Source organism: Ictalurus furcatus, chromosome 12 (genome assembly GCF_023375685.1).
Source record: "Ictalurus furcatus strain D&B chromosome 12, Billie_1.0, whole genome shotgun sequence".
NCBI classification, from domain to species: domain Eukaryota; kingdom Metazoa; phylum Chordata; class Actinopteri; order Siluriformes; family Ictaluridae; genus Ictalurus; species Ictalurus furcatus.
The window spans coordinates 26,194,886-26,311,096 of record NC_071266.1 but is presented as its reverse complement, the minus strand read 5'-3'; the positions used below and the strand labels follow the sequence as shown (position 1 = coordinate 26,311,096).

Genomic DNA, 116,211 nt, shown 5'->3' with positions numbered 1-116,211 from the left:
GGACGTCCGCCGATCCCAATCCGTGGCCTGTTCTATATAAATACAGTGCGGTGAAATATGTATTCGATTTTTTCAAAATTATTTTGCGTGTTTGTCACTCGGAACTGCTTCAAACAAATGAAATTGAAGGAAGGCTACGACAACATAAGTAAACACAAAGTACAGTACTTTCACTTATCGAAGGAAAAAGGTACCCAACAACACCTGTGTGAAAAAGTCACCGCCCCCTTAGCTAGATTATAAAATCCTAATCTAGAGAATATTCTATATATACGCACAGTACACACAAATTATTAATCATTATTACACACACACACACACACACACACACACACACACACACACACACACACTCCTCCCTCTCTCTCTCACACACACACACACACAATTGAAAAAATAAAAATACATTTTACATTTATTTTTCAATTCCTCAGAAATACAATCACCGCTGAAGGATATTGTGCTTTAGTGTTCACTTGTTAATTTTTCAGTGTAAATATATTAAAATGCTTTTGTGGTATGATTCTACTTCATTGATTCATTTGTGAGGAACTGTAACAGCTCTGACATGTCCAGGAATGAGTTTACAAACAACAACAACAACAACAACTTTACATACTAGAGATATGTGAAATATAACCCGTGTGTTGTAATGTTGGTGATAAGGGTGGTCTAAACAGAATTTGGGATATTTTTTGTAAATTAGACGTGACGTCACACCACAGGGGTGACAGAAAAAGTCGTTAACACGGTGAAAGACATTGCAGATGTAAAAGATATACATAATACTCAAGTTTTTAATGATTTATCGTTTACAATTCTAGTACAAAACCAAGGTCTTATACCGCCCTCTGGTGGCTGTTCTGCCTTTTACACCTGCTGTCAGCAATAAGGAAACTGTTGCACTGATCTATACCAAGCTACAGCAAACTCACAAAACGTTTCCAGGTTGTAGCTGAGCCTGGGAAACTGGAAACTCTTTATATATGTAATATTCACAACAGTATTTCAGTCACAGTTGCTGAATGTTGTATTCCTGATGATAATCGGTATCAGCCGATACATCCGTGCATCTCTAGTGTGCACAAACCTTTGCCCATATAGTGTATTTAGTCATTTGTGAGTTTCATTCAGGAAAACTCTTTAAAGGCAAACCAAAAACAAATAAATAAAGTAATAAAGAACAACCTGAAGCAGTTTGGAAATCACAGCTGGATGTGCAACGACTGTACAAGAAGATATAAAGACGAATGAATCAGTTTCCTTCTGCAGTAAGTTAAAAATCCTTACTGTTTCTCATTTATAGCTTACCAGTAAACCTACCAGCTCTACCCCATCTCTAAGATACATATACAGCTCTCACAGGTACAGTGAGGGAAAAAAGTATTTGATCCCCTGCTGATTTTGTACGTTTGCCCACTGACAAAGAAATGATCAGTCTATAATTTTAATGGTAGATTTATTTGAACAGTGAGAGACAGAATAACAACAAAAAAATCCAGAAAAACGCATGTCAAAAATTTTATAAATTAATTTGCATTTTAATGAGGGAAAAAAGTATTTGACCCCCTCTCAATCAGAAAGATTTCTGGCTCCCAGGTGTCTTTTATACAGGTAACGAGCTGAGATTAGGAGCACACTCTTAAAGGGAGTGCTCCTAATATCAGTTTGTTACCTGTATAAAAGACACCTGTCCACAGAAGCAATCAATCAATCAGATTCCAAACTCTCCACCATGGCCAAGACCAAAGAGCTCTCCAAGGATGTCAGGGACAAGACTGTAGACCTACACAAGTCTGGAATGGGCTACAAGACCATTGCCAAGCAGCTTGGTGAGAAGGGGACAACAGTTGGTGCGATTATTCGCAAATGGAAGAAGCACAAAAGAACTGTCAATCTCCCTCGGCCTGGGGCTCCATGCAAGATCTCACCTCGTGGAGTTGCATTGATCATGAGAACAGTGAGGAATCAGCCCAGAACTACACGGGAGGATCTTGTCAATGATCTCAAGGCAGCTGGGACCATAGTCACCAAGAAAACAATTGGTAACACACTACGCCGTGAAGGACTGAAATCCTGCAGCGCGCGCAAGGTCCGCTGCTCAAGAAAACACATATACATCCCCGTCTGAAGTTTGCCAATGAACATCTGAATGATTCTGAGGACAACTGGGTGAAAGCGTTGAGGTCAGATGAGACCAAAATGGAGCTCTTTGGCATCAACTCAACTCGCCGTGTTTGGAGGAGGAGGAATGCTGCCTATGACCCCAAGAACACCATCCCCACCGTCAAACATGGAGGTGGAAACATTATGCTTTGGGGGTTTTTTTCTGCTAAGGGGACAGGACAACTTCACCGCATCAAAGGGACGATGGACGGGGCCATGTACCGTCAAATCTTGGGTGAGAACCTCCTTCCCTCAGCCAGGGCATTGAAAATGGGTCGTGGATGCGTATTCCAGCATGACAATGACCCAAAACACATGGCCAAGGCAACAAAGGAGTGGCTCAAGAAGAAGCACATTAAGGTCCTGGAGTGACCTAGCCAGTCTCCAGACCTTAATCCCATAGAAAATCTGTGGAGAGAGCTGAAGGTTCGAGTTGCCAAACGTCAGCCTCGAAACCTTAATGATTTGGAGAAGATCTGCAAAGAGGAGTGGGACAAAATCCCTCCTGAGATGTGTGCAAACCTGGTGGCCAACTACAAGAAACGTCTGACCTCTGTGATTGCCAACAAGGGTTTTTAAACCAAGTACTAAGTCATGTTTTGCAGAGGGGTCAAATACTTATTTCCCTCATTAAAATGCAAATCAATTTATAACATTTTTGATGTGCGTTTTTCTGGATTTTTTTGTTGTTATTCTGTCTCTCACTGTTCAAATAAATCTACCATTAAAATTATAGAATGATCATTTCTTTGTCAGTGGGTAAACATACAAAATCAGCAGGGGATCAAATACTTTTTTCCCTCACTGTAGATGAGAGTGTTTGTGTTTGGACAGCATGGGAATGAATAAGCCCCGCCCCCCTGGACGAGCTGATGTCACGGCCCTCGATTCGCATGTAAGCCCAACCCCTAACTTTTAATAATAAATTATATTGATTGCAGGTTTTATCTTCATGAGAGCCTACGAACCAAATTGCTTTGTGTTTTCCCCCTCAAACCACTTCCTTTTTGAAGATTTATTCGCTTGTAGTAAATGCACACGGGTTCAGAGAATGTAAAATGCTCATATTGTATAGGTTAAATTTTTTACAACTTTATTAGTATTTCATATCACAGTGTTAGCATTTTGATAACGAGACATTCATTAGAGACGGGTTCATCACAGGGTGTACACTGCTATGCAAAAGTCTTATGCTAACAAACACAACAAAATGAAAATCTGATGTCAAGAGCCGAGAACTTTAAAACGTCTCCATCAATAAATGTTACCCATATGTTTGAGGAAAGGATCTGTTTTTATTGTTGTTGTTGTGGTTGGAGAACCTGCTACATTTCTTCTGCAGATCCCAGACCAGCCTCTGTGCTGTGCTCTACTGCAGTGGTTGTCAAAGTGGGGGCCGCCAGGGGGCGCCAGGGGGGCCTCAACAATTTGGTGTGAAAAATAAATAAATACATGATTTTTTTCTTTCTCAAGCTCAGACAACCACACACACACACACACACACACACACACACACACACACACAATCAATTCCTAATGTAATGTACTGTAAAGATGTAATTATTAATTAAAAAAAAGGGGGATATATTCAGAAGTCTGTATTTTAATGCGTTTTAAAGACATCTTGCAAAAAGGCGGCCTCGGTCACATGTTAATGCCATTTGGGCGGGGCCTTGCCCTGGAAAAGTTTGGGAACCCCTGCTCTTCTGTGTTTAATTCTTTGTAAAGTTTCTTTCTTTCTTTTCTTTTTCCTGCCAAATCTAAAAACCTGTTCTTTTCTATGAACACATTACAGCAGAAGACGTCAAACAAACATATCTACGGCAAATGAAATGATCGCTTTAATAAACATTCAAATCAGATACTTTCACATTTATATTAATATTTCAGATTTATATTCCGGAATAAACATATTACAGTGATATGCTGTTATCAAGCAGGCCTGGTTTAACACAAAAAAATGAGTTTATTTTCAAAATAATATAGTACCATGTGCCGTTACAGTAAGAAAACATTACAGCACAAATGCTCTAAATAGTCATTTCAGTAATGAACTGGAAAATCACACAATGCTACCAGTAGGCTAAGTTACGGTTCATTTAGAAGGTCATTTTTTGTTTAAACGTGTCAGTTTTATTTTGCATGAAGAACCTTTTCCTGTACTGAACTTTTGGATCAGACACCACATTAACGTAACACTACGGTGTCTGTCCTGCATCCTGCATTAATCATTGACAGTTTGCCAACGATACCTACAGCTTTAACAAGACACCAAGGCAATCTCTAGCAACGTCTCTATACCTTTTACAGCTACAATAAACTCTGTAGTCTAATGTTATGTTGTACCAGCTCTAGTGTCACCTGGTACCGGATCTGTTAATGTACAGGGAAGAAAGTCATATACAGTACTGTATGACTGTGCTTTTTTTTGTTGTGGTTGCTGAGAGTCATGACTACACACACACACACACACACACACACACACACACACACATTCAAATGAACAGACAGAGGTCTATACTAAGAGTGGTAAAGTAGTGCTGAGTATTTACACTCACTCATCACAAACAAAGGTGGAAAGTAGGAATTTGCAATGACTTTGGATCAAAGTAAAAAAAAAAAAAAAACTGCATCAACTTGTTACAAGTAATTACTTTACTTTTTTCTCAACTTAAAAGAATTTACGTCGGACAGAATTAATTATCCATTACTCATCCAAAGCAAAAATTCTCTTTGAACGAAAAAAAAGCTTTTATGTATAATTTTAATGAAGTTTAATGAAATCTCAAATGATACAAGTCTTAAAGTGTTCTCTTTTTATGAACTTATATCAAACCAAATATCAAAACAAATACAATAATAATAAAAAAAATCAATATAATATCAAGGCATTTCTTCACTTTCATAATATCAACATTTTTCCAACATTTATTTTGTCGCACTACAAAATTTTCCACAATGTGTATAATATCAGACAAAGCATCCTTAATAATCGAATCGAATCGAATCGAATCGAATCGAATCTAATATCAGTACTTTACATGAGCTTTTCTTTCACGTCATACATTTAATTGTCACTTACTACATTCAAAAGAAAAATCTCTACTTACTACTCACTGCAGGTCTCTAGGTTCTGAGGTGACTTTTTTATTTATTTATTTGTTTATTTAGAAAACTGTATTAGATGTGACAGTAAGAATGAGACCTGGCGTCCGTTATAGTATTTTATCTGCTAAAACCCCTGTTATATATTGAGCGAAATTAGTACAGGTTAGTACAGCAAAAAAAAAAAAAAAACCCAAACATTAACAACAACAACAACAACAGCACTTTTCTAAAAGTAGTGCTGATTTAAAAGCTTGACGACGAGCTAGATCTTCAGTCTTCATTTGAAGACAGCCAGCGACTGGAGAAGTTTAATCCAGCAGGAAAATAACGAGCAAGACTAGCTGCTGCGTTTCGTCGGTCTAAGTTTCATGTTCTACACAAACAACACTGAGACGCTTTCACACTTGAATGCTTGAATATGAAATATCTGACACCTTCTACTGGTCTCTGACCTTTCTAATCAGACAGCACTGCTCACTGTGTACTGACTAACCAGAAATGTCTATAAATTGTTAATTATTGGACTAACTTGACCTGGATTACAGTATCATTTTAAGCCAGTCCTGCTCTGCATCGATCTGGTCTTATACATCTACAGTGTAAGGAATAAAACACTCGGGGCGTACTATTATAGGGAAATAACCAACAGCGGCAATGCGTGGCAAAGCAATTTCTATTTTATTAATGAACAAAGCTTTGAACTTTTTAATCTATTTATATTTACATTTAATGATGTGGAACATCCAAGAAACAAACTAGTCCCTGGTATCGCTTACCTTGTATCAGTTATAATCATTCGTTTCCCTCGCTTGCTTTTCCCGCTCTTTTGAAGTTAATGAGACAAAAAAAACAAACAAACCGCAGCTTGTCATGTTAGAGAGAAACCGGAACGTATAAGTTCTCAGTCCTGAAGACTTTACTTGTGACTTATTTACAGCGTTATCCCTTCAGCTTTACTGTTACCGAGCGCTGACACTGGAGACTCCTTCCATAAACGTAAAACAAACATCTCCCCACAGAAAGCTTCACCATATCGACGATTACACACGTCCGTCTTCGTTAAAGGTTCATTATATTATGCTTAGATTACGTGGAGCATCTGCCATACAAACCCCAGTGCAAGCTGTTAATATAGAAATGATAACATGTTAACCAAGCGTGTTAATATAAACCTGTGATTTTAACACCTTCCTGACAATCCGAATCCAGACTTCAACAGAGCTGTGGTGTAAAGCTACATATTAGACATTTATTCAGTCATTTATACAACTTATAAAAATGTTTATATTCTCATAGACATGTCAGATGACATCTTTCACGTCCTATTAGCAAATACGCCTTCTTTCACCGGTAAGAGTTGGTCATGTCAGCGAAAGCAGAGTGATTTACCATGACTAATAACATGACCCATTAATAACAGATGATCTAGTGGATAAAGATGTTGGACTGGAAATGAGGAACTATGTTACAGATAGAAAATGTGAGACTCGGAGTGGAGATAAAGCTACAAACAAAAATACACAATAAATGAGTGTGTTTCCCAGTCTAGTGTGTGTTTCCATGATGCACTCACTATGTAGTAATAAATACAGTGCATATAATGGTTTCATGAACGTTCTGTAGCCATTAAAAGATCCTGATTTCAGAGAACAACAACACATCACACTGCTCATTCAGCTCCCTATATATCATCTTCATACACCCCATTAAATACAGCTCAGTCATGGTGTTACCAGGAGCGATGCCACTTCCTTCTCCAGTCCTAACATTCAGAGTCAGTCATGAAGGTCTATAATCTCCACTTAGCATGGTGTAAACTTAATGTTTCAATTATCACACGCTCTCCGCAAAGGACATCAGGCCTCATTTGTCACACCAGAAAAGAACATTGCTGCCCTTTTGCGGTTTGCTAACGATCATGTGGACGAGCCAGAAGGCTATTGGAAAAAATGTTTTGCTGACGGACGAGACCAAGATAGAATTTTTGGTTTAAATGAGTGAAGGGTTATGTTTGGAGAAAGGAAAACACTGCATTCCAGTATAAGAATCTCATCCCATCTGTGAAACATGGTGGTGGTAGTATCATTTGATTTGGGCCTGTTTTGCTGCATTTGGGCCAGGACGACTGAATTATACCAACAAATTCTAAAGGAAAATATCAGGACATCTGTCCATGGACTGAATCTCAAGAGAAAGCTGGTCACACAGCAAGACAATGTACACGAGTCGTTCTACTAAAGAACAGTTAAAGAAGAATGAAGTGAATGTTTTGGACTGGCCGAGTCAAAGTCCTGACCTTAATCCAATAGATATGTTGTGGAAGAACCTGAAGCTGAAGTTCATGTGAGGAAACCCACCAACATCCCAGAGTTGAAGCTGTTCTGTACTGAGTAACGGGATACAATTCCTCCAAGGCGATGTGCAGGACTGATCAACAGTTACCCCAAACGTTTATCTGCAGTTATTACTGCACAAGGGGCTCACACCAGTTACTGAACGCAAAGGTGCTCATACTTTTACCCCTCACAGATATGTAATACTGGATCATTTCACTCTAAATAAATGACCAGGTATAATATTTTTGTCTCAGTTTAATTGGGTTCTCTTGATCTGATTTTAAGACTTGTGTGAAAATCTGATGATGTTTTAGGTCACATTTATGCAGAAATCTATAAAATTCTTAAGAGTTCACAAACTTTCAAGCAGCACTGTAGCTCCAGTTGTGAGCGTTATGGAATTTCACACAGCAAAACATTTTTGGCTGATCAACTACATTTGGGACAAGTGATTCATTTACAGCACTTGTAGATAATATTAATAACCAGTGATAGCAAAGCAATTTCAGTGATCCTAACCAGCAGCCAGAGCTTGGAGAACATTTCGCTCAGACATACGCTCACACTTCTGTCCATAACAAACCTTTCCATAACGTGTGTCATAAGGTTTTTTAGTTCCCCAGGCTGTGTAGCGCCTGTCCCAGGATTTGGGAAGGAGGGGGATCAAAACGCTTTTATGAGCTTCATGCAAACACTTTTACGGTCACACACTTGGCTCACTTTTATAGCTAATTTATCACCTGTGCACAATCTATCTGTTTACAACCTCCTGAGACCTTTGGTCCCTTTGCTTCTCTGAGACACATGTTCCACCTGGGTATACATTCTGGAAAATTCTCTGAGTCCACAGACTACTGGATCCCAACCTTTGTCCAAGAGAACCCCTTGTCCTGAACGTCTTAATTTCTCTCTCAACACCTGTTGTAACTTATAACTTCATACTGTAGCACTCGCCACTCATGTAGATTATTATTTCTGTGTATAGTGCTGTAATTTCTCTAAAGTATTGTTGTGGGAGATCGTGAAACTAGATCTTCATTGCACGTCGTACACTGTGCTTGTGAACATAACAGTAAAGCCGAACGTGAACTGAAATAGAATTGCCATGAATTATCTTTGTTATTTATTTGCCAGTTTATTATGCTCAGCAATTTAACTTGGGAAATATAGTAGTTATGAAAAAATAAAAAAATAAAACCCAGCATACAATCAACAACATCATAGACTTCTGATATTAAACTGCTGTCTAAGTTTAGTCACGTTTGGAATAAAAATAAATAGCACCAAACAAAACAACAAACAAAAACAAATCTGCCACAAATCTGAAGTATAGCACTAATAACTGTAAGTATATGGAGAGAATACCCTGATGTACCCCTCTCACACCTGTCACACTTCCATTAACAAAACATTTAGTAACGTTATCCTTTAATAAACGTGTTTTGAAGCGAACAACCTGTGATAAAGGAGAGTAAACCGACAAACAAAAGACTTTATGATATAAAGTTTATCGGTGCTAAACTTTATATGTTGTTTGTGGTTAGTTTATAACCTCCTCCTCCTCCTCCTCGTGACGTTTCCATAAACTAACTGTCAGGTTGTCGATTAACGCGCGAGACCAGGAGCTCGAGCGTTTCACATGAGCGTGCGCGTCAATCACGTTCTCCTCAGGTGTGTGGTTTAACGGTTTCTTTTTTTTTTCTTTTAAAAAAAAAAACGTTTTAAAGTTTGAAAGTTTAGAAAGGTAATCATACAGACAGAGAAGTAAACCTGAAGGATTATTCTGCTGTAAACGATGTAGGGAAGTGTTTAGGCCGGGTTTAAGGCTGATATGCTGGGTGTTCGGTGGCTGGTGGGCTGCTCGGCGCTGGTGGCCTTGTCGGCCGGGTTCGACGCGGAGAGATGCAGAGATTTAAACGTGTCGATCAACGTCGTGCTGCCGGCTGATGACGACTCACCGTGGAGCTTGAATTATGTCCGCTTCGCTGTGGAAAAAGCCATCGAGGAGGAAAATCTCATTAATAATCGAACAGGTGCGTATACTCTTTACTTTCTTTAATCTAACCTCTACACTGCTGATAAACCCCCCAAAACAATAGACACCCTTATAGAATTTGTAATGGTTTTAATGGTAAGTGTAATGGTCAGCTCTGGGTCTCTACTGGTAATTTGTTGCCTTCTATTGGTGACTAACTACATTATACATGTTATCATAATATACATTACAGATGTTATCATAATATACATTACACATGTTATCATAATATACATTACACATGTTATCATAATATACATTACACATGTTTTCATAATATACATTACAGATGTTATCATAATATACATTATACATGTTTTCATAATATACATTACAGATGTTATCATAATATACATTACAGATGTTATCATAATATACATTACAGATATTATCATAACATACATTACAGATATTATCATAACATACATTATACATCTGATCATAGTACACATTACAGATGTTATTATAATATACATTATACATGTTATACATTATACATCCGATCATAGTATACATTACAGATGTGGTAATAATATACATTATGTGTTCATAGTATACATTACAGATGTTATCATAATATACATTATACATGTTATTGTAATATACATTATACATACAGTTGTAATATACCAGTAATGTTTATTTTGTGATTATAATATACATTACATATGTGATCATAATATACAGTGCCCTCCATTAATATTGGCACCCTTAGTAAATATGAGCAAAGAAGGCTGTGAAAATATTTTTTATTTATTGTTTAACCTTTTGATATTTCGTTAAATAAAATCACAAAAATATTCTTCTCTTATAGATCTCAAACTATTGCAAACATATAACACAGGTTTATATAAAAAATATTTGTTAAATAGGTGTGCAACAGTTATTGGCACACTTTTAGTCAATACTTTGTGCAAGCTCCCTTTGCCAAGGTAACAGCTCTGAGTCTTCTCCTATAACGCCTGATGAGGTTGGAGAATACATGGCGAGGGATCTGAGAGCGGTGTGGTCAGTAAACCATTTTTGTGCTGATTTTGATGTATGTTTTGGATCATTGTCAAATCGTTGGCTTCTGTATTGTTGGTCGCAATTCTTGAGCAAACTGCATTATCAAATTTCATGGAAGTCTGTAATTATTTATCAGTGTTTTGTTGTCAAAGCACAGCAGATCATCTGGGTACTCCAAAAATCTTTCCCCCATCAAACATCACAGTTCTTTGTCTTGTATGATTAATAAATGTAACGCCATTCTCGAACATGGTTATTGTAATGTGACTCTTATCGTTGGCTTTCAAATAAGTTTTAAGTTAGGACACCAGTAGGGTTGTCCTAAAGTTAAGACACTTTTTAAGATTTTTTTTGTCATGTTAGGATGCTTCTGTAATACCCTTTTCCTATCTGTAGTTAAGATAGGATTAGGAAATGTAATTCTGTAATAGCTTTTGTCCTAAATGAGGTCCTAACTGAAATTGCCACGGTTACCAAACAGATAAGATAGGATTCTAAAGTTCCCCAGGTCCTCTGGCAGAAAAACAGCCCCAAAACATTAAAGATCCACCTCCATATTTAACCGTGGGCATGAGGTACTTTTACATATGGCTACCTCTCTGTGTGCTCCAAAACCACCTCTGGTGTTTATTACCAAAAAGCTCTATTCTGGTTTCATCTGACCGTAGAACCCGATCCCATTTGAAGTTCCAGTAGTGTCTGGAAAACTGAAGACACTCGAGTTTGTTTTTGGATGAGAGTAGAGGCTTTTTTCCTGAAACTCTTCCAAACAGCTTGTGGTGATGTAGGTGACTTCGGATTGTAGTTTTGGAGACTTTCTGACCCCAAGACACAACTAACTTCTGCAATTCTCCAGCTGTGATCCTTGGAGATGTTTTGTCCACTCGAACCGTCCTCTTCACAGTGCGTTGAGACGATATAGACACACGAACTCTTCCTGGTTGATTCAGAACATTTCCAGTTGGCTGGAACTTCTTAATTATTGCCCTGATGGTGGAAATGGGCGTTTTCAATGCTCGTGCTATTTTCTTATAGCCACGCCCCATTGTGTGAAGCTCAACAACCTTTTGTCGCACATCACAGCTACATTCCTCAGTCTTACCCACTGTTATGAATGACTAAGGGAATTTGGCCTATGTGTTACCTCATATTTATACCCCTGTGAAACAGGAAGTCACGGTTGAACAATTTCCTGTTCCCAGTCCCCCAGGTCTACTAAATTTAAAAAAAAAAGTATCACTGGGAATACACTTCAAATATATTTTTCTCATATGAATTCATAGGGGTGCCAATATAACTGTTATACACCTATATTTAACAAAGATATTTTTTTGATAAACCTGTGTTGTGTTTGCAATTATTAGATATCCATGAGAGCAGAGTATTTTTGTGATTTTTTTTTTTAAACAAACGATCAAAAGGTTAAACAATAAAGAGAATTTCTTTATGCGGATCAAGGGAAATCGATTTGTGAAACTTGTGATTATTAAAATTGTGAAACACCAAGATTATTTGTAACAATTATTCAGCAAATATAGGAACAAAATAGTTTTATTGCACTTTATGGTTTTATTCCATTTAAACAACCTTGTATATTATTAGTCACATTGATCAAGTGTATCTTTAGTGTCCAAATGATTGAAGTGCTTTTGATTTACTGCCCCAGAGTCAATAAAAAAAAAAACTCCCAAGTGTAAGAGCGTAGAGGCATGGGTTAGCACTGGGACGGAGGTGTTTTGGGTCAAGCTAGTGTGGTAATGACTAATGTGGCACACCTGAACCAGGTATATTGTCCCATGTACAGAATATTTGTCATCTCTCTCTCTCTCTTTCTCTCTCTCTGTCTAAGCATGTGTGCTGTTTCCTGTGTTCTCTGCCTACACGGTTGCAGTATGCTAATCAGCTACAGGCAAATTAAAGGAAACAACTGTGTCTCTGGTTCCCCATGGGTGGCATTTATATATATATTTTTAGTATGGTTTGCGTCCACTTGTCCCGTCAGAGAAAAGCGTCACACGGTCATTTCCAGGATGACTCCAGCCCCGTCCACAGTGCACGAGGGCTAATTGATGAGGGTGCTGTGTAAAAGAAAAAAGTATTTGCCCCTCTTCCTGATTTCTGCTGTTTTTGTGTATACCTCATACTGAATAGTTTAAGATCTTCAAACGAAATACAACATAAAACAAAGGCAAGCCGAGTAAACACACAGTACGGTTTTAATTTAGTTAGTTTTTTAATGAAGCAAAAAAAAAAAAAAAAAAGTTATCCCGCACCTGTCACCCATGAGAAAAACGTATTGCCCCTTAAACTTAAAATCTGGTTGTGCCACGTTTATCAGCAATACCTGCAACCAAACGCTTCTGATAACTGGAGATCAGACTTTCACAGCGCTGTGGGGGAATTTTGGCCCACTCTTCCTTGCAGAACTGTTTTAGTTCACACACCGGAGGGTTTTCAAGCATTTGACTAGGCCACTCCAAAATGTTAATTGGTCACCTGGTTGTAACCGTAGCCAGGCTCACTAATATTACAGGCGATGTAATCACAATGAAAGATTTATAGTGTATGTAATTGTGGAACGTCTGATCTTTTACAACAGGCCTGAACTTCACGATCAGGAGCATCTTCCGTGGGTATAACACCACACTTTACAGACGCCGAGGGTGCGGGAGCAGCACGTGTGAAGGAGTGGAGATTCTCAAATCACTACACGTGAGTTCTGCCGACGCGCTCGCGATTGTCTGTTAGCGCGACCAAGTAAAACCAGAAAGAACTCAGAATTATCTGTTCATATCTTTGAGGAAGGTTTTTTTTTTTTAAGTTAAAGGCCTTTCTTTGAGTTTCAGGGGGTGTGTGTGTGTGTGTGTGTGGGTGGGTGAAAATGAGATGGTTTTATTCAGTGATTGATTCTCCAACTTATCCTGCTTGCATAGTCTAGCTTTCAGTATGGATTTAAAGCCTGTGTGATTTGTAGTGGGACACATTTCTCTTTCTGAGTGATCATTCGTGTGTGTGTGTGTGTGTGTGTTTTTCCCAGGAAACCAGAGAGGTCGGCTGTGTGATGCTCGGACCGTCCTGTACATATGCCACGTTCCAGCTGGTGGAGTGAGTATTTTAGTGCAAAACAATGGATATAATACAATATAATATACACGATTGTGTGTGTGTGTGTGTGTGAGACACTGAAATATTCTAGAACAACCAGCAGTTTCAACACTATGATGTTTACAGTCCTAGTTCAACGTGAAAGAAATTGCCAAAACCGTTTTCTGCCAAACGTTGATTAACCAGACCCAGTCTTTTAGTATCCCGAATAAAGCATGCTGACCTCTGTGTACAGTAGTCAACAGCTGTAAAGTAGCATTCCGTAAATTCCAATCCCTAGGACTATAAAGCATAAAGCGCAGAATAAAGCTCGTAGATTTACGAGTGTGCGTATGATCGTGTTTGTTCAGGCGTGCTGTCTACTAGATACCGGTGGGACCTTTGGAAATGAACCATGGAAGTACATGTAAACACATTTATGTTTGCTTTGAATGGGGAGAGATTTTATTTTTTGTCGGTTTTGTAGTAAAAACGCTGTGTTTCACGTTTACATTTACGACATTTGGCAGACGCCCTTATCCAGAGCGATTTACATTTATCTCATTTATACATCTGAGCAGTTGAGAGTTAAGGGCCTTGCTTAAGGGCCCAATAGTGGTGGCTTGAACTCATGACCTTCCATCTTAACCACTGAGCTACCACTTGTCTAACCAATGACACAAGACAGACAAGTCAAAATGGGACTCAATGTTATTCGCTTTAATGCCAAACAAATTCTGATGTAAGTGTAATTTTCAACCTTTAAAAGCTGATATATCAAATCCAGGGTTACATTACATAACTTCAACCACGATTAAAGCCTTTATTTCGAATTGGACTGTGACTCAGCAGATTTCCAAGAAGTTTACGAGGGGCACAGACACTTATTTATCACCTGATTGACTTTTGAACCGGTCTGAGCATTGGTGAACTCTTTTATACATTTGACTTTATTTCATTATTATTATTATTAATTTTATTAAAATTTTTTTGGGACCCAGTACTGAACATAGCTGTGCACTGAGATAGACAACTTTCAAGTCAGATCTGATCCTGTCACTAACCAAATGAAAAATAAAAGCATGTAAGTTTAGGATGTAGATAAATAAAAATGGCCAACAGACATTTGAAGCTACCGTGAGCTGTCTCACTGGAGGACAAATAAACTGAGTTGTGTCAGGAGCACGAGCGCCTGTGCACTCAAAATTCAAAGAACTAACGCAACCACAAAAAAAAAAAACACGGATAATACTGGGATCCGACTTCTGAATCAGTGAATCATTTCAGGGAGAACTCCTGTTTGTTTTGCTATCACGGCTTCCTTGTGTTTTCAAAGCAAGTTTTTTTTCCATGTAAGTTGGGTGTGTTCGTTTCAGTTCAGCAAAAACTTAATTTCGGTAATGTGTCATCCGGCACCTTTCGTTTGAAGTGTGCCCCTCTTGGTACTCTTGGTTTGAGCCCTGGGTTTCGCCTCTGAAGACTGCATTCGTTGATAAAAAGGACAAACCAGCGTGAAGACCAGAGAGCTGTCTATGGGAGCAAAGAGGGAAAATCAATCAGCGCCTGTGCACAAGCATTGAGCATAACCAATACATCAACGTGGAAAGTTCAGAAAAAGAAAGAATCCATTGGCGTACTAACAACCAGACATCGAACACGTCGGTCAAGGAAAACAACAGCAGAGCTGTGAGGAAAACCCCCAAAACACGGGTATATGCGAAATGCGCAATCCCTAGCTATATTAGCGTTTTCCCTTGGTGAAAATAATGTTATGAACATTGTTATCTGGCTGTATTGTGACTCATGTTTGGATATTTGTGACGGCCTGAGGAAATATTAGCTCTCAGATTGTTGTTTGATCGTGAACATGATGACGAGTGGCTCTACAAACACGCTCTTATTTAACGTGCGTCTCCGAACCCCATGCAGTATCTCTTTCTGTCTCTAGGTTTGCAGATTTTGTTTGCGTTGCATCAGTTACCATGTATTTTAAGTAAATGAGAAGGCTTATTGGGCCATTGTGCTGAGCGATTGCAGTTTGCTCTACCTCTACATGTGTGGGAGTGATCACACATGTACGCTTTTTGTTGCTAGGTTTGCCTACTTTGTCTCTGTGTATTTTAAATAAATGAAGAAGGGTACATTGGCGCTATAGGCTGTAGGGTTTCCGCCGTGTGTGCATATGCGTGCGATCTATAGATTAGAAAGCTGAAGATACAGTTAGTTCTGCGTCCACATCCCCTCTGTAGACGCTGCCGGTGGATTCATATCGTAAACCCAAAAGATTTGACAAGGTCGAGGGAGCCTGCCCTTTAAAATGTAGGCTAGCTAAAACTTAACATGCTAGTTAATTTATCCCAAACATTCAAATGAAATATAACACATGTCACATCCTCTTGATTTTAATCCCAACCACTGTGTAGTTAATCAAGATAAAATATTTCATAGTTATTCTGTTTACTGAGGTGAGTGTGTGTGTGTGTGTGTGTGTGTTTATTTTTTCAGTCAGGAGGTGGGTTTGACTCTGACCATACCTGTAATATCTGCGGGGAGTTTCGGCCTGTCTTGTGACGGTAAGGAAAAGCTGACTCGTCTGCTGACTCCGGCCCGGAAAGTCTCCAGCTTCTTTGTTCATTTCTGGAATGTGACGGTGTACAGACTCAAGCCCAAACGCTGGAAGACAGCTTACGTTTACAAACAACAGAGCATCTCTGAGGAGTGCTTTTGGTACAGAGCTTGCTATCTCACTCTCTCTCTCTCTCCCTCTTTCTCTCTCTATATATATTGTGCTCTTGTCTCTCCTTGATAAACATCTCTGGCTCCATCTGCTGCAGGTACATTAATGCGCTGGAGGCAGCGACGGCTCAGTTTTCCACGCTGATCAACAGGAAGGTGTTGCGCAGTAAAGAAGAGATTGCATCGGCTTTGTCAGATGCAGACAGACACAGCAACAGTGAGTAATGATACACCTGCCGTTACAGAATGTAAAAAAATTTTTTTATGAGGTTTTGGTTGGACCCTGTCCAGGGTGTACCCTGCCTTGTGCCCGATGCTCCCTGGGATAGGCTCCAGGTTCTCCGTGACCCTGAAAAAGGAGTAAGTAGTAGAAGATGGATGGATGGTTTTGGTTGGAATATAAGATGAAAACGAGCCTGTTTTACAGTTTAATTGCAAAATAAAGATGCACCCAAGATGTGTTCGTCCTAAAACGAGACAACAATATGACAGCACGACAAAACTGTTTCGCAGAGCCTCGGGTCAGACGCGATGAAGGCTTTGTCGGACGTACACTACTGGAACACTGTGGTTAACTGTGATGATAAAGAAGCATCTGTGAGCACTCTTTATTTAAGTTGGTAATAAAACACCACAGGTAGAGGGTTATTTATAGGGAAGTAATCAATGACAGGATGGCGTGAGGCGACCTGGCACACAGTGGAGTTACATGTTCTGCTCCTGCCATGGGGATTTCCTCCGGTTTCCTCCCTCATTCCAAAGACATGCGCTGTAGGCTGATTGGCGTTTCCAAATCGTCCGCAGTGTCTGAATGTGTGTGCGATTGTGCCCTGTGACGAGTTGCCTCGTGCCCCGAGTTCCCTGGGATAGGCGCTAGGCTCCCCGTGACCCTGTGTAGAATAAGCGGTATGAAAAACGTATGGATGATGTACGCGATTTTTACTCTATATGGATCTAATTTACTAAACCCCTTCCCTTCCCTTCTCCTAGTCTTCATCGTGTGCGGCGGCCCAGACGACATCGCCTCCATTAAAAACGGGACGAACGTGAACAAGGACATCGCCTTCATCCTTATAGACATTTTTAAGTGAGTTTGCTTTAATTCGCTCTCATGCTCGAGCTTGGTGTCACCCTGCAGGGTTTACAGTAGCATTTGAACTTTTTCACCTCCCAACTACACCCACAATGACGTTTTCACGTGTAATGATGTGGTGCCTCTGCAGTACTGAATATTAATACTGGATAAACACAATAAATACGACCAATACATTCAACACACTGCATAATAAAGTAGGCCATTTGTCATAAAATGCATCTTATTTTAGAGGAGCTTAAAAAAGAACTATATCAAGCCCAGACTCTTGTAGCTTCCTCTTTATTTAAAATCAGGAGAGATTAATAAGCAACGCTTCTCATAAGCAACACTGTTTTTTCACAAGCTAATATGCAAGCAAACCACTAGCGTACTATCGGGTGCTAATTCCACTGCATAGACATTGTAGACAAAAACACACAGAAATGTTCTGCCTGTGTCTGCATGGGTTCTCCAGTCCCCCCCCCCCCCCTTCCCTAAGTACACCTAAATACATGCCTGGAAGTTGATTGGCTACACTACATTGCCCCGAAGTGCGAATGTGTTCTCCTGTCTCAATCCCAGCGTTCCCAGGATAGGCTCTGGACCCTCCATGACCCTGACCGGAATGTTAACGAACGGATAAAACAGATCATTATTGTTTTGTGTGTTTTTTCTCCACCGTCTCTCAGTCATGGATATCACATCAACACATCATCGTATGACTTTATGAGGGACGTACTGGTGCTGACCATGCACAACATACGCAACTGCACTCTGCCCGACTGGCCCCACCATGACACTGTAAGTTTATATCATTAATGATTCGTTCATGTGCCATTAAATCAGTCTGATTGCACAAAGCAGCATTTTCCATTGCTGAATTAACACACACACACACACACACCAACACATAAAACAAAATAGAAGATTATTAAGCCTATTTCAAGCCATTTGTACTCATTTCAAGTGCTCATAAACTGCTAGATAATTTTGCTCATTTTACGCATTTGTTTCTAGAAAGAAGCAAAACGATCTGCTTATAGAATAAGCTTAAAACGAGCAAGAATGCCTCGAAATATGTTATATATTTGCTTTATTATATTCGGCTTATTGTAATCGTATAAACAGAAATACTAGATCAATCTGACTCTATTCAAGATATTTTCACTTGTTGAGATGACATTTCTTTTATTCGCAGTGTACAACAGTGTAGTTTAACACGGTACAGTTTAAAACACATATCAAAAATAAACTGTAATAATATCCTAATACTTCCATCTCTCTTTCCCTCGTTCCCTCTCTCTCTCTCTCTCTCTCTCTCTCTCTCCGTGTTTATCCCTGCAGACTCTGAATGATTACGTCGCAGGTTATTATGACGCCGTGGTTCTCTTTAGTGAAGTGATGAGGAAGATGTTACTCGCGAGTCAGGGCCTGGGCTCAGGAAACACCACCAACAACACCCCCAGCGACAATCCCTTCCGAAACCTGTCCTTTGAGGGTACGGGCCTTTCTCCGTCATGTTTTTTATGACCCTGAGGCTGCCATATTGATTTACGAATCTTCCAGTCACAATTTATCTACGTTGTGTGCAGAGTAAATGTTCAGATATCAGCTGTCCAAGCTAGCTTTCTCTCCCAACCTCGTTCTCTAACTCTGTCTGTCCCCCCGTCTGTCTTTCTATCTTTCCTTTCTCTTTTAGTATTATTATTATTATTATTATTATTTTTGTTGCTTTTTTAACACACCAGTGCTGTCATTATTAACGCATTGTTGTGTGTGTGTGTGTGTGTGTGTGTGTGTCTGTATTTGGAATCAGGATTGGGCGGTCGCTATGATTTGGATAAAAATGGAGACAGAGATGTGAATTTTTCATTGATGTACACAACCAGCACGATTCAGGTCAGCCCTTATTACACATTACACAATTACAATACACTGGGAGCTTACTTTACACTGCTTCGGCAAAAATAATAATTAATAAATAAATAATAATAATAATAATAATAATCTGCTAACTTAGCTCATGGTTCTTCCAGTAATGCTAGACTAATGCATGCATAGGCTAATGTCAATTTTATAACTTTTAAGCTGCTGAAATAAAACGTTGACGCCGGTACTTTCACATGAAGACCTAAACTCAGTGTTGGTTTTTGGAAAGTTTGTTGAAAACCATTTGCAGAGAATATGTTGTTGAGCTAAAAAGCTGCCTTAGCTGAATTCCCTTCATAGTGATTATATTGGTGGTGACCTTGTATACCCTCCATATTGATCATTTCTAGTATAAGACACTGTTTGTGTTCGACACCTCCAATGACAAGACCACGCTGAACCATAGCAACCCCGATCTGCCCTGGGCAGGCTCTCGACTGCCTGACGACAAACCTGATCACGGTAGGAATGTAATAATAATAAGAGGCTGCGTGTTCAGTCGTATTTCATACACATTTTTGAACATCTCCTCGTGCTGTGTTGTTTATGCTGAATTTCGTGTGTGTGTGTGTGTGTGATGTACCCTTCAGGCCTGGAGACGCACGATATCATAATGATTGTGCTTGGAATCAGCGTTGTACTTGCTACCGCTATTGCGTTAATCTTCTACAGGTAACGTATATAATATAATACACGTCTAAAATCCTGCAGATCTGCCGATGATTTGGGGAAGTCCGGCACACCAGCTATTAGTGGAGAGGAGAGTGATGTAGCCAATTCAGGGATGGGGATTATTGGGGGGGGGGGGGTGAGAGAGAAGGGCCAATGGGGGGGATTTCGGCATTACACCGGGGTTACACTCCTACTCTTTTACCATAAGTGTCCTGGGATTTTTAAAGAGAGTCAGGACCTCGTTTTAACGTCTCATCCGAAAGACGGTGCTGTTTTTACAGTATAGTGTCCCCGTCACTACACTGGGACATTAGGCCCTTCACTGAGATGAGCGCCCCCTGCTGGCCTCACTAATACCATTTCCAGCAGCAACCATAGTTTTCCCCAGGAGGTCTCCCATCCATCCAGGTTCTGGCCAGGCTGCAGGGCTCTGGTGAGGAATTTCCTCTTCTGTTATGGGTCAGGTTGCTGAGCGCAGAGGGGTGTTTATTTTCATATTTTCATATGAGTTTGATTGATTTGGGTTTGTGTGTTATAAGGTCCATGTTAATATGTGTGTGTGTGTGTGTTTGTTTGCAGACAGAACAGGAAACAGCGCTACGATCAGAAGAAATGGTCTCATATAAACTCAGATCTCATCACGCCCCTAGACAACAAACAGTCAAGCTACATCTCTCTCAAAGTAACACACACACACACGCATGCACACACACACACAAACACACAAACATAAAGACACAATAACTAATTCTCAAAAAGTACAGATCAGGATAATGATGTGAGAGAATTCTGAGTTTGAAAGCAGAACTGTTCTGGACATGAATCTTTACTGATCTCAGAAAGAAGTCACGCTCTCACTGCTTTCTACAGTTATAACTGTAACAGTGGAAATCTTTTATTGTTCTCTCCTGTTGTTGTTTATTCGTCTACACTATAAACATTTAATGCTATTTGTTTTGTTTATCTCTGTTGAATAGATCGATGAGGATCAGAGGAGAGACAGCACATATCAGATTCGGAGAGGACGCTACGACAAAAAGGTTTCCCCCATTCTTCCTCCTACTCTCTGTGTTTGTGACTCACACTGCATCAAGGCCATGTGCTTAGTGAATCTATCCATCTATTAACCTATCTATCTGTCTACCTATCCATCCTTCCATCCATCCATCCCTCTATCTATCTATCTATCCATCATCCCACTATCTATCTATCTATCTATCTATCTATCTATCCATCTATCTGTCTACCTATCCATCCTTCCATCCATCCATCCCTCTATCTATCTATCTATCCATCATCCCACTATCTATCTATCTATCTATCTATCTGTCTACCTATCCATCCTTCCATCCATCCATCCCACTATCTATCTATCTATCTATCCATCATCCCACTATCTATCTATCTATCTATCTATCTATCTACCTATCCATCCTTCCATCCATCCATCCCACTATCTATCTATCTATCCATCATCCCACTATCTATCTATCTATCTATCTATCTATCTATCTACCTATCCATCCTTCCATCCATCCATCCCACTATCTATCTATCTATCCATCATCCCACTATCTATCTATCTATCTATCTATCTATCTATCTACCTATCCATCCTTCCATCCATCCATCCCACTATCTATCTATCTATCCATCATCCCACTATCTATCTATCTATCTATCTATCTATCTATCTGTCTACCTATCCATCCTCCCACCTATCCATCCATCCATCCCACTATCAATCAATTAATCAATCAATCAATCAATCTATAAATCAATCAACCATCTATATATCTATCCATCTATATATCTATCTATCCATCCATCCATCCATCCCACTATCTATCAATCAACCTATCTATCTATCTATCTATCTATCTATCCATCCATCCATCCCACTATCAATCAATCAATCAACCTATCTATCTCACCAACTATGTATCCATCTCTCTCTCTCTCTATCTATCGATCTGTCTACCTATCCATCCTCCCACCTATCCATCCATCCATCCCACTATCAATCAATTAATCAATCAATCAGTCAATCTATAAATCAATCAACCATCTATATATCTATCCATCTATATATCTATCTATCCATCCATCCATCCATCCCACTATCTATCAACCTATCTATCTATCTATTTATCTATCTATCCATCCATCCATCCATCCATCCCACTATCAATCAATCAATCAACCTATCTATCTCACCAACTATCTATCCATCTCTCTCTCTCTCTCTATCTATCTATCCTTCCCTCCCCCAGCCAGCCATCCTTCCTTCCTTCTATCTCTCATCTACCCATCCATCCATCTATGCATATGTACAGTATATTCATACATACATATTGTGTATCTATCTGTATCCTCCTTGTTCTTGTTCTCATTTTCTCTCTCTCTCTCTCTCTCTCTCTCTCTCTCTCTCTCTCTTTTCAGCCTGTCATTCTCAAAGAGCTGAGGCAGTCTGATGGAAATTTCTTTGAAGAACAGCGCATTGAACTCAACTCTGTAAGTAACATCCCTCTATCCTTCCTTCCTTCTCGTCTGTATGGACTCATCGCTCATCCTGGTGTAATACCCATGTGTGTATTGTGACTAAAGGTCACCTTATCTGCTGTTTTCCCAGTAAAAGGATTTGTGTGAATCCCACCCTGATCTTTTATGGCAGGAAGTTCATTTAGTCTATCAGCTACGCAAACTGCACAAGATTTATGTGTGAAACTGATACCAGCCTGGGTTTTCCACCTCACTGAACCCGCAGCTCATTACGGCCTAACGTTGATGAAATGTTACGACTGAGCCAATTCTTTCCAATAACAGACGTTTACAGCACTTTTTTTTTTTTTTTTTTTTTTTACATTTTGTATCGATTGATTCAAAAAACTCAGACATAATGAAATGAACACTACATTTTTCTTTGGATATTAAAGTTGCTCTGGATTGAGATCTAGTTTATTTAATAATTACGAACATTTACGTACTACAGATAAATCTATATAAATGGGTCAGCGGTACATGACTGTGCATTAAACTAGAGGGAAGAATTTGTAAATACTGATTACACCTATAACCGATCACTAAAGTGTAAAAAAGTTCATCCCAGGACTTGCTTTTCATCCCTTTATTTATTCATGAAGTAAGTTATTACTTTCCTTTTTTTTTTTTTTTTTAAAAACCTGTCTGTCTTCCTCACTCTCTATCTGTCTCTCAGCTGCTGCGGATCGATTACTATAACCTCACAAAGTTCTATGGCACTGTGAAGTTCGAGTATGGAGTGTTTGGCGTGTTTGAGTACTGCGAGAGAGGTTCTCTGAGGGTAACACACACACACACACACACACACACACACACACACACACTCTCACACTCAGATGCCTCAGGGTCTCTGAGAAGAAATTATACTTACTGGCTTTCTGAGAACTCTGTAGAAGTGTGTAGGAAGTGTTTTGTTTGACCCTTCAGTAGAAACTGGTAGGTCATTTACCAAAACATACTTAATGCACTTTGTTTCTATTTCGATCTCAGTATGTCCTCAACGATAAGATCTCATACCCAGAGGAGAGCTTTATGGACCTGGAGTTTAAAATCTCCGTCATGTACGACATCGCAAAGGTACGTATAGTAAAGCGTAAAGCACCAGTATCGAATTCCCGTTCTCGTTTTCTCTTTGAGGAAGTCCCTCAGTAATTTCGGAGCCTCTCCAGTGCTGTATTATATGAAGTTTGTGTTTATGAGCCCTTGGAGACATGATGGAGGCTTTGTGAAAATACGGAACGAGGCAGTGTATAGAGTATTTTTGCAGCCCATCCCAGACGTTAGCATCACCCCGGTTCCCTCGACAAAACGCCAATAGGGGTTTTCCACTGGTTTTTAGACTGTTGCAGAAAAAAGCTCTGTGACCAACAAACATGTATGATTCTTACACGTTTTGTTCATCGAGATAACCTTCACAAATGAACACAACTTGTATGAATTTTGAAGCCTAGATACCGGGTGTTAGGACTCATTCCTGCAGTATTCTATGTGTGTAAGCAAGCGCAATCCTGTATAATACTTTAAAAAGTATAACTTGATTTGTTACAATTTTACTAGTGATTTACCTATAATCAGTTTTACAGATATTTTTCCTGATATTTAAGCATTTCTCCATAATCAGATATCGGTTTTGTAATATCGGATCCACCGATAAATGGGCGTTTTTGAGAATTGCGCTTTAGTTAACATAGCAGCCATTAATGCTCAAATTAGATGTGTTACACACTGTAAATGCTTGATATGTAGTTTAAGCAGCTTGGCACTAAGTAATAGAGACAAACTCACGGAGTCATGTAATCTGTTTACCTCATTGAACCTGTTATTTAAAAGCTTATTTATTTTTATTTTATTTTTTTATGTGAGGAGGAAGTGAAATTGACAAAATTGTTATAAATAAACCGGTTTGTTCAGTTCAGTGGTGTCGTTATCGGTTCTACGTATCATATTGGTTATCGGGCATGTAAACACGCGAATAATCGATATCGGTATCGGTTATAAAAAAATCAATATCGGTCCATCTCTATTAATAAGTATTATAATGCATAATAGATCTAAGGAGTGATAAACATGCCTTAATGAATCATAATGAACACGTGTGTTGCTCTCTCTCCTCTGTTGGGTATATCAGGGTATGTCTTACCTGCACTCCAGTAATATAGAGATGCACGGGAGACTTAAATCTACCAACTGCGTGGTGGACAACCGCATGGTGGTGAAAATCACAGACTTTGGCTGCAATACTATTCTGACCCCACAGAAAGGTCTGTCTTTTTACTTTTTGTGTATTCCATCCTATAATATCTTATACTCAAATAAACTAAGAGTGTTGCTGAGTAGTCGAGGATCTTTAACACATCTCTGTTCGTGTCTGCCTGACAGACCTGTGGACCGCTCCTGAACACCTGCGCGTGCTGGGGATCTCTCAGAAAGGAGACGTGTACAGTTTCGCTATAATCGCTCATGAGATCATTCTGAGACAGTGTCCTTTCTACACTGAGAGCTGCTCGGATGTGGCAGGTAACACACCAAAGAAAAGAAAAAAAAAAACCCTCAATATGAAGACAAGGACTTAACTGGACCTCCTCATGTGCTGGTCATGCGGAACTTGTATGCAGACTTAGATACTTAAGTTCACTTAATTCACTTGAGACATGATTTTGCACCATGATTTGGATATGTCATTTATAGAGCGGCAACTGTGAGGCGTGATTTCATTTTAAATGATGTACATACAGACAGACGTAGGGACAATGTGCATTTTTCCTCTCAAGTTCTTTACTGCTCTATGTGAACCATGTATGTGTCGTTACTGGCACAGAACACACAATCTTTCTAGTGGTCAGTTGCATAAGAACCGTCTTGCACAAGGTGCAGAACGAAAAACGGGGCTTTGAAGTGCTCGCTCGCTCACCCGTGAATAAAGTCCAGTTGCTCAGCTGACTGTCGTTAGGTTTTGCGTCTTCGCTTCCCTCCGACAACTGTATTTTGAAGGTTATTTGTTTTAAGCTAAGGTTTTCAATTCTGGAACCATTTTGCCATGAACTCTAATCACAAGCTTAAATACCGATTTTAAAGCAGAACATCCCTCTGGAGCACCGAACGCTAGATCAAAATGAAGGGCGCCGTTCTAAAGTGCACCTGTTATGGATTTGAAACGTGCCTGATTATGTTTTAAAAGTCTCATACAATAGATTTACGTGCATCCGAGGTCAAAAAATACTTTAACGTGCTCATAATTTAAACTGCAGCGTTACCTTTTTCCCCCAGTGTCACAAACGACTCGTTAAATGATTCGTTCTAAAGGATTCGTTCTAAACTCCTCCTTTCAGAGAGCATACTCTGCTCTGATTGGTCAGACGTCCCAGTCTGTCGTGATCGGTCTACCGCTGTCAGCGTGCAGCCGATGAAGACCAGAGGCGGGGCTTTTTGTTACGAACCTACGTAGGTTAGTACAGGAAGTAAAGTCTGGAATCTCTAACGACTCGATTCAGCTGTTCAGAATCGATTCCTTCTTTTGGGAGTTGATAACTCCGTTTGTCGTGCGCTTTGATTTTTGAAACTTTGCAGATGTTTTTACATTCACAAACAGCTACGTATATAACACACTACATGAAAGGGAATATTTGAAAAACCATAATAGGTGCACTTTAATTTATCCAACGCTGCTTTTAAAACTCGGAAGATGTCGGACGCAAGCCCTGATGTGTTTGATGTAGAAGAAACTGTCAGAAACATGTTTGGAGGTAGGAATAGACGGTACTATTACAGTACACGTTAAAGAGATTTACAGGTTCTGACTCTGACAGTAGTAATATTCTCTAAAGAGTGCTACCTCTTTTTCACTCCTCCATTCTTTTCCCCTCTCCTCAACTCTGTAGAGAAACTGTACCGGGTTCAGTATCCGAGTGGACCCAACATCTTCAGACCTGACCTCAACTTTGAGACTGCTGGAGAGAGAGAAGTGGAGGTAAAGGGGGACTTGTAGCAGATAATGGACAGAATGGTTCTGAACACAAAAAGTGTTTCAATTTAACAAACCTCTCACTGTCTATACTTAACCTTCTACACTGGTGTATATTATATCATTTTTGAGGGGACACCCCCCGCCCCAAATTTAGCTAATTCCCGCCCACCAGCCAGCTCTCCCATATCATACGACTAACACGTAGCCAGCCAGACACTTATTTTTTTTTACAAAATGGTGCTCATGCTGCGTTACAGTGCAACTTAACACACCACTATCTGCCCTCTTCCACATATATGAGATCACACATGCCCACGATTGTCTAGTAGTTCTGTGATTGACAGGAGAGAGAGAGCGAGAGAGAGAGAGAGAGAGAGTACACCCCTCCCACCCAGAGAGCATGGCCAGTGTTTCTCTCTTGGCTCCCACCATATATAGAAGTGCAGTGAACAAGCTTCATTAACCTTTTCAACAATTGAAATGAACGACTTCTGTTTCTTTTTTTCTTTTTTTTTGTCCGTACGTAGATGTATGTGCTAATTAAGAGCTGCTGGGATGAAGATCCGGAAAAGAGGCCGGACTTTAAGAAGATAGAGAACTCTTTGGGGAAGATCTTCAGGTTTGTTCTGGTCCAGCTGTAAGAAAGACGGACTCGCGTACTCAAACCTGTTGCAGACAGAAAGACGTTTTGATTCTGGTCATCTGTGTTTGGGTGTTCAGTGTTTTTTTTTGTGTGTGTGTGTTTTAAACAGTAACCTGCATGACCAGGCCAACGCTAGCTACATGGACAATCTGATCCGACGGCTGCAGATGTACTCCCGCAACCTGGAGCATCTGGTGGAGGAGAGAACCGCACTGTACAAGGCAGAGAGAGACCGAGCTGACCAGCTCAACTTCATGCTGCTGCCCGGGTTGGATAAACACACACACACACACACACACACACACGCACACACACAGACAGACAGAATTTAATGATGACAATAACTTTAGCATAAACAATAGATCACAAATGATAAATAAGGAATTAAACACAAGGGTGAATGATGTGTGATGAGGTGTGTGAATGATGTGTTGTGCTTTTCATCCATTTACACTTACATTTAATGTTGCGGAACGTCCTTAAGACAAGCGAGTTCCTTATCACTTACGTTACAGTGGCTATGATCAGTCGTTCCCTCTCCAGCTTCGGGTTTTCCTCTCTCTCAGTGTTAATAATAGGTACAAAAAAAAACAAAAAACGCAGTGTCATGTTACAGAGAATCTTCCCAAGGTAGAAAACGTACTGACTGACACTGTGACAAAGCGCTGACACTGGAGACTCCTTCCATCAGTGCGAAATAAACACCTCCTCGCAGAAAACTTCACCGTATCAACGATTGTGTCTTCTTTGTCAAATAAAAACACGCAAAAAAAATTTCATTAAATTATTTGGTGCGCAAGTTCCCTTTGAGTGAGCTGTCACTATAGAAACGATGATATATTACAACAAGTGCGTTTCTATAACCCTGTTGTTTGAATTAAAACTGGTACAGAAAATGTATCACACACCTTCAGCAAAGTCAGCGTCACTGTGGGATAAATCGGAATAAATCATCAGGTATAAATGCGTTCTAAGGACAAAGGTCCTGGCTTGATGACGCACAGTCGCGTAATAAACGTACACACTCGTGAATCTTTTTATTAACCTCACCATGAAGGAACAATGCAAACAATGGACATTTTTAGTCTAGCTAACAGGTAATGATATAGCCTCCAGTTTAGCATTGTACAAACTACATTTGAGGTGAGGGGAGAATTAGAATGAATTTATTTGTTTACTTATGACGAAGTTAGCAAACAGCAGGTAGTTTGTTTCATACCCGAGCTATTTTAACTTTCTAAAAAGCTTGGAACTTTTGTAACTCGTGTATTCTGATTTTTTTTCTTCTTCACCCACACACACACAGGCCCGTGGTGCGGTCGCTGAAGGAGACGGGTCGTGTGGAGCCGGAGTTGTTCGACGAGGTCACCATTTACTTCAGCGATATCGTGGGCTTCACCACCCTCTGCCACTACAGCACGCCCATGGAGGTGGTGGACATGCTCAACGACATGTACAAAAACTTCGACAGCATCCTCGACAGCCATGACGTCTATAAGGTAAACACACACACACGCACACGTTATGTTGACGAGATACTGACATTTCCCCCTGTATCAGGGTTTTTCAAAAGGTGCACTTTTACCATCTCTCTTTCTCGAGGTGGAGACTATAGGCGACGCGTATATGGTGGCGTCCGGTTTGCCCCGGCGGAATGGGAACCGGCACGCGGTGGACATCTGTCACATGGCTCTGGACATTTTGGAGTTTATGGGGACATTTCAGCTCCGTCACCTGCCAGGAATACCGCTCTGGATCCGTATAGGCGTCCACTCAGGTACTTCACACCGTCACTGATCCTAAGTACAGCAAAAAATCCTATCCTCTGAAAATCCAGGTGCTCAATAGTCAAGCACAGAGGGTATGATGTAAGATCAGTGTGTGCAGTTTAAACCATTTTGTGTCACATTTTGAGCAATGCTGTACCATATCATGTGTTACGATCACGATGTGTGTAGGACCCTGTGCAGCAGGTGTTGTGGGGAATAAAATGCCACGTTACTGCTTATTTGGAGACACGGTGAACACTGCGTCACGAATGGAGTCGACAGGACTGCGTAAGACACACACACAGTCACATACACACTTAAGAAAGTGTCTTCTCAAACCTCGCTAAACACAAGCCAATCAAAACCGAAGTCCCACCCACCCAGAGATATACGTGTTGGAATATCCGGTCCACGTTGTTTTTAATAAATGTCATTCGGTTTCATTCTGTCATTCGCTACATGTATTCCCCGCACAGCTCTGAGGATCCACGTGAGCCAGTCAACGATCAACATCCTCCAGAGGACAGACTGTCAGTTTGAGTACGAGACACGAGGAGAGACCTTCCTCAAGGTGAGCGTCGGGATGGCGTAGTACTACAAGTGGGTCAGTTCTACAAGAAGTATTTACTGTGTGCAGAATTGTTTGTAAGGGAAGTGTGTTTCTTTTAAGGGTAAAGGAAAGGAGATGACGTACTGGATGAAAGGTGTAACAGGACAGAAGTACAACCTGCCCGCTCCACCGACAGCGTAAGAAAACCTCTCTCGGATCTAAAAGATTAGAAAAGAAGCAATACGTGGTCAAATGCTGAAAACAATCAGCACTAGATACTAATTCATCCCATCGCATTTCATTTGTCATCACAGTATCTAAGAAGTTTCATGCGTATCATGTTTATGTCCATATCGTGCAGCTCTAACATTTACTATAACTCTTGGTTATGTGCGTTGAAGCGTACAGGTGCAACTCGAAATATTAGAATATCGTGGAGAAGTACATTTTTTTCCCCGTAATTTAATTAAAAAAGTGGAACTTTCATATACCTTCTAGATTCATTACACATAAAGGGAAATATTTCAAACCTCTCAAAATATTAGAATAAATAATTTAGAATACAGAAATGAGCAGAGCTCTAATCAGATAATTAACTCAAAACACTTGTAAAGGTTTCCTGATGCTTTAATCTCTCAGTCTGGTTCAGTACACAAACACAATCACGGGGACGATGAAAGTCATTTCATTTGGAAATCAAGGTTCCAGAGTCTGGTGGAAGAGTGGAGAGGAACAGAATCCAAAGTTGCACATAGAGAATCTCTGAGAGACACCAGACCCAACGATACAGACGAGCTGACGGCCGCTATCAAAGCAACCTGGACTTCCAGAACAAACACCTCAGCAGTGCCTCAGCATGATCGCCTCCATGCCACGCCACATTGATGCAGTAATTCTAATATTCAAATTTTTTGAGATGCACCTGTACATATAACAAGCGCATAACAAGACGTGCTACAAACAGAACCAAACTGGACCTGGGGTTCTCGCTACCGTTCATTTTCTACCAGCTTGAGAAACAACTGAAACAGTCACAGAGACAGAGTTAACGTGACTGTCCTAAATACAGTGCGCGGTCACATCATTGTTACGGTTACCATGAAGAAACCTTCCGACAGGCAACATGAAACGGTTACCTGATTGGTCAGAAAGTGAGGCCTCATTTATCATCGATCACATGATACAAGCTTCGGTACAGAGCATCAGTGGGATTTTGTGGACATATTAACATTGCTAGTATACGATCAGCGATAATGACAAGATAATGAAAAATCTGTCTTAATTTCAGTTCCAGTTTCATTTCAAACGATTGACAAAAACGTGACTAAATATACAGTATGTGTAGGTTATTAATGCAATTAAAAATATCTTAGTAAATACATCTGAATATGGGGATTACACTTAGCCTGTTCTGGTGCTTTGTGCGGTGGAAAAAAGGCCCATGCAAATCTGTGTGTGGAATTTACAATAAACACGTTCATAATCAGAAAGAGTAACAGCACACACACACACACACACACACGACCTGTATGTTCTGTTTCTCAGAGAGAACTTCCAGCGCCTGCAGCAGGACCTGGCCGATCTGATTGTCTCCACGCTCGCTAAACGAGGGAACGAGATAAGAAAGACTCTCTCCACACGCCAGCGCAGGAGCCAGAGACGCGGCAGCGACGGCTTCCCCGAGTACCTGCACCTGACTGACCCCAGCACTTACCTGTAGCTCACACACACACACACACACACACACACACACACACACACACACGCACAACTAATCCCAAAAAATGGGACGGACAATTGACTATTCAGTCAAAACCCAGTTTCGTGATCTCCCCGCTCTTACATGCAGTTTAGCTCATGGAACATTAGAGAACGTGGTCCGATAAACCGCTGGTTTGCGTGCGAGACACGAGGACAGGTCCTCCTGAAGGTGAGAATTAGAACATGAAATTTTCCACTTAATCATTCTTATATCGAAATTTGCACAACGTTAGATCATTGTCTCAGTGAAATAAGTGATTAGCTCTTGTAGTTTCCCGCCTGAGAGTTCATTTCCACACTGGCGTTATTTATAGAACTTCGAGTTGTGATTCGTAACAAAACTAGAAAATCGCAGACCCTTTAACGGACGTTCCGTTTCGAGAACCGCCGACGCGATGCCTCTCTGCTTGCTTCAGTAACACAAATTCGTTCAAGCCAACTGATACATGGAGTTAAATCACGTATCAAGCTTCGATAACGATCATGTTTGTGCACAAAAATAACAGCTGTATGTCAAGTGTCGAGCAGAAACCAGCAACGGAAATCTCCATTCTAAAGAGAGAGAGAGAGAGATAGAGAGAGCTGTATGTTAAGCGTTGTCTATAGTATACACTGTATGACTTTATTTTATACATAAAGCATGTCTCAGCATGTCTGTATGTGCTCAGATTCTCATGTTCAACAAACTGAATATTCTCCACAAGTAGGCGCTAGTGTGGCACTACACGGTTCTCTCGTCATGTCGTAGGCGTGTAGAATGTGCTTCTTAGTGAGGTTGGGAGTTTTGGTAGACTTTGTATCAAAGGTATTGTGTGTGTGTGTATGTGCGCTTTCTTTCTCTAAGCCCATTAAGCATTGAAGTACATTAACCGCACCATTTTAATGAATGGACACGATGAAAACGGATACGCGTGGAGACCTCTAGGGTCATTTGTGCACACAGGATTGAACAGAAAATAAACAAGGTGTTGCAGTCTGGCCTTGATGGATGCTTACATGTCTGCAGATGGATGATTTTATCATGTTATAAGGGGGAAAAGAAAAAGACCCACGGTAGTTGTACGAGGCCTTTTTAGAAAGCGTGCAGTGCCGTAGTCGTTCTGTAATAAGCAGGACGTGTAAGAACGACCTCAACCATTCGAACTGAATGCCCGGCTCCCAGCAGGTTTTAAAGATAAGTCAGATAAGATCTATGTTTCTAAACACGTCGCTGATGAGCTGGATTTACACCCGGATGAAGGATTTGCAAAACAACCCAGGAGTTGTGTCACAGATGACTCGTCAACTGTGGGCTTCATTTTTGTGGTTTAAGTATACTCGTTAAAATAAATTGATATATATATATATATATATATATATATATATATATATATATATATATATATATATATATATATATACACACACACATATATATATATATATATATATATATATATATATTTTGTTGATGTTTGTTTGCTTTGTTGTGTACAGTATCTGATTTTGTTGTGTGATTGACTTCATAGTGCTCCAAATGACCTGTATGGAGTATTCTTGTTCATTATGTACTATATAAAATGTAAGATATAAAAACCTGAGGAGTATTTTTATCTTTGTCCTGCTTAATATTTGCTAATCCACCAAGCCATAACGAGTCCAGGACATCTCGAATGTTTACAGGAGTGCATCTCTCTCACACACATCCTCTGGGACACACACATCACATCCTGATGACATCCTCTGGGACAATGTATATTTTCCCCCATGATGCCATCCCTAAGGAACATAACATGGACGACGTCATGAAAAACAAAACAGCTACGAAATATGCAGAATGTAAAAATAAAAAGTCTTTATTATGTTTGTAAACAATACGCACCAAAACCTGTCCTACAAAAATGATTTTAAAGAAATGTATGTAATTCACATTGCTGTTACAGCGGTAACCGTGTTTAAACATTCAGGACGGGTCATAAGCTCTTATTACGAGCAGCTGGAAGGGACTTCTTGCAGAAGGAACAGGTCCAGTCATCACTGCACACACACCAACAGATTAATTAAAGATTCAAGCTTTTTATAACGATGTCATTCTAAACATTACAATATTACTCGCTCTCCTGTTTCTCTGTGTGATTGTCTCACCTGATCATGTCGTCTCTTAAAGCTGGTGTGTGGCAGTGATGATGGAAGGCACGTGGACATTTGGCACAACACACCAGATCTCCTTCCTGGTTGCACTGAAAGCAGACGTCATCATTGTTCTGATCCAGCTAGGGTTAAACACACACACACACACACACACACACACACACACACACACAGAGTGGAGGAAATAAGTATTCAGTAAATATATTTCCAATGAGGTTATTCACATGAAATTCTCACCAGACATCAGTATTAACTCGAGAAATCCAGAAATATAAAGAATTCACAACATTAAAGTCCATAAATGAAGTTATGTGTAATAAAGTGGAATGACACGGGAAAAAAGCACTGAACACGCTAAGAAAAAGGCAAGGCAAAAAAGAAAGAAAAGAAGATCTTAACTGCTTAATAACGTTAACCCCGCCCCAGTTTATTTATACCATAGGCTTCCTATAAGCAGACGATCACAATGATACAGCATCTACTGTGTTTTATTTACGGTCGATATGATATAATGATCTAATACCCTTACAATCCTGCCGTCCCTTTATTTTCTCTCTCTTTTAAAGTTAACGAATACTAAACGTCTCCTCACAGAAACCGCGAACGCATCAGCAATTACGCACGTTTTAAAACCCATTTATGTGGAGAGTCCGCCCTGCGAGTCCGCCCTGCGAGCCCCCGTGTAAGTTGTTACCGTAGAAACGCTAACGTGTCGGATCAAGCGCACGGATATAAACCTGTGATTCGCAGCTGCACTACAGTCAGAGCTGCTGCTCTAGAAAATTAATCAACTGCTTCGGGTGTTATAAAAAAACTAACAGAAGGACGTACCATATGAAGATGGTCTCTCGTGCAGATGGGACACTTACAGTTCACCATATGAAGCTCCAACGTCCTCTCCTGGAATAAACATCAAACACGACAGTGATGAACATAATCATGAACGTAAAGCTTTTAGATTCACCGTTATATACGTGGCCCCGAACAGGAAGTGAAAAAAAGTAAGGAGGTCAACTTTAATTAAAAACAGATGCCTTTTCTTAATAAAAGTCTCAATTGGCCACGCCTAGTATGATTAACGGCGGCCATGTTTCATTTAGATATGAATTATACGTTCAGATCTGGAACTGATTTGAAGTCTTAGATTCTGGTGTTCAGGTGAATTCCAGATCAGTCCTCACCATTATGAGCTTTCCAAGAGGGACCCCCTGGCATCTGATGTCCCGTCTCCAGTTTCCGTCGGCTTTGTACAGGTCGAGGAAGTCCTTGGGGGTGAGCCAGGCGTCATGCGTCCTGATGCATTTTCCATACGTCTCTAAAACACGGGAGCTAACGGTTACACCTTAAAGCGTGGACGTGATCAAAATGAATAAATAAATAAATAAAACTTCATACCACAGCACTGTTGGGATCGCAAACCTGATTGGTCAGAAGGCATTGGTTTTATATATATATATATATATATATATATATATATATAGCACTTACAGGTTGTTGGGGTTTTTTTTTTTGGGGGGGGGGGGGGCTCTTTAACTTGGTGAGAGAACGACCGTTTATAGCCGCTATAATGTAAGCGGGAACATTAAGCAAGAGATTCCACAACCATTAAGAGTAACTAAAGATTAATTTAAAAAAAAAAGCACTATGCGAGCTATTTAATAAATAAGAATTGTACTCATTGACAAATTTTTGTAATAAAGATGAATAAAACACTTCAGGATGAGCTGTTATTGGAAAATAATCAGTTCACACCACCCAGTCGCTGATTATTGTTCTGTAAGATCATGACGCAGGGTGTTTTATTCCTTGTGTAGATCACAGTGATGTCCTATTATATGATTATGTACTGTATTACATCGGTATTTAATTACTGGAAATTGATGAATTCATTTGATGAATATTGGGAAAGCGCCAGGGAAAGATGGTGTAACGTCTGAGATGCTGAAGTCAGGCGGAGAGCAGCTCTGGAAAATCCTCGCCAAGCGATTCACTCACTATCTGGATGAGGGAAAAATCCCCTCACAATGGAAAGAGTCGAATACCATCCTGCTATACAAAAACGGCGAAAGAGAAGATCTGAAGAACTATCTTGTGTTGTCTCATGTGTACAAGCTGTTCACGAAGGTAATCCTGAACAGATTATCACAACATCTAGATGAACAGCAACCAAGAGAGCAAGCAGGCTTCCGGAAAAACTATAGAACGGTAGATAACATATTCATCCTGACCCGATTGCTTGAGCGAGCGAAAGAGTACGGGACGCCTCTGTGCGTCGCATTCGTAGACTACAAGAAGGCCTTCGACAGTGTCGAGATAAATGCAGCGCTGAACTCGCTGGAGAGGCAAGGGGTCGAGGCGCAGTACATCCAAATGCTCCAAGAGGGAAATACGACCGACCTAAGTCTGCTATCGTCACGCGTAAAAGCACCAGTCGAAAAAGGCGTGAAGCAAGGAGACGCCATGTCTCCGAAACTATTCACCGCCGGTCTCGAGCAGATCATCAGAGACGTCGACTGGCGAGCCGGCGTGAACATCGACGGCGAGCTACTGACCCACCTCCGTTTTACTGATGACATCGTGCTCATCGCCGAAACCACAGATCAGCCGCAGACCATGCTGACGGAGCACGACAGCAAAAGCTCTGCAGTAGGCCTCAGAATGAACCACATGAAAACGAAGTACATGCGGTCTGCAAATCTGCCAGGAGGCCGAATGGTGGTTGGTGGTGATGAAATAGAGGAGGTGGAGAAATACGTCTACCTGGGGCAGGAAGTGAACATGCGTCGAGACATGGAAAAGGAGATCTCACGTAGAGTAAGGGCCAGATGGAAAGCCTTTAACAGCATAAGGGATGTGCTAAAGGGAAGACTGGATAAGACCACCCGCGCCAATCTCTTCAATGGCACAGTTTTGCCTGCGATGTTATACGGAAGCGAAACTTGGGCCACAATGAATAGAGAGGAGCAGAGGCTGGTAACAGCTCAAAGAGCCATGCAAAGACCCATGAGTATCATTGAGAGAGCACATCAGAAGCGAGGTGATCAGAGAGAGGTCCGGCGTGAGAGATGTCACCACGGAATATAAAAGGAACAAGCTCAGATGGGCTGGACACATCACGGTGGACCCGCGCAGTCGTCGAGTGGTATCCGTGCGAGCGGAAACGACCACTCGGAAGGCCTCCAAGACGGTGGATTGACGATATTAGAAGCGCAATTGGAGTAACGTGGATGAGGAAGGCACGATCCAGAGAGGAATGGAAGGTGTGCTGTGATCAGTGGTGCCGAATCAACACTCGACAGACTGGTCGTCGAGGAGATAAAGGTGATTACTGGAAAGGCACAATGTATTAAAAGGGCTGTTTTAAATGTTAAACACACACACACACACACACACACACACACACACACACACACCGTTAGCAAAGCGGTTCACATGCAGAACCCCTCTCCCTGAAGAGCACTTGACTTTAAAAGAGTTGCCGCTGAACGTGCTCTCAGTGACCCGAACATCATCGTCGTCGTCGTCGTCATCATCGTCGTCGTCATCATCATCGTCGTCGACGTCATCATCATCATCATCATCGCAGTAAACGTCATCATCATCAGACTCCGAGCTCGAGTCTGAGGTGCTGTCAGACTTGGACGTGTGACTGTCTACAGGCACATAAAGACACGTGTGTGATTAGTCCTCACATACACGCATTAATGACACAGAAGGTTTTATGACAGGACACAAACATAAAAATTTACATCTACATTCTAAAACTAATTTTATCTTCTAACAACGCGATATCAGATGACCTACAAAAAAAAAAAAAAAAGCTTTAAGTTGTAATGAGTTTTTTCAGTATTGGTTAAATGTGTATTTGTTTGTGTGTGTGTGTATGGGGGGGGGGGGGGCAATGAAGTGAAGCAAATAGATAAGAGACACTAACTTTTGCCAGGTCTGGTACCACTTCTGCACCTAATCAGCTTCTTCCTGCACGCTGGCTGAAAGAACATACACAAATAATACAAATTTCTCTCTTTTTTTTTTTTAAATGATGAAAATGTACGATAAATGATGACACAGCAACGGCACCAGCTGCAGAAAACATAACCGCCATGTTCAAATGATCCGTGTTGTACGTGTTACTAAAAACATTTTTTTAAAAGAGAAAGAGTGAGAATGATTACGCAACACGATAAAAAGTGCCGTACCTCGTGATCCTGCGAGCGCTTCATTCTAAACGACAGAGCGGAAAGAAAGCCGTCCTGCAAACAACACATTAAAGAGAACAATTAGAGCGACTTCACAGACAAACGATTAAAGAGGAGTCGTGTGCTATATACAGTATCTCACAAAAGTCAGTACACCCCTCACATTTTTGTACATATTTGATTATATCTTTTCATGTGACAACACTGAAGAAATGACACTGTGCTACAATGTAAAGTAGTGAGTGCACGTCCACCAGCTCCGTGATGTCATCATGGAGGAGTGGAAGAGGACTCCAGTGGCAACCTGTGAAGCTCTGGTGAACTCCATGCCCAAGAGGGTTAAGGCAGTGCTGGAAAATAATGGTGGCCACACAAAATATTGACACTTTGGGCCCAATTTGGACATTTTCACTTAGGGGTGCACTCACTTTTGTTGCCAGCGGTTTAGACATTAATGGCAGTGTGTTGAGTTATTTTGAGGGGACGGCAAATTTACACTGTTACACAAGCTGTACACTCACTACTTTACATTGTAGCAAAGTGTCATTTCTTCAGTGTTGTCACATGAAAAGATATAATGAAATATTTATACAAATGTGAGGGGTGTACTCACTTTTGTGAGATACTGTATATAGTGGATGTTGTTGTGGGTTATTCAGGCAGTCTTCGTCCGGAGAGTGTTTATGCGAGGAGTTGTGTGCTGTAGACGTGAGAGCGGTTAGACGGAGAGTGCGAGGTCTTACATGTTTACCTGTATAAACGTTTGCAGCGGAATCTGATTGTAAAAGATACTAATCTTCCACTTTTTGTTTTTCTCCTTTCCTCCAAACTTCTCGAACTCACTAGGGGTGAACCACCGGCCATCAGACAAGATGCACGGCTGTTCTACAGAGAAAGGCAGACGCACAGGAAGAGAGAAGTCTGTAGGTTAAACGTTGTATACCACATTTAGAAAATGTACGATACATCCCCACATCGTCAACTGAAGACAAAACAGGTGATGCTGACGGAAACAATGTCCACAAATAAAACTTTGCATATAGAGTAACGATTAAAGTTTGTGTAAATAAAACAGCACAAAAACATAAGTTATCGTCACAATAACAGCTTGTCCCGGTGTCTTTCCTTCCTTTTATACCTGATATTTTCTGTTTACTAAAGAATGACACACTACAGCAGCTATGACCTTAATGAGAGAAAAAAGGAAAAATAAACCCCTCATAGGTCCTGAAGCTACAGCTTTATCTCAGACCGTTACAAATGGCTGATACTGGAGACTCCTTCCATAAATATTCCATTAACAACTCATTACTGAAACCATTTCAACCATCACATGCTTTTAATCCGTTTATGTGGAGCTTCTGCCACATAAGAACATGATTTTAATTACAGACAAAGACCCTGTTCACCTCCTTCCCCTTTCTTCTTCTTGAATGTGGCCTACTAAAGTCACTTTGGTTCAGCTTCTTTATATGTGCACACTGATGGTTCACTTGTGGCACAATGGCCTGAGTGTGTATTTGTACGTGGCTTCGATAATACAGCGTAATTCCTGCGTGAAGACGAGTGCAAGATGGCACACACGTTGAGGCGGCACTAAACCGCAGTGGGAAAGCACGCTCGCAAACGTACAGCGAGCCGAGTCGAGTCGTACCGTGCAGTGGAAAAGAGCCATAATTAAGGTTTTGGACTAGTGTGGGTTTAAGTTAAGAAAAGAGTTAAAGACCTCAAACCCTCAATTGCTGCACTCTTTCCTCGACAGAGATTCTCACTCTGAATAAATTTGTTTAGCCACTAAATAAATACAAATAATTAACTGTAGTAAAACTTACTTTTGCTAAGCCTATCTTTGTGTAGGATGCCTTCTTTATTTCCACATGTGACAGGAAACCTGGGTTTCGTTTTGAGTTTCTCTCCCAGTTCCTGATGGACGGAGGGACCTGTAGAAAAAAAACATCGTCATCATCATCATCAATGCAGCAGGACAACAAAGCCAAGTGATCACGTGCGCCTGGGTCACCTTTTAAAGCTCTAATTAGGGATTTAATCTCACAAAGCTTTGTGTTATCCTACAGATTATATGTCAAGCCATAATCTGGAACAGCAAGAAATGCTAAAACCTGTGTCTAAGTAGGCAAATAGTTTTAACTGCTGAAAAGACTAACAGATACAACGTGTCTGAGCCCAATTAAATATTTGCAATAATGTTTCTAAATGACAAAACATCGATAATTAAAAGAGCTGCATGTGTGGTAACGGATTTGACCAATACAGAGACACGGGACTCTATAGAACGACTTTTTATTTGCAGGTTAAGCGCTCGTGTTCACAGGTCAGAATGATGCCGAGCGACATAAAGAATAAGCGACTGCAATGCTTGGGATTTTTAGGCACGACTGGCCTTCCAGAGAGGTGACGTACTGTGTAGAGGAAGATAAAGAATAATGATTACAAATAAACAGATTTCAATAAATAAAAAAAAGGTCTCTACTTTCAGTCCTTACTAACAATCCAGGAATTTGCCTGGGGCAGATTTCAGGACCTCATACTTCATACTGAAACAAAGTTCAAGTTCACGCTCTTTCTGATGGAGAAGCCACGATGGTGCATGAGGACGTAAAGGGAAGCGAGTTCTCGGTCCATATGACACACCCCAAAACCCACATGTGAATCATGTTTACTGTTAAAGATCTGATACTGTACAGCAGGGGACGCCCCTGGGGGTGGGACATTTAACTCTAGAGAATGTTTAATTGGATGAACACAAGACTGGTACAGAATGAGTCATTAATTTTTTGTTTAAAAAAAAATTAATTCCCCAGAAGTGACAAACTATAAAATCAAGACAAGTATGTCCCTATAGCTTTGCATAAAATTATTATAATTATAATTATTATTCAACATATACGATCATATTGCTATCCATGACACTAAGGGACAGTTACAGAAAGCTCTGAAACGCATATTTTGATTCCAGGTACCCGTACTGAGTTTACACGGCTTACCCAGGTACTATGCGAACCGAACCGGGACATGTGGGCGTGGCTACAATTAGCACTGAGTTTCATTTCCCGGCAGTGACTGAAGTATTTTGTTTATTGTTATTTTTTTTTTTTTTTTGCTGTAGTCCGACAAAATTGCCTACTCTTTTCAAAATAACTTTTTTTTTTTCAAAAGCACAAGTTTTTAACATCATTTTAAAAGCACGTTAATATGTTTTAATTATTTACCCGTAATAACTTTTACTTGTCGCTTCCGTTTCTTCCTGGTGAGCCGAGCCAAATCCGCCATCTTGTATGGGGGCGGGGTTTCAAAATGGCTACCCATTCACTTCGTTTGCGCCATAGATAGGGTATGACGTAACGGAGCTGAACGCACTACCTAGTGCCCTAAGGAGTAGTGTGGAAGGACATTAGAGACTCAGTCTCAGGAAACTACACCGCTGCTTGTGTTGTGTGTGATTTCAGCGTCGTCTTGTGAGGATGTTCGAGTTTAAACTAGTTTGTAGTTTGACTGCAGATTAAAGTCATCGTGAACATTTGCTCTTTATTTGATCGTAATTCCAAAACCTCGCGCATTTCAGCAACTTATGAAATGTTTACTAATTTGTTCCCTTGGATTTCACCACTCGTGTTGATCAGGTTCCTACAGGAGAACCTCCAGAGAAGCTCCTCATGCTTTCATGGGGAAAGTGACGAGAAGACACCAAAGTACAAGCACACACACAACCCCCATCTCGTTCTAATAAAAACAGTTCTTGCACTGACTTACTTCTTCTGGGTCTCTTCCTCCTGCTCTTCCTAGAGCTCTGTCTCATCTTCTTCCTCTTCCTCCCTCGATTGCTGAGCTTTAAAGGCCCTTCCTCACTCAGGAAGTCCGAGTCTTTATAACTCCCAGAATCTGCCCCCTCATCCGTGTCTGACTCCTTGCTCACCTTCTGAACAGAAACATCAAACTGGGATCAGTACTTTTAACAAGTTACAGTTTCACCACTGACTGCTACAAAGCACTGACACTGGAGACTCCTTCCAAAAAACTCTCACTATGTCAGTCGTTAGTAATGTTGAATGTTCACAGTTCTGATTGCATTTACGGATACATGTGGGAAAAAAATGCTCTGTCTTATGTGGCTTTGTTAATAATACTGGTTAATGTAATACAATGACAATATGGTAGGTAGTCTGTTGTGAATGTAGCATAAATAATGATGTAAATCTTTTCTAGCGTAAGGCATAAGGCGAGAACATAAAAGCAGCTCTAAAAATAGAATGGATTAAGAATGCTGCCAGAGCTGTGTCTCCTTGCAGTTCTCAACTGGTTTCCCATTCATACGAAGCAGGGTTGAGTGTGGCCAGCACCTGGATGGGAGATGTTAGATTTAAGGAATCTCAGATTATGTCCTCCGTCATGCCTTTTTACTTCTAACTCTTAGTTCTGTGCCATGTGTGTTTTACCGAGGAGTGTACAGGCACCTGGAGGAGTCTAAATGAACACACTGACAAATGCCTTCCCATTAATTTTGTCTAGAACAGGAGTATTTATACACACTGATAACAGCATTGCGTAAGCGGGTTTGTTTCTACTTTTGCAGGCGCTAGACAGATTTAGACAAAACACACAGCGCACTACGAAAATAAGTCTTTTCAAGATATAGAAAATACATGTGTCAGCTATAATAAAGGATGGCATTTGATCAGCTGATTCAAAGAGATAATTAAATGAATACATTCATCATAGGTATTTGACAGCACAGAGACACACAAACAGAAGCTATAACCCAGTATTCCCCGCATCTAAGGTGTCTTAATAGCAGTTCATAATATAAGACAGTACATGATATAAGCATTCCCATCAGGAGACCTCCTGGGGAAAACTAAGGTTTCTGCTGAACGTGGTATTAGTGAGGCCAGCAGGGGGCGCTCACCTTGTGGACTGTGTGGGGCTCAATGCCCCAGTATAGTGAAGGGGACACTATACTGTAAAAACAGCACCAACGTTAAACTGAGGTCCTCTGTGGTCATTAAAAATCCCAAGACACTTATGGTAAAATTGTGTCCAGGTGAAATTCCCCCATTGGCCCTTCTCTATCATGGCCCCTTAATAATCCCCATCTCTGAATTGGCTACATCACTCTCTCATCTCCACTGGGTCAACTGGATGATACACACTTGTGGTGGTAGAGAAGCCCCCCCCACCCCACCCCACTCCACCCCACTATGCAAAGCACAAATATAAGCACAGGACAATCTGTTCAACTTAAATGAACTATTATTTCACCACAACCTTGCAGGGGTTGCTTAATTATGTAAATGATACATTACCCTTTAAAAAATCATCCCACAAGCCCTCTGAACTGTGTCGAATAAATCTATTAAGTCTGTACCAGTAGGTCTCAGATATCGTCATAAAGAGACGTTAAGACCAGGAAGGAAACACTTTCAGGTTGAGTGAGTGACTCTTGTTAGCATCATCTTTTCTTTTTTTTTTTTGCATCTTTCAAACGCCAAGCTGCACTAACATCACAATGCAGGAAAACCACATTTTAGACTCATTGGCTGGCATCATTTCCTGATTTAAAAAAAAGAAAACCCCATAATTCATTTCATGTACAGAGTCTATTCTGAAGACAAGAATGAATAAAAAATGATGCAAGAATTTATGACATTCACTTAAAAAAAAACGTATTGTAAAGAAGATTGCTTATTAATATCATGCACATCTCCGAGAAATAGTCCTGTTTAAAATGCTAGCAAATTCTTAATTTTTGGAAGAACTTCAACTCCTGATTCTCATTCAGATCAAAACATAGGCTCTTATATTCATCAGCTGTTTATAAAGCTCATCTCTTATTATCGATGGGGCTGTGCGATTAATCAAATTTTCGATTATGGCCTCTGATGATTATGAAAACATTGTGGAACAAAAAAAAAGTTTGGTATCATTGGAAAGCTTGTTTCTTCTAGCATCATGACGGCTGGTCTAAATACGCTCATTTCCTTTCTAGAGCTCATTAATAGTGAGAAACTATAGGCCGATCCAAACCAGGAGACCAAAAGTTTTTTCTGGTGATGCGATTCGCCGAAATGTGTCACGTGACCTGCTCTGCTAGCTTACAGTTGTGCCCAAAAGTTTGCATATGATGCAATGCAGGATGATCGGTGTAAATTATTATTTGTTTAAAGATCTTTTTTTTTCAATTAGTCCTGCCCTTTAAATGCTAAATAAGATAGTTACATGTCTCCCAGAAGACAAAATCATCCTGTTCAAAAGTTTACACCCCCCTGGATCTTAATGTATCGTGTTGCCTTCTTGAGCATCAGTGAATGTTTGCACCTTGTGTAATAGTTGCGTGCGAGTCCCTCAGTGTGAAAAGATGGATCTGAACATCATATAGTCACTGCTGGAAAGGGGTCAAATATGTAGAAGATGCTGGAAAAGCAGAGAATTTGCAGGATTTTTCTGAAGAACAGCGGACAGTTTAACTGCTCAGGACAAACAAGGGACTCATGAACTACTCTCTCAAAACATAAACACATCATGTCGCCGACCATCCAGGTAACGACACACATAATCAAGGGTGTGTGAACTTTTGAGCAAGGTAATTTTTTTTATAAATTCATCTGTATGTATGTGTGTGTGTGTGTATATATATATATATATATATATATATATATATATATATATATATATATATATATATATATATATAAAACATCTATTATGTGAAATAGATTATTCAGGACAGAACTAAATAAACAACAACATGGGAGGTTCATGATCCATACTATATTGATAACAGTATTAAGATTTATAAGGAGTATGCTAACTTTTGGTCACAATTACAGAAACACACACACACACACACTATATTATATTATATATATATATACACACACACACACACACACACACACACAGACACACACACATACACAATCCAATATCTGCTCTAACAGATCATTTGTGTGTGACCCATCTTTCCCAAATCGGAATAATGTAAGATTTTTCTTTTTTTTTTTTTTAAACGCATATTCTAAGCTAACATTTTAAAACCGTGCCGTTTAGGATGTTTAATTAATAATGAATAAAAAGATTAAAATATCCATTCATTTTAATTTTATTTTAAAAGATCCATTATTCTTTTTTGCAGGAAAATCTTTCAAATTTCTCCTTCTGCTAAAGCTACTCAAGACAGAAAGTGCTCCTTTGATTGTTTGAGACTTACAGTCAGTGTATCACAGCTGCAGGGTGAGGGCTGATCGCTGCCAGACTCCTGTACGATAAATAATGTCCGAAGAATCCAGCTGAAACATTCACAGACAGATATCGGTGGCTAGAAATGTTTATCAGAGCAGATACTCTGCAAGCTCTGAGCACTGCGAGTCAGAAATGAAAATGAAACTCCCTAACAGTCTGTGCTGACATTTGAATATTGGGCGTTTTTGCGAGACATAAAAAACAAAACTGTTTAAACAAAAAGTCCCTCCCTCCCTCCCTCCCTCTCTCTACCATGGACCCTTTCTGTCCTCTTCTGTTCTTTTTGTTTTTGCCATTGTTCTCCTTTTCTATCTTTCACACAATCTTAAAGCAACGACTTCAGGCTTAACACAAGCACCGTGCTTCACTATTTGAGAAACGATTTGATTTAATTTTATTCAGCTGATCCAAGACCATGCATAACAGTAAAATCAACACATTTAATTAACATTCTGTTTACAATGAACATCCACTGGTACAGTTAATACAACACTCACTGTATACATTTTTATTAACATGAAATGAGACTGTTAAAAAAAAAAAACACTTTTTAAAGAAACTACTCAGGACCATGTTTTGCTAACCTCATAACATGATTAATAAGATGACAGACTAAGAAGAAAACACAGAAAAAAGGCAGGGCGGGGAGGGTTCGCATGGGGTTGCAGTGAAACATGAGACGCACTGGTAAACCAAATGACTCATCCTGAACTGGATCAACATGCTGCAGCAACACTAGCCGAAGGCACTGAGATGGACGAGAACATCTGTGTCCCAGTGATTCCTAACACTGAGGTATGTTATTCAGTATCTACCATGAGTCATACAGTAACGACTGTGAAAATAATAAAAAAATCAAAGTAGCTGAATGTAGAGTGAAGAAAGTTTAGTCTGGACACACAGACAGGTAAAATATGAAGATATATCCAAAGTTCTGTCACACCGCTGTGTGTTTTCAACTCTTATTGACTTCTCATGCAGTAGACATGATTTCCTCTCTCTGAAAAATGTCCTAACCTGCACAATGCTCCTTAAAATGACTCCAAAATCCTCAAATACTCCAGGAGACAGGTATTCTACCCAAAGGTGGGTGTTTAACACACACACACAGTTCAAAAGATTATATAAGCATTAAATTACGTTGCTTTATGCAGTAACTGTGCTATAATGCTATATCTCATACTGAATATATTAATAAATGGAAAAAAACCCAAACATTTTTCTTGTAACACTGATCAAGTACTCGTTGTGCACGAAAATCCAGGCACTGTAAATGTACAAATTTGAGATGTCCCCCTACAGTAAACGCCCGCCCCTTCCCAAATCTGCATGCTGGAATCTGATTGGCTTGTATATTTTGTGACATAGTAACACTACTCATATTTTCCTGTGGCAAAACCACTTATACTTTGACTTTTGACTAGTCTGACCCCCTCCTCCCTTCCCCCCAAAACAAATCTGAAATCTTTGGGTTTTACTAGTAAACCAGACGATCGGGTTTGTGAAACAGGAGAATCGCTACTGGATCTTAAAGACGATGTGTAACTTCTGCTCAAAGATCTCGCTTATTAAAAGTTATTATCCTGCACACACACACACACACACACACACACACAGAAAAAGACAACAAAGAAAATGTAAATCATTGATTATGGTGAAGTTTTCTGTAAGGAGATGTTTATTTGACATTTATGGAAGGAGTCTCCAGTGTCAGAGGTAAAGGTGTAACTAAGTTTTCAGGACAGAAGTTTACGCTTTGCTCTTTCTCTGTAACATAAAAAGCTGCATTATTTTCATCTTATTAACTTCAAGAAAGAGAAAAAAAAGAGGCTGGTGAGGGAACGACTGTTTCTAGATGATATAAATATAATATAAACTATAATATAAGTGAGAACAGGAACTATCACTGGTATATTGCAGCTGTATAAGAGGAATAAACACTCCAAGACACGGTCATATATAATGAATTTAAATATATATACACAGTACCTCACAAAAGTGAGTACACCCCTCAGATTTTTGTAAAATTTTGGAGCTTCACAACCCCCAGATTTCTTGGATGGACAAGCAGGTTACCCAAAGGTCCTCGTACTGCCTAAGCAACTGCCTAAACGGCCCCACGGTCCCTTTGGCATGTCTCCTGTTCTAATCACGGTCCCTCCCGAATATCGTGACCTCAGCGAGGTGTTCAGTAAGGGGAAAGCAAGCGGTTTACCACCACACTGACCCTACAACTGCCCCATTGACCTCTTTCCCGGAGCCAGTCCACCTCGGGGTCGTGTATACCCTCTCTCCCAAGCTGAACTCCAAGCCATGGAGGAACACATTCAGGAGGCCCTCCAACAAGGGTACATTAGACCCTCCACGTCCCCCGCGTCTGCTGGGTGCTTCTTTGTGGAAAAGAAAGGAGGGGGCCTACGACCGTGTGTCAACTACCGGGAACTAAACCAAGTGACAGTCAAGTACCGGTATCACATGCCACTAGTTCCGGCAGCCCTTGAAGAGTTAAGATCTGCGACCATTTTCACGTAGCTGGACCTGCGTAGTGTGTACAACCTGGTCCGCATCCGGTAGGGGGATGAGTGGAAGATGGCTTTTAGCACCACCTCCGGGCACTACGAATACTTGGTCATGCCGTATGGGCTCGCTAACGCCCCCTCGGTGTTCCAGAGTCTAATTAATGACGTCCTGAGAGACATGTTGGCGAGGAGCGTCAACATATACATCGACCACATCCTGGCCATGACACAGTATATCTCTCTTCCAGTGTCCGTCTGTTACACCTCTACTCTGTGCACTTTCACTAGAACTCAATTAGAAATCTTGTACAGTAGCACTACTTGTACTGTTCGCTTGATGTATCGCTTTGCTTGTATTTCCTCATTTGTAAGTCGTCTGCTAAAACAAATGAATGTAAATGTACATCACATTATTTTAATAATTGTTATTTCTTATTAGAACACCTCAATGTTTAATTATTATATCTATTATTATTAATGAGTAGTAGTTTTAATGTCATTACATATTATTTCCTACAGTTTGTTTAACTTACATTAGCTTTTCTTGCTTTAGCATTTAAGACATTACCTGAAAGATATTATAACCTTCATAAATGTTTACAATATTTCATCTAAAACATTCAGTGAAAGTTCTGTAGTATCACTAAAGATCAAGAAACTAAAATATAAATCAAAATAGCTGCTAATGATTGTGTAGCACAGACATTAACTGTGACTTTAACTGAGAGAACTATGGGATGTTACCTGTGTACAGATGAGGAGGATCCATAGAATCATCAATCTTCATGGAGACACAGCTGGGATCTGGGGAGTCTGATCTCTATCTCTTAGGGATGTCACAATACCAAAAATCTAGTAGTCGGTACCGATACCACCAAAAGTACACGATAGTCAATACCAAAGTGTGGTATAAAAATACAATTAAAAGAATTAAATTAAAAACTCTCCTAGAGGACATCCTCCTCTGGCTGATACTGGCAAAAAGAGAGGGGGGGGGAGGGGGAGAGAGAGGGAGAGGGGGGGGGATATTTTAGTTATCAAATGCTGTCTGACAATGAGTGGAGGTGCACTCCTAAACATGTTAGCGCGCGCGCACACGCACACGCACACACACACACACACACCTTATACTCTGAATGCAAGCATTAGTTTAAATTCACTGATATGGTGGCAGGCCAAAAAGATTTATTAAAAACATGAACATGTGAATAATTATTAGTGACATTAGGCTACATTTAGCTGACAGGACACGGGCTGAATGGCGATGCATGGTGGCCCATTCAGAGCTAGTTTATAACACTGCAATGCGTTAGTGTCGTTAACAAATAAATGGCTATCGCTAACATTACATGGAGCGTAACGTTAGCTGGTTTCACGGCTACAATGCCAGCTGCCTCATACAAACATGATATAGGACCGTCTTTCAGGACGGTCCTATATCAAATTCCAAATTCCAGGTGTTTCCTCACTTTGTTTGAAATGAATGATAGCATCGGTGACACACCGGCTTCAGAGCATAAATTATATGTTCGTCGTCATCCGCCTCGAATGCGAAGTATTTCCAAATTCCATACCACCTTTCCTCTCAACGAGTCGCGGCGGACCTAAACTTCTGTAGTGTTTCCCGTGTGCTTGTAGGCGTTCTTCTTCTTCTTCACCACTTGTGGACCGACTAAAACAATTGCGTATATTTTCTGCCCCCATCCGGTCTGGAAGAATTGCACGACGGTACCTACAGTACCATCGATACTTACACTACTGCAGAAAAACAAGTACCGGCACCTTTTAAGAATGTTGGTACCGACTTGGTACCGAAGTATTGGTTCTCGTGACATCCCTTGTTTCTCTGTAATTTACTGTACAACATTATAGAGAAGCCATGAGACAAAGTGTCACGAAACCTTAAACCTTTATATGAGTGCACTATATTAAATGTATGGAATACTTTCCATACCTGTTACATTTACATTTATGAATTTGGATGTAAAATTAGTGTAGTTTAACACAAATAGTATTTTATAGTAAAAATGAGTCTTTACCAATACAATAACAAGATGACCAAGAGCTTTCAAGTGTCCTCTTATCATTCTGTAACCTGAGTGTGGTGATGTTTTGATTGTAGCCACAAGATTGTCTAACTCTTCATCTGTCAGGTGACTGTATGTTCCCCTCACTGTGAAGCCAAACTATTGCATTCTCCGTTCAAGTTTTCGTGTTGATACCAAACAGTTTTTAAATGCAAGGTACAGCCAGACCAACTTCAGTCAATCTCCTAAGGTGCTGCTCAGACACGAGGAGTGTGGGACGTCCCGTTGGTGCAGACATTTCATTCACAACTGATGAGGGAAATCTTGTGTCCAGTCGATTAGAAAGAACAGAAGACAGGTTTGAAAGACATTGCACTGCCTCTTGAGGCATATGTTCACGATGTGTGTGTGAACTAATCAATATCATGCTATTTGTGCAGATCAAATATAAATAATCCAGGTCCAGAGGCACGCGCTGCATGTCTTCCTGTAGTCGTGATAAAAGTCTCTCTAAAAGCAGCCTTAGCACTGTCTGTGAATATACACAGAATGTTCTGAAACTATCGAAACAATTTAAAGCCATCATTTAATTCCTCGCACCCAAGCCAAAATCCACAGAACAGACATGTCTTCTGTCACCACTAACTATATATTCATGTTAAATCACCTGTAACTGTCCGGGATTTACCGCTTGACGGTTATCCATCTTTCTTCACCCGTCAACACAACAGCCATGAGTCGCAGGGGAGTGACGTCACCTCCCCTCTTCGATTGATTGGCTAGAGGAGGAGCTGTAGTGGACCAATGGTGACGCTAAAGCCCGCCCTCGTTTACATGAAACTGCAGCTTTTGGAAAAACAAGCGGAGAAAGCGGGTGATTATATAATAATAATAATAACAACAACAACAACAACAATAATAATAATAATAAGCCCGAAGGGAAAAACGGCGCAAGCGTTCAAAAAAAGAAAACATGAGCAGAAATTGTGAGAGCACAAAAACACCGTAATATAACCAAGGAAAACGATTTCGTGTGCGGTTCAGAAAACTTTGAATTCATGTTTCAGTTTTGTGCAATATCATTTTTTGTGTGTTTTTAAATGTTTGATTCACGCTTAATACAATACTTTTAAGGGTAAATGAATCTCATACCGCCCCGTTCTGCAGGCTTCAGCCGGTAGGGGGCGGAGCGACACGTCACGGGTAGAGAATCAGTTTATCGGAAAGTGAAAGAGCTTCTCTCTCAGACTCGACTCCATTGTGTCTCTGTTGGAAAAGCAGAAAAACCTCAACACCAGGCAGAAACGGTGATATTAATGTCACACAACATGGACTGCTGAATAAAAGTAAGTTATTTCTTTAACTGAAACGACTTTATATTTTATTTTAAAACAGCAGGTAGAAAACTGTGTCACTTCCCCGGAACTGAAGCCATCTTCCCTGCAGCAGAAAAAGCTCCTTCACTTTTATACAAAACCATCATTTTAAATACATAAGGAACACAACAAACAAAACAATTGACAGTATTTATGAGTGTACAGGAAAAACGTTTTTATAACCCTTTACATTTAAATAATGGCAAAATCAATCAAGTTTAAAGAGACACTATAAAGTAGTAAACCAAATAAACACATTTACTAAAATATCTTTTAAGAAACTATATTATTATTATTTTTATTATTGTTATAAATCTAACCATGAATATATTTTTTAAACGTGTAGATTCATAACGGTTCATTCCACAGAGGAAGTCTGACACCAAAATGTTAATATTTTATTTCGTCTTAAGACTGAAGTAAAAGGGACGTTTCAGATTGGTAGGTGATCAAACCCTCTCAGATCAGTTCATAGAGACCTACTATAAGCTCACAATACAGATCAGTTCATTTTACTGTAGAATTTTGAAGTAATATGTTTTTAAAAAGAGTAGATGGTTTATTTCACAGAGGAAATCTCTGACAACAAAATATTAATATTTTACTTCATCTAACTGCTGTAAGAGTAAAAGGGACGTTTCGAATCTAAAACCCACTCAGATCAGTTCACAGTGACCTACTCTATGCTCACAATAAAGATCAATTCATTTTAATCTAAAGTTTCTCGGGGAACGAAAGAGCATCAAAATATAAATTTTCCTCCAATCTCATATTATTTTTCAGCACCATGTCCCCTTAGGGGCTCCGCAGGATAGTGTTCCTGTAGCTCAGTACTATCCTGTACACGTAACTGTACTAAAATTCTTAATTAGTTAGTAAATATGATCATTTTTTGGCCATATAGTTTTAATGATAATTAAATGTGACACGGTAATACTAACCGGGAATTTTATCATGAAACCGGTAACCGTTTCATCCCTAATAGCGATCCATCCAGCTATCATCATATTGATAATCATTCATGTAGTAAGACTCTTCAAAATGAATTGTAATAAATGATAATAAATCACTGGTTTAGTAACAGAGGGTTGTGACGTTACTGTTGTGACTTGAAGCCACTGATTCCAACATTACTTCAAGACGATGAAACTTTAGGCTCACAGAAATCATCTCTGTTTAGTACAACTGATTTCAGACTTACTGACTTCTGACTCAGAATTTACAGTACATTTATTTAAACTAAAACCCATGTAATGCTGTTAAAGAGAAAGTGTATTAGACTTAAAGTAGCACTTCTATTAACTACAAATCATTTTAGTTGCCTTCTGGTTCTGACTTTTTATCTAAAGCATCACACTTACATTTCAAACTGTGTCTCCTCCCTTCCAGCAGAGATCCCCCTCCCCTGATTATTGAACTGTTCACCTCACCTCCACACACGCACACAGTTTTATAAACACAAGATTTTGTTTTATCAAAGGAGAAACAGTTTTTCTTTAGTTGAGAGATGTGAAAGATTTTTCCCCCAGTTGTAACTGTGTGTTTGTTTTGTGTTTTCTAGGAGTGTCAGTAATTCCAGCAGAAGAGATCAGCATCTTCAGGACTCAGCTGTGTGTCCATGAGCTGTCTGTGTTTACACTAATATTCAAACATGGAGACCCCTGACCTGGACACAGATAATGTGACCCCGCCCATAAAAAAACGGTAAGCTTCCATGTCCTAGTATTTTAGTCATTAAATATTCATATCTGAAATATATAATGAGTTTATATGAAAATAGTAACAAATATTTATACTAAGCATGAGAACTTATCAGTCATCACTTGAAAAAACTGCTAGATTCTGTTGATTGTAAGTAAAATGATGTCCTTATGAAAATGAACCATACAGTGGAACAGTAAAGAGACATGAGACGATACACTAAACACAGACAGGGCGTTATTTGGGTACTCAGTGTATATTATTTTGTATATTTCCTCATCACAAACTATTAATTTGTGGTTACGCCACTGCCAGCACAAACACCACGTGCTTCTGAATCGTTTTAGACGTGAGTGAGACTTGCATCAAGTGCAGCACACAGGCGTTTATTAAACCCTCATTTCAGACTGTGGTCAAGCCAAACCGTGATAGAAACTCCAGTGCACTCGTACAAAGGTTTATGGTGACGACCTTCAGACGGCTACACTTTGAATATCTGCTGTGAATTCTGGACAGTTTGAAAATGTTGAGCAGTAGTGCACTACGAGCTGTTTCAGTGTTATTTTATCCAAGTTCACGCAGGCCAAATGAAACAAGGCTGTGGACTATAAAGTAAGCATTAATTAAGTAAATTGTGTCTCATGCTCACTCTATAATGTTGTACAGTAAACTGCAGAGAAAGAGACCAGACTCACCAGAACCCAGCTGTGTCTCCATGAAGAGTGATAAGTCTATGGATCCTCTGTGGAACTTTAGAAATAGAGACTCCTCATCTGTACACAGGTAACATCCCATAATTCTCATAGTTAAAGTCACTGCAGAGAGAAAGGCTGTGTTACACATTCTTTTATCCAGTCCAGGGTCAATAGCAGCATTCTGATATTTATCGGTTTATGCTATAATTTAATTAGATTCTAATGCTGCTACAGTACTTTCACTAAACATTTTAGAGTAATAAATATCAATAAATGTGCAGTTCACTGTTTCACATGATATTAGAGCCGCAACAACTAATCGATAATAATCGATTATGAAAATCGGTGTCAATGAGTCTCATTATGGATTCGTTGGTCTGCGCGCTGAACATTTACTCATTACGTTACTTCTGTTCCGAAAACACGCTTCGGAGAGTAAATACTAAAGTTATGTCCCAAATAAAGTACTATACACTTACACTATGCACTCTGCACAGTGCAGTGTTTCTCAACCGTGGGGGGGTCTGTAGGAAAGTTTTAAAAATGTTTAAATAATATTGTGTGTACATTCCACTGTTCATTATTAGAGCAAATTAACTCAAATTACAAGTCAGTCAATATCTGTAAATGCTGTATACGATGTAAACGATGACTTTTTATAATGTTTTACAGTAAACTACAGAGAAAGAGATCAGACTCCCCAGAACCCAGCTGTGTCTCCATGAAGAGTGATGTGTCTATGGATCCTCTGTGGAACTTTAGAAATGAAGACTCCTCATCTGTACACAGGTAACATCCCATAATTCTCATAGTTAAAGTCACAGTAATGTCTGTGCTACACAATCGTTAGCAGCTATTTTGATTGATATTTTAGCTTCTTGGTCTTCAGTGATACTACAGAACTTCATGAAGCTCAAAATGTCTTACAGGTAATGTCTTAAACGCTAAAGCAAGAAATGCAAATATAAGCAAAACAATCTATAAGAAACAATATGTAATGACACTACTACTACTACTACTACTACTAATAATAATAATAATAATAGGAAATGACAGTTCTAAAAAATAATATAATGTACATAAACACCAGACTGTAAAATTTCATGAAACAGAAACAAGTATTCAACACGGATTCTAAAATGAACAGGAAGTGCAAAGTAACAACATTGTTGTTTTGTGCTAAAATCCAGGCACCATTGAGATCACGGTTACTTGGACGTGTCTCCATGAAGAGTGATGTGTCTGAGTATTTCTGTAAAATATAATAGAAAATGGAGACTCTTTATATGAACACAGGCACTGATTATTTACCATAAATCATATAACTGACATTACAGAGTTTATTAATAATAATAATCACAATCAGCATTTTCCTCAATTTAATCATCTCACCTCCCAAAATCATGTCAGTAGGTCTTCTGATAACTAAATTGTCCCTACAGGTGACGGACTGAATCTCATCCACAGTGTCGTATAATTCTGGATAGAGTTACAGATTTTTATACCTGTGAACCTTTCTAGCAGGTTTTTAAAATAATAATGATCTGTATCTGCATCCATTCAGGACACATTATCTGTTCATTCTGAATGATGTCCTCATGTTCTGTTACAACCATAATGACCATATACAGTCCCCTCCACAAGTATTGGAACAGCGAGGCCAATTCTTTCGCTTTTGCTGTACACAAGACATTTGGGTTGGAGATAAAAAATGAAATTCCGTTCTATTGTCTCATTCATCTTTCATTTCCTGCATGATAAGGTGCCATGTTCTAAGTTATTTATCACATCTAGATGTAAATAAAGATAAACAATCTAGAAAACCTCAAATTAAAACGGACACATTTTTCTCCAGGTCCACAATGTTGGTGATGTTGTATTTAGCAGTGTGTTTTCTAAATATTAATGCCCTTACTACAATTATTTGTCTAAAATTAGGGCTAAAGTTTAGACTACAGTATTAAAGTGATGAAAGTTATTGTCTTTAACAGCTACAGTTTTTATTCCCAGTGTTCTACAGAAGTCAGGAGACAGAAGAGAAAAGAACATCATCACAGCTACAGGGTAAGATCAAACCCAACAACATGACTGTGACACTGACGCGCTGGTATTATAAACATCTCTGCTGTTATTTCCTGCAGAGTGATTAGATTACAGAACACATACTGTAGAATAAGGCAAATACACAGTGAGAACATCATAAAGAATGGTTATCTGTGGTAACCAGTCAGAAAAAAAGTGTGATCTTAAACTCTAATAATTGGACCCCATGTCTTACCATGTCTTCCTTCTTCACCCTGTCACAGACACGATGCAGAACCTGCTGCTGTAAATGAATTCCAGAAAAAGTTCAAATTAAATATGAGGGAGAAGTTTCAGTGTTTAAATGGAGTGATGATAAACCTGGAAAACCGAAGACTCCTGAATGAGATCTACACAGAGCTCTACATCACAGAGGGAGACAGTGGAGACGTCAATAAAGAACATGAAGTGAGACAGATCGAGGCAGCATCCAGGAGAACAACAACAGAGGAAACACCAATCAAATGCAATGACATCTTTAAGCCTTTATCTGATCACGACGAACCCATCAGAACTGTGCTGACAAAGGGAGTCGCTGGCATCGGAAAAACAGTTTCTGTGCAGAAGTTCATTCTGGACTGGGCTGAAGGGAAAGCAAATCAGGACGTCCAGCTCATGTTTCCACTACCTTTCAGAGAGCTGAATTTGATGAAGGACCAGAAACTGAGTCTGATGGATCTCCTTCATGTCTGTTTTAAGGAGATAAAAGAAACAGAAATGTCCAGTTTGGAAAAGGTTCTGTTCATTTTTGACGGATTGGACGAGTGTCGTTTTCCTCTGGATTTCCAGAACACAGAGAGAGTGTGTGATGTAACTGAATCAGCATCAGTGCATGTGCTGCTGATAAACCTGATCAAAGGGAATCTGCTTCCCTCTGCTCTCATCTGGATCACCTCCCGACCAGCAGCAGCTGATCAAATCCCCTCTGAGTGTGTCCATCGAGTCACAGAGGTACGAGGGTTCAGTGACCCACAGAAGGAGGAGTACTTCAGGAAGAGGATCAGTGATCAGAGCCTGGCCAATAACATCATCACACACCTGAAGTCATTAAGAAGCCTCTACATCATGTGCCACATCCCAGTCTTCTGCTGGATTTCAGCCACTGTTCTAGAGAGAATGTTGGGTGAAGCAGAGAGTGGAGAGATGCCCAAGACTCTGACTCAAATGTACACACACTTCCTCATCATTCAGACAAACATCATAAGAGAAAAGTACTCAAAGAAGCAGGAGAGTGATGAAGAAATGCTTCTCAAACTGGGACGACTGGCTTTTCAGCAGCTGAAGAAAGGCAACCTGATCTTCTATGAGGAAGACCTGAGAGAGTGTGGCATTGATGTGAGAGAAGCAGCAGTGTACTCAGGTGTGTGTACGCAGATCTTCAGAGAAGAGTTTGGACTTCACCAGAGTAAAGTGTACAGCTTTGTTCATCTGAGCATTCAGGAGCATCTCGCAGCTCTGTATGTGCACCTGACATTCATGAAGGAAAAGAGAAATGTTCTTGAACAGAGTCGGGACTTTAAGACAATTTCAGATGTCCACAAGAGTGCTGTAGATCAGGCCTTAAAGAGTGAGACTGGACATCTGGATCTTTTCCTCCGTTTTCTTCTGGGTCTCTCACTGGAGTCCAATCAGAACCTCTTACATTCCTTAGTAACACATACAGGAAGTATCTCCCAGACAGGAAAGGGGGACACAGTACAGTACATCAAGGAGAAGATCAGTGGAGATACCCCTACAGAGAAATCCATCAATCTGTTCCACTGTCTGAATGAACTGGGGGACAATTCTCTAGTGGAGGAAATCCAACGCTACCTGAAATCTGGAACACAAAGTGAACTCTCTTCTTCACAGTGGTCTGCTCTGGTGTTTATCTTACTGACATCAGCAGAGGAGCTGGAGGAATTTGACCTGAGTAAATATATCTCTACAGATAAAATAAGAGAGGAGATTCTTGAGAAGGTGATGCCTGTGATTGCAGCATCCAGAAAAGCAATGTAAGTAAAGCTGAATAGAACTGTTCTACTGTTACAGTGTTAAGAGAACAAATCAAATGTCTTAGCTGTTCAGATCAATCTAACTCTTCATGACACTTTAGACTCTCTTTTCTCCTATTAATAACATTTTAGATCAGACTCTTGCTTTCCCATTTGGTGTCCCGGATCTTATACTCCATGTTTATACAATGTGTGTGTGATGATGTACGCAGCTGAAAACTCCCACCAAGCCGAATCTGAACAGCTCTGACTGTGTGGGACTTTTGTCTAACTGATGTTTGTGCTTTTGAAACTGAGAAGTTGCAGTGAAAGCTTTGAGGACTTGTTTGATCATTTGCATTACTGTTAGTTCATTATGTATTATTTCCTTCAGTATCAGGTGTGATACAATTCAAAACAGTGGTTGGTCAGCTCTGGCCTCAGTACTCAGCTCAGAAACCTCCAATCTGAGAGACCTGCATCTGACTGTGGATACACTGAATCTGAGTGGGAGTGATCTAGGAGCCTCAGGAGTGAAGCGTCTCTCTGCTCTACTGGAGAATCCTCAGTGTAAAGTAAAAAATCTGAGGTAAGATCATCTCTCTGAGAGACACAGTACTCACTAAAAGCTGCAGTTAATAGTTGTGTACAGTTCTGTTTTTTTCAGTTAAATCAGTACAACATACAGAACAAATATATTAGTCATTAAACATGTCACTTGTGCAGTAAAGTAATAATTAAATACACTTAGATATGTGTATAAAATACATTTAAACAGAGTTAAAAAAAAAAACCAACATGATTCATTACTTTTAACATAAACCATCAATAGTTTTATACCATAATTGGTCAGTATTAATAATATCTTGTGATTGGACAAGAGACGGGAGACAGTCCAACATAACAGACACATCATCTTTACAGTAAATTTTAAACCAAGATGAAAATGTGTTGATGAAGAGTGTGTCATTGTGTCTCTGCAGGTTGAGTAATTGTGGTGTCTCAGTTGAAGGCTGTGCTGCTCTGACTTCAGCTCTGAGATCAAACCCCTCACACCTGAGAGAACTGAATCTGACTAAGAATGATCTAGGAGTCTCAGGAGTGAAGAGTCTCTCTGCTGTACTGGAGAATCCTCACTGTAAACTGGAGAAACTGAGGTAAGATCATCTCTCTGAGAGTCTACGTTTTTCTCTGCTTAAGAGACCGGTGTTTTTCTGATCTTTAAATATGGTGCGGAAAACAAAAGCTTGTATTATATTTTCGTCTGCGTCCGTTGCAAATTGCGCCATTTTTACTTCCTTTTCGGCCAAAGCTTCCGGTGACGTCTACCTCGGGTTGTTTCAAGAAGTGTATAGTGTAAATGCAGATATTGTATATGGGTCACTTTTAAAAGAAGATGTAAGCGGGTCGTCAAGACCTGCAGAGTAAATGGAGCCATAAAGTCTCTCTGGATAAAGGAGTCTGCTAAACGCTGTAAACATGTTAAAAATAAACAATTTAAACTCAACAGGATATTCCAGATATAAAATTACAGTAATCCATGCAAATTCTAATTTAAGGCAAAATTATAATGGTTAAGTCCATGGGTTACTGATCAGAAGGTTGGGCCCTTGAGCAAGGCCCTTAACCCTATCTGCTCCAGGGGGCGCTGTATCATGTCTGATCCTGTGCTCTGACTCCAACTTCCTAACAAGCTGGGAAATGTGAAGAAAAGAATTTGACTGTGCTGTAATGTATATGTGATAAATAAAGACTTCTTCTTATGTATAAATGTACACACACTCAGGAGCACGAGTAGAATACGAATGAACAGGATTTTCATGAATACCAAATTTCTTGTGTAAACGCTCGTACAAACGATTTACACACAAACCCGTTCATATCCAGTTTTATAAATGAGACACATTGTTAATTAGAATAAACAGATGATATTAAATCCTCATGTCATTCTGAATAATAAAATCCCACACATCATCTTTAAAGTAATGAAAATGTGTTGATGAAGAGTGTGTCATTGTGTCTCTGCAGGTTGCATTATTGTGGTGTCTCAGATGAAGGCTGTGCTGCTCTGACTTCAGCTCTGAGATCAAACCCCTCACACCTGAGAGAACTGGATCTGTCCTGGAATAAACTAGGAGACTCAGGAGTGAAGTGTCTCTCTGCTGTACTGGAGAATCCTCTCTGTAAACTGGAGATACTGTGGTAAGATCATCTCTCTGAGAGTCACATGACCTGCTCCTCAGTAAGACACATTCTCTAATAGTGAGACTGAAGCAGAGGTTTTAGGTTCATCATCAATGTCCTGAGGAGGAAGATTGTTTCTTTTCACTGCACACTGATGATCTGTCACAGAGTCTTTGGGTCAGATGTACGTATGTGAGAAGCTGCAGCACAAAACGTGACTTGATGCGACTGCAATGTGTCTAAAATTACTGTGAAATTTACTACAACACTGTAACTAATCACACAAACTGCAGCTCCGACACAAACTAAATACACTGTGTGTGATGCAGGGTTTAAATGCAGCAGGGAAATGGTGCCAATGATCTCAAAATATAGAATTTATAAATTAAAATGAGAAGTTAATGTTATAGAACTGAAACGGTAAAAAAAATATTAAACATTTGATTTTTAATTAAAATGGAATTTCTATGAAAAGGGTTGCCAGATCTGCTTTACAGAAGCAGCCCAATGGACTTCACTGTGAATTTATCAGTCTCACACTTACTTACTTTTTTCCCTCTGGGGAACACAGACCACTGACGACCTTCCACCATCTTTCACAGTTGTTCTCTAACCTCTCCAGTTGTTTTCACTCCTTTAGACCTATCTTGCCCAGTGGCGCACGGTGGCTTATTGGTTTGCACGTTCACCTCACACCTCCAGGGTTTGGGGTTCGATTCCCAATGTGGCCCTGTGTGTGCAGAGTTTGCACGTTCTCCCCTTGCTGCGGGGGTTTCCTCCGGGTACTCCAGTTTCCTCCCCCAGTCCAAAGACATGCATGGTAGGCTGATTGGCATGTCCAAACGGTCCGTAGTGCGTGAATGTGTGTGCACGGAAGGAGCCTCCCATGGCGCACCCTGGTACTGAACCAACGTTCACTATCATACTGCTGAGCAACTAATCCTTCCACCATCATGGTTTCGCTATTAAGTGGAACCTTGACACAAAAGAAGAAGAAGATCAACACCCACAGTATTATTTTAATGACTTTGGGGGTCATTTATCAATCTTTTAGTAAAGTTGTGTAAATGTTTGCGTGAGTCAAACCCAGCTCAAGTTTTCCACCGGATTTACAAAAGTCTCTGAGAGTCTGATTTTCTTCTTACTCGCTTTAATGATTAGTTTTATTTGTCTTAATTTATGGGTTTGTATTGGCTCACTTTTAAAATGTTTTTAAATAAACTCCAATAATATAAAACATCTGGTTTTCACAAATGTTGTCAGTGGTGCTCTTAGTCCCTGATCTAGTGAACTAGCATGAGGATGTGTTTTTGATAGAACCTCCAGAGCACTTCTATGGCCGCATTTACACTACATGCTTCAAGTGTCTCCGATTCCGATTCATACATGGAAATAAATCTGATATGAATCGGATACGTGCATTTGTGTCTGCCATGTAATCAGACTAGGGATGTCACGAGAACCGATACTTCGGTACCAAGTCAGTACCAACATTTTTACAACCTGACGGTACTTATTTTTCTGCAGTAACGTTGATACTGTATGTAACGAAAGTACAGAGGTTGCGATTCTTCCGGACCTGATGGGGGCAGCAAAAACGCGCAAGTGTTTTAGTCGTTCCACAAGTGGTAAAGAAGAAGAAGAACGCCTACAAGCACACGGGAAAAACTACAGAAGATTAGCTTAACAAGTTTAGCTCCGCCCCGCCTCGTTGAGAGAAAAAGAGAGGAAAGCTAGTATCGTTGCCGATGTGTAAGCGGTGCTATCGTTCATTTCAAACAAAGCGAGGAAACACCTGGAATTTGGCGAAGCACCTGAAAGACTGTCCTACGTTATATTTGTTGAGGCAGCTGGGATCGTGGTCGTGAAACCAGCTAACGTCATGCTCCATGTAATGTTAGCGATAGCCCGTTATCTGTTAACGACGCTAACACATTGCAGTGTTATAAACTACCTCCGAATGGACCACCATGCATCGCCATTCAGCCCGTGTCCTGTCAGCTAAATGTAGCCTCATGTCACTAATAATTATTCACATGTTCATGCTTTTAATAAATCTTTTTGGCCTGCCACCATATCAGTGAATTTAAACTAATGCTTGTATTCAGAGTATAAGGTGTGTGTGTGTGTGTGTGTGTGTCTGTGTGCATGCGTGTGTGTGTGCGTGCGTGCGCCTGTCTGTGTGTGCATGCGCGCGCGTGTTTAGGGGTGCACCTCCACTCACTGTCGGACAGTGTTTGATAACTAAACCCCCCCCCATACACCTCTCTTTCTCCCCCTCTCTTTCTCTCCCGCTCTTTGCCAGTATCAGCCAGAGGAGGATGTCCTCCAGGAGAGTTTATTTTTATTATTTATTTATTTTTTAACACCACACCGTGGTATCAACTTTGGTAGCGAGTATCGTGTACTTTTGGTGCTACTTCCTAACAAGCTGGGAAATGTGAAGAAAAGAATTTGACTGTGCTGTAATGTATATGTGATAAATAAAGACTTCTTCTTATGTATAAATGTACACACACTCAGGAGCACGAGTAGAATACGAATGAACAGGATTTTCATGAACACCAAATTTCTTGTGTAAACGCTCGTACAAACGATTTACACACAAACCCGTTCATATCCAGTTTTATAAATGAGACACATTGTTAATTAGAATAAACAGATGATATTAAATCCTCATGTCATTCTGAATAATAAAATCCCACACATCATCTTTAAAGTAATGAAAATGTGTTGATGAAGAGTGTGTCATTGTGTCTCTGCAGGTTGCGGAGGTGTGGTGTCTCAGATGAAGGCTGTGCTGCTCTGACTTCAGCTCTGAGATCAAACCCCTCACACCTGAGAGAACTGAATCTGTCTAGGAATAAACTAGGAGACTCAGGAGTGAAGTGTCTCTCTGCTGTACTGGAGAATCCTCACTGTAAACTGGAGATACTGAAGTAAGATCATCTCTCTGAGAGTCACATGACCTGCTCCTCAGTAAGACACATTCTCTAATAGTGAGACTGAAGCAGAGGTTTTAGGTTCATCATCAATGTCCTGAGGAGGAAGATTGTTTCTTTTCACTGCACACTGATGATCTGTCACAGAGTCTTTGGGTCAGATGTACGTCTGTGAGAAGCTGCAGCACAAAACGTGACTTGATGCGACTGCAATGTGTCTAAAATTACTGTGAAATTTACTACAACACTGTAACTAATCACACAAACTGCAGCTCAGACACAAACTAAATACACTGTGTGTGATGCAGGGTTTAAATGCAGCAGGGAAACGGTGCAAATGATCTCAATATATAGAATTTATAAATTAAAATGAGAAGTTAATGTTATAGAAGTTAACACGTCAATACATTTTATGTGTAAAACATTCAATAAATAATTTTTAATTAAAATGGAGTTACTATGAAAAGGGTTGCCAGATCTGCTTTACAGAAGCAGCCCAATGGACTTCACTGTAAATTTATCAGTCTCACACTTACTTACTTTTTTCCCTCTGGGGAACACAGACCACTGACGACCTTCCACCATCTTTCACAGTTGTTCTCTAACCTCTCCAGTTGTTTTCACTCCTTTAGACCTATCAACACCCAAAGTATTATTTTAATGACTTTGGGGGTCATTTATCGATCTTTTAGTAAAGTTGTGTGTAAATGTTTGCGTGAGTCAAACCCAGCTCAAATTTTCCACCGGATTTACAAAAGTCTCTGAAAGTCTGATTTTCTTCGTACTCGCTTTAATGATTAGTTTTATTTGTCTTAATTTATGGGTTTGTATTGGCTCACTTTTTATATTCTTTAATAAACTCCAATAATATAAAACATCTGGTTTTCACAAATGTTGTCAGTGGTGCTCTTAGTCCCTGATCTAGTGAACTAGCATGAGGATGTGTTTTTGATAGAAACTCCAAAGAACTTCTATAAGTCTCTCTGGATAAAGGAGTCTGCTAAACGCTGTAAACATGTTAAAAATAAACTATTTAAACTCAACAGGATATTCCAGGTGTAATATTACAGTAATCCATGCAAATTATATGATTTGAAGTTGATCAAGTCAGTGTTTACATTATTTAGTCTGGGGCAGTGGTGGCTCACCATTAAGGCTATGGGTTACTGATCAGAAGGTTGGGCCCTTGAACAAGGCCCTTAACCCTATCTGCTCCAGGGGCGCTGTATCATGTCTGATCCTGCGCTCTGACTCCAACTTCCTAACAAGCTGGGAAATGTGAAGAAAAGAATTTGACTGTGCTGTAATGTATATGTGATAAATAAAGACTTCTTCTTATGTATAAATGTACACACACTCAGGAGCACGAGTAGAATACGAATGAACAGGATTTTCATGAATACCAAATTTCTTGTGTAAACGCTCGTACAAACGATTTACACACAAACCCGTTCATATCCAGTTTTATAAATGAGGCACATTGTTAATTAGAATAAACAGATGATATTAAATCCTCATGTCATTCTGAATAATAAAATCCCACACATCATCTTTAATGTGATGAAAATGTGTTGATGAGTGTGTCTCTCTCACCGTTTACATGGACAGCAGTAATCTAATTATTGGCCTTACTCTGAATAAGATAATAATGTGATTAAGGTGTTTACATGAGTCGCTTTTAGAATACTTTAGTCATGTTCTCGTTTTACATGTTCTAGAATATAATTAGATTAACAGCCCGCGTCATTACGTCACCGCGCCACGCCGTCCGACGTCCCTCCAGAATCTCACGTATTAACATACGGCTCCTCTTCGTTATGGTACCGTATACAGTTTTGGGTGTTTCATTTTTAGTTTTACGAACGCTTGAAGTGCAGTTGATAATTTGTCATGCTGTACGTGCAAATAGACAACTGCTTGTAGCCGTGTGTTGTTTCACAAACCGCATACTTACTGTCTATATAGTAGCCGAGATGCATGTATTTTTCCCCACTACAGGCCTATAGTAGGCAAGTATGCGGTTTGGGACGCAGCCGTACTCTCTTGTTCGCCATGAAATGTTGATCACTGCCGTGTGTGATCGTGTCCTGTCGCAAACTGCTGTGAAAACTCGCACAGCGTTCATATTGTGATTAAGGTGTTTACATGTCTGTAATGCACGTCGATAATGCGACTAAAACAGGAATACTCCACCTGTCTTAATTCGATTATTGCTTACCTCGAGTATGACCTTAATCAGATCAAGGTAATTAAAAATTGCTGTTTACATGGTAGTTTCTTAATTAGAGTATGGTCTTAATCGGGTTAAGAGTGGATTATTGTCGTCCATGTAAACGCACTGATTGTGTCTCTGCAGGTTGGAAGATTGTGATATCTCAGATGAAGGCTGTGCTGCTCTGACTTCAGCTCTGAGATCAAACCCCTCACACCTGAGAGAACTGGATCTGTCTGTGAATAAACTAGGAGACTCAGGAGTGAAGAGTCTCTCTGCTGGACTGGAGAATCCTCTCTGTAAACTGGAGATACTGAGGTAAGATCATCTCTCTGAGAGTCACATGACCTGCTCCTCAGTAAGACACATTCTCTAATAGTGAGACTGAAGCAGAGGTTTTAGGTTCATCATCAGTGTCCTGAGGAGGAAGATTGTTTCTTTTCACTGCACACTGATGATCTGTCACAGAGTCTTTGGGTCAGATGTACGTATGTGAGAAGCTGCAGCACAAAACGTGACTTGATGCGACTGCAATGTGTCTAAAATTACTGTGAAATTTACTACAACATTGTAACTAATCACACAAACTGCAGCTCAGACACAAACTAAATACACTGTGTGACAAAACTGGTGACAAAACAAAAGCTTGTATTATATTTTCGTCTGCGTCCGTTACAAATTGCGCCATTTTTTCTTTCTTTTCGGCCAAAGCTTCCGGTGACGTCTACCTCGGGTTGTTTCACGAAGTGTATAGTGTAAATGCAGATATCGGATATGGGTCACTTTTAAAAGAAGATGTAAGCGGGTCATCAGGACCTGCAGCGTAAATGCAGCTTAAAAGGTGTTCTGGATAAAGGAGTCTGCTAAACGCTGTAAACATGTTAAAAATAAACAATTTAAACTCAACAGGATATTCTAGATGTAAAATTGCTGTTATCCAATGGGTTACTGATCAGAAGGTTGGGCCCTTGAGCAAGGCCCTTAACCCTATCTGCTCCAGGGGGCGCTGTATCATGTCTGACCCTGCGCTCTGACTCCAACTTCCTAACAAGCTGGGAAATGTGAAGAAAAGAATTTGACTGTGCTGTAATGTATATGTGATAAATAAAGACTTCTTCTTATGTATAAATGTACACACACTCAGGAGCACGAGTAGAATACGAATGAACAGGATTTTCATGAATACCAAATTTCTTGTGTAAACGCTCGTACAAACGATTTACACACAAACCCGTTCATATCCAGTTTTATAAATGAGACACATTGTTAATTAGAATAAACAGATGATATTAAATCCTCATGTCATTCTGAATACCGTAATTTTCGGACTATTGAGCGCACCTGAATATAAGCCGCACCCACTAACTTTAAAAAGAAAAAAAAAATTGTACATATATAGGCTGCACTTGTCTATAAGCCGCAGGTGTCCACGTTGTAACATGAGATATTTACACAGAAAGATGTTACACAAAGATTTTTTTAAACTTTTAATTAAATACGTTCCGTAAATGCTTTTTTCCGAACAGTGCCTGTAACATGGCTGGTTAAAAAAATAAAAAATACAGTTGCCTACCAGGAAAAGTCATTGATCGCTATCTTCATCTTCCTCCTGCGCACTAAAACCACTAAAGTCGTCTTCTTCAGTGTCGGAATTGAACAGCCTCAGAATTACCGGTACTTCGTCACACACTTCCTCAGTCTCTCTTTCGTTGTCGCTCTCGATGTCACTTGCGTCTCGAGGCAAATTCGCCCTTGAGCGTGTGCTGTCCTCTTCATCACGCAGCAGTCCAGCCTTTCGAAACCCGGTGGTGATTGTAGATTTTTTGACAATGCTCCACGCTGTTAGGATCCACTGGCAGACTTGAGCAAAAGTTGCTCTTTGCATGCTATTTCCTTCTTCGACAGCCAGATCGATCGCCTTTAACTTGAAAGCTGCATCATATGCATTTCTTCGTGTGTTTTCCATGATGAGGGGGTGTGCATGAAGCGCAAAATGACTGATCTGAAGAATTTAGTGTGAGTGCGTTTGATTTAATTCGAACAGTTTCATTGGTCCACTGTGACCTGTTCGGTAATTTCATTGGTCCGATGTGACGAGGCTAAATGTTTTGGCGGCATGAAGCTCGTTAGCCCATAAAAATCCATAAATTAGCCACATCATTGTTTAAGCCGCAGTGTTCAAAGCGTGTGAAAAAAGTAGCGGCTTATAGTCCGGAAATTACGGTAATTAAATCCCACACATCATCTTTAATGTAATGAAAATGTGTTGATGAAGAGTGTGTCATTGTGTCTCTGCAGGTTGGATAGGTGTGGTCTCTCAGATAAAGGCTGTGCTGCTCTGACTTCAGCTCTGGGATCAAACCCCTCACACCTGAAAAAACTCTGTCTGTCTGAGAATAAACTCGGAGACTCAGGAGTGAAGTGTCTCTCTGCTGTACTGGAGAATCCTCTCTGTAAACTGGAGATACTGAGGTAAGATCATCTCTCTGAGAGTCACATGACCTGCTCCTCAGTAAGACACATTCTCTAATAGTGAGACTGAAGCAGAGGTTTTAGGTTCATCATCAATGTCCTGAGGAGGAAGATTGTTTCTTTTCACTGCACACTGATGATCTGTCACAGAGTCTTTGGGTCAGATGTACGTCTGTGAGAAGCTGCAGCACAAAACGTGACTTGATGCGACTGCAATGTGTCTAAAATTACTGTGAAATTTACTACAACACTGTAACTAATCACACAAACTGCAGCTCAGACACAAACTAAATACACTGTGTGTGATGCAGGGTGAAATTCTTAAAGAGGAAATTTTGTTCTGTTAGTGAGGATTCTTTCAGTTCGTCTGTGTCTAGCTGCTATGAACCGGGTTGCCAGATCTGTGTTACAGAAGCAACCAAATAGACAAGCAGTATTAAACTTATGCAGTTTTCCTCAGTAGTGAAAACACACACACACACACACACACACACACACTGTACTAAAATGCATTAAAAATACGTCAAAACATTAAGTGTTTCATCAAAAATAATGAGTGATTTTTAAAATGATTTCACTTTGATAATAATAAAACAGGGTCTAATGTTCTTCCAAGTCAATGGAATGTGTGTAAAATAACAGACAAACACATTCTGCATGAATAAAACAGTCAGACTTGTTCTTGTCAGTACTGAATAAACCATTTAAACATTCCCAGTCTCACACGCTCTCTCTCTCTCTCTCTCTCTCTCACTCACTCACTCACACACACACACACACACACTCATTTCAAGATGCACAAAGCATGTCTTGATGTCCATAAACTGAGAGAGTGAAGAGTGTGTCATTGTGTCTCTGCAGGTTGTATGATTGTGGTGTCTCAGATGAAGGCTGTGCTGCTCTGACTTCAGCTCTGAGATCAAACCCCTCACACCTGAGAGAACTGGATCTGTCTCATAATAAACTAGGAGACTCAGGAGTGAAGTGTCTCTCTGCTCTGAAGAATGATGAACATTACAAACTACAGACACTGAGGTGAGTAATTATATTTTTTAGATAAACACTGAAACAAATTAAAAGATTGACAGCATTATTTTGTAGATTATTTTGTACATTAGTATTATTTTGTACATTAATTTGAGTTGCAGTAAATATCAGATGATCAGATACTGGGTTAAAATTGTACTATATTCTATTTAATCAGACTTTTTCTAACAATGAGCTTTAATGCTGTTTGGTATTGATTTAAAATTGATGTGAAAGCAGAAGACAGGGAGTCAGACAGAGTCTACAAAATGTCAGCACTGAGTGCATGAGAGTGATTGTAAATGAACACCTCGTCTCCTTGTGACACCCTGCTATCTCTGACTTCATACTGCTGCTTTTGTCTGAATAAGATGATCTCGGCTTTTCCCCGTTTCTGATCGACAGCAGATTTTCTTCTCCACTCTCATAAAAGCGAATTAAAATCATCATCTTTGATGCCACACTGCTACAAATATTTTATTTAAGGAGTCCCTTTACTCTGACACTCCTTCCAGCACTCCACCTCCACACCGTGTCTTCTGTCATTCCTGTAAAGTTCCCCTCCGCTTGTTCTTAACGTCTGCACTTAAATACACGTGTAGAACAAGAGATAAAACACACAGCAGTGATCACTGTTTTCAAAATAAAGCTCTACAGCCTGTGATTGTATAAGAGCAGTGATGTGATGGTAAATATCTGCTCATGTTCCTGTTAGATCTTGTGGAAGTTCTCATCTGTTCTAGCTAAATGTTCTAACAAATGTATTCTATAAGAATGAAGAAATGTTGAATGATTATGAACAGGAGATAATAATGTTTTCCTTGCAGCAGAGATGATTACATGCTGTTGATCATGAAGTACCACAGTCTAGTTTTTGGTTATTAATTCAGATATCTGTCTTTTAGATTTTAATAGACTGGACACAACTCTGTACGGAGTAGAACGACCTGTGATCCCTGGACAACATTTCCTCAGTCCCAATGAAAACCTGAGGGATTATTTGGAACAGCAGGTGAAAAACCACACGAACTCCAGCTGAACCCAGTCAGTGGAAGACGGAGCTGAAATGGACAGGAACAGTTTCATGACATTGGTGGGATTCTCACCTGACAGGATCAGCATCTGAGGAGTTTATGTGAAGAAGCCCCTAGGAGACTCACCACAAGTCACATTTCTCACTCTGTCCTTTAGTTGGTGTTTAATATAGTGTAGATCTTTTGGTTCCAGGATCAGATCTAATCTGTTCTTTATTTTCTCTGATATCTGATCCCCATTTCTTTGCTAGTATCAGCTGATCATACCCGCTATGGGATCAGTGCCTTCTCTATTACTTAAGTATTCTCTACTTGCAATATTTTCCATAAATGTATCAGTTGAATACAGAATATTTTGAAGAAGTGAATATATAAGTACAATATAATTATGTAATACGATGTTATTATTGGTGCTGTATAAAATTAGTTCATGTATTTAACATGAATTTTTGTGTTCTATTGTGCGGTATTTCAGGTGTAATGCTTAAGAGATTGAGAGGGAAACACACACAGATCTGGAGAAATGCAACAGTTTTTGCAAAAATCAATAAGAAAAGTATTTTATTAAATGTCAAAACATTTCATTCATTTGGTTTTATGTACAGTACAGTGAGATAATGTGAGGGCTTTGTGTGAATTAACATAACTGCAGAGTGTGTGTGTGTGTGTGTGTGTGTGTGTGTGTGTGTGTTTATGCCTCGACTGTTCCCTCCTTCATGATGGCCATCGCCAGGTTAAGCTCCAGCTTTGTTGACTTGACATTATCATCCTGAACACACACACACACACACACACACACACCATTTCATATCCTGTATACCACAGAGATTATTCAGATCTGGATTCTGATTGGTCAGAAGGTGTTGATTAGTTTTCTGTAACAGCAGCTCTGACAGCTTCTTTTTAAAGCAGACAGAGAACTGAAGAACATGTTTTATGTACACACACACACACACACACACACACACACACAGTAAGCACCGAGGAATGTGAGTCTGTCGCTGAGGATCATGGCAGGTCCAAGATTATCGATCAGATCCAGATCAGAGAATGATCCGCGTGTGCAGTAATCCTGCAGAAACCTGCACAGCACATGCAGCACATCATAAATATTAAATAGATTTTTTTAAAAAAGCATTTAATTATTATAATGTTGAGGAGTAATATACAGTCGGGTCCATAAGTCTTTGGACACTGACACAATTTTGTCATTTTGCATCTGTACACCACCACAGTGGATTTGAAATGAAGCAATCAAGACGTGACTGAAGTGTAGAGTTACAACTTTAATTTAAGGGGTTTAACAAAAATATTGCAGTAACCGTTTAGGAGTTCAAACCATTTTTTGCAGAGCTCTCTCTGCTCCACATCACTAAGTGATGGATGCAACCAGAGCAGCTCAGCACGGTGGTAGTCGCAGGGAGGGTCACCATGGACCGGCTCCTGAGGACCGCCTCACCAACTCCTCACCTTGGGACGAGCCCATGCCGACCGCGACGAGCCCATTCTGACTGACTCGCCCCCATCACCTTCCCAGGCCAACAAACCCTGGTTAGCCAGCTGCACCACCCACACCCAGCCACAAGCGCCCATCGTCACTGTAGAAGTAGGCAGCATGCCCATCCCAACCCTCCTCCATTGGAGGAGCACAGTTACACCTGGCCGGTGATCTTACCCTGTGCTGCCACAGTGTGCGGGAGCCTCTCGGTGTCCTGTATGCGCGGAGATGTCGCCGAGCTCTGGGTTGGGATCGTAGGGATGAGTCGCTGTTACAGGTGGGGCTTATACTGGAACTTCTGGTGTCACTACTCCTGGGGAGAGACTGGCTAGGCTTCCCAGCAGTCCCAGCCAGTCGCACAGAGATAGCAAGACTCAACTGCCGGTGGAGACAACCATGAAGGAGCTTGCCCCGGGTATGGGTCACCTACCTCGCCCAAGAGGAGGACAAAGCCGACCTGGTTTACCCGATTGGAAACACTGGTCTAGTGTATGAATTTTAGGTATGAATTTTAAGGTAATATCGTCTCAAATGGATCACTATTGGTTTTTTTCTGACGAGAAGTATAAGCCACTTCCTAGTCAGTGGCACATGACGTCATACGCATGTAATGTGACACCGCAAAGTTTAGCCTAATACCCAGAGTCACAGACAGTGACTTTCTTCAGTTTACTGTTCATGTCACCATTACCTTTTATTACCAACAAGACCTCAGTCTCCATCAGACGGAGGAGTAATTGTCAAGTGACTGAGGAAGAAAGTCCTCTAAGGCAGAGAAGAATTTTATATTAAACACCGCGGAGATCAAACTGTGCTGCACGAGCAAAAACTCATGTTTGTATCCAAAATGCTCCGCTGTGTGTAAGGGGCAGGGATCGAAAAAAATCAATCGGCCAACTAATCGATTATGAAAATAATCGTTAGTTGCAGCTCTAATATATACACATCAAACTATTTAAAACTAGATAAATTAAAAAGCTGCTTAAATGTTGTTCCTCAGATGTACCCCAACTCCACACCATACTGTTCAGAGTGCTTTTGCTTTTATTAAAGATTCCTGTTTTGGTGACACTTTACAATAAGTAAACTGTAATAAACTGTTTTTCTTTATAATTATGATGATTATTTTGGTTAAAATAAAATGACCTTATGTTGCAGCCTGACCAACAGTGTGTCGGTTTAAATGGTGGGTGTAGAATGTGATGTAGTCCAAGTTTACATGAGGATGTATGTCTTACCTGAATCTTTTTCATTTTTCTTTTCCAGCAGTTCCAGCATCGGACTCGTTTCCATCCTTTTTGGCCTCTCCTTCACTTGCTGTTTGGAAATCTGTTTGGATTATTATCGATTAGTTGTTGCAGCTCTACAATAAAGACTGAAAACACTTTTTCCAGTAAGAAATGGAGAATTGTGAAGTCTGGTATTGGGAAATGTTTTTGTTCCAGTCTGAGATGGTAAAAACTTTTTTTCTCCCAGTTGGAATGTAGGGTATTGTGGTTTTTTTCACACACAGAAAGTGGGAATTGTATTTTCTCCCAGTCCAAAGATAATAAGTAAGATTTTTCCCAGTCGGAATTAACGAATTGCATTTTTCCATAGTCAGAGGTAGAAATGACTTGTTTTTGAAATGACCAGTCTGAGATGAATTTTTTCTCCAAGAGGATGAGAATTACGATTTTCCCCAGCTGGAATGTCAGAAATGAGGTTTATTCCTCCTGCACTTCAACTCCGAGTGTCTTCCCGCGACGTCCTCGTCATCGTGGTGTTCATGTTGAACACGGCTCCTCTCGCTACCTCTCAGCTTTAAACCACATGTTTAATTGTATATGTCATGTTTACCGGACGAACGTGTTTTTATTTATTGATGTCATCGTGCAATACAGGTGTGTTTAATTGCTGTGTGTGTTTTAATGCTTTAGTGTTTTATTTCTCTTCTGATTGCAGTCCTGGTTTGTTATTACTAATGTTATTACTAAAACACAAGCCATAAAATGTTATTGTTTGTGCTGATCACTGAGACTGAATTAGTGAGTGTAAAAAAGTGTGTGTGTGTGTGTGTGTGTGTCCTGTACAGTAAGTGCTTGTGCCACGCAACAGTATGTACAGTATGTGGTTCCAACATGTGATCTCTCCAGCTGCATGCAGAAATAAACTAAAGAGTCTCTTTTACAGCAAAGTGAAATGAGTTCATTTCTTCAACACTATTCCTGCAGAATTCTATGGGCGTGTCGCAACTCTCTTTTTCAGCGGCGCGAAGCCCCGCCCCGTTCTGCAGGCTTCAGCAGGTAGGGGGCGGAGCTAACGTCACAGGTAAAAGTGAAAGAGTTTCTCTCTCAGCCTCGACTCCATTTTGTCTCTGTTGGAAAAGCAGAAAAACCTCAACACCAGGCAGAAACGGTGATATTAATGTCACACAACATGGACTGCTGAATAAAAGTAAGTTATTTCTTTAACAGAAACGACTTTATATTTTATTTTACTCGTGTAAAAACAGCAGTAAGAAAACTGCGTCACTTCCCCGGAACTGAAGCCATCTTCCCTGTAAAGCTGCTGTTTATCAGCTGTGTGTTATATATTTTATATATAAGTTTCTCTCTTCGATGAATGTTCAGTGTTTGGGGGATTTAGATTTATTAGTGTGGAACAAACATCATATGTTTTAAGATCTGTCTTCTACGGAAGTCCAGAAAAGGCCATGATGATGTATAATAATCCCCCGTCGTTGTGTTGTACAAACAGTACTTCCGGTTTAATTTCTCTCTGCAGCAGGGCCGTGGTTCAGACAGAACACCTTCATAATGGAGCGGTTCAGAGAGGTTTATTTTCAGCTTGGACTCGAGTATAAAGAAATAAAGTCAGTGGTTAGTTGAAGGTTTTCACACTGCGGTTAAGCAGCAGCTCTTCCTGAAATCTCGCTTCATCTAGATGCACATAAACAGCAGCAGAAAAAGCTCCTTCACTTTTATACAAAACCATCATTTTAAATACATAAGGAACACAACAAACACAACAATTGACAGTATTTATGAGTGTACAGGAAAAACGTCTTTATAACCCTTTACATTTAAATAATGGCAAAATCAATTAAGTTTAAAGAGACACTATAAAGTAGTAAGCCAAATAAATATACATTTACTAAAACATCTTTTAAGAAACTATATTATTATTATTATTATTATTGTTATAAATCTAAACATGAATATATTTTTAAACGTGTAGATTGATAACGGTTCATTTCACAGAGGAAGTCCGACAGCAAAATGTTAATATTTTATTTCGTCTTAAGACTGAAGTAAAAGGTACGTTTCAGATTGGTAGGTGATCAAATCCTCTCAGATCAGTTCATAGAGACCTACTATAAGCTCACAATAAAGATCAATTCATTTTACTGTAGAATTTTGAAGTAATACGTTTTTAAAAAGAGTAGATGGTTTATTTCACAGAGGAAATCTCTGACAACAAAATATTAATATTTTACTTCATCTAACTGCTGTAAGAGTAAAAGGGACGTTTCAAATCTAAAACCCACTCAGATCAGTTCACAGTGACCTACTCTATGCTCACAATAAAGAGCAATTCATTTTACTCGAAAGTTTCTCGGGGGAATGGAAAAGCATCAAAATGTAAATTTTCCTCCAATCTCATATTATTTTTCAGCACCATGTCCCCTTAGGGGCTCCGCAGGATAGTGTTCCTGTAGCTCAGTACTATCTTGTAGGCGTAACTGTAATAAAATTCTTAATTAGTTAGTTAATATGATCATTTTTTGGCTCACAATTAATTATGAGTCTTACTACATGAATGATTATCAATACGATGATAGCTGGATGGATCGCTATCTATTAACATGCCAAGAATGCAAAGGCTAACCAGTAAACTGTTAGAACACTTCCTGTCTATTAACAACTGGTAAAGATACCCTGTATTAAAATATATTATATTACATAATGTAGTGTGTTGCAAGGGTATCAGTCAAAAACTGTCAACAAATACAATGACTCACATGTAGTGTGTTGGTGGATGAAGTCGTGTCTCTCATGAAGAACAGGTAACTTCGCTAATGGAAGTGGAAGGCAGCCAATCAGAACTGATTTCCGAAAAAATGAGTTATCCAATGATATTTGAGGTTACAGTCAAGCCACTTGGGCCTGCCCACTGCTGAGAAAAAGGAAAAGGGGAGGGGAGCATCTATCTGACTTGGAGTGAGAGATGCTTATGGAAACTGTGAAAATATTCGACACTCTAGGGGATTAATGTGAAACACTGGTTATTATTGGTTTGTCCATGTGTGTGTCAGTGAGAACATGAGAACTAGTGGATAAAGTCTGGATCATAAAACAAGATGACGTGTCTAAGCATTTTCAGCACAGCGAACAAAATATATTTAGTATTATGGTACGTGTGATCCCTCTGTAAATACAGATCATGGATCGTTCACAGTCTAAAACAGTCATATGGAACATCCTTACTTTAGGCTCACAGAAATCATCTCTGTTTAGTACAACTGATTTCAGACTTACTGACTTCTGGCTCAGAATTTACAGTACATTTATTTAAATTAAAACCCATGTAATGCTGTTAAAGAGAAAGTGATATTAGAGTTAAAGTAGCACTTCTATTAACTACAAATCATTTTAGACTTTTTATTTAAAGCATCATACTTGCACTTCAAACTGTGTCTCCCCCCTTCCAGCAGAGGTCTCCCTCCCCTGATTATTGATCTGTTCACCTCACCTCTACACACACACACACACAGACACACACACACACAAACACACACACACACACACACACACACACACACACACACAACTTTGTTTTATCAAAGGAGCAACATTTTCTTTAGTTGAGAGATGTGAAAGATTTTTCCCCCAATTTTACCTGTGTGTTTGTTTTGTGTTTTCTAGGAGTGTCAGTAATTCCAGCAGAAGAGATCAGCATCTTCAGGACTCAGCTGTGTGTCCATGAGCTGTCTGTGTTTACACTAATATTCAAACATGGAGACCCCTGACCTGGACACAGATAATGTGACCCCGCCCTCAAATAACCAGTAAGCTTCCATGTCTTAGTATTTTAGTCATTAAATATTCATATCTGGAATATATAATGAGTTTATATGAAAATAATAACACAAATTTATACTAAGCATGAGAAGTTATCAGTCATCACTTGAAAAAACTGCTAGATTCTGTTGATTGTAATAAAATGATGTCCTTATGAAAATGAACCATACAGTCGAACAGTAAAGAGACATGAGACAATACACTAAAGCCACGGTACGAGACATATCCCTATACAGGCTTCAGAAGACGATACTGACGAGACGGTGTTTACACAAATCAAACCACTGCAATATCAGTACAATAGGGGCGTTAAACTCAAACTCTGCCTGAGACACTTCAGCATTTTTGTGAGACCCTGAAGGGCCATAATCAAAGTTTATACATTTTTCCTCACATTTATCATATTCTATCAAATAACACCAATAATCTGTAGTCTCTGACATTCGTATAGGATGTTTCTACAGGAAAAAGAAGGGCTATTAAAGTGTATAATAACATTTATAATAATAATAAAATCAGTTTAATAATTATAATTATATTTATTATACTGACTATAATGTAAAACATTTTTTAGGAAGTCATTCCTTTGTTTAATCCCATTTTATTTGATAGCAGCTGCTGTGATGAGAAACAGGATTAGTCTTCTGGGATGGTGCATTGTTCCTGTTTCTGTTAGAAAGTTACTAGTCAGATATCTACACTATAAGCACAGAGATATGGAGGTGAGAGCCGGTGAAGTAGCTGCTGGAGTTTACTGCAGAAGAAAAGTAGATCAGGATTTATAATATAAGGTGTCATTTTTCTCTGTTATTAACATGTAATCTTTATCTTTTTCAGTGGAGCTGTCATAATTCTGTTTCATGGCACCGTTATTAATGTAGAAAGATTGTAGATTGTGCCTTAAATTACTAAAATAACAAACTAGTGTCATCAGCGCTCCTTCTGCTGTCTGACATCCACCTGAAATACACGAGCGCATCACTAAACAATTTAACTGTACAGATGAGGAAAACAGTCCTGATTATATTTTGTATATTTCCTCATCACAAACTATTAATTTGTGGTTACGCCACTGCCAGCACAAAACACCACGTGCTTCTGAATCGTTTTAGACGTGAGTGAGACTTACATCAAGTGCAGCACACAGGCGTTTATTTAACCCTCATTTCAGACTGTGGTCAAGCCAAACCGTGATAGAAACTCCAGTGCACTCGTACAAAGGTTTATGGTAACTACCTTCAGACGGCTACACTTTGAATATCTGCTGTGAATTCTGGACAGTTTGAAAATGTTGAGCAGTAGTGCACTACGAGCCGTTTCAGTGTTATTTTATCCAAGTTCACGCAGGCCAAATGAAACAAGGCTGTGGACTATAAAGTAAGCATTAATTAAGTAAATTGTGTCTCATTCCTTCTCTATAATGTTGTACAGTAAACTACAGAGAAAGAGATCAGACTCCCCAGAACCCAGCTGTGTCTCCATGAAGAGTGATGTGTCTATGGAGCTTCCTCAGACCTTTAGAAATAAAGACTCCACATCTGTACACAGGTAACATCCCATAATTCTCATAGTTAAAGTCACTGCAGAGAGAAAGGCCGTGTTACACATTCTTTTATCCAGTCCAGGGTCATTAGCAGCATTCTGATATTTATCGGTTTATTCTCAATGTATTTTGATGTGACAATAAGAGTGGTAGTAACGGCTAACAACATAGTTAAAACAACCAATAAAGACTTACATTCCACTGTTCATTATTAGAGCAAATTAACAAGTCAGTCAGAATATGTAAATAGTGTATATAAAGAACTTTCTATAATGTTGTACAGTAAACTACAGAGAAAGAGATCAGACTCCCCAGAACCCAGCTGTGTCTCTATGAAGAGTGATGGGTCTATGGTTCCTCCTCAGAACTTTAGAAATGAAGACTCCTCATCTGTACACAGGTAACATCCCATAATTCTCATAGTTAAAGTCACAGTTATGTCTGTGCTACACAATGATTAGCATATGTTTTGATTTATATTTCAGTTTCTTGGTCTTTATTGATACTACAGAACTTTATGAAGCTCAAAATGTCTTACAGGTAGTGTCTTAAATGCTAAAGCAAGAAATGCTAATATAAGCAAAATAAACTATAGGAATCAATATGTAATGACACTAAAACTACTACTACTACTACTAATAATAGTAATAATAAACATTTAATAGGAAATAATAAATTATGAAAATAATATAATGTACATAAACACCAGGCTATAAAATTTCATGAAACAGAAACAAGTATTCAACACTGATTCTAAAATGAACAGGAAGTGCAAAGTAACAACATTGTTGTTTTGTGCTAAAATCCAGGCACCACTGAGATCACGGTTACTTGGACGTGTCTCCATGAAGAGTGATGTGTCTGAGTATTTCTGTAAAATATACTAGAAAATGGAGACTCTTTATATGAACACAGGCACTGATTATTTACCATAAATCATATAACTGACATTACAGAGTTTATTAATAATAATAATCACAATCAGCATTTTCCTCAATTTAATCATCTCACCTCCCAAAATCATGTCAGTGGGTCTACTGATAACTAAATTGTCCCTACAGGTGACGACTGAATCTCATCCACAGTGTCGTATAATTCTGGATAGAGTTACAGATTTTTATACCTGTGAACCTTTCTAGCAGGTTTTTAAAATAATAATGATCTGTATCTGCATCCATTCAGGACACATTATCTGTTCATTCTGAATGATGTCCTCATGTTCTGTTACAACCATAATGACCATATACAGTCCCCTCCACAAGTATTGGAACAGCGAGGCCAATTCTTTCGCTTTTGCTATACACTGAAGACATTTGGGTTGGAGATAAAAGATGAATGAGACAATAGATCAGAATTTCAGCTTTCATTTCCTGCATGATAAGGTGCCATGTTCTAAGTTATTTAATACATCTAGATGTAGATAAAGAAAAACAAAACTAGAAAACTTCAAATTAAAACGGACACATTTTTTCTCCAGGTCCACAATGTTGGTGATGTTGTATTTAGCAGTGTGTTTTATAAATATTAATGCCCTTACTACAATTATTTTACTAGAATTGGGGCTAAATTTTAGACTCCAGTATTAAAATGATGAAAGTTATTGTCTTTAACAGCTACAGTTTTTATTCCCAGTGTTCTACAGAAGTCAGGAGACAGAAGAGAAAAGAACGCCATCACAGCTACAGGGTAAGATCAAACCCAACATCATGACTGTGACACTGACGCGCTGGTATTATAAACATCTCTGCTGTTATTTCCTGCAGAGTGATTAGATTATAGAACACATACTGTAGAATAAGGCAAATACACAGTGAGAACATCATAAAGAATGGTTATCTGTGGTAACAGTCAGAAAAAAATGTGATTAAACTCTTAAACTTAATAATTAGACCCCATGTCTCACCATGTCTTCCTTCTTCACCCTGTCACAGACACGACCCGGAACCTGCTGCTGTAAATGACTTCCAGAAAAAGTTCAAATTAAATCTGATGAAGAAGTTTCAGTGTTTAAATGGAGTGATGATAAACCCGGAAAACCGAAGACTCCTGAATGAGATCTACACAGAGCTCTACATCACAGAGGGAGACAGTGGAGACGTCAATAAAGAACATGAGGTGAGACAGATCGAGGCAGCATCCAGGAGAACAACAACAGAGGAAACGCCAATCAAATGCAATGACATCTTTAAGCCCTTACCTGATCAAGACGAACCCATCAGAACTGTGCTGACAAAGGGAGTCGCTGGCATCGGAAAAACAGTCTCTGTGCAGAAGTTCATTCTGGACTGGGCTGAAGGGAAAGCAAATCAGGATGTCCAGCTCATGTTTCCACTTCCTTTCAGAGAGCTGAATTTGATGAAGGACCAGAAACTGAGTCTGATGGATCTCCTTCATGTCTGTTTTAAGGAGACAAAAGAAACAGAAATGTCCAGTTTGGAAAAGGTTCTGTTCATTTTTGACGGATTGGACGAGTGTCGTTTTCCTCTGGATTTCCAGAACACAGAGAGAGTGTGTGATGTAACTGAATCAGCATCAGTGCATGTGCTGCTGATAAACCTGATCAAAGGGAATCTGCTTCCCTCTGCTCTCATCTGGATCACCTCCCGACCAGCAGCAGCTGATCAAATCCCCTCTGAGTGTGTCCATCGAGTCACAGAGGTACGAGGGTTCACTGACCCACAGAAGGAGGAGTACTTCAGGAAGAGGATCAGTGATCAGAGCCTGGCCAATAACATCATCACACACCTGAAGTCATTAAGAAGCCTCTACATCATGTGCCACATCCCAGTCTTCTGCTGGATTTCAGCCACTGTTCTAGAGAGAATGTTGGATGAAGTAGAGAGTGGAGAGATGCCCAAGACTCTGACTCAAATGTACACACACTTCCTCATCATTCAGACAAACATCATAAGAGAAAAGTACTCAAAGAAGCAGGAGAGTGATGAAGAAATGCTTCTCAAACTGGGGCGACTGGCTTTTCAGCAGCTGAAGAAAGGCAACCTGATCTTCTATGAGGAAGAGCTGAGAGAGTGTGGCATTGATGTGAGAGAAGCAGCAGTGTACTCAGGTGTGTGTACGCAGATCTTCAGAGAAGAGTTTGGACTTCACCAGAGTAAAGTGTACTGCTTTGTTCATCTGAGCATTCAGGAGCATCTCGCAGCTCTGTATGGGCACCTGACATTCATGAAGGAAAAGAGAAATGTTCTTGAACAGAGTCGGGTCTTTAAGACAATTTCAGATGTCCACGAGAGTGCTGTAGATCAGGCCTTAAACAGTGAGACTGGACATCTGGATCTTTTCCTCCGCTTTCTTCTGGGTTTCTCACTGGAGTCCAATCAGAAACTCTTACATACCTTAGTAACACATACAGGAAGTATCTCCCAGACAGGAAAGAGGAACACAGTACAGTACATCAAGGAGATGATCAGTAGAAATACCCCTACAGAGAAATCCATCAATCTGTTCCACTGTCTGAATGAACTGGAGGACAATTCTCTAGTGGAGGAAATCCAACGCTACCTGAAATCTGGAACACAAAGTGAACTCTCTTCTTCACAGTGGTCTGCTCTGGTGTTTGTGTTACTGACATCAGCAGAGGAGCTGGAGGAATTTGACCTGAGTAAATATATCTCTACAGATAAAATAAGAGATGAGATTCTTGTGAAGGTGATGCCTGTGATTGCAGCATCCAGAAAAGCAATGTAAGTAAAGCTGAATAGAACTGTTCTACTGTTACAGTGTTAAGATAACAAATCAAATGTCTTAGCTGTTCAGATCAATCTAACTCTTCAGGACACTTTAGACTCTTTCTTTTCTCCTATTAATAACATTTTAGATCAAACTCTTGCTTTCCCATTTGGTGTCCCGGATCTTATACTCCATGTTTATACAATGTGTGTGTGATGATGGACGCAGCTGAAAACTCCCACCAAGCCGAATCTGAACAGCTCTGACTGTGTGGGATGTTTGTCTAACTGATGTTTGTGCTTTTGAAACTGAGAAGTTGCAGTGAAAGCTTTGAGGACTTGTTTGATAATTTGCATTACTGTTCGTTCATTATGTATTATTTCCTTCAGTATCAGGTGTGATACAATTCAAGAACGTGGTTGGAGAGCTCTGGACTCAGTGCTCAGCTCAGAAACCTCCAATCTGAGAGAACTGCATCTGACTGTGGATACACTGGATCTGACTGGGATTAATCTAGGAGACTCAGGAGTGAAGCGTCTCTCTGCTCTACTGGAGAATCCTCAGTGTAAAGTAAAAAATCTGAAGTAAGATCATCTCTCTGAGAGACACAGTACTCACTAAAAGCTGCAGTTAATAGTTGTGTACAGTTCTGTTTTTTCAGTTAAATCAGTACAACATACAGAACAAATATATTAGTCATTAAACATATCACTTGTGCATTAAAGTAATAATTAAATACACTTAGATATGTGTATAAAATACATCTAAACAGAGATTTAAAATAAACCTGACTCATTACTTTTAACATAAACCATCAATAGTTTTACACCATAATTGGTCAGTATTAATAATATCTTGTGATTGGACAAGAGAAGGGAGACAGTCCAACATAACAGACACATCATCTTTACAGTAAGTTTTAAACCAAGATGAAAATGTGTTGATGAAGAGTGTGTCATTGTGTCTCTGCAGGTTGTATGATTGTGGTGTCTCAGTTGAAGGCTGTGCTGCTCTGACTTCAGCTCTGAGATCAAACCCCTCACACCTGAGAGAACTGGATCTGACTGAGAATAAACTAGGAGACTCAGGTGTGAAGTGTCTCTCTGCTGTACTGGAGAATCCTCTCTGTAAACTGGAGATACTGGGGTAAGATCATCTCTCTGAGAGTCACATGACCTGCTCCTCAGTAAGACACATTCTCTAATAGTGAGACTGAAGCAGAGGTTTTAGGTTCATCATCAATGTCCTGAGGAGGAAGATTGTTTCTTTTCACTGCACACTGATGATCTGTCAGAGTCTTTGGGTCAGATGTACGTATGTGAGAAGCTGCAGCACAAAACGTGACTTGATGCGACTGCAATGTGTCTAAAATTACTGTGAAATTTACTACAACACTGTAACTAATCACACAAACTGCAGCTCAGACACAAACTAAATACACTGTGTGTGATGCAGGGTTTAAATGCAGCAGGGAAACGGTGCAAATGATCTCAAAATATAGAATTTATCAATTAAAATGAGAAGTTAATGTTATAGAACTGAAACGGTAAAAAAATTATGAAACATTTGATTTTTAATTAAAATGGAATTTCTATGGAAAGGGTTGCCAGATCTGCTTTACAGAAGCAGCCCAATGGACTTCACTGTGAATTTATCAGTCTCACACTTACTTACTTTTTTCCCTTTGGGGAACAAAGACCACTGACGACCTTCCACCATCTTTCACAGTTGTTCTCTAACCTCTCCAGTTGTTTTCACTCCTTTAGACCTATCTTGCCCAGTGGCGCACGGTGGCTTATTGGTTTGCACGTTTGCCTCACACCTCCAGGGTTTGGGGTTCGATTCCCACCGTGGCCCTGTGTGTGCGGAGTTTGCACGTTCTCCCCGTGCTGCGGGGGTTTCCTCCGGGTACTCCAATTTCCTCCCCCAGTCCAAAGACATGCATGGTAGGCTGATTGGCATGTCCAAAGGGTCCGTAGTGCGTGAATGTGTGTGCACGGAAGGAGCCTCCCATGGCGCACCCTGGTACTGAACCAACGTTCACTATCATACTGCTGAGCGACTAATCCTTCCACCATCATGGTTTCACTATTAAGTGGAACCTTGACACAAAAGAAGAAGAAGATCAACACCCAGAGTATTATTTTAATGACTTTGGGGGTCATTTATCGATCTTTTAGTAAAGTTGTGTGTAAATGTTTGCGTGAGTCAAACCCAGCTCGAATTTTCCACCGGATTTACAAACGTCTCTGAGAGTCTGATTTTCTTCGTACTCGCTTTAATGTTTAGTTTTATTTGTCTTAATTTATGGGTTTGTATTGGCTCACTTTTAAAATATTTTTAAATAAACTCCAATAATATAAATCATCTGGTTTTCACAAATGTTGTCAGTGGTGCTCTTAGTCCCTGATCTAGTGAACTAGCATGAGGATGTGTTTTTGATAGAAACTCCAGAGCACTTCTATGGCCGCATTTACACTACATGCTTGAACGCCTACAAGCACACGGGAAAAACTACAGAAGATTAGCTTAACAAGTTTAGCTCCGCCCCGCCTCGTTGAGAGGAAAAGAGAGGAAAGCCAGTATCGTTGCCGGTGTGCAACCGATGCTATCGTTCATTTCAAACAAAGCGAGGAAACACCTGGAATTTGGCGAAGCACCTGAAAGACTGTCCTACGTTATATTTGTTGAAGCAGCTGGGATCGTGGTCGTGAAACCAGCTAACGTCATGCTCCATGTAATGTTAGCGATAGCCCGTTATCTGTTAACGACGCTAACACATTGCAGTGTTATAAACTACCTCCGAATGGACCACCATGCATCGCCATTCAGCCCGTGTCCTGTCAGCTAAATGTAGCCTCATGTCACTAATAATTATTCACATGTTCATGCTTGTAATAAATCTTTTTGGCCTGCCACCAGATCAGTGAATTTAAACTAATGCTTGTATTCAGAGTATAAGGTGTGTGTGTGTGTGTGTGTCTGTGTGCATGTGCGTGTGTGTGCATGTGTGCGCGTGTGTTTAGTGGTGCACCTCCACTCACTGTCGGACAGTGTTTGATAACTAAACCCCCCCCCCCACCACCACCTCTCTCTCTCCCCCTCTCTTTCTCTCCCTCTCTTTGCCAGTATCAGCCAGAGGAGGATGTCCTCCAGGAGAGTTTATTTTTATTATTTATTTAATTTTTTTAACACCACACTGTGGTATCGACTTTGGTAGCGAGTATCGTGTACTTTTGGTGCTACTTCCTAACAAGCTGGGAAATGTGAAGAAAAGAATTTCCCTGTGCTGTAATATATATGTGATAAATAAAGACTTCTTCTTATGTATAAATGTACACACACTCAGGAGCACGAGTAGAATACGAATGAACAGGATTTTCATGAATACCAAATTTCTTGTGTAAACGCTCGTACAAACGATTTACACACAAACCCGTTCATATCCAGTTTTATAAATGAGGCACATTGTTAATTAGAATAAACAGATGATATTAAATCCTCATGTCATTCTGAATAATAAAATCCCACACATCATCTTTAAAGTAATGAAAATGTGTTGATGAAGAGTGTGTCATTGTGTCTCTGCAGGTTGTGGGATTGTGGTGTCTCAGATGAAGGCTGTGCTGCTCTGACTTCAGCTCTGAGATCAAACCCCTCACACCTGAGAGAACTGTATCTGTCCTGGAATAAACTAGGAGACTCAGGAGGGAAGTGTCTCTCTGCTGTACTGGAGAATCCTCACTGTAAACTGGAGATACTGAAGTAAGATCATCTCTCTGAGAGTCACATGACCTGCTCCTCAGTAAGACACATTCTCTAATAGTGAGACTGAAGCAGAGGTTTTAGGTTCATCATCAATGTCCTGAGGAGGAAGATTGTTTCTTTTCACTGCACACTGATGATCTGTCACAGAGTCTTTGGGTCAGATGTACGTCTGTGAGAAGCTGCAGCACAAAACGTGACTTGATGCGACTGCAATGTGTCTAAAATTACTGTGAAATTTACTAAACATTGTAAATAATCACACAAACTGCAGCTCAGACACAAACTAAATACACTGTGTGTGATGCAGGGTTTAAATGCAGCAGGGAAACGGTGCAAATGATCTCAAAATATAGAATTTATCAATTAAAATGAGAAGTTAATGTTATAGAACTGAAACGGTAAAAAAATTATGAAACATTTGATTTTTAATTAAAATGGAACTTCTATGGAAAGGGTTGCCAGATCTGCTTTACAGAAGCAGCCCAATGGACTTCACTGTAAATTTATCAGTCTCATACTTACTTACTTTTTTCCCTCTGGGGAACACAGACCACTGACGACCTTCCACCATCTTTCACAGTTGTTCTCTAACCTCTCCAGTTGTTTTCACTCCTTTAGACCTATCTTGCCCAGGGGCGCACCGTGGCTTATTGGTTTGCACGTTCGCCTCACACCTCCAGGGTTTGGGGTTCGATTCCCACCGTGGCCCTGTGTGTGCGGAGTTTGCACGTTCTCCCCGTGCTGTGGGGGTTTCCTCCGGGTACTCCAGTTTCCTCCCCCAGTCCAAAGACATGCATGGTAGGCTGATTGGCACGTCCAAAGGGTCCGTAGTGCGTGAATGTGTGTGCACGGAAGGAGCCTCCCATGGTGCACTGGTACTGAACCAACGTTCACTATCATACTGCTGAGCGACTAATCCTTCCACCATCATGGTTTCACTATTAAGTGGAACCTTGACACAAAAGAAGAAGAAGATCAACACCCAAAGTATTATTTTAATGACTTTGGGGGTCATTTATCGATCTTTTAGTAAAGTTGTGTGTAAATGTTTGCGTGAGTCAAACCCAGCTCGAATTTTCCACCGGATTTACAAACGTCTCTGAGAGTCTGATTTTCTTCGTACTCGCTTTAATGATTAGTTTTATTTGTCTTAATTTATGGGTTTGTATTGGCTCACTTTTAAAATATTTTTAAATAAACTCCAATAATATAAAACATCTGGTTTTCACAAATGTTGTCAGTGGTGCTCTTAGTCCCTGATCTAGTGAACTAGCATGAGGATGTGTTTTTGATAGAACCTCCAGAGCACTTCTATGGCCGCATTTACACTACATGCTTCAAGTGTCTCCGATTCCGATTCATACATGGAAATAAATCTGATATGAATCGGATACGTGCATTTGTGTCTGCCATGTAATCAGACTAGGGATGTCACAAGAACCGATACTTCGGTACCAAGTCAGTACCAACATTTTTAAAACTTGACGGTACTTATTTTTCTGCAGTAACGTTGATACTGTATGTAACGAAAGTACAGAGGCTGCGATTCTTCCGGACCTGACGGGGGCAGCAAAAACGCGCAAGTGTTTTAGTCGGTCCACAAGTGGTAAAGAAGAAGAAGAACGCCTACAAGCACACGGGAAAAACTACAGAAGATTAGCTTAACAAGTTTAGCTCCGCCCCGCCTCGTTGAGAGGAAAAGAGAGGAAAGCTAGTATCGTTGCCGGTGTGCAACCGATGCTATCGTTCATTTCAAACAAAGCGAGGAAACACCTGGAATTTGGCGAAGCACCTGAAAGACTGTCCTACGTTATATTTGTTGAGGCAGCTGGGATCGTGGTCGTGAAACCAGCTACCGTCATGCTCCATGTAATGTTTGCGATAGCCCGTTATCTGTTAACGACGCTAACACATTGCAGTGTTATAAACTACCTCCGAATGGACCACCATGCATCGCCATTCAGCCCGTGTCCTGTCAGCTAAATGTAGCCTCATGTCACTAATAATTATTCACATGTTCATGCTTTTAATAAATCTTTTTGGCCTGCCACCAGATCAGTGAATTTAAACTAATGCTTGTATTCAGAGTATAAGGTGTGTGTGTGTGTGTCTGTGTGCATGCATGCGTGTGTGTGCATGTGCGCGTGTGTGTTTAGGGGTGCACCTCCACTCACTGTCGGACAGTGTTTGATAACTAAACCCCCCCCCCCCCCCCACACCTCTCTCTCTCCCCCTCTCTTTGCCAGTATCAGCCAGAGGAGGATGTCCTCCAGGAGAGTTTATTTTTATTATTTATTTAATTTTTTTAACACCACACTGTGGTATCGACTTTGGTAGCGAGTATCGTGTACTTTTGGTGCTACTTCCTAACAAGCTGGGAAATGTGAAGAAAAGAATTTGACTGTGCTGTAATGTATATGTGATAAATAAAGACTTCTTCTTATGTATAAATGTACACACACTCAGGAGCACGAGTAGAATACGAATGAACAGGATTTTCATGAACACCAAATTTCTTGTGTAGACGCTCGTACAAACGATTTACACACAAACCCGTTCATATCCAGTTTTATAAATGAGGCACATTGTTAATTAGAATAAACAGATGATATTAAATCCTCATGTCATTCTGAATAATAAAATCCCACACATCATCTTTAAAGTAATGAAAATGTGTTGATGAGTGTGTCTCTCTCACCGTTTACATGGACAGCAGTAATCTAATTATTGACCTTACTCTGAGTAAGATAATAATGTGATTAAGGTGTTTACATGAGTCGCTTTTAGAATACTTTAGTCATGTTCCCGTTTTACATGTTCTAGAATATAATTAGATTAACAGCCCGCGTCATTACGTCACCGCGCCACGCCGTCCGACGTCCCTCCAGAATCTCACGTATTAACATACGACTCCTCTTCGTTATGGTACCGTATACAGTTTTGGGTGTTTCATTTTTAATTTTACGAACGCTTGAAGTGCAGTTGATAATTTGTCATGCTGTACGTGCAAATAGACAACTGCTTGAAGCCGTGGGCTGCGTCACAAACCGCATACTTACTGTCTATATAGTAGCCGAGATGCATGTATTTTTCCCCACTACAGGCCTATAGTAGGCAAGTATGCGGTTTGGGACGCAGCCGTACTCTCTTGTTCGCCATGAAATGTTGATCACTGCCGTGTGTGATCGTGTCCTGTCGCAAACTGCGGTGAAAACTCGCACAGCGTTCATATTGTGATTAAGGTGTTTACATGTCTGTAATGCACGTCGATAATGCGACTAAAACAGGAGTACTCCACCTGTCTTAATTCGATTATTGCTTACCTCGAGTATGACCTTAATCAGATCAAGGTAATTAAAAATTGCTATTTACATGGTAGTTTCTTAATTAGAGTATGGTCTTAATCGGGTTAAGAGTGGATTATTGTTGTCCATGTAAACGCACTGATTGTGTCTCTGCAGGTTGGGTTGTTGTGATATCCCAGGTGAAGGCTGTGCTGCTCTGACTTCAGCTCTGAGATCAAACCCCTCACACCTGAGAAAACTGGATCTGTCTGTGAATAAACTAGGAGACTCAGGAGGGAAGTGTCTCTCTGCTGTACTGGAGAATCCTCACTGTAAACTGGAGATACTGAGGTAAGATCATCTCTCTGAGAGTCACATGACCTGCTCCTCAGTAAGACACATTCTCTAATAGTGAGACTGAAGCAGAGGTTTTAGGTTCATCATCAATGTCCTGAGGAGGAAGATTGTTTCTTTTCACTGCACACTGATGATCTGTCACAGAGTCTTTGGGTCAGATGTACGTATGTGAGAAGCTGCAGCACAAAACGTGACTTGATGCGACTGCAATGTGTCTAAAATTACTGTGAAATTTACTACAACACTGTAACTAATCACACAAACTGCAGCTCAGACACAAACTAAATACACTGTGTGTGATGCAGGGTTTAAATGCAGCAGGGAAACGGTGCAAATGATCTCAAAATATAGAATTTATAAATTAAAATGAGAAATTAATGTTATAGAACTTAACACGTCAATACATTTTATGTGTGAAACGTTCAATAAATAATTTTTAATTAAAATGGAGTTACTATAAAAAGGGTTGCCAGATCTGCTTTACAAAAGCAGCCCAATGGACTTCACTGTAAATTTATCAGTCTCATACTTACTTACTTTTTTCCCTCTGGGGAACACAGACCACTGACGACCTTCCACCATCTTTCACAGTTGTTCTCTAACCTCTCCAGTTGTTTTCACTCCTTTAGACCTATCAACACCCAAAGTATTATTTTAATGACTTTGGGGGTCATTTATCGATCTTTTAGTAAAGTTGTGTGTAAATGTTTGCGTGAGTCAAACCCAGCTCGAGTTTTCCACCGGATTTACAAAAGTCTCTGAAAGTCTGATTTTCTTCTTACTCGCTTTAATGATTAGTTTTATTTGTCTTCATTTATGGGTTTGTATTGGCTCACTTTTTATATTCTTTAATAAACTCCAATAATATAAAACATCTGGTTTTCACAAATGTTGTCAGTGGTGCTCTTAGTCCCTGATCTAGTGAACTAGCATGAGGATGTGTTTTTGATAGAAACTCCAAAGAACTTCTATAAGTGGCTCTGGATAAAGGAGTCTGCTAAACACTGTAAACATCTTAAAAATAAACTATTTAAATTCAACAGGATATTCCAGATATAATATTACAGTAATCCATGCAAATTCTATGATTTGAAGTTGATCAAGTCAGTGTTTACATCATTTAGTCTGGGGCAGTGGTGGCTCACCGTTAAGGCTATGGGTTACTGATCAGAAGGTTTGGCCCTTGAACAAGGCCCTTAACCCTATCTGCTCCAGGGGCGCTGTATCATGTCTGATCCTTCACTCTGACTCCAACTTCCTAACAAGTTGGAAATGTGAAGAAAAGAATTTGACTGTGCTGTAATGTATATGTGATAAATAAAGACTTCTTCTTAAGTATAAATGTACACACACTCAGGAGCACGAGTAGAATACGAATGAACAGGATTTTCATGAATACCAAATTTCTTGTGTAGACGCTCGTACAAACGATTTACACACAAACCCGTTCATATCCAGTTTTATAAATGAGACACATTGTTAATTAGAATAAACAGATGATATTAAATCCTCATGTCATTCTGAATAATAAAATCCCACACATCATCTTTAAAGTAATGAAAATGTGTTGATGAAGAGTGTGTCATTGTGTCTCTGCAGGTTGTGGGGTTGTGGTGTCTCAGGTGAAGGCTGTGCTGCTCTGGCTTCAGCTCTGAGATCAAACCCCTCACACCTGAGAGAACTGGATCTGTCTGTGAATAATATAGGAGACTCAGGAGGGAAGAGTCTCTCTGCTGTACTGGAGAATCCTCTCTGTAAACTGGAGATACTGAAGTAAGATCATCTCTCTGAGAGTCACATGACCTGCTCCTCAGTAAGACACATTCTCTAATAGTGAGACTGAAGCAGAGGTTTTAGGTTCATCATCAATGTCCTGAGGAGGAAGATTGTTTCTTTTCACTGCACACTGATGATCTGTCACAGAGTCTTTGGGTCAGATGTACGTATGTGAGAAGCTGCAGCACAAAACGTGACTTGATGCGACTGCAATGTGTCTAAAATTACTGTGAAATTTACTACAACACTGTAACTAATCACACAAACTGCAGCTCCGACACAAACTAAATACACTGTGTGTGATGCAGGGTGAAATTCTTAAAGTGGAAATTTTGTTCTGTTAGTGAGGATTCTTTCAGTACGACTGTGTCTAGCTGCTATGAACCGGGTTGCCAGATCTGTGTTACAGAAGCAGCCAAATAGACAAGCAGTATTAAACTTATGCAGTTTTCCTCAGTAATGAAAACACACACACACACACACTGCACTAAAATGCATTAAAAATACGTCAAAACATTAAGTGTTTCATCAAAAATAAGGAGTGATTTTTAAATGATTTCACTTTGATAATAATAAAACAGGGTCTAATGTTCTTCCAAGTCACTGGAATGTGTGTAAAATAACAGACAAACACATTCTGCATGAATAAAACAGTCAGACTTGTTCTTGTCAGTACTGAATAAACCATTTAAACATTCACAGTCTCACACGCGCTCTCTCTCTCTCTCTCTCTCTCTCTCTCTCACTCACACACACACACACACACACACACACTCACACACACACTCATTTCAAGATGCACAAAGCATGTCTTGATGTCCATAAACTGAGAGAGTGAAGAGTGTGTCATTGTGTCTCTGCAGGTTGTATGATTGTGGTGTCTCAGATGAAGGCTGTGCTGCTCTGACTTCAGCTCTGAGATCAAACCCCTCACACCTGAGAGAACTGGATCTGTCTCAGAATAAACTAGGAGACTCAGGAGTGAAGAGTCTCTCTGCTCTGAAGAATGATGAACATTACAAACTACAGACACTGAGGTGAGTAATTATATTTTTTAGATAAACACTGAAACAAATTAAAAGACTGACAGCATTATTTTGTAGATTATTTTGTACATTAGTATTATTTTATAGATTATTTTGTACATTAGTATTATTTTGTACATTTAATTTGAGTTGCAGTAAATATCAGATTATCAGATACTGGGTTAAAATTGTACTATATTCTATTTAATCAGACTTTTTCTAACAATGAGCTTTAATGCTCTTTGGTATTGATTTAAAATTGATGTGAAAGCAGAAGACAGGGAGTCAGACAGAGTCTACAAAATGTCAGCACTGAGTGCATGAGAGTGATTGTAAATGAACACCTCGTCTCCTTGTGACACCCTGCTATCTCTGACTTCATACTGCTGCTTTTGTCTGAATAAGATGATCTCGGCTTCTCCCCGTTTCTGATCGACAGCAGATTTTCTTCTCCGCTCTCATAAAAGCGAATTAAAATCATCATCTTTGATGCCACACTGCTACAAATATTTAATTTAAGGAGTCACTTTACTCTGACACTCCTTCCAGCACTCCACCTCCACACCGTGTCTTCTGTCATTCCTGTAAAGTTCCCCTCCGCTTGTTCTTAACGTCTGCACTTAAATACACGTGTAGAACAAGAGATAAAACACACAGCAGTGATCACTGTTTTCAAAATAAAGCTCTACAGCCTGTGATTGTATAAGAGCAGTGATGTGATGGTAAATATCTGCTCATGTTCCTGTTAGATCTTGTGGAAGTTCTCATCTGTTCTAGCTAAATGTTCTAACAAATGTATTGTATAAGAATGAAGAAATGTTGAATGATTATGAACAGGAGATAATAATGTTTTCCTGCAGCAGAGATGATTACATGCTGTTGATCATGAAGTACCACAGTCTAGTTTTAGGTTATTAATTCAGATATCTGTCTTTTACATTTTAATAGACTACACACGTCTCAGCACCGAGTAGAACAACCTGTGACCCCTGGACAAAATTATCCTCAGTCCCAATGAAAACCTGAGGGATTATTTGGAACAGCAGGTGAAAAACCACACGAACTCCAGCTGAACCCAGTCAGTGGAAGACGGAGCCGAAATGGACAGGAACAGTTTCATGACATTGGTGGGATTCTCACCTGACAGGATTAGCATCTGAGGAGTTTATGTGAAGAAGCCCCTAGGAGACTCACCACAAGTCACATTTCTCACTCCGTCCTTTAGTTGGTGTTTAATATAGTGTAGATCTTTTTTTTCCAGGATCAGATCTAATCTGTTCTTTATTTTCTCTGATATCTGATCCCCATTTCTTTGCTAGTATCAGCTGATCATACCCGGTATGGCATCAGTGCCTTCTCTATTACTTAAGTGTACTCTACTTGCAATATTTTGAAGAAGTGAATATATAAGTACAATATAATTATATAATACGATATTATTTGTGCTGTATAAAATTAGTTCATGTATTTAACATGAATTTTTGTCTAACATACTATGCAAGAGCTTATTTAGATGTTATTTCAGGTGTAATGCTTAAGTGATTGAGAGAGAGAAACACACACACAGATCTGGAGAAATGCAACAGTTTTTGCAAAAATGTATAACAAAAGCATTTTTTTAATTAAATGTCAAAACATTTCATTCATTCAGTTTTATATACAGTACAGTGAGAATGTGTGAATTAACATAACTGCAGAGAGTGTGTGTGTGTGTGTGTGTGTGTTGATGCCTCGACTGTTCCCTCCTTCACGATGGCCATCGCCAGGTTACGCGCCAGAGCCAATCGCAGCAGCTCCAGCTTTGTGGACTCGACATCATCCTGAAACACACACACACACACACACACACCCCATTTCATATCCTGTATACCACAGAGATTATTCAGATCTGGATTCTGATTGGTCAGAAGGTTTTGATTAGTGTTCTGTAACAGCAGCTCTGACAGTAGTGCAGCTGTGAGTCCCAGGTCTATATTAATGCTCTGGTTCTGATACGTTATCGTTTCTATAGTAATATGGAAGTGAATTTGTGCCAGATGTACTGAACATAACTTTTTAAGAAACGGACAAAAATATACAATGATAAAGAAGAAAAAAACTCAAACTGAAAACAGTGAACTCTGTAGCAAAGATTTAACATGTTCTTCAAATAAACAGCGTTCTTTGTGAACTGCTTTCTCAGCTTCCTTTTCACTAATCACGGTTTATGAACACGCATCATCCACTGTGAAAATGACTTCAAGTGTCAGAAAAGTATATTTTCATCTCGCTGCCCCATCATTTACACTTCAGTTTGTGCTGAACATTACATTAAGAGTGAAATAAACGATTTATCACACAATCACAACTGAAAAACCTGTTAAAAAAAAGCAAATGGCGTGGATTTTAAGATTGTGTGTGTGTGTGTGTGTGTGTGTTGCACATGTGCTAGATGCTCTGGTTTAAGCTCGCTGTTGTCAGAGGTCAGCTCTTCCAGACAAAACATGAGTTCATAGGTCTGATCCACTGAAAAGATCACACACACACACACACACACACACACACACACACACACACACACACCAGGGATTATAATTCCATATACATGTCAACATCACCCTGGAAATAAAGTGGAAAGACAGGGAAGACTCCATTGTCCAGTGTTTCACGCAGTTACACTGCACCAGAGATCAACTGAGACAGATTAGCGTTAGAATCTGCAGTGTGTACAGTTATTTTCATTAGGAAGAATAAATCCTCAGACATGGTGTTCCTGAGCTGTTAGGAGTCATCATCATAATTAGACCTGCTCAAGTTTGATTCCCGTCACACGCAGTCATGGATACATGACACACAATGTGCTTCTTCCCCAAAGTGTTCACACAAAGTCTGAAACACAATTGTACAGAAAGTCTCTGAATGTTCTTATGTGAAACACTTACAAAAGCAATAATTGTTTACCAGAAGGTGTTAATCCTACAAATCCGGCATCTAATCATCAGCAGTTTTTAACAAACTTAATGTATTTATTTATTTAAAACATATACATCGAACATGTTTGAGCATCTGCAAAAGTTTGAATAAGACCCTCATAGACATAAAAAATAATCTGATCCAGTTTTCTGTTCACACTTTAAACCCAGGATTGACTTTCCCAGTATTTTCCCAGCACACGTGCACAACCCCATCGTCATCAACTGCAGGGAAAACAAGTGGATAAAGCTGAGTGCAGTGTGTGTGTGTGTGTGTGTGTGTGTGTGTGTGTGTGTGTGTGTGAGAGAGAGAGAGAGAGATCTTTACTGTCATGAGGGAGAGCAGGAGCTTTGAGACAATGTCTATTGTAAAAAGCGCTATACAAATAAAATTGAATTGAATTGAATTGAATTGAAGCTTTGCTGCCTCGGTGAACTTCTTTTCTCCGTACAGCCGGTGGAACTCGCGGTACTTCCCTACACACACATACACGCATCTGTGTTACAATGTTTCTGAGGAGCTTCTATTGACTTGTGGACTAATGTATCTAAATAAATCCATACTGGTGCACAAACACAGCTGTCGCCTTAACTTCAGTAACTAAAACGTCATCTGGCTCTTTTAATTTGTCCAATAGAAGTCTTTTTTTTTGCAAGCTCCAATATAATACCCGTTAGACCACACAGACTTTGGTATGGCTCGTGTCCACTCGTTAGTTCGCAGTGAAACCTGGCACATCCATGCTGTGTAGATGTCCATCGATTAATCAGCACTGAAAACCAGCCGCTTTTTCTATCCACATCAAAAAGAACAAATCCACACCAGTAGTTTTCCGGGTTGCGTCCCCCTATGGGAGCCGCTGAGAAAGGTCCGCTGTCATTACAAGAGTGCCCTCTAGAGGCGAAATAAAACCCATCACTGACTTTTTTTTGTGTTATTTGAAGTGTTTTTTATTCATTTTGGACGTCTCTATTGTTATTTGTTATTTGGAGTGTTACTCTTTGGTTCAGTTTGATGTACATCTTATATAATTTTATATTTTTAATAGTTAATATATTAATATTTATATTTTATTTCATTTAAAAACAGTACAGTACATTTTCCTGGTACTGTTTATTATTGTAATAAAGTTCAGCAATATTTAACTTTCACTTTTATGTCTTCATTCAGTATCAATTTAAAAACTATCGGTCGATTCATCGGTTATCGGCAGATACTGCTGATCTTAGTTATTGGTATCGGTAGCATCCATTATCGGTCGTCCTCTAACATTCTGTTTAGCCAATCAGGCGATTGATTCTCCTTTAAATATAATACAGGGGTCCTTATTGTTTTTGTTATTTCAGGTAATGATGAAACATAACTAAACAATTTAAACCATAAATAAAAAAATAGCAGTGTCATATCAAATTAAAACACTGATTTAATTATCTGTCATTTCTGAGATGTGTTAATGTATCTTGAAGAGAAGCTCTGTAATGGCTACATCATTAATAATGCACCCTTTTATTAGATTTATATAAATAATGAGACCAAAAAAAGTGATTTCCAGGTGCAATGCTAAGGTTTTTAAAGCAGACAGAGAACTGAAGAACATGTTTTATGTACACAGACACACACACACACACACACACACACACACACACACACACACACAGAAAGCACCGAGGAATGTGAGTCTGTCGCTGAGGATCATGGCAGGTCCAAGATTATCGATCAGATCCAGATCAGAGAATGATCCGCGTGTGCAGTAATCCTGCAGAAACCTGCACAGCACATGCAGCACATCATGAATATTAAATAGATTTTTTTAAAAAAGCATTTAATTATTATAATGTTGAGGAGTAATATACAGTCGGGTCCATAAGTCTTTGGACACTGACACAATTTTGTCATTTTGCACCTGTGCACCACCACAGTGGATTTGAAATGAAGCAATCAAGACGTGACTGAAGTGTAGAGTTACAACTTTAATTTAAGGGCTTTAACAAAAATATTGCAGCAACCGTTTAGGAGTTCAAACCATTTTTTGCTGAGCTCACTCTGCTCCACATCACTAAGTGATGGATGCAACCAGAGCAGCTCAGCACGGTGGTAGTCGCAGGGAGGGTCACCATGGACCGGCTCCTGAGGACCGCCTCACCAACTCCTCACCTTGGGACGAGCCCATGCCGACCGCGACGAGCCCATTCTGACTGACTCGCCCCCATCACCTTCCCGGGCCAACAAACCCTGGTTAGCCAGCTGCACCATCCACACCCAGCCACAAGCGCCCATCGTCACTGTAGAAGTAGGCAGCATGCCCATCCCAACCCTCCTCCATTGGAGGAGCACAGTTACACCTGGCCGGTGATCTTACCCTGTGCTGCCACAGTGTGCGGGAGCCTCTCGGTGTCCTGTATGCGCGGAGATGTCGCCGAGGTCTGGGTTGGGATCGTAGGGATGAGTCGCTGTTACAGGTGGGGCTTGTGCTGGAATTCTGGTGTCACTACTCCTGGGGAGAGACTGGCTAGGCTTCCCAGCAGTCCCAGCCAGTCGCACAGAGATAGCAAGACTCAACTGCCGGTGGAGACAACCATGACGGAGCTTGCCCCGGGTCCGGGCCACCTACCTCGCCCAAGAGGAGGACAAAGCCGACCTGGTTTACCCGATTGGAAACACTGGTCTAGTGTATGAATTTTAGGTATGAATTTTAAGGTAATATCGTCTCAAATGGATCACTATTGGTTTTTTACTAACGAGAAGTATAAGCCACTTCCTAGTCAGTGGCACATGACGTCATACGCATGTAATGTGACAACGCAAAGTTTAGCCTAATACCCAGAGTCACAGACAGTGACTTTCTTCAGTTTACTGTTCATGTCACCATTACCTTTTATTCCCAACAAGACCTCAGTCTCCATCAGACGGAGGAGTAATTGTCAAGTGACTGAGGAAGAAAGTCCTCTAAGGCAGAGAAGAATTTTATATTAAACACCGCGGAGATCAAACTGTGCTGCACGAGCAAAAACTTATGTTTGTATCCAAAATGCTCCGCTGTGTGTAAGGGGCAGGGATCGAAAAAAATCAATCGGACAACTAATCATAATAATAAATTGTTGCTAGTTAAAAAATGTTCATGTTTAAATGCATCATTTAAATATGAATGTAAATTTCTTTCATTTATATTTGAATGTAGTAATGTATAAAGGTGGAAAGATAATTCCAATAAAGATATGTATTTGTACATAAATTCAGGCTGAATCAATGTTCTGCACAGTCTACATCCAACTGTGACCTTAGGAATAAGTTGCCTGTCAGACATATTAATGTACTGTGAAGCGTTCAAGTGAGAAATAATTCAGAAATTGAATAATCAAATGTATTATTTCTTGAATGTTTCTGTTAGACATGAAATGAAAAAAATGCAAAGTACTGATTAGGCGGTACTAAATGAAGAAAAAGCTCTTTAAGAAAAATAACAATTTACACTGATCAGCCTGTTCAAAAGTTTACATCCCCCTGGCTCTTAATCTATCGTGTTGCCTTCTCGAGCATCAGTGAATATTTGCACCTTATGTGACAGTCGTGTACGAGTCCCTCAGTCGTCCTCAGTGTGAAAAGATGGGTCTCAACATCATATAGTCACTGTTGGAAAGGACTCAAATATGCAGAAGATGCTGGAAAAGTAAAGAATGTGCAGGACCTGGAGGATTTTTCTGAAGAACAGGACAAACAAGGGACTCGTGAACAACTCTCACAAAACATAAACACAGTCGCTGATCATCCGGGTAACGACACACGGGATTAATGATCAAGGGTGTGTAAACTTTTGAACTGGGTCATTTTTTTTTATAAATTCAGCTATAATCTTGTCTTGTGGACTATATGTAAACATCTGTTATGTAAAATAGCTTCTTCAGGACAGGACTAAATAAACAACAACATGGGATTTTATGATCCATCTTATTTTGTTAACAGTATTAAGATTTAGCAGATTCTGCAGGGGGTATGCAAACTTTTGGGCACAACTGTATATATCAATTTAGTGTAAGCATAACATTTTCAATCAGAATTTTCAAATATTTAAGTGACATACCAATATTTTAAGTGATCTTGGTCTGTTTCTCCAAATAAATGGGAACACTTTAGAAGACTGGGATTCACTGGAGTTATTGATTGTGCTGCATTTTAAATTCTGGTCACGTTGGACCTACAGAGCTGAGATACTCTTCTGAAATGATTCGTATTCAGCAGCACAATGCAAGTCAGACCAGTGTGGTAAGGCATGAGGGTGAATGAAGAGAGAGATGTATTTATTGGGACAACTGTTCTTTAATTGTACTTTCACACCAGTATTTTTGGTGTTTGACATCATAAACATTTCAACCCTTTTCTGTGACGTATGCCAAACAATTTGTGTCCGTAGTGACAATATTCGGTTACATGTTTGTAGTCTTGTCCATATTTATGGTATCATTTGTTTACATTTTATCAAGCTTGTATTATTATATCTTTATCCTTTTTGAGAAGATAAGAAATTTGGGCTTACAGATTATTCTGAAAATATTTTGATGGGAATATTATATTTCCATCCATTATTATGCATGAAACTGTTTTTCTTTATAATTATGAAGATTATTTTGGTTAAAATAAAATCTTATGTTGCAGCCTGACCAACAGTGTGTCGGTTTAAATGGTGGGTGTAGAATGTGATGTAGCCCAAGTTTACATGAGGATGTATGTCTTACCTGTATCTTTTTCATTTTTCTTTTCCAGCAGTTTCAGCATCGGACTCGTTTCCATCCTTTTTGGCCTCTCCTTCACTTGCTGTTTGGAAATCATCGCTTGCATCTGATTCAGCAACTGTCATTCTGCATTTCTGTTTCGTGGCTTACATTTTGAACCCTTAGCAATAATAAAAGTTTTCCATTTGTGCATTCAAGTTTGTTTTTCCTTGATTTAATGATCTTGTGTGGGTATTTGCTACGTGACAATTGTTTATTTCACAGTACTTCATATATGGGAGTATGAAAGACTCTGCTACTTATAAACATTGTGTCATATTAATTACAGTTTTTAATCAGTTAATATATAACTGCACAAAGGTGATTCTTTCACTATTGCATGAATGTGTGCTCTGTGATTTAGATTATGAAGCACACAGTAAATTGACAGTATTTAAATGTCAGTAATGGTGGGGAAAATGATTTAATGAAAAAAAATGACAAGGTGTCAGATCTTTTTATTCATTTTAAATACAGTAGAATTATTATAGTACAAATATAAGCAGGTTTAATCAATATAAAGGCCATGTTTTACAGAATATTGAGTAGTTTCTAAACCAATATTAAGAAAATTATTTGTTCCATAGTAGCTATGAATTATTTTTATTAGTAAAACCATAGCAACCACAAATAGACATGTTTTTCTATTTTTATTATGGTTTATTTGCACTAAAACTATAGTAAAGTCAATCTGCAAAAATAAAAACACAGCATGGTTTCTGCATAAAATCCATTATCAAAGTTAATTTAGGGGATGTTTTTAAGGAATAACCACATTCCTTTAGGTTAAATCCATGGCTTTGTCTGCAGGCGAACGTTATAAACCAGACCAAATGTGGACCTAAGTGGACGTTCGCCACGTCCGGGGGACGTCCCCTGTTTGCTGGGATGGCGTCTCACGTGGAGTTACTGAATGCTGAGAAAGAATTGTTGTGTTGTTGATGATGTTTGTTTTTTAATACACTTCACTAAAACCCACAGTATGAAAAAAGAGCAAAGAATTATATAAGAATCTTATAAAACCCAGTAAAGCTTGAGATTATTACTTGTCACATTACAACAAAATAAAGCTATAAATATGAGAACTTGTATAAAACTGATCTGAACAACCTAATTTATTTTTATTCATTTCATTACGATTTTTATTAAACATGGATCTTTACTTTCATTAAATAGACTTATTATTATTTGTAGGCTCATTTTGTAAATGTTAGCAATTACTGTAGACATGAACAAAAAGTGGAGCTTCCTGCAAATGTCATTTCTCACATTTACAGAATTTTCATTATGGATTATTATCGATTAGTTGTTGCAGCTCTACAATAAAGACTGAAAACACTTTTTCCAGTAAGAAATGGAGAATTGTGAAGTCTGGTATTGGGAATTGCTTTTGTTCCAGTCTGAAGATGGTAAAAACTTTTTTTCTCCCAGTTGGAATGTAGGGTATTGTGGTTTTTTCACACACAGAAAGTGGGAATTGTATTTTCTCCCAGTCCAAAGATAATAAGTAAGATTTTTCCCAGTCGGAATTTAGGAATTGCATTTTTCCATAGTCAGAGGTAGAAATGACTTGGTTCTGAAATGACCAGATTGAGATGAATTGCATTTTTTTTTCTCCAAGAGGATGAGAATTACGATTTTCCCCAGCTGGAATGTCAGAAATGAGGTTTATTCCTCCTGCACTTCAACTCCGAGTGTCTTCCCGCGACGTCCTCGTCATCGTGGTGTTCATGTTGAACACGGCTCCTCTCACTACCTCTCAGCTTTAAACCACATCTTTAATTGTATACGTCATGTTTACCGGACGAACGTGTTTTTATTTATTGATGTCATGGTGCAATACAGGTGTGTTTAACTGCTGTGTGTGTTTTAATGCTTTAGTGTTTTATTTCTCTTCTGATTGCAGTCCTGGTTTGTTATTACTAATGTTATTACTAATGTTATTTTATAAGGCACAATCAAACTATAATAACCTAATGATATTTTGGGTCTTCACACTCACATACAGAGCAACCGTGTGTGTGTGTGTGTGTGTGTGTGTGTGTGTGTATCACTGCATTCTGACTGTATACAGTGTGTATGAGTTTAAAACACAAGCCATAAAATGTTATTGTTTGTCCTGATCACTGAGACTGAATTAGTGAATGTAAAAAAGAGCTGTGATTTAAATTCGAGACTACCCGTGTGTGTGTGTGTGTGTGTGTGTGTGTGTGTGTGTCCTGTACAGTATGTGCTTGTCCCATGCAACAGTATGTACAGTATGTGGTTCCAACATGTGATCTCTCCAGCTGCATGCATAAATAAACTAAAGAGTCTCTTTTACAGCAAAGTGAAGTGAGTTCATTTCTTCAACACAATTCCTGTAGAATTCTATGGGCGTGTCGCAACTCTCTTTTTCAGCGGCGCGAAGCCCCGCCCCGTTCTGCAGGCTTCAGCAGGTAGGGGGCGGAGCTACACGTCACAGGTAAAAGTGAAAGAGTTTCTCTCTCAGACTCGACTCCATTTTGTCTCTGTTGGAAAAGCAGAAAAACCTCAACACCAGGCAGAAACGGTGATATTAATGTCACACAACATGGACTGCTAAATAAAAGTAAGTTATTTCTTTAACAGAAACGACTTTATATTTTATTTTACTCGTGTAAAAACAGCAGTAAGAAAACTGCGTCACTTCCCCGGAAGTGACGTCATCTTCCCTGTAAAGCTGCTGTTTATCAGCTGTGTGTTATATATTTTATATATAAGTTTTTTCTCTTCGATGAACATTCAGTGTTTGGGGGATTTAGATTTATTAGTGTGGAACAAACATCATATGTTTTAAGATCTGTCTTCTACGGAAGTCCAGAAAAGACCATGATGATGTATAATAATCCCCCGTCGTTGTGTTTGTACAAACAGTACTTCCGGTTTAATTTCTCTCTGCAGCAGGGCCGTGGTTCAGACAGAACACCTTCACAATGGAGCGGTTCAGAGAGGTTTATTTTCAGCTTGGACTCGAGTATAAAGAAATAAAGTCAGGGGTTAGTTGAAGGTTTTCACACTGCGGTTAAGCAGCAGCTCTTCCTGGAATCTCGCTTCATCTAGATGCACATAAACAGCAGCAGAAAAAGCTCCTTCACTTTCATACTAAACCATCATTTTAAATACATAAGAAACACAACAAACACAACAATTGACAGTATTTATGAGTGTACAGGAGAAACGTTTTTATAACCCTTTACATTTAAATAATGGCAAAATCAATCAAGTTTATAGAGACACTATAAAGTAGTAAACCAAATAAACACATTTACTAAAACATCTTTTAAGAAACTGTATTATTATTATTATTATTATTGTTGTTGTTGTTGTTGTTGTTGTTATAAATCTAACCATATATATATTTTTAAACGTGTAGATTCATAACGGTTCATTTCACAGAGGAAGTCCGACACCAAAATGTTAATATTTTATTTCGTAGTAAGACTGAAGTAAAAGGGACGTTTCAGATTGGTAGGTGATCAAATCCTCTCAGATCAGTTCATAGAGACCTACTATAAGCTCACAATAAAGATCAATTCATTTTACTGTAGAATTTTGAAGTAATAAGTTTTTAAAAAGAGTAGATGGTTTATTTCACAGAGGAAATCTCTGACAACAAAATATTAATATTTTACTTCATCTAACTGCTGTAAGAGTAAAAGGGACGTTTCAAATATAAAACCCACTCAGATCAGTTCACAGTGACCTACTCTATGCTCACAATAAAGATAAATTCATTTTACTCGAAAGTTTCTCAGGGGAACGGAAAAGCATCAAAATGTAAATTTTCCTCCAATCTCATATTATTTTTCAGCACCATGTCCCCTTAGGGGCTCCGCAGGATAGTGTTCCTGTAGCTCAGTACTATCCTGTAGACGTAACTGTAATAAAATTATTAATTAGTTAGTTAATATGATAATTTTTTGGCCATATAGTTTTAATGATAATTAAACGTGACACGGTAATACTAACCGGGAATTTTATCATGAAACCGGTAACCGTTTCATCCCTAATAGCGATCCATCCAGCTATCATCATATTGATAATCATTCATGTAGTAAGACTCTTCAGAATGAATTGTGATAATAAATGATAATAAATCACTGGTTTAGTAACAGAGGGTTGTGACGTTACTGTTGTGACTTGAAGCCACTGATTCCAACATTACTTCAAGAGGATGAAATACTCATTTTACTGAAAGATTTAGATAGAAGTCATATTGCTATCTTGTAAATAAGATTTGTCTATGAACTATGAATGACTGGCGTGGTGTGAGAGATGCGTTTCCAAAGCAACGGCACAAACGGAGATCTTTACTGTTATTATGGGATGTGTAAAAATATTAGACACTCTAGTGATTAATGTGAAACACTATTTATTATTGGTTTGTTGGTGTATGTGTCAGTGAGAACATGAGAACTAGTGAATAAAGTCTGGATCATAAAACAAGACGACTGTCTAAGCATTTTCAGCACAACGAACAAAATATATTTAGTATTATGGTACATGTGATACCTCTGTAAATACAGATCATGGATCGTTCACGGTCTAATGTCATATGGAACACCCTTACTTTAGGCTCACAGAAATCATCTCTGTTTAGTACAACTGATTTCAGACTTACTGACTTCTGGCTCAGAATTTACAGTACATTTATTTAAACTAAAACCCATGTAATGCTGTTAAAGAGAAAGTGTATTAGACTTAAAGTAGCACTTCTATTAACTACAAATCATTTTAGCTGCCTTCTGGTTCAGACTTTTTAAAGCATTACACTTACACTTCAAACGGACTCCCCCCTTCCAGCAGAGGTCTCCCTCCCCTGATTATTGAACTGTTCACCTCACCTCCACACACACACAATTTTATAAACATAAGATTTCATCAAAGGAGAAACAGATTTTCTTTAGTTGAGAGAAGTGAAAGATTTTCCCCCCAATTTTAACTGTGTGTTTGTTTTGTGTTTTATAGGAGTGTCAGTAATTCCAGCAGAAGAGATCAGCATCTTCAGGACTCAGCTGTGTGTCCATGAGCTGTCTGTGTTTACACTAATATTCAAACATGGAGACCCCTGACCTGGACACAGATAATGTGACCCCGCCCATAAAAAAACTGTAAGCTTCCATGTCCTAGTATTTTAGTCATTAAATATTCATGTCTGAAATATATAATGAGTTTATATGAAAATAATAACAAATATTTATACTAAGCATGAGAAGTTATCAGTCATCACTTGAAAAAACTGCTAGATTCTGTTGATTGTAAATAAAATGATGTCCTTATGAAAATTAACCATACAGTCGAACAGTAAAGAGACATGAGACAATACACTAAACACAGACAGGGCGTTATTTGGGTACTCGGTGTATTTTATTTTGTATATTTCCTCATCACAAACAATTCTGCAGCACACAGGCGTTTATTTAACCCTCATTTCAGACTGTGGTGAAGCCAAACCGTGATAGAAACTCCAGTGCACTCGTACAAAGGTTTATGATAACTACCTTCAGATGGCTACACTTTGGATATCTGCTGTGAATTCTGGACAGTTTGAAAATGTTGAGCAGTAGTGCACTACGAGCCGTTTCAGTGTTATTTTATCCAAGTTCACGCAGGCCAAATGAAACAAGGCTGTGGATTATAAAGTAAGCATTATTTAAGTAAATTCTGTCTCATGCCCACTCTATAATGTTGTACAGTAAACTACAGAGAAAGAGATCAGACTCACCAGAACCCAGCTGTGTCTCCATGAAGAGTGATGAGTCTATGGGTCATCCAGAGAACTTTAGAAATAAAGACTCCTCATCTGTACACAGGTAACATCTCATAGTTCTCATAGTTAAAGTCACAGTAATGTCTGTGCTACACATTCATTAGCAGCTATTTTGATTTGTATTTTAGTTTCTTGGTCTTTAGTGATACTACAGAACTTTATGAAGGTCAAAATGTCTTACAGGTAATGTCTTAAACGCTAAAGCACGAAATGCAAATATAAGCAAAACAAACTATAAGAAACAATATGTAATGAGACTAAAACTACTACTACTACTACTACTACTACTAATAATAATAATAATAATGAACATGAGTTCTAATAGGAAATTAGAATTATGAAAATAATATAATGTACATAAACAGCAGACTATAAAATTTCATAAAACAGAAACAAGTATTCAACACTGATTCTAAAATGAACAGGAAGTGTAAAGTAGCAACATTGTTGTTTTGTGCTAAAATCCAGGCACCATTGAGATCACGGTTACTTGGACGTGTCTCCATGAAGAGCGATGTGTCTGAGTATTTCTGTCAAATATAATAGGAAATGGAGACTCTTTATATGAACACAGGCACTGATTATTTACCATAAATCATATAACTGACATTACAGAGTTTATTAATAATAATAATCACAATCAGCATTTTCCTCAATTTAATCATCTCACCTCCCAAAATCATGTCAGTGGGTCTACTGATAACTAAATTGTCCCTACAGGTGACGGACTGAATCTCATCCACAGTGTCGTATAATTCTGGATAGAGTTACAGATTTTTATACCTGTGAAACTTTCTAGCAGGTTTTTAAAATAATAATGATCTGTATTTGCATCCATTCAGGACACATTATCTGTTCATTCTGAATGATGTCCTCATGTTCTGTTACAACCATAATGACCATATACAGTCCCCTCCACAAGTATTGGAACAGTGAGGCCAATTCTTTCACTTTTGCTATACACTGAAGACAATTGGGTTGGTGATAAAAGATGAATGAGACAATAGATCAGAATTTCAGCTTTCATTTCCTGCATGATAAGGTGACATGTTCTATGTTGTTTAACACATCTAGATGTAGATAAAGAAAAACAAAACTAGAAAGCCTCAAATTAAAATGGACACATTTTTTCTCCAGGTCCACAATGTTGGTGATGTTGTATTTAGCAGTGTGTTTTATAAATATTAATGCCCTTACTACAATTATTTGACTAAATTTAGGGATAAAGTTTAGACTACAGTATTAAAGTGATGAAAGTTATTGTCTTTAACAACTACAGTTTTTATTCCCAGTGTTCTACAGATGTCAGGAGACAGAAGAGAAAAGAACATCATCACAGCTACAGGGTAAGATCAAAACCAACAACATGACTGTGACACTGACGCGCTGGTATTATAAACATCTCTGCTGTTATTTCCTGCAGAGTGATTAGATTATAGAAAACATACTGTAGAAAAGGCAATTACACAGTGAGAACATCATAAAGAATGGTTATCTGTGGTAACAGTTAGAAAAAAGTGTGATCTTAAACTCTAATAATTAGACCCCATGTCTCACCATGTCTTCCTACTTCACCCTGTCACAGACACGAGCCAGAACCTGCTGCTGTAAATGACTTCCAGAAAAAGTTCAAATTAAATCTGGTGAAGAAGTTTCAGTGTTTAAATGAAGTGATAATAAACCTGGAAAACCGAACACTCCTGAATGAGATCTACACAGAGCTCTACATCACAGAGGGAGACAGTGGAGACGTCAATAAAGACCATGAGGTGAGACAGATCGAGGCAGCATCCAGGAGAACAACAACAGAGGAAACACCAATCAAATGTAATGACATCTTTAAGCCCTTATCTAAAAAAGACAAACCCATCAGAACTGTGCTGACAAAGGGAGTCGCTGGCATCGGAAAAACAGTTTCTGTGCAGAAGTTCATTCTGGACTGGGCTGAAGGGAAAGCAAATCAGGACGTCCAGCTCATGTTTCCACTTCCTTTCAGAGAGCTGAATTTGATGAAGGACCAGAAACTGAGTCTGATGGATCTCCTTCATGTCGGTTTTAAGGAGACAAGAGAAACAGAAATGTCCAGTTTGGAAAAGGTTCTGTTCATTTTTGATGGATTGGATGAGTGTCGTTTTCCTCTGGATTTCCAGAACACAGAGAGAGTGTGTGATGTAACTGAATCAGCATCAGTGCATGTGCTGCTGATAAACCTGATCAAAGGGAATCTGCTTCCCTCTGCTCTCATCTGGATCACCTCCCGACCAGCAGCAGCTGATCAAATCCCCTCTGAGTGTGTCCATCGAGTCACAGAGGTACGAGGGTTCAATGACCCACAGAAGGAGGAGTACTTCAGGAAGAGGATCAGTGATCAGAGCCTGGCCAATAACATCATCACACACCTGAAGTCATTAAGAAGCCTCTACATCATGTGCCACATCCCAGTCTTCTGCTGGATTTCAGCCACTGTTCTAGAGAGAATGTTGGATGAAGCAGAGAGTGGAGAGATGCCCAAGACTCTGACTCAAATGTACACACACTTCCTCATCATTCAGACAAACATCATAAGAGCAAAGTACTCAAAGAAGCAGGAGAGTGATGAAGAAATGCTTCTCAAACTGGGACACCTGGCTTTTCAGCAGCTGATGAAAGGCAACCTGATCTTCTATGAGGAAGACCTGAGAGTGTGTGGCATGGATGTGAGAGAAGCAGCAGTGTACTCAGGTGTGTGTACTCAGATCTTCAGAGAAGAGTTTGGACTTCACCAGAGTAAAGTGTACTGCTTTGTTCATCTGAGCATTCAGGAGCATCTCGCAGCTCTGTATGTGCACCTGACATTCATGAAGGAAAAGAGAAATGTTCTTGAACAGAATCGGGTCTTTAAGACAATTTCAGATGTCCACAAGAGTGCTGTAGATCAGGCCTTAAAGAATAAGACTGGACATCTCGATCTTTTCCTTCGCTTTCTTCTGGGTCTCTCACTGGAGTCCAATCAGAAACTCTTACATGCCTTAGTAACACATACAGAAAGTATTTCCCGGACAGGAGAGAGGAACACAGTACAGTACATCAAGGAGATGATCAGTGGAGATACCCCTACAGAGAAATCCATCAATCTGTTCCACTGTCTGAATGAACTGGGGGACAATTCTCTAGTGGAGGAAATCCAACGCTACCTGAAATCTGGAACACAAAGTGAACTCTCTTCTTCACAGTGGTCTGCTCTGGTGTTTGTCTTACTGACATCAGCAGAGGAGCTGGAGGAATTTGACCAGAGTAAATATATCTCTACAGATAAAATAAGAGAGGAGATTCTTGTGAAGGTGATGCCTGTGATTGCAGCATCCAGAAAAGCAATGTAAGTAAATCTGAATAGAACTGTTCTACTGTTACAGTGTTAAGAGAACAAATCAAATGTCTTAGCTGTTCAGATCAATCTAACTCTTCATGACACTTTAGACTCTTTCTTTTCTCCTATTAATAACATTTTAGATCAGATTCTTGCTTTCCCATTTGGTGTCCCGGATCTTATACTCCATGTTTATACAATGTGTGTGTGATGATGTACGCAGCTGAAAACTCCCACCAAGCCGAATCTGAACAGCTCTGACTGTGTGGGACTTTTGTCTAACTGATGTTTGTGCTTTTGAAACTGAGAATTTGCAGTGAAAGGTTTGAGGACTTGTTTGATAATTTGTATTACTGTTAGTTCATTATGTATTATTTCCTTCAGTATCAGGTGTGATACAATTAAAAAAAGTGGTTGGAGAGCTCTGGCCTCAGTGCTCAGCTCAGAAACCTCCAATCTGAGAGAACTGCATCTGACTGTGAATACGCTGGATCTGTCTGGGAATACACCGGATCTGTTTGGGAATAATCTAGGAGACTCAGGAGTGAAGCGTCTCTCTGCTCTACTGGAGAATCCTCACTGTAAAGTAAAAAATCTGAAGTAAGATCATCTCTCTGAGAGACACAGTACTCACTAAAAGCTGCAGTTAATAGTTGTGTACAGTTCTGTTTTTTCAGTTAAATCAGTACAACATACAGAACAAATATATTAGTCATTAAACATATCACTTGTGCATTAAAGTAATAATTAAATGCACTTAGATACATGTATAAAACTACATTTAAACAGAGATTTACAAAAAACCTGACTCATTACTTTTAACATAAACCAGCAATGTCACGTCTCGCGACGTAGGGAGGCGGATGCAAGTGCTATTGACAGTTTTATTAAAGAGAGGCAGATAAATCCAAAAACATGTAAGGCGATCGGCTTAAACGGTGCAAAGCAGGAATCAAGGTCGCAGTCATGGAAAACAGGGTCGAGAAGCAAAACAAGAAACCTAGAACTGGGAGCGAAAAAACCACCGTGGACTAAATTTAAAGTTTAACCTAAATAACTCTAACAAGACCCTAACATGGACTATCATTCGTATCGAATCTAAACTAATCTAATCTCTAATACTCCGCGCCGTGTGCTGGGAGGCACGGTATATATGCAAACATAATTAGGGTTTTTAAGTGCTGACTACTGACACCAATCTAGATACACGCAAAACAATAGCCAATGACAGGACAGGGAGGAGACATAACAGAAACATAACAAAAGCATTTGTCCATGGTAAACAATGTCACGATTGTCAACATGCTCTCCAGCGTGCTGCTTAAAGGGGAAACCGTGATGAGCAAAAGATTTACACCATAATTGGTCAGTATTAATAATATCTTGTGATTGGACAAGAGAAGGGAGACAGTCCAGCATAACAGACACGTCATCTTTACAGTAAGTTTTAAACCAAGATGAAAATGTGTTGATGAAGAGTGTGTCATTGTGTCTCTGCAGGTTGTGTGAGTGTGGTGTCTCAGATGAAGGCTGTGCTGCTCTGACTTCAGCTCTGAGATCAAACCCCTCACACCTGAGAGAACTGAATCTGTCTGATAATAAACTAGGACACTCAGGAGTGAAGAGTCTCTCTGCTGTACTGGAGAATCCTCACTGTAAACTGGAGATACTGAAGTAAGATCATCTCTCTGAGAGCCACATGACCTGCTCCTCAGTAAGACACATTCTCTAATAGTGAGACTGAAGCAGAGGTTTTAGGTTCATCATCAATGTTCTGAGGAGGAAGATTGTTTCTTTTCACTGCACACTGATGATCTGTCACAGAGTCTTTGGCGCAGATGTACGTATGTGAGAAGCTGCAGCACAAAACGTGACTTGATGCAACTGCAATGTGTCTAAAATTACTGTGAAATTTACTACAACACTGTAACTAATCACACAAACTGCAGCTCAGACACAAACTAAATAAACTGTGTGTGATGCAGGGTTTAAATGCAGCAGGGAAATGGTGCAGATGATCTCAAAATATAGAGTTTATAAATTAAAATGAGAAGTTAATGTCATAGAACTGAAAAGGCCACAAAATTATGGAACATTTGATTTTTAAATAAAAAATAAACATGATATTAAATCTTCATGTCATTCTGAATAATAAAATCCCACACATCATCTTTAAGGTAATGAAAAAGTGTTGATGAAGAGTGTGTCATTGTGTCTCTGCAGGTTGCGTGGTTGTGGTGTCTCAGATGAAGGCTGTGCTGCTCTGACTTCAGCTCTGAGATCAAACCCCTCACACCTGAGAGATTTGACTCTGTGTAGAAATAATCTAGGAGAGTCAGGAGTGAAGTGTCTCTCTGCTGTACTGGAGAATCCTCTCTGTAAACTGGAGATACTGAGGTAAGATCATCTCTCTGAGAGTCACATGACCTGCTCCTCAGTAAGACACATTCTCTAATAGTGAGACTGAAGCAGAGGTTTTAGGTTCATCATCAATGTCCTGAGGAGGAAGATTGTTTCTTTTCACTGCACACGGATGATCTGTCACAGAGTCTTTGGGTCAGATGTACGTATGTGAGAAGCTGCAGCACAAAACGTGACTTGATGCGACTGCAATGTGTCTAAAATTACTGTGAAATTTACTACAACACTGTAACTAATCACACAAACTGCAGCTCAGACACAAACTAAATACACTGTGTGTGATGCAGGGTTTAAATGCAGCAGGGAAATGGTGCAAATGATCTCAAAATATAGAATTTATCAATTAAAATAAGAAGTTAATGTCATAGAACTTAACACATCAATACAGTTTATGTGTAAAACATTCAATAAATAATTTTTAATCAAAAATGGAGTCACTATGAAAAAGGTTGCCAGATCTGCCTTACAGAAGCCGCCCAATGGACTTCACTGTAAATTTATGAGTCTCACACTTACTTACTTTTTTCCCTCTGGGGAACACAGACCACTGACGACCTTCCACCATCTTTCACAGTTGTTCTCTAACCTCTCCAGATGTTTTCACTCCTTTAGACCTATCAACACCCAAAGTATTATTTTAATGACTTTGGGGGTCATTTATCAATCTTTTAGTGAAGTTGTGTGTAAATGTTTGCGTGAGTCAAACCCAACTCGAGTTTTCCACCGGATTTACAAAAGTCTCTGAAAGTCTGATTTTCTTCGTACTCGCTTTAATGATTAGTTTTATTTGTCTTAATTTATGGGTTTGTATTGGCTCACTTCTAAAATATTTATAAATAAATTCCAATAATATAAAACATCTGGTTTTCACAAATATTCTCAGTGGTGCTCTTAGTCCCTGATCTAGTGAACTAACATGAGGATGTGTTTTTGATAGAAACTCCAAAAAATCTTCTATAAGTCTCTCTGGATAAAGGAGTCTGCTAAACGCTGTAAACATGTTAAACATAAACTATTTAAACTCAACAGGATATTCCAGATGTAAAATTGCAGTAATCCATGAAAAATGATAAGGCAAAATTATAATAGTTAAGTCTACGGGTTACTGATGAGAAGGTTGGGCCCTTGAGCAAGGCCCTTAACCCTGTCTGCTCCAGGGGCGCTATATCATGTCTGATCCTCATACAAACGATTTACACACAAACCCGTTCATATCCAGTTTTATAAATGAGGCACATTGTTAATTAGAATAAACAGATGATATTAAATCCTCATGTCATTCTGAATAATAAAATCCCACACGTCATCTTTAAAGTAATGAATATGTGTTGATGAAGAGTGTGTCATTGTGTCTCTGCAGGTTGCGTGGTTGTGATATCTCAGATGAAGGCTGTGCTGCTCTGACTTCAGCTCTGAGATCAAACCCCTCACACCTGAGAGAACTGGATCTGACTGGGAATAATCTAGGAGACTCAGGAGTGAAATGTCTCTCTGCTGTACTGGAGAATCCTCACTGTAAACTGGAGATACTGTGGTAAGATCATCTCTCTGAGAGTCACATGACCTGCTCCTCAGTAAGACACATTCTCTAATAGTGAGACTGAAGCAGAGGTTTTAGGTTCATCATCAATGTCCTGAGGAGGAAGATTGTTTCTTTTCACTGCACACTGATGATCTGTCACAGAGTCTTTGGGTCAGATGTATGTATGTGAGAAGCTGCAGCACAAAATGTGACTTGATGTGACTGCAATGTGTCTAAAATTACTGTGAAATTTACTACAACATTGAAACTAATCACACAAAGTGCAGCTCAGACACAAACTGAATACACTGTGTGGGAGCTGCAGGGTAGAGCCCTGCGCGGGACTGTTTTCTTAATACCACTCCCGCTGAATTTCTGACCTTTACCGCCCGTTGCTGCAACATGTGTGTTCCACTCCTGACCGCACCCGCGATGTTTGCATTTACTCCCTCCTGCACCCGCAAACATTCCGTCACAGCTTGTAGATATTGTTAAAAATATACACAAATGTTAGGACTATGCTAAACGTTCAGAATAACAGACATAAAACGTTGCGTTTAATTAAACTGACCATAAATTAAAAATGAAGCACAAGTAAAGCACCACACAGGACAACCACATTGGGCCAATTTTTTATTAGCCTTATAAAACTCTTATCAGCTTTTAAAACATCACAACTAGCAGAGCCAAAAAACATATTTAAACGTATGCGTAACAACACACACACCTAACAATAATAGTTAAACTGGTAACCCAACAAGGCACAATATTTCACTGAATTGCTTATAAAATGAATCAATATTAAACAGATAAAATAAAAAATGAAATAAATATGAAATAAAAATCCCAGAGATATCAGTTGTTTATGTAGCTAATTAACATATAGCAAAAATAAAATAAATAATACTATAAAACATTAAACGTAGGCTACTTAATGAATGAATGAAATTATGGATCACTTGGCCTACCCTACTCCAGATTGCTATGGAGGAAGAGAATGTTACTGATCTATCGTGTCCCAGACTTGTGCGTCTCTCTTCCAACATCCCATACACACACTAAATGCCTTCTCTGACAGCCTACTAGATGCAGGGATACTCAAAATGAAATGTGCATGTTTTGAGAGTGCAGGAAAGCCCTTGAACTTCCACCATTTAAGCACACAGGCTGGATCTGGGTTGTCCGTGAGTCAGGTTCTGAGATATTCCGCTTTTTCATCATTGGCAGGCTTTGGCGCTGAAATGCAGCATGCACCCTGGAGAATGGAGCAGGTGTGTCACCTCAACCCAGAGGTGCCAGATTTGTGCCGTTGTAAACAAATACTTTTGCACATTTGTAGCAACTTATAGGCCTAGGCTAAAATTAAATTCTTTTCCATTTGTTTCAGTAACATCTGAAAATTATTTCTAAATGTCGGACTTGCCTGCTTTGTTTTTCTGAATTAAATAGCTACTTTAATTTTCTTCTCAACTTCATTTGTTTACTCCATATTCTTGTTACGCGGCAAATTCCAGGACCCGTGCTATATTTTTTGACCACCCCTCCCACCCGCAACAAAGGTAAAACCGCCTGCTCCCACGAGATTTGTGTTGGTTCTTGTGGGACCCCCGGGATCCCAATCCCAGTGCAGTCCTCTACTGCAGGGTTTAAATGCAGCAGGGAAATGGTGCAAATGATCTCAAAATATAGAATTTGTAAATTAAAATGAGAAGTTAATGTTATAGAACTGAAAAAGTAAAAAAATTACAAAACTTGAATTTTAATTAAAAATGCCGTCACTATGGAAAGGGTTGCCAGATCTGCTTCACAGAAGCAGCCAAATGGACTTCACTGTAAATTTAACAGTCTCATACTTACTTACTTTTTTTCCCTCTGGGGAACACAGACCACTGACGACCTTCCACCATCTTTCACAGTTGTTCTCTAACCTCTCCAGTAGTTTTCACTCCTTTAGACCGATCAACACCCAAAGTATTATTTTAATGACTTTGGGGGTCATTTTTCGATCTTTTAGTAAAGTTGTGTGTAAATGTTTGCGTGAGTCAAACCCAACTCGAATTTTCCACCGGATTTACAAAAGTCTCTGAAAGTCTGATTTTCTTCGTACTCGCTTTAATGATTAGTTTTATTTGTCTTAATTTATGGGTTTATATTGGCTCACTTTTAAAATATTTTTAAATAAATTCCATTAATGTGAAACATCTGGTTTTCACAAATGTTGTCAGTGGGGCTCTTAGTCCCTGATCTAGTGAACTAGCATGAGGATGTGTTTTTGATAGAAACTCCAAAGCACTTCTATAAGTAGCTCTGGTTAAAGGAGTCTGCTAAACGCTGTAAACATGTTAAAAATAAACCATTTAAACTCAACAGAATATTCCAGATATAAAATTGCAGTATTCCATGCAAATTATATGATTTGAAGTTGATCAAGTCAGTGTTTACATTATTTAGTCTGGGGCAATTGTGGCTCAATGGGTAATTCTATGGGTTACTGATCAGAAGTTGGGCCCTTGAGCAAGGCCCTTAACCCTATCTGCTCCAGGGGCGCTGTATCATGTCTGATCCTGCGCTCTGACTCCAACTTCCTAACAAGCTGGGAAATGTGAGGAAAAGAATTTGACTGTGCTGTAATGTATATGTGATAAATAAAGACTTCTTCTTATGTATAAATGTACACACACTCAGGAGCACGAGTAGAATACAAATGAACAGGATTTTCATGAATACCAAATTTCTTGTGTAAACACTCGTACAAATGATTTACACACAAACCCGTTCATATCCAGTTTTATAAATGAGGCACATTGTTAATTAGAATAAACAGATGATATTAAATCCTCATGTCATTCTGAATAATAAAATCCCACACATCATCTTTAAAGTAATGAAAATGTGTTGATGAAGAGTGTGTCATTGTGTCTCTGCAGGTTGTGGAGTTGTGGTGTCTCAGATGAAGGCTGTGCTGCTCTGACTTCAGCTCTGAGATCAAACCCCTCACACCTGAGAGAACTGGATCTGTCCGAGAATAAACTAGGAGACTCAGGAGTGAAGTGTCTCTCTGCTGGACTGGAGAATCCTCACTGTAAACTGGAGAAACTGAGGTAAGATCATCTCTCTGAGAGTCACATGACCTGCTCCTCAGTAAGACACATTCTCTAATAGTGAGACTGAAGCAGAGGTTTTAGGTTCATCATCAATGTCCTGAGGAGGAAGATTGTTTCTTTTCACTGCACACTGATGATCTGTCACAGAGTCTTTGGGTCAGATGTACGTCTGTGAGAAGCTGAAGCGCAAAACCTGACTTGATGCGACTGCGATGTGTCTAAAATTACTGTGAAATTTACTACAACATTGTAACTAATCACACAAACTGCAGCTCAGACACAAACTAAATACACTGTGTGTGATGCAGGGTTTAAATGCAGCAGGGAAATGGTGCAAATGATCTCAAAATATAGAATTTATCAGTTAAAATGAGAAGGTAATGTCATAGAACTTAACACATCAATACAGTTTATGTGTAAAACATTCAATAAATCATTTTTAATCAAAAATGGAGTCACTATGAAAAGGGTTGCCAGATCTGCTTTACAGAAGCAGTCCAGTGGACTTCACTGTAAATTTATCAGTCTCATACTTACTTACTTTTTTCCCTCTGGGGAACACAGACCACTGACGACCTTCCACCATCTTTCACAGTTGTTCTGTAACCTCTCCAGTTGTTTTCACTCCTTTAGACCTATCAACACCCAAAGTATTATTTTAATGACTTTGGGGGTCATTTATTGATCTTTTAGTAAAGTTGTGTGTAAATGTTTGCGTGAGTCAAACCCAGCTCGAATTTTCCACCGGATTTACAAAAGTCTCTGAAAGTCTGATTTTCTTCGTACTCGCTTTAATGATTAGTTTTATTTGTCTTAATTTATGGGTTTGTATTGGCTTGCTTTAAAAATATTTTTAAATAAACTCCAGTAATATAAATCATCTGGTTTTCACAAATGTTCTCAGTGGTGCTCTTAGTCCCTGATCTAGTGAACTAGCATGAGGATGTGTTTTTGATAGAAACTCCAAAGAACTTCTATAAGTTGCTCTGGATAAAGGAGTCTGCTAAACGCTGTAAACATGTTAAAAATAAACTATTTAAACTCAACTGGATATTCCAGGTATAATATTACAGTAATCCATGCAAATTATATGATTTGAAGT

General features: G+C 39.5%; 5 protein-coding genes across 5 annotated transcripts; 4 read left to right on the top strand and 1 right to left on the bottom strand.

Moving 5' to 3' along the window:
- The first annotated feature begins 9,208 nt into the window (after positions 1–9,208).
- gucy2ca (guanylate cyclase 2Ca) lies at positions 9,209–31,350 on the top strand. The gene is made up of 27 exons (XM_053638420.1): positions 9,209–9,643; positions 13,253–13,365; positions 13,691–13,758; positions 16,243–16,464; positions 16,572–16,690; positions 17,464–17,560; positions 18,238–18,349; positions 18,893–19,046; positions 19,365–19,447; positions 19,828–19,939; positions 20,068–20,149; positions 20,729–20,831; positions 21,127–21,189; positions 22,592–22,663; positions 23,367–23,471; positions 23,681–23,767; positions 24,819–24,951; positions 25,070–25,207; positions 26,569–26,657; positions 27,182–27,273; positions 27,407–27,565; positions 28,604–28,796; positions 28,900–29,074; positions 29,256–29,354; positions 29,543–29,637; positions 29,737–29,813; positions 31,162–31,350. The coding sequence occupies exons 1-27, from the start codon at positions 9,442–9,444 to the stop codon at positions 31,334–31,336; spliced, it is 3,219 nt and encodes a 1,072-aa protein (XP_053494395.1). The 5' UTR covers positions 9,209–9,441; the 3' UTR covers positions 31,337–31,350.
- A 1,846-nt stretch (positions 31,351–33,196) lies between these two features.
- LOC128615547 (chromodomain-helicase-DNA-binding protein Mi-2 homolog) lies at positions 33,197–50,183 on the bottom strand. Its single transcript, XM_053637734.1, has 12 exons — positions 50,177–50,183; positions 44,932–45,010; positions 41,478–41,640; positions 39,539–39,646; positions 38,458–38,591; positions 37,707–37,760; positions 37,442–37,496; positions 36,921–37,160; positions 34,689–34,822; positions 34,339–34,407; positions 33,502–33,629; positions 33,197–33,393 (listed from the first exon to the last, which is right to left on the bottom strand). Exons 3-12 carry the CDS (start codon positions 41,521–41,523, stop codon positions 33,330–33,332), a joined length of 1,032 nt encoding a protein of 343 aa, XP_053493709.1. The 5' UTR covers positions 41,524–41,640; positions 44,932–45,010; positions 50,177–50,183; the 3' UTR covers positions 33,197–33,329.
- A 350-nt stretch (positions 50,184–50,533) lies between these two features.
- LOC128615532 (NACHT, LRR and PYD domains-containing protein 12-like) lies at positions 50,534–62,673 on the top strand. Its single transcript, XM_053637707.1, has 10 exons — positions 50,534–50,855; positions 52,447–52,589; positions 53,253–53,369; positions 53,954–54,070; positions 55,292–55,345; positions 55,588–57,357; positions 57,731–57,925; positions 58,320–58,493; positions 59,365–59,538; positions 62,286–62,673. The coding sequence occupies exons 2-10, from the start codon at positions 52,537–52,539 to the stop codon at positions 62,461–62,463; spliced, it is 2,832 nt and encodes a 943-aa protein (XP_053493682.1). The 5' UTR covers positions 50,534–50,855; positions 52,447–52,536; the 3' UTR covers positions 62,464–62,673.
- Positions 62,674–72,586: 9,913 nt separating this feature from the next.
- Positions 72,587–93,377, top strand: LOC128615550 (NACHT, LRR and PYD domains-containing protein 12-like). The gene is made up of 12 exons (XM_053637738.1): positions 72,587–73,140; positions 75,612–75,754; positions 77,199–77,315; positions 77,594–77,710; positions 78,943–78,996; positions 79,242–81,011; positions 81,970–82,143; positions 84,589–84,762; positions 88,227–88,400; positions 90,006–90,179; positions 91,046–91,219; positions 92,156–93,377. The coding sequence occupies exons 2-12, from the start codon at positions 75,702–75,704 to the stop codon at positions 92,223–92,225; spliced, it is 3,051 nt and encodes a 1,016-aa protein (XP_053493713.1). The 5' UTR covers positions 72,587–73,140; positions 75,612–75,701; the 3' UTR covers positions 92,226–93,377.
- A 13,544-nt stretch (positions 93,378–106,921) lies between these two features.
- LOC128616283 (protein NLRC3-like) lies at positions 106,922–108,610 on the top strand. The gene is made up of 3 exons (XM_053638860.1): positions 106,922–108,071; positions 108,447–108,540; positions 108,596–108,610. Exons 1-3 carry the CDS (start codon positions 107,143–107,145, stop codon positions 108,608–108,610), a joined length of 1,038 nt encoding a protein of 345 aa, XP_053494835.1. The 5' UTR covers positions 106,922–107,142.
- Positions 108,611–116,211: the final 7,601 nt, after the last annotated feature.

What these genes read in the sequence shown, in the direction of transcription:
- gucy2ca (XM_053638420.1), top strand. Translation starts at nt 9,442, where the DNA reads ATGCTGGGTGTTCGGTGGCTGGTGGGCTGCTCGGCGCTGGTGGCCTTG. An exon ending in ATCCTTATAGACATTTTTAA is followed by an intron (nt 17,561 to 18,237) that starts GTGAGTTTGCTT and finishes ACCGTCTCTCAG; the next exon opens with TCATGGATATCACATCAACA. An exon ending in ATTGCGTTAATCTTCTACAG is followed by an intron (nt 20,150 to 20,728) that starts GTAACGTATATA and finishes GTTTGTTTGCAG; the next exon opens with ACAGAACAGGAAACAGCGCT.
- LOC128615547 (XM_053637734.1), bottom strand. Translation starts at nt 41,523, where the DNA reads ATGAGACAGAGCTCTAGGAAGAGCAGGAGGAAGAGACCCAGAAGAA. An exon ending in AGCGCTCGCAGGATCACGAG is followed by an intron (nt 37,497 to 37,706) that starts GTACGGCACTTT and finishes ATGTTCTTTCAG; the next exon opens with CCAGCGTGCAGGAAGAAGCT. An exon ending in CGAGAGACCATCTTCATATG is followed by an intron (nt 33,630 to 34,338) that starts GTACGTCCTTCT and finishes GTTTAACCCTAG; the next exon opens with CTGGATCAGAACAATGATGA.
- LOC128615532 (XM_053637707.1), top strand. Translation starts at nt 52,537, where the DNA reads ATGGAGACCCCTGACCTGGACACAGATAATGTGACCCCGCCCATAAAA. An exon ending in GACTCCTCATCTGTACACAG is followed by an intron (nt 53,370 to 53,953) that starts GTAACATCCCAT and finishes AATGTTTTACAG; the next exon opens with TAAACTACAGAGAAAGAGAT. An exon ending in GCAGCATCCAGAAAAGCAAT is followed by an intron (nt 57,358 to 57,730) that starts GTAAGTAAAGCT and finishes TATTTCCTTCAG; the next exon opens with TATCAGGTGTGATACAATTC.
- LOC128615550 (XM_053637738.1), top strand. Translation starts at nt 75,702, where the DNA reads ATGGAGACCCCTGACCTGGACACAGATAATGTGACCCCGCCCTCAAAT. An exon ending in GACTCCTCATCTGTACACAG is followed by an intron (nt 77,711 to 78,942) that starts GTAACATCCCAT and finishes TTTTATTCCCAG; the next exon opens with TGTTCTACAGAAGTCAGGAG. An exon ending in GCAGCATCCAGAAAAGCAAT is followed by an intron (nt 81,012 to 81,969) that starts GTAAGTAAAGCT and finishes GTGTCTCTGCAG; the next exon opens with GTTGTATGATTGTGGTGTCT.
- LOC128616283 (XM_053638860.1), top strand. Translation starts at nt 107,143, where the DNA reads ATGTGCCACATCCCAGTCTTCTGCTGGATTTCAGCCACTGTTCTAGAG. An exon ending in GCAGCATCCAGAAAAGCAAT is followed by an intron (nt 108,072 to 108,446) that starts GTAAGTAAATCT and finishes TATTTCCTTCAG; the next exon opens with TATCAGGTGTGATACAATTA.